The sequence below is a fragment of the Melanotaenia boesemani genome, chromosome 1, assembly GCF_017639745.1.
Source record: "Melanotaenia boesemani isolate fMelBoe1 chromosome 1, fMelBoe1.pri, whole genome shotgun sequence".
Lineage (NCBI taxonomy): Eukaryota > Metazoa > Chordata > Actinopteri > Atheriniformes > Melanotaeniidae > Melanotaenia > Melanotaenia boesemani.
The window spans coordinates 23,858,028-23,976,900 of NC_055682.1; the positions used below are offsets into that span (position 1 = coordinate 23,858,028).

At 38.5% G+C, this 118,873-nt stretch overlaps 2 protein-coding genes across 7 annotated transcripts; both read right to left on the minus strand.

Moving 5' to 3' along the window:
* Window positions 1-56,468: 56,468 nt before the first annotated feature.
* ppfibp2a (PPFIA binding protein 2a) lies at window positions 56,469-75,178 on the minus strand. Of its 6 annotated transcripts, XM_041993588.1 has the most exons (23): window positions 74,656-75,178; window positions 72,886-72,972; window positions 71,845-71,958; window positions 70,119-70,250; window positions 68,173-68,469; window positions 67,776-67,868; window positions 63,967-64,078; window positions 63,749-63,781; window positions 63,155-63,216; window positions 62,402-62,480; window positions 62,132-62,256; window positions 61,915-61,982; window positions 61,773-61,833; window positions 61,443-61,575; window positions 60,466-60,607; window positions 60,043-60,168; window positions 59,720-59,870; window positions 59,525-59,636; window positions 59,189-59,277; window positions 58,943-59,065; window positions 58,507-58,632; window positions 57,286-57,474; window positions 56,469-57,191 (listed from the first exon to the last, which is right to left on the minus strand). In XM_041993588.1, exons 1-23 carry the CDS (start codon window positions 74,701-74,703, stop codon window positions 57,015-57,017), a joined length of 2,679 nt encoding a protein of 892 aa, XP_041849522.1. In that variant the 5' UTR covers window positions 74,704-75,178; the 3' UTR covers window positions 56,469-57,014. The 6 variants fall into 6 exon arrangements, with proteins under 6 accessions (XP_041849522.1, XP_041849525.1, XP_041849532.1 ...); XM_041993591.1 differs by lacking the exon at window positions 63,749-63,781; XM_041993598.1 differs by lacking the exon at window positions 68,173-68,469 and having other exon boundaries at window positions 74,656-75,177.
* An 8,747-nt stretch (window positions 75,179-83,925) lies between these two features.
* On the minus strand, window positions 83,926-106,357 carry syt9a (synaptotagmin IXa). The gene is made up of 7 exons (XM_041994673.1): window positions 105,701-106,357; window positions 95,844-96,339; window positions 94,218-94,773; window positions 88,352-88,472; window positions 88,093-88,264; window positions 87,701-87,830; window positions 83,926-85,565 (listed from the first exon to the last, which is right to left on the minus strand). Exons 1-7 carry the CDS (start codon window positions 105,846-105,848, stop codon window positions 85,497-85,499), a joined length of 1,692 nt encoding a protein of 563 aa, XP_041850607.1. The 5' UTR covers window positions 105,849-106,357; the 3' UTR covers window positions 83,926-85,496.
* Between the last annotated feature and the right edge of the window lie 12,516 nt (window positions 106,358-118,873).

Here is a 118,873-nt window from a genome sequence, read left to right on the forward strand (position 1 = left end):
CATTTACATAATGGATTATATGGGTCACCATAGAGGTGGTCTATTTTTCTTACTCCAGCTCATCTGTGTGCCTTATTCTTTTTATACCGACAAATAATTAGTGTATCTAGATGGTGCAACACATTTGTGCAAGCTGCACTCTTCCCACTAACCTATTTAAAGTCTGAAGTCACCCACAGAAATTGTGGCCAACTCTGCATTTAACAAACAATTCAGATGCACTTCCTTTCCAAAACCATTTTTTCCTTATTTTTGTGCCACGTTGCAGTGAGAATACTGGTTCTAACACATATAGGATGTTTATCTTTCTGGCCAGTGTAAGCATGATTTTCATTCAGCTTGTTGGAGAAAAACCACACTGAACCAGGCCAACAGCAATGTCACTAGGCTGGAAACGAGTAAAAAATTTCATGCAACAGGGCTACAGTGCTAAAAGTAACTGCTCTGTAGGGAACTCTTAAGGGATAAGGCCAGAATCAGCCCTGCAAGTGTCAGGTTGCATGGGCTAGGGTGAGCTGACCGCATGATGAGAGAGCAAAGGGTAATAATATTTCATGTTGCATAAATGACATTTTTGGGAAATGCATTTTGGGGTTTGTTAGAAATGTTCACTGTCACTTTTGAAAAACCAAATTTTCTAACATATTTATTTATTTAGAGTAATCTGTCCCTATCACAGTTTAAGGCTATCATGGGCTTCTTGGTGTAGATTACATAAAAGTGATTAGAAGCTCAAGTTGCCAATGTTTTATGACCCCTGGAGGGCACTTACAACCCTTACATTAGCCCTAGTCTGGTACTGGGAGTCAGTGGCCTGTTTGGACATGAAAAATTAGCCAGGCTCTCAGACACTGGTCATTATGTGGTCATCACTCGGCTTTTCCACCACAGCTGGGCCAAATGGGACGTTCTGCTAGGCCAAAGAGACAACCTCCAAGGCTGGCTATTCATGGTAGAATCTCTCTTAGGAATTGTAATGGCCTTCAAAACCACACAATTAATAGAGGGAAAAAAGAGTAGAGGGAAGTTTACTGAGAAATGGAAGAAAAAATGGAAAAGAGAGGAAAAAAAAGGATAGAAGAGCTAGTGATGCAAACAGTCAGGGAACTGCAGGGAATGTGGAACATCAAGACGAGGGATAGAGCAACTGCTTTCTAAGAGCCAATTCAGTGTCTGGAGTGGAGGCCAAGGTACTATCTCATTCAGGGATTCACTGGCATGAAACAAGAAGATGTGAAAACCAAAATTACCTTTTAGCTGCTGTAATACATTTAATGAATAACTAGAGAATTTAATTACAATACAACTTAATTTGTTCCATCCATAGCCCTTAAAGAATAAGATTTATATTACATGTGTCCTCATTTGAAGTTTGATGAGGAAATCAAATCTTTCATGTAAATTGTGAACTGGCAATGAAATATCTTTCCACTGCAGAAAAACATATGGAAGCTGACTTTTTTTTAAAAAAAGGAAATATCTTATTCCTGTCAGTGACATAGCGCAAAAAAAAAATATTCCCTGTAAAAGCTGTATCAGGGAATATCTTTGAACCTGTCATATGTCCACTGTCATATATGCAAAAACACTGAATCCTTGCATCCTTGTCTGTTCAGTATTTCAGCACATATTGCATAACATGCTGTTCTCTAACAAGGTGATTAATGACTAAAAACCCAAAGGAACCTGTATTTTTCAGTCATCTTCATCATACTGTTCACATTTTAACATCATCAGACCAAGATGACGCCTAATACATGACAAGTTATTAAAATAATTAACATGTTATGTTCTGGTGTATCTACTACTGTTGTTAGCTTTTGTTTCAAAAAACTGTTTGAGGTGAAGGAATTTACCATGACATGATTTTACTTAAATGCCCTATATTCATGGTATGATATCAGCATAGGATCAAGTTTTTACTTTTTTTAAAAATAATTTTCAACCCAAAGTTGATTACCCCTAACTTTTAGTTAGTATTAGTGTATATATTTGTATGGGTCATGGTTGAGCACCTTGCAGGCGGCTTCTGCCATCTGTTATGACCACCTTTTGTCTAGGGGAAAAAGGGTCAATAACAAACCGGACCGGACTGAGTCAAAATGGCATAAATAAAAGGTATTTATTAGAACCATAAAATAAATACAATTTCCTATAAACAAAAATACAAAACCTGGTTCAATAAACAAAGAATAGATTCCTATAAACAAAAATATACCATGTCCGGCTACAAATAACAAAAAGTGTCCTTTTCAGGTTTACTATACAATGAACAAAACGATCGAAAATTACTAAACAAAACCTCCTATTGAGGGTACAAATAACTCTTGCAATGGAAATTAAACACAAAACTTCCTGTAAACCAAAAGTCCGCATACAAGTACCAAACATAAACTGAAACAGAGAGAATCTTTTCTCTAAACCACAGCTTCTGCCAAACCGAAAACTCTTACAATTTTCACGGCCACTACTAAGCCCACACAGGGAAACAACACAAAAGAATCTTATCCCAAAGGCGGCAAACTGTGTGCCCACGGTACACAGCTGCCCTGAATAATGGTGAAGCTGGGCTTTTATGGGAGAGGAGTCCATGAGGCGCCGCCCCTTCAGGAAGTCCCGGCACCACAGGCGACCAATCCTGGTGGAGGAGAGTGGAGAAGAGAAGTGGCTCCTGATGGCAGTCTTTGGCCGCAACAAGATTCAGCTGATTCCAATACCGGCACCAGGCTGACAGGCCAAGGACCGTAACACCCCCTCCCTTAAAGGTCCCATATTATGCAAAATTCACTTTTTAATGGTTTTGGAACAGTCATACTGGTCCCCCCGCATGTGTAGGAGACCCGTAAGTGTGAAACTCTTTCAGGCGCTCTCTCTCCCCCCTGCTCCACCTCTAGGGAAGTAAGCGCTGAAATGAGCTTGTTTGAAAGCGTGTACGTTATGACGTCATAAGGGACAATAACCACTCCCCACAGAGCGATGGACCCGTCTACCGGCTCTCAAAGCCCGCCCTCTAAAAATCACCTGGCGCCCAGTGTGTTTCCCTCTTCGGCAACCCTCGTTAGCGGACATGGCTAAGCGACAGAAGCACTGTTCTGTTTGTGGCTGCATAAATGAACACGAAAACGTTTTTTTTACTTCCATCCACTGAACCCACGAGGACTGAGTGGATTAATTTTATTTTTGGAGGAAATGTACCCGGAAAACTTCCAAAGGTTTTGCATGTCTGTGGCCAGCATTTCAAAGAGGACTGTTTCCACAACATGGGGGCATGGAAAGCAGGCTTCGCCAACCGTTTGAAGCTGAAGCCAGGTTCAATACCAACTGTCCGTGACACAGCTGGAGAGGTAAGAGCTGGCAGTTATTTTATCGTTTCGGCCTTATTAGTCTGATAGCTTGAAAATATATTAACCTGTCAATCACCTCATGACGGGCGATGTGATGGGCGGAGCCAACAGCTGAGCTGCTCCACCAGGGTTCCGCCCACCATAAACGGCACATTTCTGAAGCTGCTAAAAAGAGGGAGGTGAAGAGAAGCCGCTGCACTCAAACTGAGGGTCGATTTGTCCATACCATGGCGGAAATATTTCATTTAGATATTAATGAATGGTCTCAGATTGGGAATAAAGTGTATAATATGGGACCTTTAAGACTTGGACTCCATCGTCCATGTCAGAATCCTTCTTTCCGAAAGCAAACAACAAAAGTACATTACACCATCATTTAATTGCATTTTCCTTTCACACAAAGTTTGCCAAATTCTCTTTTCCCCTTTTCTTCCTCTTAAACACAGGACAAGGTATCCGCAATCAGGTTGTCCACCCCCTTCTTGTGTTGTATTTTTAGGTTGTATTCCTGGACTATGAGTGCCAACCGCATCAGTCTCTGGTTGCTATTGTACATTCTGGCTAAGAATGTCAAAGGATTGTGGTCCGTGTAGACTAAGATGGGTACAGGTGAGGATCCCACGTACACGTCAAAGTGCTGAAGTGCCAACAGAAGCGACAGAGTTTCCTTTTCAATGGTGAAGTAGTGCATTTGGTGCCGGCTGAACTTCATAGAGAACAGATGGGGTGATCAGTTCCATCCGTGCCGGTATGAAGAAGCATGGCTCTGGCCCCGACAGCGCTGGCATCGATCTCCAGCTGGAAGGATTTTGTGATTTCAGGAGCAGCTAACACGGGCGCATGCCTGAGAAGGGCTTTCACACTGTCAAAAGCGTGCTGGCAGTCTTGGGTCCACTGGAAGGCCTGTTTAGGACTCATTAGCGCGGTTATAGGGTAACTACGGTGGCAAAGTTTCTGCAGAAGTTTCTGTAGTATCCGGCCATGCCTTTTGGTTCTCGGGGACTGGGAACTGAGTGATGGCTTCCACTTTAGCCTCTAAAAGACACACTTCCGCTTTTCCCACCTGTCGGCCTAAATATGTGACAGTCGCCCGGCCAAACTCACATTTGGCTAGACTCAGCATCAATGACGTGCCAGCCAAACGTGAAAACACGGCGTCCAGAGCAGTCATGGGTTCCTCTTAAGTTTCGGTATACACAACCACGTCGTCCAGATATGCCGTGCAGTTCGGTATGTCTGAGAACAGGGTGTTTACTAAACGTTGGAAAGTTGCCAGGGCGTTACACAGTCCGAACGGCATGACTGTATAATCCAAGAACCTATCAGGGGGAACAAATGCAGATATCACAGAGGCACGTTCTGTGAGCGGAACTTGCCAGTAGCCTTTTAGCAAATTTAATTTTGTGACAAACCGGGCGGCACCTATGGTGTCCACACAATCTTCCACCCGGGGTATTGGATAAGCATCATTAACAGTAACTGAATTGACTTTCCTATAGTCCGTAATAAAATGGAGACCCATCTGGCTTAGCCTCCACCAAGCAAGGAGAGCTCCACGGACTGTTGCTGAGCCTTGCACAGCCATTTTCTAACAGATAATCAGTTTCTAATCTCATCAGTTTGCATTTTACAGGGTTACAATGATATGGGCGCTGCCTAATGGGACGATTATTTGTGACTTCAATATCGTGGCTGATAACGTTAGTGCGAGTCGGGATATCCTTAAACAAAACACGGTACTTCTCGATGAGTGTGAGAAGGTCTAACTTCTGCTTATTGGAAAGATACTGTAATGTATCCGGGAGCGAAGTCAGCATTTCCTTGTTCGACAACCGGGACGCTATCCTAGTCTCGACAGTGCTCTGTAGGGTTGTGAGGTTGCGCAATAGCCGCACCGCATGGTACTAAACGTAACTCTGGGTGTACGGGTAGCGCAGGAGGTGAGGCTTCTTTCGATGCCCCCGAATCGGGTGACACACAAGCCTTGAGGAGGTTTATATGGCACAAACGCGTTTTATGACAGCGATCAGGGGTGGCAATGAAATAATTAGTCTCGTTCAAGCGCTGCTTAACTAAGTAGGGTCCCGAAAACTTTGCCTCTAATGTTGTTCCTGTCACTGGGAGCAAAACCACCACTTGATCTCCCTCCTGGTACTGACGAGGTGTGGCTTTTCTGTCATGACGTCTTTTCATTTTACACTGTGCTGTTTTCAATGATGTGGTAGCGAATTCACGTGAGTGTTTTAAATGCTCCCTAAATTGAGTCACGTATTCGGAGACATTTTCTTTTGAAGACACCGAGTAATTTTTCCTTCAATATTTTTAAAGGTCCTCGCAGCTCATACCTGAAAATGAGTTCTGCAGGGCTAAAGTCTAACGACTCCTGATGAGCTTCTCGGGAAGCAGGAGAAACAGAATCCCCTCATCCCAGTTCTTTCCCTCCGTCTGACAATACTTCCGTAGCATGGACTTTACTGTCTGATGCCACCTCTCAAGTGCTCCCTGACTCTCTGGGTGGTATGCAGTAGATGTCACATGCCGAATGTTTAGATCCGCTAAAACCTGCTTAAACATGCGTGACATAAAGTTACTTCCCTGGTCTGCCTGGATGATGTGCAGTAGTCCAAATACAGAGAAGAATTTTAGTAAAGCTGCTGTTACCGATCGGGACATTATCCGGCGCAACAGGATGGCTTCCGGGTAACGTGTAGCGGAGCACATTAATGTCAGGAGGAACATATTCCCTGATCTGGTTTGGGGTAATGGACCTACACAGTCCATTATCAAATGTTCAAACGGGTCGGATACAGCGGGAATTGGATGCAGAGGAGCACGGGGAATCTTCTGGTTCGGTTTACCAACTATTTGGCAGATATGACAACAGAGGACATGTTTAACCACGTCTGCCTTCAATCCGGGCCAGTAGAAGTGCTTTAATATTCTTCTATAGGTTTTGTTTACTCCTAAATGACCTGACTAATGGTCATCGTGAGCCAATTGCATAACCTGCGGACGAAAGGGAGCCAGTATCACTACTTGTTTCTCAACATTCCAATCTATCTCTGGAATTACACCCTGACACCACTGTCGCATCAACACCCCATCTTGTACATAAAATGCTCGGTCACTGGTCGATAGTTTGTCGGCACTCACCACCTCCTTAAAGCACCGGCGTAGCATAGGATCCTCTGCCTGCGCTGCACACTGTCGCTCATGGCTGATCGACAGACGGGGAGCAGCCGGGCACGGCGGAACAGCCTGAGCTTTTATGTCAGACGCCTCCGCCATCCCAGCCGCTTTCCCGGGTAGTGACTCGCTCTTCCCGTCTGAAAAGGGAGAGAACAGAATACTGTCAGACAACTCAACTTCATCATCCTCTAATTGTTTTTTGTGGGCCTGAGCACCGGTTACCACACATTGACGTTATCCTTCACCGGATGATCTAGTACCTCTAAGGCTGGGACAACTCTGCCTCCAGCGATGTCATTTCCTAAAAGGACAGAGACATAATCAATGGGCAGCTCAGAGCAAACAGCCATAGGGAATACCCCCGTCACTAAATCTGTTTTTAAATGTACTAGGTGTACAGGTCAAGGTGTGTGTCCCATTTCCACACCTCGCAGGATTATGCTATACCTGCATGTGTCTCCTGCGAGAAGGGAAGCATGCCTGCCAAAATAAGAAATTGGGAAGCCCCTGTGTCTTGCAGTACCTGTTCTGGTTGTCCTTCATGCAAGTAGCCAGGAACCGACACTGTTCCTGTCATCACAAATGGCTGAAAACATGGATCGAGGGTGTGACTAACCTGTTTTGAGTTACCTATTCCGTGAATAAATCCCATTTCCTTTTGGTTGGGAGAAGAGGGAGGGCTTTTCATTTTGAGCCTCTGACATTGTGCGATTAAATGTCCCAGCCCATGGCAATAAAAGCACACCCTGCCTTCTCCTGTCCGGATCTGTATACATTTCTGTACCTCTGTCTTTGTAGTTTTCACAGTGGGCTGATATACTGTTTTGTGCGTTAAGACATATCCGTCAGCTATCACAGCAGCAGACGCCAAAACAGTTACACGCTGTTCATTTAAATGAACCACGAGGCGTTCGGGTAGTTGCTTCTTAAATTCTTCCACTAATATCAACTCCCGTAGTGCCTCAAAAGTAGTAACACCACACGAGGAACACCAGCAATCGAATAAATTTCTTTTCTCACTGGCGAACTCTACATAGGTTTGGGAAGACTCTTTCTTGTGCATACGAAACTTTTGCCTATAAGCTTCAGGCACAAGCTCATAAGCTTTCAGCACAGTAGCTTTCACAGTTTCATACCTTTGACTGTCCAACAGAGGGAGTGTTGCCACCACCTCTTGAGCTTTCCCAGACAGTCTGCATTGTATGAGCAGGGACCAACAGTCCCATGGCCACTGTAACGCCAAGGCGATACGCTCAAAGGCTGGAAAGAAACTGTCCACCTCTGACTCCCGAAATGCCGGCACAGTATATACTTGGATATGTCAAATGGGAGGGAAGATGTGGCAGAGCTCTGGGATCCAACCAGATTCCCAGGACTCTGCTTGGTGGCAGATGCGGCCTGAGCTTCCAGCTCCAGGCGACGCATACGGACGGCTTTGTCAGCTTCGATTTCCATCCTGCGGATGTCAAGCTGCATTTGCCATTGTTGGGCTTTCTCTTGGGCTTCTAGTTGTAACCTGGCCAATCGTACCCTCACTCGGACGTCAGGAGGCACTTGAGCCACTTCCAGAGAGGTGTGGATCAAACTGGGGCAAAGTCACGGGAGTCACGGGCCTGTCTTCTCCCCCAGCGTCCTCCTCCTCAGGAGTATCAGAGCCACTCTGATCCCCACTCTCAGGTTTGCAAGGCCCCGCATCACCAGATGGACCAGCCAGCACAGGCACCACCAGATCACCCACAGCGCCAACCTCTGCCATTGGCAGAATGCTTCTCTCCACCAGACCAGCCACCGCCAAAGCCCCCAATTCCCTTTTAATTATCTGTTTCGGCCTTGGGATGTCATAGTGATCAGCGATCACAGCCAGTTCGTCTTTGCGACATAATTCTATCTGGTCCAAAGTTGGGTTCTCACAGAACCTCTCAAAATCAAACTTTGCCATTTTTCTACTTACCACAATCCTCTCACAATGCAGAATAGTAAAGAGAAAAGATGCACTCGCTTCACAAGCTTACAACGCTCAACGCTAGTTGTAGAACAAACACGGCTGCTACCGATTACACAAATGGGACCTAATAAGACAATTGTTTTCACAATAACCTGATTAATCTCCCGGACGAGCTCACCAAAGCCAGGCACCAAGCACCAAGATGCCTCCTGCCAATAGGAGTTGTCAAGCACTGCCCCGAGCACTGTCGAAAGTGGGGGGAATGGTGTCTGAACCCAGCTTGTCAACGGAGTCAACACAAAGTAGTGCGAAACGGGGGGGGGATTTACAGGCACTCTTCCTGCGTCTCACTCCCGACAAACAGAAGGTTTCCTTCCACACAATGGGTCACCCCTAGGCCAGAGCGCCCTTACAAAAGCTGAAAAGCGGAAGGTTCTGCTAACACCATAAATCTTTCCCCACATGCCTCCAACACAACCATCTCGGCTTTCAGGTGCCAGCTTCAGAAACACAGAGTGTGAAGTTCGAATTCAGCACAACAGGAAAAAGCCCACAGGATGTACCCTCAAAATAACAGACAAATTATATCACATCCACATACGTGACTATAACAACTGTCGGCGTAGTCCCAGTGTAACGACAACTCAGAAGACTATCAGACGATATTAAAAGGGGAGTCTACCCCCACCGGAAAAGTCTCTCAGACGAGCCCCCATTATGTTATGTTATGTTAGTGTGTGAATGGGTGAATGTGATGTACATATAAAGCGCTTTGGATAAAAGCGCTATATAAGTACAGACCCTTTAATTCTGTCATTCTCTCCTTGGTTTTAGGAACATTTATGAATGGATACTTGCTGCAGAATCACTCCATAAAATTGTCCACCAGAATATTTTAAACAAAGAATTAATGATTTATAATTCAAGGAAAAAAACTATTACAATATCAGAATATTCATTTGAGGATTAATAAAGTTTTTTTCAATTTCATTTTGTTTAATTTATTTCAATTCTCTGTCCTCTGTCTCCTGCCCTTATATGATACACCCCCAATATCACCATCAGCATCATCAACGAACCTTTGCTAAGATTTGTGCAGAAAATATGAGGTTTAGAGAGTGAACATGGATTGAGACAGGACATTATTTCTGTGGTCCTCCCATCCAGACAGAAAACTCCAAAGACTAAAACCTACCTGATAGGTAGTCAGTAACCATGTCTTGACACTCAGCTTCTTACTCAGAAAAAAAAATAAATAAATACAGGATCATAATAAAGGAACTGCAAACATCAAAGGATGTGACTTTTGGTGCATTGTTGATGAGGGTCCTTGAAACTTAGTTACACCACAAGTTCTATAGTAAACTATTGCAGCAGAGGTAGTTAATCTTGCTCAGAGGATTCTTGAGGTAAAGCAACTTGAATACCACTGATGGTGTAGTGTTATCAAAAGCATGATATGGATGTATGTGTGTAAAATGTGGGTATGTTTGTGGGCACAAACAAGTTTAGCCCCAAGATGCACAGTCGCATGCACATATGGACACAGAAACACATAAAACAAACCTTTTTTAACCTACTTTAGGATATTTTTTGTACACTGATAGAATCAGTTCTTCCACTGAGATTATCTAGGGGGAGCTGACCTGCTTTTCAAAAAAGAAATAAAGAAACAGTTTCCTCTACAGGTGTTGGAGATTTAATGCCAATGTAACCATAGAGGTATATACAGCCATTGTCTCCAAGCTGCAATTACAGACATCTTTTTTGTTGTAGCTCATCCTTCACCTCAACCTTTTATGGTCTTCGATGATAATGTTCAGACTATCCAGAGCCTTGAGGGCTCAAGTGGATGTTTTAGAGAATGGTGAGACCAAAAGAAAAATACGGGGGTGGTTGGAAGGAAAGGCTATTAGTGAGTAAGAGAACATATAATGAGGAAAACAATAAGGAGAGTTAGATGGGGGTTGGGGGAGGGGGGGACTGCATCCCATGCATGGTGCATGGGGTGCAAGCTTTAACCCCGTGCATCATGAGGGATTAAATCACATATTAATCAACGTGAACATAACAGGAATGAAATTCAACCACAATTGTCCAGAATATTGATGATCAGTGGGAAAATCTTTTAACATTGTTGAAAAATCTATTGCCCTTGCCAAAATTTTATCATACAGTTATTATGTAAACCTTGTTTTCTTTTTATTACTAGTGAGGGAAAATCATTTTAGGAAAGCATATATATATATATATATATATATATATATATATATAAACTCTGTTGGTTACATCCATACCATAGTTAACAATATTAGCCCTCTGATATTTAAAAATCATGAAAATATGATAAGCTGATGTTAAAGTTCTCTAGACTGCGGTGGTGCACAGATTTTGCTCTGATATTGTTGTTTCCTAAAGCCACAGGAACTGGCAGGAGACCACAGCACAGCCGACCCCACAGCTTCATGCAACAGGATGAATTTTATACGAATAAATAAAAGGTTTTAAAGCCACCTTTTACTACCTCACGTGACCTCACTCCATGAAGGATCTCCTTTGTTTCTTTGTCTAATCGCTGCCCCTTTAAAGTTTTAATGGCCGCCTGTAAAATATCGATAACTAATAACAGCTGGGGGCTGAGCTGCTGTTTAGTCAGGTCGTAGTAGGCCCCATTTTTGGCTGTGCGCAACCAAACTGGCATGTGTCCAGAAGCTTGAGGTTGTACAGGAGCCTAATAATCTTCCTCATGGGAAAAAAAAGTGATGGGATTGTGTTTAGTATATAAAAAAAACAAACAAAAAAAAAAAACACCCCATTATGTTTCTTTTTGTTTGTGACTTTGTAAAGTTACAGGTATTTGACTGACTGGTGAGATAAACAGAAGTCCACAGATCAGCAATCTGCAACTTTCCCTGCAGATTCATTTACCTGACAACGACATCATGCTGAGTCTGACAGCCCTGAGGCTCTGTCTACCTCTATACGGTGTACACTACACTGCTGTGGCAAGCAAGCAAAGCATATTCTGGCTTTTAGCCTAAAGGCACATAAACACAGGTCACCCCTCAGTTAGAATTACCCTGATTAAGTGTCAAAACTGCTAAGAGCTGCAGAATAAGGCCATGAAGGGAACTGAGGCACTGAGTTAAGAAATACATTAGTGTGACTGCAAATAAACATCAACCTGACTGAGAATATGTTAAATCTGTCTGGTCAATATTACTTTGTCCATTTCTGTGAAAACAAAGGTAACACACAAGCAGTTCAATAACTTCAGAGGATGGGAACGAGGGTAGTTGTGACATCAAAATGTGTTACACCATTTCAAAATGAAGGGACCTTGTATCATGAAAAGATAAAACGACTATGTTTACTCTCCTTGTAGATTCCAGGGAGATCTCTCATTTATCTCTCTCCTTAAACACAGTGGTTCACCCTGCTGCTAAAAGCCCACCTCAGCAGTTTTGCTCCCTCTCCTTACCCTTTAATATTGATGATTCTCACAGGATAAAATAAGTTAAGTGGAGATATGGTAATCCCTCCTCTGCTTGCTGAACTCGTTTGTTTACTCTGGGGTGACTCCAGCGATGTAGCCATGCCTTTCTAGTCGCATATAATTTCACGTTTAGCAAAAGCTCCACTCTTTAATGTGCCCACTATCAAGGTCATGAATAGCTAAATTTTTGAGCCTCTGGAATTAATTATTCACAGATAAAAAGCAACGGAGGGTTCTCTCTGTAACATATTGGCGGTATTTACCTCTGCCACATAAATTAAGTTTGCTATTTGGGATTCTGTTTTCATTTATTTTCTTCCTTTCATGATAGTGAATAAAAGTTAAACACTCATCCAGTATATACATATATATATGTGGGTGTGTGTGTTCACATTGCTACTCAGACTATTTAAAAATGCATCACTACTTAAAGAAATATTGGTTTATTTTCTTTAACAACAATGTTTTTACTCGGTCACTAAGAACCCAAGAAATCAAATTAATTGCTATCCCACTCTTCTCCTATGCAACAGTCATCTTACAACAGAAGACAATTAGGATTTAACACCAAACACTAAAATGAACACTGAGATGATCATACTGACCATCCACTGGTGCTACACTCACAGCTCATCACGACAGAGACTTCAATACTGCAATATCCAGAGAAGTTATATATTTTAGGAGCAAGTGATTATCACAGCAGTTCAGACATGTAGTTGAGTTGAGACAGAAAAAAACGTTTCAGGATAAATGGTCGTAACTACTACAACACAGGACGGGCTTTTGCTGGTTTCTGTGTTCAGCAGTTGTGTACATGAGGAGGTTTGGTGCTTTGATGTGGGCTAGTTTTACTTTTCCTCTGCCCTATGACTTTCAACTCATTGAAGAAAATCATGGCCAGACATAAAGTAATGTAATATCCGTTGTACAGCATATTGTAAAAGGTTCTGTGTTCCAAACAACCAGAAATATTTTTCAATGAAGTTTAAAAATTTCCAGACCTACACGCTATTCATCATCAGTCCTCGAGGGCCACTGTCCTACAGGTTTTAATGTTTCCCTACTCCAAAACACCTGATTCAAATTAAATGGATCCAACAGCTTGTCAAGTTCTGCACAAGGACTCGTTATTTTGAGTCAAGTGTGTTGAAGCATCTCTTTCAAGCAATCAACTTATCCAAACTGCAAAGCTACTACTGTAAAAAAGCTTTCTGTGGAGAAGCCTCATTTATGCCTACTTTGTGTAGCATGAAGTAATATAGTTTTCATCTTAAATATAAAATAAGTTTGGGCCAGATAAATGTCAAGGTTACTTTATTCTAATTATTGCAAAATTTTCTTATTGTATCAAACTACATATCAAACATTGTTCCCAAGAAATTAGTTAATTATATCAATATTTGAAAGACTAATTATAAACAAGTAAGCACTTACCTGAGGTTAGCTGCAAGCAATAATATCAGGTAATTACATTCAACAAACACTGTATAATAAAAATGTTGCATTAAATAAACAAGAACAAACTAATTGAACATATCTATGCAACATAAACCTCCAAATCAAATCAAATAAATTTTTCTTTATAAAGCAGTTTTTATAGGGCCACCCAGATATGAGGGATCCTCATGGCAATGATCCTGCAGAGCGAGCAGACATAGCTCCACTGTATTCCTCATGGAAAATCCCCATGAGGAACACATGAGGAGTTTAAAAAAGAAAAAAAAAAAGTTGTGAAGTACAAACAAATATCCAATTAACTTAAAAACATTTAGAACAAATAAAAGTGGCAAGTATGAAAGCATACAGTTCATAGATGAACTTTAGTAAAATAAAATGATAAAAACTGAATAGACCTTTACCTAAGCATGAAATAAGAACAGACCAGATTAATTTCTTTGTAATGACAGCAGTTACTGTGGAAAGAATGGTTGGATTCCTACTCAAGGTTATATGAGTGATAGGCCAGGACATCCTTGTGGATCCACCCTGCCCAAACATTGGAAATGGACTGTGAATTCCAACAGATTAGGGTCCAGCTTCCCTGTATAATCTGTTTGATAAAGGATTAATCTCAGTAAATCCATCACTTCATATGGGGCTCTGTGTTTGAATTATTATCTGCATTTTAGAGCAGTTATTCTCCTTCTCCGCTCTACGTCTGTTTTGCTATGTTTGGTGGCAGAGAATGGGTAAAAATATGCTTTTCTAAACTGCTACATGCTGATTTTCTCAGTGCAAACATAAGATGAAATGATCATGAAATACATACACTCACAATAAGAGTAGTCCACTTGTAGAAATATTTAGTTATAACTTATCAACATCAAAAGGAATAACAGAGAACTGCTTGTATTATTTCATGTTAACAGTTCTAAAATTGTTGGGCCAAAAGTTATTTCTAATGCATCATGAAAAGTAAACACTGGTACCAAGATGATGGATGTCCGGTTATAATAGGTGTCAAGTTATTGACATGTAGCCATTTATGATTTGGGTTTAGCATGTCTCAAATTGCACACTTTCAAGATTAGTTTCTACTACAAAAAACAGCAACTATGTCAGGCAAAAACATTATTGATATTAATAATAATTATTCTTTTCTTTTGCTCCATAGGCTCTAAAATTTCAAGTCAGCAATCTTAAGGACCATTGCAGTTTAACAATATTACTTTTAAATAAGAAAAATTGTTTGACATATCTTGTATTTACACATGCAAACACAAATAAAGTAAAGGCGGCAAAAGCTCTCATGGATAAATTCATCCTTGCAGCACGATTTCTACTAAGACAGACAATGTTGTAAGAATAATCAATTTCAGCTACTGCCAACATTTGCAATTAAGCTTTATCTTTACTGCTATGTTGTCACATTCTTATGCTCTGCCTTCTCTTTGAATGAATCACCTGTACACTTTAATTACTGAGTCTCTTTGCCCAAGCCCACCCACTGCCATGAGCCTACCTCTTGCAGGCCTCATTATCAAACCAGCACACCCCCCCCCCAGCAACCCCATTTCTAACGCGTGGATGCTTTAAGGAAGACTGATGATGGTCAATAAAAGTGTTAGAGAGAAGCTGTATAAATGATCTGGGATAAATAGATGTTTTGAAATTCAAACATGGGGCAAGGATGAGGCTTCAACCCAGTGACATGTTTTACATGTATATTAGGAAAAGCTTTTTAGCCACTGAATCAACCCAGATAGAGAGGAGATAACCAATATTTATTGTATCTAAGTTATTGATTCTCAGGCTTAGTTCAGCTCTAGATAGGACAGAGATTATGCCATTACCTGAGCTTAAGTAAAAGTATGCTGTGTTTTGCAATAATCTTTGCACTGTTGACAAATCACCTGTCCATTTTTATGTACCTTTGGTTCTGTTATGACTGAACAAAATTATTAGACACAACCTGAAGAATACTTCTCTAAACAGCCAAAAGTAAATATGAAAATAATCTTGCAAATGTCTCACATAGTCTCACTGACAAAGTTTATATATATATATATATATATATATATATATATCACTCAAAGGAACTTGCTGCTTATGAATGATGAGAGATACACATTGCTATGTCCAAAGGAGAATTTCATCAGTGATCATTCAGTCAATCAAAGTTTCTTTCTATAGCACCTTACAACACTCAAGCTGACCAAGATGCATCATTAAAACAAATAAATACAAATACACATTAAAATAAAGGAAGTATAACAGAAAATGGTAAAACCTCGAAACCAATTAGAACTAATAGGTAACAAGGAAAAGTACAAAACATAATAAAACAAAATACTACAAGCCAAAGGCCTTTTTAAAATTAATATGTCTTAAGTTTAGCCTTGAACAGAGGTAGATCAGTTTGGCTGTGTAGATTTTGGGGATGAGTATTCCAAAATGTTGAGCCTGCCACTGGAAAGGATCAATCACCCCCATTGTCCGGTTTAATTTTTAGTAGTAGACAACCGTTTTAGAGGTGCAATGGAATCCAAGATTTCAGTGCAGGTGTAATGGAAATAAGTAATAAATTCCTCAGGACAATGAAGAAAGACCAGTTCTTCACTTAGATATAATTCAGTACAAATAAGCAGCAAACGGCACTGCTGTGGAGAGGGTGATGGAGCGGTGAAGACATGTCGGAAGCATAGGTTTGACCACAAGGGGAGGCACAGTAAAGTTTAATATGATAGGGTGATGATCTGAAATACATGTGTCCCAAATCTCTGTAATAGATACAGGAAGTCCACAAGAAATAAAGTCCAGTGTATAACCATGTCTGTGTGTGGGCCCAATCACTGATTGAGTCAGGCTAAGGGAGTTCTAAAGGCTTTGAAACCCATTTGCCAGTTAGCTGGAAGGACAGCAAACAGGAACATTAAAGTCTCCACATCAGCGCAGACTGTCATATTTTGGCAGCAGTTCAACTAGAAACTGTAAACTCGTCAAAAACGTTATTATTATATTTTGGTGGACGATACAGAACAGCACACAACAAAGGACATGCAAAACTCCACCACAAGCAGTTGAAGCTTAAAGCTTCTGTAGTTATTAGGATGCAGAGAACGGCAGCTGAAGTTGTCACTGAAAACCACAGCCAGACCACCTCCACGACCTGATGGGTGTACTTAGGTAAGTGTAGCCAGGTGGGAGGAGCTCAGAGAAAGTGCTGTTTTACCTGGTTTCTGCCAAATCTCAATCAACAGGAGAAAATCCAGGTGATGAGTAGAAACCAGACTGGTAAACATAAAGGTCTTATTTGTGAGTGATCGGGCGTTAAACAGCGCTGTACACACTGACTCACAGCTCACTGGCTGCTCTGCGGGAATAGCAAATGGGCAGAGATTCTGTCACAAGCAAACCCGACTCTGGCTCCTCATGGGTCGGTGAGGCAGAAGCAAAGAGCCGGCACCAGGGCTCACTGGTAGTCTGATAGAGACGACCCAGGGACCGATGGAGATCAAATGTGCCAAATTGCAGAGGTAATCCATGTGAGCTTTGAGTTTGACAAGGACTCCTCTTTTTCCACATCTTCTCAGACGGTTGTTGCACTGCAACGCCCAGACAGGATGCCATAGATAGGCTGGGTGGTGGCATCTTAAAATGTCCACTGTTAACATAATTTGGTACGTTGTTCAGCAAATCTCGGATTCTTAATAATGTCAAACAATAGTACACCAGTAATGAAGACATGTCATGAATGGCAAAGGAAAAAAACACAAATACCATTAAAAAATTCAGGAGACAAACACTACGTGTCACCCACAACGGTGTCACCTTGGTGCATCGTTGTGGATGATATGATGGGGAATAATTCTTATGTCAAGCATGTGGCATGGCAAATGTGATTCTGTTCCCTCCAAAATGGAAAACCCATCTTTGTTAAACAGTCTGACTAATATGATTGTGTTAATGTCACTAAAATAAAGAGGTCAAGCCTATATGATTTTTTTTTTTTTCAGATAAAGAAATGAGTAGAAACTTCATGTCAACAGACAAACTCTAGTATTAATATCAGAGCATGGCGTCTAATAGGTGAAGCATGAAAAACAGATTCTATGACAAGCTGGAAATCATGATGCTTAAACAGACTCTGATTAACCAAGCGTAACCCCCTGTGTTATGAAACACACACACACACACACAAGCAAAGACTCCTGTGTCAAAGGGCATAACAGGTTATTTAGATTTAAAGTTGCATAATAACTATCAAAGCAGGTTTTAACAGGAGAGAACATCAAAGTCTGGAAAGCACAGAGTACTGGTTGCTGAGGACAGCATATACGTTGCGGTTTTCACTCGTGTAATGACTTAATTATGACTGGGGAATAGAAAACTTTTTCATTTCCATAATACTTTTAAATACAAACTAAAGAATGATTGGTGTTGGCATGTTAACACGAAATGACCTTGGTGCAATTCACTTTTCACTCCTCTAGACATACACATTATTTCCCTTTCATGGTCTTGGGGGTGGAATCACAGACATTATATTAAAAGAAAATCATGTTTTCAAACCAGTTTCAACCAGTGGTACTCATAGCTGTCCTACTTGGGAGTATCCCTTAGAGCTGTGGTCACGAGGTCTTAGTAGAACATCTCTGTCCTGTGGCTTTGTACTGACCATCAGACTAAGAATGTAAAACCAGCCTGGCAGCGACTAGTAAGAATCAATCCTTTTGGCAAGTCTCGAGAAAACAAAAGATAAAAATATTAATAAGCTCACTGTAGTAGTACAGACGGTATATCACAATTTGGTTTACTTTCTTTTCATCGTGCTTGTGATGAGACTCCTTTGCCTTTCTGCTCTGTGGTATAAGTCATAGGTCTAGAAGCCAAATCTTTAGTGGGTAGCCGTAAGTCACGTCTGGGTTTAGCACATTGCTGAGGCTGGCTGAGGTTTGCTGTGGAACCACAGCCTAATTCACCCAGCACTGTGAGGAGACGGTCCGTCTACGGCCTAGAGCCATGACCAACCAGTGGCTTTACTCTAAGGCTGTACGCCAGCGATATTATCCTATTTTCTTCATTGTTGTATTACTCCCACCCCCTCTTTGCTTTGGCTCCCTTTCATTTTTTTTTTTTTTTTTTTTTTTTTTTTTTTTTCAGGTTAATGCATTGTTTAATGTTCTATTTTAAAATGAACTCTTACATCACTTATTTGCCTCAAGATCTCTTGTTATCCATGCAGACTTGTTAAGCTAAGCTTTATCTACAACTTTAATAAACACATCTGGTAGAGTTTCACTGCCAAATGGCAACTCAGATAAACACGTGTATGAACATTTCACTTACGAGCTGTACAATACTTGAAAAGATAATCCATTTATAAGGGGAGAAGAGTAGGTGTGAGTTTTGGGTTTGAACAGCATAATAATCTTCTTACATCTCTTCCTTTACACAACACATTTTCTCCTTGCCATTTACTGGAGATGTGTGGATGTGATAACAGAGTAAACATACACAAGCTGAATGTTCCAGCTCACACAGATGTACACACACAAACACGCACACACTCCTTTCGAATCATTCCCTGGTGCCACCGCAGCTACTTTACAAATAATGGCCCCCATGTGTGCTCAGAGCTCAGAGGCTGTGTGAGGTAGGGGGACTGGGCTCAGTGCCCAGTCTGAAACCCTGTCAAGCTCACTGTAAATTTCTCCTTATTTTCAGCAGTTGTAATTTAAGGGCCAGATGTGCAGGGGACTGAGAAGAGACCCAGATAAACAGCTTGTTATGTATTTTTTTTCTTTTTATCACGTATATTACTTTACATGTATATATTTTACCACAGTAAACTTGTTTTGGCCAAAGCAAATCCTTCTATGTTTAAAGTTACGTTGATATAAATTTTTGATTTGACATCCTGCTATATAAAGTATTTCTCATTTGCAATTTAATTTATCACTTTAAGACAATGTCACTTTATGAGTTATATTCTTATATTTACATGTTTACATATGTTTAGTTAAGTCCAAATGAAAGTGTCTAGGATTAAATTATATTAAAGTGTGCCCTCCTTATTTCAACAGCTACACTATTAAACCGTCTTGTGTTATAAATATAAGTGCAAATGGTTTTTTTCTGTTTATGTGATAGTTTATTTTCCTTCAGCAAATGGTCTAAGTTTCCTATAGGCTTGAAAAATTCACAGTGACACCCATAAAGACACTGCCAGTGTAAACAGTGGGTTGTACCAGGGAAAATGATGTTAAACCCTGCAAATCCACTCTAATTTGAAATATAATGGAGGATGAAGGGACACTGCTGGACTAAGTGGGTAGCCTGATGAATGTGTGTCGACTGGGTATTGGAGGAATCTCTCATGTGTTTTGGCAAGGGGGGACAGCACACTGTTCAGGCCTTGTGTGAAAAGTCACACATTTTAAGTTGGACTGAAGGGGTCAGGGCACAATGCTGCAGGCCACAGCTGACAATGAACCCGAGCAAGTAAACATAAGGGAGAATATATTTATTGCATGCAACTGACAGGTGCGCTCCCATGGAAACCTAATCATACATAAAATTTATGCTGGCAACAGAAATAATACATGCTCACTCAAACAGCGTCCCCCATTAATTTTTAATTTAAATCTGATCTATTATCATCCATATCCAATAGCGATTATCATGCATGTCTGTATGCTGTAGTTTATTCCTAATCACATCTTTGTCTGTGTGTTTTGAGGCATGACCTACAGCATACATCCCACCCAGTCTTTTCATTTCATTCCATCCTGTGGTGCTGCCAGGTTAAGCTCACATCTTCCATACAAGATTAATATTGCTTAATTAAAAGCACAAAGTGAGTAATAGAGGGCACATGTCAGAGATATATGTGTAATTTTCACATCAATAATGATAGGCTTGGGAGATCCCTTGTGTCAAAGCACATTTAATTGCAGCAGGGACTTATAACATTTGTAGTTAATGCTACAGAGGTGTATAGACATAAAGTCATGCAATAAACACACATACAGTGATCTCCAACATTATTCATACATGGTCCATGACCATGCTGTTGACTTGGGGCATGAGCCTGGCAGAGCTGGGAGCACTTATACCCCCTGATGGTCCACTGGCACCTCTCCTCTAAGAGGGAGGCACCGCCTGCACATTTTGGCTCCCAGCCAATGAAGCTGCAAACATCCAGCCAGGCTCCTTCCCAGGCAACTTGGAGCACGGAGCTGCCTCCAGAGAGAGAGAGTACACCCATTTAAACAAGCTTATTAAAGCCTTTCGCATAGATGGTGGTAGTGTGTTTATCATCAGTGCCCTAAAGGCTACAACTTACCAATCCAGTACACATCTACCTCCCAGAAGAGTAGTGTGTCACTACGATAACATGAAGAGATGGGATTACATTGTATCCTGCAGGCTGTGTTGCATCACAGTTTCTGATAATCACTGATTTCTGAAATAATCAGGATTGTTTTACTACTTTTGGCTGGACTGTGGACATCAGTCCCACGCAGCGGGATAGAAAACAAAACTTCTAGTTCTCTTGATTCCAGGTTATTGCTTTCATAGCCTCTTTTTGAGATATTAAGAAAGTTAGATGTTTATTTATTTAAAGAAAATGTGAAGTGTGCCTGTTTATTGTTTATCCTGCTGCAGTATCCTCAGCGACATAACCTGGGTGTTATGTTTCCATTGAAGAGTCCAGGAGGAGCCTATTAAAATCGACATATCCTGCAGAGTCATTTGATGTGGGTTTTATGCCTATTAAACACTTTTACTCAAGACTCGAGAACCAGATGTTAACAGGTGTTAGTAGGTTGTTTTTGACAAAAGTTAATAAAGCATTAGACTCACAAGGTCATTGTGTCATCCCAATACAAAACATGTGTCATCTCTGTTTGTTGTCGACGACATCTATGCGGACTAATACAAAGACATAAATAAATTGCACCGTTAAGTTTGGATGTTAAGTTTACTCTATAAAAAGAATAGACTAAGTAATAAATAAGTGATATAAGCATACAATTTAACATTTGTTTAGTCAAATCTATATAAAAAATTGATGTATACAGTTCAATAATGTCAGCTGAGTTTATAAATATTGCTCGGGAAGAAAAACAAAAAGAGAATTTGGCAATCTATTAAATCCTCAATCTAACATCTTCTGAGTTCTGAGGAGTAAGCAAATCCTACCAGTCAGGCATTTGGTGCAAAGATCCCCAATTTAAATATGAAAGCACAAAACCGGTCTCATAACCAGCTGTTTGTTTGCAACAGGCCAGCACTCTTCCAAGTTTGACTGTGACAAAATATTTGTGTAAAGGAAGCATAATAATACTGTCAGCAGCAATCAACTTTTGGCTAAAACAGAGAAGCATCATGCAGGATACAGATACATTTTACACACAAGAGCATGTTAGAGGAGTATCATTCTGTCCAGTGTGCCATGCAGGATTGTGTACTAATAATTGTATGCACACCCTGTAAAACTGCTTGGTACATTGGCCATGGCCAGACAGTCTGTGACCACACAGAGAGAAGCAGCAGGAGGTCGACACCTCCCTGGTTTACAGCTTTCTGAGGAGCAGCTTCATTTTCTCTTGCTGCTGGCTTCACTCTCTATTTTTGTGCTTATAGTGTGAGCACTAATATTAGATTGGTGAGGACTGCTGCTCGATAGAAAACACTTTATGCTTGTTAAAATAATTGCTCTGAGTTTTCCAACTCATAAAATTGCCTTTGTAATTCGGTGGGGAATGTATCTTCTGAGACAATCCCTCATGCCAGAACGATGGCAACAGTTTTAATTAGTAGCATCGGATTTCCACAGAAACGAATCCTAGGTGCGGCACAGAGTGGTAATTGTTGAGGTAATAGTCTTATTAATTCTGCTACACTTATGGTGGCAAACAACAGCTACCTCTCCCATCACAAATTTTAACTTAGTGTTTTAACTTCATGGAATTCAAATTCACAGAATACGTGGATAATTATTTTTTGCTCTCTTGCTGTATTCTCTCTGTTGGGACGGTATAGAAACTATTGGATGCCGGCAGAGACCTGCTGTGCTGCTTAAAAAGGCCATGCCTCTGTTAGTCCGCCTAAAGAATTCCACCTAGAATTCCTTTGTGCCACGGGGATCCAAGCTGTACACTGGTTGCTACAAAGGGCTTTCACAGGCATGGACCCTACTGGTGTAATCCCATAATCCTGCTGCACAGGGGTTTCAGAACTGCAGTGGAAAGTGGGGAGGGGTGGTGCACTTTAATTAAAATTTGAAAAGGCTGAAATAATGTTGATGAACAGAAGAAAGACATTTAAGTAGTGGTGAAAACATGTGAGAAAGGGTATTTCTAAAAGAAAAAAAAAAACACCCAAGTTTATTTTTATACCACATCTCAATACAGTATATAAATTTAACTGGATGTAAAACAAACAGGTAAATTCTTAATGACTTGCTCATTTTGTTGAGGGCAGATGCAATCATGAAACAGTGCTGAGACAGAATATTTGATTTATCATTGGGGATTTCAAATAATACTTGTTCCAAAATTAAATGTTGCAGGTCAACCATCAGAAAGTATATGTTTAATGAAAAGCCTGCTCTTCAATACAAATCTCCTTATTTACTTCTTCTGTCTTCTCCTGTTGTTTCTGATTTCATTTCCTTCAGTTAGCCTGCATTATTGCCACTTCTCCTGAGCTATTGATTTAGAGAAATATTGTTATTGCAACATGAAAATCTTTGAATCTCTATCCACTGTAGTACAGACTGAGGAGTGAAAAGAAGAAGTAGTAACCATTCTCATCTCCAATTTACATTTACTTAGATGGAAAACATTAATATCTGTGCAGACAATCAATATTACTTACAGGGTAATTGGAATGTTATTAATCTAGCAATATTCTTGTGTGGAATTCTGTGTTTATTAAGCAACAGTGAATTTGTTGTGCTCAAAAAGTGAATTCTGATTATTAAGTGCCCTTGTTTTAGAACACACACACACACACACAAATATATATATATATATATATATATATATATATATATATATATATATATATATATATATAGCTCCAAAGCTGCAAGTGGCTCTCTTTCAATACATGGCTGAAAATATTAAATATGCTAAAAAATGTTAAAAAACTAATCTTTTTAGATATACATATGATAACAGATGGAGGTTTTTAGCATCTTTTCATTTTTTTCATGGAATAAGTGCCTTGAATTTCCACAATATGATGACAATAAAAGTACCAGTATTTTTTTTTCTTTATTGATTTATTAATTTATCTTTTTTGTCATCTGGTTGAAAATATGGGCTTTTTTTGTTTGTTTTTTTTTATCACTTTCCACAAATATCTACATCCCATAAAAGTAAGTCTGTCTATTCTCTTTTCCCTTTTTTTAAAACCTAAAAAATAGAATTAAAACTGTGGTTCTTCCAAAATGACAACAAATTTCCTATAGTAGATATTTATCAAAAATTATGTAACATTTGCAGCTCTAAATGAGTTTTATTTAGCTGGGCTGAGGAGAAAATGGCCCTTTGGATTGTAAAGGTTGCAGACTGCTGCCCCAGAATATGTCCAAGTACCCCAAGGAGTAAGTGTTGAGAAACATTAATGTTAGCTAGCTTGAAAAGTTTATAGCTTCAGGTTAGCCTAGCATGAAGCTAACTAACACTGCTATTTGCAATATGCGGACTGGATAATTCAAAGTGTGCCAAAACTTATGAACACCTGTTCTCTTAATGTTCTCTGAATAGTGCACATTTTACTAATTTTTACAGTTGTTGCAGACATTGTTTACTTCTTTTTCTGTGAGGTTCCATTTACTGCTCTGCCTCTATTCCTCCCGACTGGTAATATGTTAAGCACTGTTGCCAACTCCTCCAAAGAAAGTAGCTGTTGGTTGTCCCAAAAGTCACTAGAGTTGCTAAATTGCATCATACTGTTACGGACACTGTAGCAGAGAGGAAAAATGTATATATATATATATATATATATATATATATATGTATATATTCATATATACCTGGAGGTGGGGCACAGAGGCGAGCGCTTGGTAGCCGGGCCTTTGCCCATGGGGCAGTGTGAGCTGGGCGGCTGCCAGAGGCGGGGACCCTGGCGGTCTGACCCTCGGCTGCAAAAGCTAGCTCTAGAGACGTGGATTGTCACCTCTCTGACGGGGAAGGAGCCTGAGGTGGTGCGCGAGGTTGGACGGTTCTGGCTAGATATAGTTGGACTCACCTAGATGCACCTAGATGCACGGCTTGGACTCTGGAGCCACAGTCCTTGAGAGGGGCTGGACCCTCTTCCATTCTGGAGTTGCTCCTGGTGAGAGGTGCCGAGCAGGTGTGGGCATGCAATGAGCATGCAGATGTGGGCATGCTCATTGCCCCCCGACTATGTATATATAAATATAGTATATAAATGATTGCAAAAATTTTGTTTCATTGTGCAGAGAGGTGCTGTGTGGCCCTTTTAAGGTTGACCCGGAGAGGGATTTACTGCTTTTTGAAGGGAGCTTGATCTTGAGGAACCATTCCTTTCAAAGAGCCACTTTAAAGACTGGGTCATTATTGGTTTTTTTGTTCGTTTGTTTTTTTTGTTTTGTTTTTTTGTTTTTCATTTTGTTTTTTACTAGGTTTACTCAAGAAAATAATTATCATAGGGTAACATTTGGAAAATAATTCAAATTTTCACACCCTACCATGATATACTCTGTTGGGGTGAATTATTCTCAAATACTGGTCATAATTTCATTTGACTGGTGCTTCCATTGTAATCATTCCATAAGGTAGCTCTACATCCTTACGCTTTGACAGTGAGATCACTATTTTGGATTTACCCTCACCAAAAAAACTTTGTGAGATAACGGAAACTAAGCAGGCTGCAATTAATTTCCATGTAAAATGACTTTATTCCGAAATTTTTCATCTTTAGTAAAGAAAAAGAAACGTACACTATACGAGAATAACAAAATATATAAGATTAATATTATATATATATATATATATATCTATATATATATATATATATATATATATATGTGCTAATTTTAATAAACGTTTTGGATAGAACCTAGAACAAGTTTTTTTTTTCTAAATCCTGCTGAGACATCAGTCCTTTAATCCTTGATATGTTCTTTAAGTGATAAAAGGCTGACTTCACAACTGTCTAAATAAACACCACACAGCCTTTCTAGTTAGTCCCATGTCTTTACCACTGCTGGGAAAGTAAAGGAAGCTAACCCTGAAGCTGCAGCATTAGGAGTAATCACCGTTTCTGCTTTCCGAGCTTGGTTTGGAGGTGAGAGCAGGAAAGTTTTAACAGCCGACTGACCAGAGACAGTGACCCTTTTTGTGGCAGCATCTTTCAGCTCAGTGAATCGTCTCCTCAGCTTAGGTCACACATTATAAGTTTCTTAATGCAATAACTGTTTTAAAATATTTTTTGTATAATTTTGGGGCATAAATGTTTACTGAGCCATTTTTATGTTTCTGTATTTATTTATTTATTTTCTCAGCTTTCAGAAAGTTTAGAAAAGAGGAGAAAGAAAATAGATTCCAGTGTAAAGGTAAAATGTTGTTTAACTTTTCATCTGTACCAGCTAGAGGCTAGTTAATATAAATAAATAAAATAAAGCAGTTTCCTCTAAATGCTGTAGATCCTGTAAAACTCTGGAACTACAGAGTAGCCTCGTATTTCAGTGATAATAATCACAGCTGGATGGTAACACGTTTTCAGTGTTGTGCATGAATGCGTTCGTTAAATGTGTTAATTTTTCTGTAAATGATGAACTGAACACAACTGGACGTGAAGTCCTGTAACAGTCACTGCCTACATTTTCACCGGTGCTACACCAACTTCACACTACCATAACTACCATGCATTGCCCACTTTAGCATAACAATAGGACAAGGCAAAGTTGATGCCGTCGCGCTCTGAATGGCAAATGGAGGTGACCTGCAGGTGCAGAGTGGCAAGTACTTGCTTCATGTACTACGTACTTTCTGCATAAGATTTGGAAAGCAAAAACCAAACATTTCTATGTAAGTTATATCTGCGTGCACTTAAAAAGCAAGTTAGAACATCACCTTCATTGACTTCTAATTTGAGACATGTGAAATAAAAGCAGCCCCAAACAACCCTGTCTGCAGCCCTCAACTACGACTTTCCAGCAACAGGTTAACTCACATGGCTGCTCTGTCATGCTGGAAACATACAGCCAGAATATTCAAGTGACTGCAAAACTGTACTGTTTAATGAGATATTGATCAGATAATCACGAGCTGGGGGAAGACTCACCTCACTTTCTGGAATGGAAAACCCCAACTTGGAGTTAACATACTCAGTTTCAACATAACCTGCTTTGTGGAACAGGCCCCATAATATTTCATCATACCCTGAAATGTAAAACTTTAAAACTGATTGAGACTGTACTTTCTTCTTCATGTAACTGTACAACTGCCCTTAAAGATATTTTTATTTTTAAGACCTCTATAAATCAGGACAATTAAAAACTTGGGTAATCTGCCAAATGCCTCCAACACCAGGCAACAGGAAGCACCTAGGGTTTTCTGAAGCTGGTAGACATATTAGACCAACTCTAATCCAATCCCTCTAATGAACCCATGTTCATTTTTTAATATGAATATTGAAATTATTTTTGTTGTTGTTTCCTGGTGGTGGTGTTTTTTGTTTGTGTTTTTGTATCAGAACATGTATGAAAGCTAAAAAAAAAAAAAAAATCTATATATATATATATATATATATATATATATTAAACCACCCCTTTTTAACAACTCAACAGAATAAAAAATGTTGGAAAATCCCAGTTGGGTCACCATTTAATCAACCTGTTTACTCCTGCCATGTTTACTTTTTGCCAGACTTCCAGACTTCCACCATAACAACATTCATACATTCATGCTTTACTAGTATTCAAGGATTCTTGATGAACTGGGGGTGGGGGGGGTTAGCAGTCTAAGCAAGTGTTGATTGTTGATTAAGGGAAAGCAATTGGCCTAGGAAGACCACTGGCCAACAGCGGTGGGAAGTAACGAAGTAAAGTACTTTTTCACTGTACCTAATAGGAATATTTATGACTGATGGCAGACTGGCCATCTATGTGTTCTGGAGAATCGAAGAACTGCCGGTTCTCCAGTACGGTCAGCGGCTGCCTGCCAGATGAGGATTTAATGGCTGTGGGCCACAGTTCTTGTGCCACACTCGTCACCTGTTTTTTCCCCTGCTAACCTACTGTTTTATACGACATATTACTTTGGTCAGAGCAGTCTCAGTGCTGTGGTTTTGTCTATAATTTGACTGGAAGAAATCATGTAGCTGTTTTTGTTAATCAGTAATTTAGCTGATGTGAAACGGCTTTTTCAATGATACTTAAAAACGGAAGACTTAAGAATGGCCTGTAGTTGTTCATTAGTGTCTTGTCTAGATTGTCCCTTTTTAGCAAAGGTTTGATTACAGCTGTTTTCACTGGCTCTGGGAAGACGCCCGGAATTCAAGTTCAAGACAAGTTCACAATCTGTAACAGATCTGGATCCATAGTCTTCAAGACCTCTTTGGACAGGATGTCCAAGCAAGAGAAGTTCAGCTAACGTAAGAGGTCCACCAGATCATTTGTTAATGGGATAAAATTTAAACTCGTTTTCAATGGACACAGTATATTTCCTGAACCTGCTGTTCATGAACTTCTGTCTGATATTCTGGATTTTTTCAGTGAAAAATTTGATTTGACAAACTCATTGCAGGCCTTGGCTGAATAAAGTTCAGGTACTACTGACACAGAGGGGTTGGGAGCCTATTCATTGTAGCGAATAAGGCTCGAGCATTATGACAGTTTTCGCTAATATTGTCAGAGATATAGAACCTTCTTGCATTCCTCAGTTGTAAATTATAAGAGTGAAGTTTCTCGTTATATGTCATGATGAACCTGTAGGTTTGTTTTTGTTCATCTGCACTCGGCTTTCTGACATCACACAAGGCCAAAGATCACATGTTCATTCATACTGAGATGGCTCTTATCAGAATACAGAGTGGTAATCACATGATACACATAGTTGACCTGGACAAGAGGGTTTGTTTTATTGACTGATAAAGTCTGATTACATTTCAAAGGTTCCTAAAACAGAGCCAGCAGGAGGAAACACCCGTGTTACAGTTTGTCTTCCTACAGATTGTATAGAGATATTTAAGTTGTGCTGTGTAAAATGGGAAACAACGTATGTCATGCACTTATCTAATATTAATAAGGACCATCAATGTGTATAGAAAAAATATCACAGTCTTATGTTTTATAGTAGAAAACAGGGCCTGCATTTAGGATCACATGTTAGTTAAAGGGCTTTCTGTAGATGGAGGACCAAACATTTGAATAAAAACTATTATTGGCAGAAAGCGTTTACAATATGAAATATTAAGATAGAACAAAAGTCTCACTAAAAGCTGTGGCTCGCGTTTTTGCATTAACATTGCCTGGTGAGTATATGGGATAAAAAAGAAAATCTTTTGCTTAGCCAGGACCCCTTGTAATTAGGTGTACTGCTCGAAAGGCCTATTGTAGTACAAAACTACATGACTACTTATTCTAAAGTCTAGCAAACCTACAGCTAAACGGATAATAGCTCGGCCTTAGAATGAAACACTGAATAAAAGATATTAAGTCTGTTTGCTCTGCTGAATACAGAAACTAAAATCAAAAAGGTTTAAATAAAGAGATTGCTTAATTACACCAACTGTGAGTGTGAACCACTTAATAAGAGCAAGTTGAAGACTAGATGATTCCCTGGTGAGCATGCAGGATTACTTCTGTAATCTCTTCTGTCACATATAGCGAAGCCCCAAATCTCCCCTTACTCTGAAGAGCATTCAACCCGTCAGTTGAAATGAAAGCGGCCTTAACGAACACCTCTCCCACTCATGGAGCACTCACATCTGCCCACTGTTTAACATGGGCTGTGTAGCTCCCACTGATGGCGTGTTTTGAGCTAAAACCAGAAGATCAGTGTGCACTGATGTGCAGGGTAATTCTTATATTCCTTTAAAGAAAAGCAAAACTTTAATTCTTTTGGTTGCATGTGTGTGTGGATGTGTGTGTGTTTATATGTATCTCTTTGTGAGTGTCAGAGATAGCCAGTTCACAGAGCACATTGAATTAGTTGTTCCACAGTCTCAAATGGTTGCATTAACCACTACATTCCATGTGCAATGATAATTTCAGGCAACGAATTAACTTACATGAGATATTAAATGAAAGTGTTTACTGGAAACTGAAGAAATGTAGTAGCACTGGCACTATACTAATTTTACAATCCCCTGTTGAAGTGAAGGGACTGAGGGTAGAAGCCCTGTTTTTCTTATGCATTATCATAAATCATAGTAGGCCTATTTAGTCATTCAATACCACAATGTCCCCTAGGACCGTAATCTGTTTACAGGAGCACTGCAGCTTTGCATAGTACTTTCAAATCCATACCAAATGCATTTTTAATTGGTAAATAAATGCAAAATGCATGCTAACAGGCTATTGTAGCAGAGCTCCTGAATGCTTAAATATGGTTCTAAGCATGATGTTCACATTATGGATTTTGCATCACCGTGTGTTTCCAAGGTGATTTATAATCAGCTAAGCCTCTAGTCTGTTGTAGCATAATGGAAGGTCTTGAACCAAGATATGACTTCATCACATTTCAACATGAATATTTAAGATTTCAGAGAATGTTCAAAGGAGATACCTTATAAATTGTGTATGAGGTTGCTTGAGAAGGTATAGAGATTCCAAGTATACAGAAGTCACCACCTTAATACTGCAGGTGGCACCTAAAAAATAATAATAAAAAAAAAAAAAAATAAATAAATAATTATATATATATATATATATATATATATATATATATATATATATATATATATATATATATATATATATATGATTACATGGAGTTTGTATGTTCACTCCATGTAAGAGTGGGTTCTCTCAGGGTACTCGCTTCCTCCTACCGTCCAAAGACATGCGTGCTAGGTTAACAGGTCACTCTAAATTCTCCCTAGGTGTGAGTATATATGGTTGTCTGTCTCAGCGTGTTGGCCCTGCGATGGACTGGCGACCTGTCCAGGTGTTCCCTGCCTCTCGTCTGCTAATTGCTGGGATAGGCTCCAGCTTCTCCATGACTCTGAATGGAATAAGGGTTATAGAAAATGAATGAATGAATAATAATAATAAACTGTAATAAAAAATACAATAAATAGCTGAGTAATTCAAAGCAATTAGAAGAGCCACATCACTGAGTAAAACTGGATTGCCTGCTAAAGAGAATTCCTAACTAGGTGAAATTACCTTGAAATATCTTACTAGTCATGATAAGGACTGGTTGGATTCTTTATATTACTATGGGAAAGTGCTTCAGTTATTTGTTTATAATTCCTTTGGCATGGTAAGCACTGGATGATAGGCAGAAGGGGTGAGCAGCCTGTGAAACACTATCTGTCATTTATGTTTCTTTTTCTTTCCTTTTGAAATTGCGAATCTTGGTAAATGGTTTGCACTTATATAGCTCTTTGCTGTACCTGGAGCACTTTACATTGTATATCACGCTCACCCATTCACACACTGATGGCAGAAGCTGCCATGCAACGCACTAGCCACGACCCATCAGGAGCAATTTGGGTTTCGATGTCTTGTTCAGGAACACCTCGACATGAGCTCGACAGGCCAGGATCAAACCGGCAACCCTAAGGCTATAGGACGACCACTCTACTCACTGAGGCATGCCACCCCAAATCTTGATAATGAATTAAAATTTACATGAAAATGTAATATTCTTTTCTAATGTCATACTATTTAAAGTAATAGTTTTAGTCATTCATATCAATAATATATATAGTCCAGCCCTTTCTAGCCATTGGTAGGATTTCTCGATATCAGCCACTTCAGTTATCTGTCGGTGGTACATCCCATGGAGGAGCTTTTCCTCCCAAGATGGTTCCTCCATCACCACATGATCGAGCTAAGATCCTGTGGGACTTCCAGATCCAGACCGACAAAATGGTAATGGCAAACCAGCCGGACATTGTGGTGATGGACAAACAGCAGAGGAAAGCCGTTGTGGTTGACATCGCAATACCAAGCGATTGCAACATCAGGAAAAAGGAACATGAGAAACTGGAGAAATACCAAGGCCTGAAAGAAGAACTTCAGAAGGCCTGGAAAGTGAAGGCAACAGTGGTGCCTGTGGTCATCGGAGCACTCAGGGTAGTAACCCCCAAACTGGAAGAGTGGCTACAGCAGATCCTAGGACAAACCTTAGACATCTCAGTCCAGAAGAGTGCAGTCCTAGGAACAGCAAAGATACTACGCAGAACCCTCAAGCTCCCAGGTCTGTGGTAGAGGACCCTAGCTTGGATGGATGAGACCGCCCACGAAGGGCGAGGGGACCTTTTTGTTTTTTTTTCTAACTAAAGAAGTTGGAAATGGTGCTAAAGCACTACAGGCAATTTACTCCTCTTAATATGTTAGATTCTAAAATAAGTTAAGGCTATCACAAGTGGTATGAGAGAATATTTCTGGGTGTGCGTGTCTGTGTATGTACAGTATATACAGTCATTTAACCTCAGGTTATGTATTAAGTAACCAAAGTTCCTTATTCTATATCTGCAAAACTGCTCACAAGAATATTAAAAACATGATAAATATCCTGTGATTGTACATTTAGAAACAGATAAAAAATAAATAAATAAATAAAATCTGGAAAGCAGATGTCCTAATCCTTTGGCCTAAGCACAAGGGTTATCAGTGGAAATCAGAATGTCTTTAACAGTCCCGTCCACGTGAAGGATACTGTATTTCATCAACCTCTTCAACAACCAAGAAGAAACCTCTTGTTGTCAGCAAATACTCTGAACTTAAACTTTGCTAAAAACCATTAAAATACATTAAATAATTATTAATTTATTATAGCTGCTTTGAGTTGGTTCAGTCAACTCTGTGTGTCTTTACCCAGAATTAGGGGCCACAATAAAAACCCTTTATCAATGGGGCACTGATACCTGGATTCACCATTGCTGCTGATGAAAAAACCATGCCAGTAATTTCATCCCATTAGAGCAGCAGGTCCTCATGCCAGTGTATGTGGAATACAAAGAGGTATTCTGAAAGAAAAAAAGGAACACTGCTGGTGCTAAGAAGAGAGAAACAGCATGGGAGAAAATTGATACAAACGTCAGTAGCTGAGTTTAAATGGACAAATAGTATCCAACTGAAATCAATCTGATTGATAATTTCAAATCACCCCTATGATGATAAGAAAACAGGGACCAAGGTTTCCCTTGCCCAGACGTGGGTCACCGGGCCCCCCCTCTGGAGCCAGGCCTGGAGGTGGGGTATGGAGGCGAACGCCTGGTGGCTGGGCCTTTGCCCATGGGGCCCGGTCGGGCTCAGCCCGAAAGGGTGACATAGGCCTCTCCTCCCGTGGGCTCACCACCTGCAGGAGGGGCAATAGGGGTTGGGTGCATTGTGAGCTGGGGGGCTGCCAGAGGCGGAGACCCTGGCGGTCTGATCCTCAGCTGCAAAAGCTAGCTCTAGGGACGTGGAATGTTACCTATATGGCGGGGAATTACCCTGAGCTGGTGTGCAAGGTTGAGCGGTTCCGGCTAGTTATAGTTGTACTCTCCTCGACGCACGACTAGTGCTCTGGAACCACTGTCCTTGAGAGGGGCTGGACCCTCTTCCATTCTGGAGTTGCTCCCGGTGAGAGGCACCGAGCAGGTGTAGGCATGCTCATTGTCCCCCAACTTGGCGCCTATACGTTGGGGTTTATCCCAGTGGACGAAAGGGTAGCCTCCCTCTGCCTTTGGGTGGGGGGACGGGTCCTGACTTTTGTTTGTGCTTATGCACTAAATAGCAGTTCAGAGTACCCACCCTTTTTGGAGTCCTTGGGGGGGTGTTGGAAAGCACTCCTTCCGGGGACTCCCTCGTTCTGCTGGGGGACTTCAATGCTCACGTGGGCATTGACAGCAAGATCTGGAGGGGCGTGATTGGGAGGAACGGCCCCCTTAATATAAATCCAAGTGGTGCTTTGTTGTTGGACTTCGGTGCTCGCTTTGGACTGTCCATAACGAACACCTTGTTCAGACATAAGAGTGTCCACATGTGCACTTGGCACCAGGACACTCTAGGCCGCAGTTTGATGATCGACTTTGTAGTCGTGTCGTCAGACTTGCGGCCGCATGTCCTGGACACTTGGGTGAAGAGAGGGGCGGAGCTGTCAGCTGATCACCACCTGGTGGTGAGTTGGCTCAGATGGTGGGGGAGGATGCGTCTGGCAGAGTCCCCTGTCAGAAAGAGTTTCAGCTCCCATCTCCAGCAGAGCTTCAACCATGTCCCGGGTAAGGTGAGGGAGATTGAGTCCGAATGGGCTGTGTTCCGTGCCTCTATTGTCGAGGCGGCCAGCCGCAGCTGTGGCCATAAGGTCGTCGTGGCGGTAACCCCCGAACTCGTTGGTGGACACCAGCAGTAAGGGATGCCATCAAGCTAAAGAAGGAGTCCCATCGGGCGTTTTTGGCCTGTGGGACTTCAGAGGCAGCTGATGGGTTTCGGCGGGCTAAGCGGAGCGCAGCTTCGGCGGTCGCTAAGACAAAAACTTGGGCATGGGAGGAGTTTGGAGAGGCTATCGAGAATAACTTCCAGACGGCTTCGAGGAGATTCTGGTCCACCATCCGGCGGCTCAGGAGGGGAAAGCGGTGCTCCGTCAACACTGTGTACAGTGGGGATGGGGGGCTGCTGACCTCGACTCTGGAGGTGGCGGTGGAGGGAATACTTCGAAGACCTTCTCAATCCCACCAACACGTCTTCTGATGAGGAAGCAGAGTCTGGGGTAGCTGGTGCTGGCTCTCCTATCTCTGGGGCCGTGTTCCCCGGGACTCTTGTGGGGGTACTCCGGGAGTATGGAGTGCCGGACTCGCTTGTACGAGCTGTCCGGTCCCTGTACGACCGGTGTCAGAGCTTGGTCCGCATTGCCGGCAGTAAATCAGAATCGTTTCCAGTGCGGGTTGGACTCCGCCAAGGCGTTGGACTCCGCCAAGGCTTCCCTCTGTCACTAATTCTGTTCATAACCTTTATGGACAGAATTTCTAGGCGCAGCCGAGGTGTTGAGGGGATCCGGTTCGGTGGCTTCAGGATTGGGTCTTTGCTTTTTGCAGATGATGTGGTTCTGTTGGCTTCATTGGGCCATGATCTTCAGCTCTCACTGGAGCGATTCGCAGCCGAGTGTGAAGCGGCTGGGATGAGAATCAGCACCTCTGAGTCCGAGACCATGGTCCTCAGCCGGAAAAGGGTGGAGTGCTCTCTCCGGATCTGCAATAGGGTCCTGTCCCAAGTGGAGTAGTTCACGTATCTCGGGGTCTTGTTCACAAGTGAGGGAAGGATGGAGCGTGAGGTGATCCGGGAGGGGCTCAGAGTAGAGCTGCTGCTCCTCCACATCGAAAGGAGCCAGATGAGGTGGCTCAGGCGTCTGGTTAGGATGCCTCCTGGACGCCTCCCTGGTGAGGTGTTCCGGGCACGTTCCACTGGAAAGAGGCCCCGGGGAAGACCTAGGACACGCTGGATGGACTACATCTCTCAGGTGGCCTGGGAACGCCTCGGGATCCCTCCGGATGAGCTGGTGAATGTGGCCAGGGAGAGGGAAGTCTGGGTTTCCCCGCTTAGGCTTTAGGGTAAACCACCCCTCTCGATTGGATTGAAAATTCTTTTCAAACAAAGCCAATCAGATAAAATGAGGTGTTTGCATGACACATTTTTATTCGGATTGGACTTTTGATTTAAAGTTCTCCGTGTAAACACAGCTTCTGTGGAAGTTGGACTACACTTGTCTACTGACTTGATATGTAACCTGATTAAAACATTGTTGGATACATTGAATCTTGAGCTCTATTTAGGCACAATCCCACTGGAGAAAAGCACACACGGGGGCATCTGAATATAAAGTATAAAAACATCCTTTAAGACTGCACTAGTCAAAGTCTGACTTTGTTTCATTCCAATCTCAGATTGGCTAATATGCAAAGTACTTGTGTTCAGTGAATATTTGTGCACCCTGTCACTTCACTATGCTGGGATAGGCTTTGGAGTTTCCTTAACTCGGGGTTAACGGGTTAACATACTCAGTTTCAACGTAACCTGTTTCTGGAACAGGCCCTACCACTTGCAGCATATTTAAAAGAAGAAACAATTTTTTATTTTTTATTAGAAATAATTATATACACACACACACACACACACACATATATATATATGTGTATATATATATATATATATATATATATATATATATATATATATATACACATTTTTTTTTTTTTTTTTTTTTTTTTTTTTGTAGCTCGGTTAATTATTTTAAGAAGCTCTGAAGCATGCTCTAAAATGTGACTCCTGTTCCAGATCCTCCCAGAGATTAAAGGTCAAGGCACAGCAGCATGTGCTGGAGCACATGATTCTTCCACAGGTGAGGGAGTACTGATCAGTCTGAAAACTCTTCAGAGAATACTGTTTTCATTAACTGTGTTTCAGATGCAGATTTCTTAGATTTAAACCAGTGTGTTAACTGAATTACATTTTTTTTCTTTATTTATTAAAGTTTTTTTTGTTTGTCTGTTTGTTTTATTTTTTCACAGCACCATCACAGTAGTATTTAAATGGACGTTTTTGAGCGTTAGTTTAAATTACAAAACATTGTTGCAGCAATAAATTTCTATTACGGCACCATAATGTAATCCTGTCAATAATTCTGGCAGAACTCCAAGAGGATGCAGTTACTATGAATTAGGTCCAAAGGTGAGACATCAGTTTTTATTGCTCTTATTGCAGGAATGAAAATCATCTTTTATAGCAGTGCAGCAGTGGGCAGTGTTCTGTAAAAGTACATTTACACAAAACTTTGCAGAATATTTTGTGTAAAGCTTATTATCCGGTAATAAAACTATTAAGGGAAAAGCAATGTAGATTCTTTTATTCTTCCGCACAAGGTTTTCAACTTCTCAGAGTAATAAACTTAAATGTTTGTTATTTTTCTTTTCTTTTTTTTTTAGTTATTTTTTTTTTTTTATTACTATTAAAAAACCGAATCATGTCAGGACATGTATTTAAATTACGACTGGTACAGATAAGATAATGGTATAAAATGTAATTCACAACTGATTTTTACAAAAATATTAAAATTATTGTGATTTTATACACTGAATGCACACACCAGAAATGTGCATCCCAATATGCGTATTTATAATATGCTACTTTATAATATTGTCTATCTAAGTAGTTGTTGAGGAAAGAAGGAGATGGCAGTATGCCATTTGTAGAAACACCAGCAGTAAATCAATTGAACCAAAGATTTAAGATACTGTCCTTATCATACGTTTATCACTTCCTTATCAAAATATGAGCTCCTAGCCTCGTGGGTGACCAATGAACATTCCCACTGCTACTGAAACAAATACAAGGGCATCCTGTGCTCTGTCCGCTGTTATCTTAACAAGTTATCACACAGTCATCAACCATTACTTCATGAGTGATCTAAATTAAATGCTTTCTTCGATTTTGTCTCTCCTCACCCACTCAAATAAAGTGTTTCCAATATGATAATAACAACTCGCAAGTATTAATGTGATTTAAATCCACACTTTCATACTGATAAAATATTCAGGACCGCCGTAAAACTTGTCATGACTGTTCTCTGTGAGACTGTTCCATGAAGACACTATTGTTTCTTATCTGTATTTGTATAAAGCTGGTGTCAAACATGAGATACTAGTGAATGATTAACTAAAGAGATTATGTCTAAGCAGGCAAAGACCCCGGCAGGAAAAAACCAACATGTACCTAATGATATTTTCGTAGAGTGAGTACACATACATAAACGTGTATTTTACATTCACATAATTACCATAACAACAGTTTATTAATTGATTCACCCAGAAAAGGGACAAAATGGATGCAAAAAAAATAAATAAATAATCATTTTATTACATGACAGAACCTGCACTAGTGTAATTAATTCAGTGAGTGAGTGATTGTGCATGGTTGAAAAAACATTTTTTTGTACTTATTTAGACAGAAGTATAGCAGAGACGGGGTAAAAAAGAAAAAGGGGGGGGGGGGGGGGGGCAGCCTATTTATTTATTTTTATTCTTGAATATGATACATGTTAGTACTAATATGACAGCATGAGCTCGAAATTCATGCCTGTTGGCAAAGAGCTAGTGTGTGCAGCATAAAGGGTGGTAGACACTTCACACAGACCCAACAGCATATCACCTCATCTGTCAATCAAGCCACAGGGGAGGTGAAGGGTAAGGAGGAGACAGGCACGCTGGCTAATCATTTTGTAATCAGGCGTCAAAACAAAACAAAAAAATGTTTATCTGAACAGTGCAGGCGGCTGCCAGAGTTGACATGAATGTTTTTTCTTCCTGTGTCATTATGTCAGGGCTAATGGACAGTGGTAAGGAAGGGAGTTAATTACTTTTGACGATGCTCCCTGCTAATTTCCCTTTCATATGAAGTCCCTTTTCTCCTCTGCCATCGGTCAAGCAGTCAAACTGTTTGGCTGCTGTTTACATCAGAGCACTCCAAGTATCTACACTATCTCTTTGCATATCAAAAGATTGTGGGCACTGTTCTTTCCTTTTTTTTCTTTTTTGATCAAAGCTCTCACATTAAGGCAGAGGAGGTTAGCCTTGGTCTACTAAAGTACAGAATTTGAACTTTCTCTATAAATGTGTTTTCAAGTTCTCACACTATGTATCTTGTTCTTTTATATACTGGTACAGCCCTTTTAGAATGGAAAGAATTGTGATTTGTATGTGTCACAGTTCATTGTCTATTTTGCTACCGAATTTTTTTAGGCTTATTTATTCTCTGTGTATTGGCCCTGAAAATCTAGCTTTATCTCTAAACAGTTACAACTACATCCAATGAATGCTGCAAAGTGAGAAGCTTCAGAATCAGAATCAGAATCAGAATCAGAAAGGTTTTTTATTGCCATATGAGTGAACAGGTTCACATCATTAGGAAAATGCTGCGGTACTTGGTGCAGACATAAAAACAATATAAGTTATAAGTTTAAGCATGCAATAAATATAAAATAAAAATTTTAAAACAAAATAAAGTCTCTACACTTTAACACAAAATTACAAAATATACAGGATGGGTATGGAATTAGAGCATAATCCAGAAAGTATGCTAAAGTGACAGTAAAGTAGCTTTGGTATGTTTGTCTCTTTTTGCATGAAGCACAGGTCCTGTGACTGAGACAGAGCGTTTATGGCCTAGAGTTCTCGTTCATGAGTCCAACAGCAGAGGGGTAGAAACTCTTCTTGTGGCGAGAGGTTCTGGTCCGGATGGACCGTAGCCTTCTGCCTGAGGGGAGTGGCTCAAAAAGTCCATGACCAGGATGAGAAGGGCTTGGTTGGACTTAAAACAAGGTTCCAGTTTAAGTCCTAACCCGAACTACAAACTAGAGTATGTTTTAATTGTTTGTCCTCTAATGTCAATAAGGCATTTTGACCCAGACTACTGCCACTTACTGGATATTTTCTCTTTTTCAGAACACCACACTCTTAACCCTAAACATGTTTGCCAGTAGATTAGCTGTTACTGAAATACTCACAACAGCCTGTCTGGCACAAACATCATATTACATTCAAAGTCACTTAAATTCTTTTTTTCCCCCCTTCTGATGCTCGGTTTGTATTTTAGTAAATTGTCTTGACTATGTCTACATCACTAAATGCATTTAGTTGTTCACTGGTGATTGTTTGATTAGCCATTTGGATGTATCTAATAAAGTAGCTAAAGTATGTTAAAGTATGGATCCCCCTAGGGGATACAGTTTTTGATTTGTTTTTTTTAATTCCTCTCAATACTTTTGCGTTCCCTCGCAAAAAAAGGGATGATCTGACAGACACTGATTACACGGTTACAATAGTGAGCACAACTTGTTAATATGTGGTGTCAATAAATGATGTGTCTTTCCAGTTGAATGACAATTGAAAACCATTACAGTAATACTCAGAGTATTTCCTTTGGATTTTTTTTTTTACTCTTTCTCCAGACACTTTAGAGAAATATGCAGGGTTACAAAGTCTTAAACATCATTTCTCAGAAAGCAAAAGTTGATAGTTAAAGAAATACTTTTGGTAATTGATTTTCTCCAAATCAATTACAAAGCGTGACCGACAGACTTTTTGCATTCTTAAGTTGTGACATTATCAGTGTCATGCCTAAGAAAAGACTGCTGATTGGCAGACAGGCACGGGAGATGTTGCTGCTGAGGAGAGACATGCATTTTGTTTTACTATGTTTGAGTGGCACTTTGTCATCTAGGAACCAGCCACCACCCCTGTCACCTTTCTTTACTTCGGCTGTACTCAGATTGATGCCACATTTTAAAAAGGCCTAATTTCAATTTTATGGACATTTTTCCTCCACAACTATTTACTTTACTAGAAATCGTAAACTTTCAAACTCTTGATAGCTCATGTTGTCCTCATTTTGACCTTTGTTACCAGTCATGACACTGTGGCTTGTATTGTCTTCACTATGTGAGTCTGTGTACTTGTGTGTGTCACCATGGAAAAATGTTATCCTGGTGACATGTACTAGAGCTGGAACTACTACAAAGGTGGTTTTGAGTAGTTTGGCAGGTGTTTATGTGTCTGAGGACAAATTACGTTAACCTGTTTGTGTCACAACACTACGGTCACGAAAATCCCCCAGTTGGGATCAAAATAAATGGAGAAACATGTTCGAAGACAGGTATAATGTGATTCATAAGTATTCAGGAAAGGGAGGTAGAAGAGGTACTGATTTCCCCATCCAAACTTCATGTTGCATACTCTGTATTTTGTTTGTAATATAAATGAAATTTCCCTCCTTAGTTTACTTTGGTGAGTTTTAAACATAATATTTTGGAAGATGGATGTAAAGTGTCTTCTGTTAGCCCATTGCAAGAGCGTCTACAGTAAAACTTTTCATTCTGATCTCCAGTTGTCGAGCTAGATTAGGCTAAATAATTTATACAAATGAAAGAGAGATACTATGGCATTAAAAATACTATTTTTTTATTTCTTTTGTTTTCTCTGTAGCTGGACATTGAACTCCAAATAGCTCTGAACAGCCTAGAGTTTTTGTAATCAGTGGGTAAATGAATGAATGAGGAAAAAATTGAAAAGCTTTTTGGGTAAACGTTCTAAATACACAGGGTGCATCCTATATGTTGTAATAGTTTCCAATGTATATTGTAATAAAATCCAATTCAGGGTCATGGGAGGACTGTAGCCTAACCCAGCTGCTATAAAAATGTGAGGCAGGGTACACTCTGGACAGGTTATTGGAAGAATTTGGTCAAGAATGAATGAATGAATGAATAAATCAGAGTTTGCTGCCATCAAAAGACATATTTTACATTTTACTCACGTTATTGTTGACAGTTTCCCTCAACTACTATACATCTCAATTAAGGCCTCTTTTAGTTTGCTTTGGGCTCCCTAGAACCCCCTCCCAAACCCTTTTACATTATATGTTGTCACTACAGTAGTAGCTTGCATAGTTAATACTACTATTGGGCCTGATAAATGACAGTCTTCCTGCCTGATATATGTGGAAGGGCCAAAGTAAAGAGGGCCATTTAACTATTGGTCATCAATCTGACTAGGAACTGTGAGCACTAGTGAAGATCGTGGTAATTCATTTTAAAAGGGTCTCGATAGGCTGCAAGGGACCCAAAGGGTTGTAGATGGGTCATTTGTGTATAACTGGGATCCTAAAAATGGAACTTTTTTATGGAATTACTAATTAAGTGAAGTAATCACTGCTACAAATGTCTTGCATATGAAAGAAAGGGACAAAACCTGCAATTAGGGATATTAATTGAATGCAAACTGAACAGTCTTTTCTGAACAGATATGTGCACACATTTTCAGCAAAATGAAGTGTGAAAATACATCTATAGTATTTTAGGACTTGTCAGACAAAAATAAACTTTTACAGGTTGACTGAGATTGTGCTGTGTAAGTGTGTTAAAAATATTAATTTATATTAGACATCAGTTTTTGATTGAAAGGGAGGTAGTGACATCCATATAACTTTTAGGTCATATAGATAAATGATAATACACAGACAAGCATGTCCCCGGTGTCTCCACACAGTCCACGTGAGGAATGATAATCAATCTTTCTGTCAGAAACTCACTAGGAAAGTAACAACACCACCTTGTTGCTCCAAACAGTCAGTCTATGAAGGTTTGATTCTTTTAGCAACAGCTCTTAGAAATCAAGAGATTGATGAGCATTTATGCATGACACCAATCAATCAGGAAGACAAATCCTCTGTGTCACTCTGAGCCATGTGCTGTTCTATGAGAGACAGGCAATCTCCCTGCATGCAAACAATGTCCCCAATTTGTCAGGGACACAAAAGCAGCTCTGGCAGACCCCATTTGCATCACTGTGTGAACAACAAATGTAATTGATCACAATATTGATTATTTTATTTTTGAGAAAAGAGATGTCCCTAGAGAGCATTTTAGGCAGTTGAATAATCGAACCCTGCAATTTAACTTCTTTGACCTTTCTGAAAATATCTAAAAAAAAAATTAAGTTAGAATGAGTGAGGTTGTGATGTAACATGGTCCAATCTCATAAGAGGATGTGTGATAGGTGCATTTCTTTACATATCAAAGGTAATAATGCTGCAGTTCAGGGTTTAAAGTTATGAGGTGGAAATATACAGAGATTCAATATGAATTAAAATGTACAGCCTTTCTCAGTGTTAAACTTTACATATCAGGATGCCATACAAAAAAGTAATGTGGTCCTTACCAGTTTTCAAAATTAGGCAAACAAAACCTTAGATGAACAAAAACATGACATGCTGCAGTCTCATTTTCTTTTTAATGAAGAATTAGCTAAAATTCAGAGGTAATGGTTAAATAGTTTCACGCACTCATGTGATTCAAGAGCCAGCTTTAACAACAACGTGTCTTTGCGATGCTGTTTCAGTTCATTAAAGTTTAACAAGTTTAACAAAAGAGGGTTGGTTATTATATAATGAAAGTAACTGTATCATAATATTGTGCAAGGTGGATTTACATTGAGTAGGCTTTCGCTTCTTCTCTTAGTAACACAGATTCGGAGACATTGCATCTCTAAAAGCAACTGAAGGCTTCTTAAGGTCAGTAACCAGTCGGCAGACAAATGTTGGAGTTGCACAACTTGTTTGAGTCAGCCGGTGCTTAGGTTTGCTCTCTAATTGAAGATGTACATCACACTGCAACAGTTGCATATTATTAACACACAGAACAAGGGCCAATTGATCATTAGTGCATCAATATGTAGTTTGCATAAAATTATTTCCTTTAAATAGTCTGTGTTTGAGGTGATGCAGGGTTAGCTCATCAATAATGTAAATGAGCCATTAGGGCATTAAGAGGCTGTCTGCGGGAATGACAGACCACCAGGCGTCAGTGAGTTAATATCCAATACAGCATTCCCTGCCACACAAGCCAATGGCTAGACTGATTATACACACAAATTACACTTACCTACAGCCTGTTTATTTTAGTTAAAAACACTTATTTCAGCCATTGCAGTTTATTTATAGCTTCATTGATTTACAAAGACAGAATATCGTACATGTGACTTTGATTCAAGCTTACTAGATATTTTATATCATTTCACCAAATCTGTTTACTGTAAGAGTTAAAAAAAAAAACTAGAGAAGATTAGAAATTAATATAATACACTTGTGAGATATAATTCTTAATGACTCTAGCAGTCCATGTTTCAGACTGTGCCCTTTGTTTCAATTTCAATCCATAAGTGTCCCTGACTGCGACCTGCAACCTTGAGACTGACCCTTCTCCTCATCTCTCTTCAAACTTGTCTTATCTGCCAATAATAAGAACCTGGATGAAATGACAGTGCAAGAAAACATTTACTATTAAATTGGTTGTGTCATCTTTAGAATGTGTGATGCAAAACACTGAGGGGGTTGTCAGTGCGATTTACCATGCCATTGATTGTAAGATAAACAATTTAAATAATAATAATAATGTTTCTGTCCTGTATGGCATTGTTAATATAATCAGCTGATACATCAGATTTCCCTAAACGGTGGGATAACAAGCCAACAATAAAAGGCAGTTTGCAGCAATGTCCGGTTTTCCAAATGTAATCAGCACAGTAGACTGAACTCATATTGCCATAAAGGCCCCATATGACAATAAATTTGTGTATGTAAATAGAAAGCATGTGCATTCTATTAATGTGCAAGTCATATGTGACTCCAACATGTGACTCCACAAATTCAGTGGCATGATGGTCATGACTCCTTAATCCTGGCGCAAAGCAGTGTGGGGAATAGACTGCAGGCAGGCGCTATACGTGATGGCTAGCTTCTTGTAAAGTCAATAAACAACTCTTTTTTTTTTTAAATTCTAACTATTCGGGCCTGATGTACTGGTGCACTCTCCCACTCTAACCCCAGAGGACAGTGGCTACCCCTCAGGCGCTGGCTCCTAACCCCCTTTCCAAACCCCAGAGCACAGGGGAGGTGTGCCTTGAAACACAATACTCACACTTGTCCGATTGGCCTCCTGAAATGCCGGTGGCTGTGTTTGGATGCGTCGGAGGAAGACTCTTATATTATCCAAGGACGGTGTGCAAGATTGTTAAGGCATGTGGCACTGAGGCATGGCATCCATCTTTCTCCTGGTCTCCCTCATCCTCAGAATGATGACCCTGACCCACACCCCCCTCCCCCAACAAGAGAAAATTCAACATGGAGCACAGTGGTCAGTGTCTCCCTCCTTTACTGACACAATGCCACTCAAACTTGTCTCTCCTACTATGGAGGCCAACCTTCTCTCAAAAGGTGTCAGTGCAGTACACCCTGTCGTTCCCTTTTTCTCCTCTACCTTAAAATCTGACCACTTCTTCTTCACCTCAGCCATGTATCTCTCTGTCTTACTCACTGATGGGTTGCCATTCACAACACTTTCTTTTTTCTGTCACGCCGCTACTGAGGCTATGAAACATAATATTTTTTCAACTCTCCACCTCACTAACCAACACATCGATTTCTGCCTCAGTGAAAGTGTGTTTCTTTGCTCTTTTCTCTGTGTTTGCCATAACCATGAAATAACATTGATCAGCTGGCACATTAAAATACACATTGACATTCAGAGGTGCTTTGCATTGATCATTTATGGTTTAATGTGGGCATATACTGGGCAGAACATGAGGTGGAACCTTGTACGCAAATGTTGAGGTACAGCTATAATTTATAAAGGGGAAAGTGCTTGCAAGTGTGCATGCACATGTTTTCAGTCAGGATTTTTTTTTTTTTTTTTTTTTTTTGCTTTTGGGTGTTTGTACACTTTTAGTATAGATCCTATGCAATGTTTTATGAATGAGACCTCAGGTTAGTGATTATGTTCAAACACTGATGATTTAGTATAAAAATCAATACACAAGGGCCAAGTTTCCCTCGTCCAGACTAGGGTCACTGGGGCTTCCCTCTGGAGCCAGGCCTGTGGATGTGGCATGGAGGTGAACATCTGGTGGCAAGGCCTTTGCCCATGGGGCCTGGTCAGGCTTATCCCAAAAGGGTGACATGGGTCCATACTCCTTTGGACTCATGACCTGCCAGAGGGACCGGGGTCGGGTGTAATATGAGCTGAGCGACCGCCAGAGGTGGAAACCCTGGGGGTCTGATCCTCCTGCAGAAGCTAGCTCTAGAGATGTGGAATGTTACCTCTCTGGTGGGTAAGGGAGTCCTTGGACAGTGCTTGAGAGCACTCCCACTGGGCTCCCCTATGTTCTGTGCGGTGACTTCAGTGCTCGTGTAAGCAATGACAGTGAGATGAGGAGGCAGATGTTGAGGTTTTGTTGGCTCCATTGGGCTGTGATCCCCACCGTTGCTGGAGCAAATCGGATGTAGTGCAAGATCGATGGGAGCATAGGCGGGACAGTGCAGTGTCTGCAGACTCTACATCAGTCTGGGGGATGCCTTGGGATCCCCCAGATGAGCTGTCGAATGTGGCTGGGGCTTGGTATAGACAATGAAATTCCAAATTTTTATATGCATCCATACATCCATTTATCAGTCTGTCAGGAATAGCATTAAATCTAATGTAATATACTGTGACAGTGATATACTGTGAATATTCTCAACAATTTGGCTGTTTGGAGGATGATAGCTAAAACAATCTGATCATATGTCTCAGTATGACTGGGCCATATCTTTACCTGCCACTCAGTGCCCCTGCTCTGCCATCATCAAGGAATGCAAGCACACAAGGGGGCTCATTAGCCCACTATTACAGATGTGACAAGCACGCCATAATAGCCCAATTATCCCAAAATGCCAAATTTCACTCCAAAGGAAAAGGAGTGTGTAGTGATTAATGGTGAACACTTAAGGGGAAGAGTTAGACAACGCTGTTGGATAGGAGAAAATATGTATCAGGCTGCCACCACTACAGATGCTTCCTCCCTACTGACAACTGCAATTCATTTGAGATGCTATTAACATGCATAATTATGCTAATCAAGTGGTAATTAAGTGCCAATTCATCAGAGACCTTTTTTTTGTCTGTAATTTTATCAAGCATGGCTATTAGGGTTTGCTTCTTTTTGCATATTTCTTTATACAATATTGCCCAAACGAGGTTCTCTCATTTAATCTAACAGGCTCTTCCGTCTGTTTTTGAGGTTTATAAACAGATTGTGACACAGATAGGTTTTAAGGCATCCCATCTCTAGTTCATTTTTGCATGTATACAAGACTCTCATAAATCCACAGTACATGGTAAATATGTTGATAAATTAATTTAATTTACAGACACCACTCTAATCTGGTGATAAATTTGGATGGCAAAATATATTTTTGTTGCCACTCTCGAAAAGCAGCCAAATGATCATTTAAGAAACATTTCTTATGTATGATAAGACCTGATCTGCTGTCAATATGGTAGGGGTTTTACATGTTGTGAGATAAGTTTGTTTACTTTCATTTTTTCTGAGATTTTTAAGAGTATTGTTACAGTCATGTCTGTGCAATATGTATGATGATAGATACATTAGATGCATCAGTTGACACCCTAAATATAATTTATTACAAACAACAAAATTTAAGTTTCTTTTTTTAAAGTGAATCTCATTCCTGATACTCAAGCTTACACAAATATTTGTCCTAAAAGTGAAACTCCCATTTTCAAGCAGTTACAGCTGCTAGACAGGTGGGTTATGTCAGCTTTATAACTTATAAGTCAAAACTGCACCAGGTTTTGAGAACCAAATGCTTTTCACTTGTGTACAGTTAAGTTTAAATCATATCACATCATTAACGGAATTTCAATGTAGTCTTTGACTAGGACATTCCAAACAATGGACCGTTGTTATGGGTAGGGGTGAGAGCTGTGCAACACATCACAGTGTCATCAGCGTATAAATGACATTTTGCTTTGAACACATTTTGGTGAATGTCATCTATTACAAAAGTCCCCAAACCTGGTCCTCAAGGACCACTATCCTGCAGGTCTTAGATGTCTCCCTGCTGCAACACACTTGATTCAAATTAAATGGCTCTCTGACAATCTCTGCACAAGCCAGCTAGTGAGCCGTTAATTTGAATCAGATGTGTTGCAGCAGGGAGACATCTAAGACCTAAAGGATAGTGGGCCTTGAAGACCAGATTTAGACCTGTTATACAAGATATAAAGGAGTGGCACTAATAATGACCCCTTAGGCCCTCATTTTGTTACTTGGCGATGCTCAGAGGTAAAACATTCTGCTTGTACACACTGTGTTCTGTCTGTGAGATAGCTTTTAATCCAGCAGAAAATTTCAGGAGACAGACTGACTCTAGCTAGGCAACACCTTGGCAGTGACTGATCCACTAAATCAAAGGCCTTAGAGAGGTCGATGAAAGGGCAGCACAGTGTTCATAATGAATAGAATGAATAAAATCATTAAATTAAGAGGGAAAAGACATAGGCATACTTCCATACAAAAGGGATGGCATTTGTGTCCAAGTAAAGATTACAAATATGTGTTAGTGGCTGAACAATAAAATCAGCAGCAAGTTTTAAGAAATAAAGCTCTAAATGATCTGGGTAGGCAGCTTTTGTAAAACTTGTCAGTGTAATACCTCAGATATTAAAATAGGGTTAAAAATTAAAAGTGGCCTCGACAAATCCTGGCAAGCTAACCCAGCTGAGTAGACACTGTGGCTATTAGGATAAAAGGACTCAAATAAAGAGCCAGAAGCTATAAAATGCTTGTTAAAGCAATCAAGCATTTCTAGCTTATCTGTGACTTTTTGGGAGCCATTTACTACACAAGGAGGAAGCTCCAAGTTTTCATTTTTAATCAGACAAGGAGTTGACTGTTTTCCAGAATTGTGTGGGATTACACACACACACGCTCACACAGACACACACACACACACACACACATACATATATATATATATATATACATTGATGACAAAATCCCCACAGCATGACACTGTCCTTTTGTGTCATAGTGTGGCAGATGTGTGGACCTAGTTGCAGGACAAGATAGGAGGAAGACAGTGTGTACAAAGTTTTAACAACAAGAACAGACCTTACTTAAGACAAACACTGGGGAAACACGACAGGTGATCTGACAAGAAGAAACTGAAAACCAGGAGTACAAATAAACTGAGGACAAAAAGAAACAAGTGCAGGGAGTTAGCCGTTATCCAGGTGAGTTGATGAGCAGGAAGCAAAATATGGAACACACAAGGGCATGAATTTCCCTGCAAAGGGATTAATAAAGTATTTTTCATTCATTTCATTCATTCATACTATCAAATAAAACAAGACAGAACTCAAATAGATCCGACTGACAAAAACCCCAAAACCCAAACCCACAGGCCATGACACTGTGGTAATGACGTTCTCTCAGGGTGATGAGAAGTTTGGGGTTATTAGAGCTCACAAAATTGTTCTTTATACCCAGACAGTTCAGTTATAGACCCTTTTTAATAAAAACTTCTTCTTTTACATCTTTAGGCAGTTTTCTAGATGGCTTTGATAAACTCAGTTGGCCTAATGGTGTTTCTGACTCTGTTGCCTTTCAAAACAGGTGTGTATTCTTACATCACCAAACACTTAGACTTTACACAGGTGGACATAGTGAAACTATGTGGCCTCTGAAGGTAAATGACAGGGTGATTATGCTGTATTTGCATCACCTTCATTCCAGTTAGTTTTTTTTATGTAGGTTAATTACATTAATTAAAAAAAAGACATTTCAATAAAAAAAAAAAAAAAAAAAGAAATTGAAATTAATTTTAATTCAGCAAAATTAGAGAACTCCAAGTTTGAATACTGATCTATATTTTTCTTTTTTTTCTCTTTCTTTTTTTTTCTGGATGCCATGGTTAAGTTTGTTTTCTTACTGAGGTACTTCATTATTGCTTGAAGAACATCCTGGTCATGTGGTTCTCCCTGATTGTGCTTCAGACTTATCCTCCAGTCCTGTACAGTTTTACCTGTTGTACCAGTTTTACATGACAGTTATAAAAAGGAATTATATATTGCACAATGTTTTGTAAAGGTCTGTGTTCATGTGATGTGATGGCTCGTCCCTACTAGGCATTTGACATTTCTATCCTTACTGATGTATCTTTAATGATCAAAATCTTTAGTGGATACAAAGTTTAGATTTTATCTTTAAAAAGTAAAAAAAAAAAAGAATATATATATATATATATATATATATATATATATATATATATATATATATATATATATATATATATATATATGGAGAGAGACTGTATTTTATAAGCAGATGATGTTTATTTATTTATTTATTTATTTTTATTTGGAAGCAAAGCTGGACATATGCTGCAATTTCTACACAGTGTGACTCCTGTCCATTTTCATTCAGGAGCTTGTTTTGGACAAACTGGCGTTTCCCTTTAAACATGGATGAGCAATAATCTCCAATGATTGACTTACTCTTTGTATTTCTGTCTCAAAGTAACCCACAGTTAAAACTGTGCTGTAAACTATCTTAAATAGCACATTTAAAACAAATAATTCAACACTATTATCCCAAGTGACACATCACATTTTCTCTGTATCAGTTTCCTTTGGGAGAAGTTTTAAGCAGTATCCATAAAAGTCTTTCACACACATTCTGTACAAAGAAAAGGGAAAACATCTGAATTAAAGTGTAATGACATAAATGAAAAATTGCAGTGCAATCAGATTTTTTGATAACTCATTATAGTCAATGAGGTTTTTAATTCTCATTAGCTATTTATTTATTTCATTCTCTAAAGATTCTCTGGTGCACTGTAACACCGATTCATCTGAAGTAGTGCAGCACATATGAAATGTTATTTGCAATGGCACTCCTCTGTCCAGTTTCATTCTGAGAGTCAGACAGGTGTTCTCATCAGACATGAAAGCCTCTGGTGATGCATGTCAGTCTTGATTATCAGTGATGATGGCCTGAGGTGAGGAAACCGCTTCTGTTTATCTGACATGGGAACACTTTTGACTTTCAGCACTTTTATGATAGTTTTGGCAGCCAAAACAGCCACCCCAGGAGAGTGTGGAGGATGCCTACTTCCTTTTTATAATATATTTAATCTTTTTCTTTGATTATAATTTAAGTTGTCATGTTGCCCCCTGTGTCTCTGTGTGTGTGTCCCAGACCACTTGGAAAAGGTCCCCTCCTATGTCACGGCACTCAGCAGTATCACTTGACCCTAAAGGTTGGTCTTTGCATGAGTCATATCATCGTCTGAGTGGTTCCAATGTTCCTGGAGACCTATTTGTCCCAGAGTACTATGTTTATTGTGTGAATAAAACTGGCATATCCACAAAAACGTTTGAGAGTGCAATACTCCTTCAAACGATTGTGACATGAGTTTAAATTATTTTAATCCCTCAATTTCAGCAGTATACAATAGAAATAAGCACACCACTGGCAAATATTAAATATCAACGGATACTAAATTATACCACTTTGTAGTTATTGTATTATTTTAAATTTGGCTCTTTTAAATATTTTAACGTTTTAACTTGGGAAAAGAAAGTAATGGAAAATGAGTTGTTACAATATTTTATTTTCTTAGAGCAATAGAAATAAGAATCAACTATTTTTCTTTTAATTCTCAAATAATGCTATAAAGTCACAGAAAAATGAAAATTTCCTGTGACAATGAACAGAATATTGAGAAATTAGCAGTTATAGAAAAAATCTTCAGAAAGACAATGTGAAGAAAAAACGGTAGGCTATTGCAAGTCAGTCTCAAATTATGTTTGCATTCATGTGAGCTTGAACAGTCCACCAAGTCAGGCAAACCACTAAAGTCCTGTTAAAGCCACAGTTTCCCATAACATGTCATATCGCCAAAGCAGTTCATATCAGTGTGCCAAGTACACAGCAGCTGAGTAAATCATAGCAGCTGATCTCCTTTCTACATGTATAAACTTATTGAGCTTTCAGTGTTACACTAATGAGGGTTTAATTGCATTGTAGTTATTGCAGTGTAGTTATCACCACAAGAAAAATGTAATCTTTTACCACAATTTCCTCGGTCCTCGTGTCATAAGAATGAATTTCAAACTAACTAGAATATGGCATTATGCCACCAAACAGGGCTGGATGGGAGTGGTTGAAAATACTAATTTTAAGTCAGCCAGAGAGTAGAAGCTCCAGCTGTAGCTAAAACAGTTTCAAACAGTTTTTTCTTTCTTTTTCACGCTTGTGGCTTAGAAAATAGGATAAATAGATCAGTACTGTAGATAACTGTCATTGGTAAAACCATGGAGAAGTAAAGTTTGGGCAGTGCTGATATTTATTTGTTTGATAATGTGATTCCTCTAACAACTTAACAGCAGTTAAGTTAATCCCACTGCATCTGTGCATGTCTGTCTGTTTTTCTGTGACTTCTGAAGTTCACATTTGTGTCGTGTATGTGTGTATGTTATGGAAAGCAAAATAGTGCTCATTTAGACATGACACCCATGTATTTTCTTTCTTTGTCACCTGAGTAGTGAAAAGTAGTTAATGTCTAAAAAGTGTATTTAAAACAATGAATGAATAAATAAAAAAAAGATCAGATCGTGAGACTTTAAAAAGAGAGATAACAACCAGCTAAAAACATCAGTTGCATCAGGAGGTATATGAGGAACCGCAGCATCAGTAATGACGCCATGTTGGCTGTCCTTTATAAATGATACGTATACGATGCACTAACTGGCACATACTAGTGGTTAAAAGCAGCAGCAGTGACAGAGAGGGAGTTTCCTTTTGGCTGCCAATGAAAAAGCCTCTTAGTGTCAAGAGAGGTGGTCATAATCAAGTTCTACCTCTTCAACTCGCACATCATATCTTATTATGCTTGTTTTGGGCTGACACTGTCACAGTTTATTTGTGATAAGTTCAGCTTTGCAATACATTAAAAAGATTTATCACCACTGAATTTTGTAAATAAATATAAAAAAAAAACTAATCTAAGCCACATAGATTCAGTCAGCATGAGGAGCTAACAGAGAGAACCAGCCTGGTTGATGCCGGCTGGCTGTACAGGATGAGATGGGTTCTGAGGTTTGACGGGGCAGAAGAAGGCTCACGCAGACGGCTGGCTGCTCCTTTTGACGGCGTGTCAGGGTTGGCTCGCAAGCCGCTCTGCCGCATCTGGTTGATGCAGTCATCATTGTGGCAGGCCTGTCAGAACAAACTGGTGTGCTGGAGACAGATACAGCTTTCGCGGCTGAATGGAGAGTATGCAACACATGCACCACCCTAACACTGAATATGTTCCCCAAACTGGCAAGCTGGTGGCACACAGATGACAGGAACAACCAGTGACATCACATAAAGACATGATTGTGCTTCACTTAAGACATCTAAGGGTGTTCATAGATCAAACAGACAGGGTGACAAATTAAACCACTAATATACTGCTTATGAATATAACTCCCAACAGGAGCCTTGGAAATGGAATTAATGTTTTCTTCTACGTTGTCAATTGGAAGTTTAAAAAAAAAAAGGTGCACCATCTCTCTCTCTCTCTCTTTCTTTCCCTCTCTTTCTTTCTCTTTTACACACACACACACAGAAAAGAGCTGAAAGTACAGTGAGTTTACACATTGCCAAGAGGGGCTTTACGTTGCATCACCAGTGCAGTGTTTTTATTTGTGATGAATTGAAATGAATTGACAGTCACAGTGGGAGAATACTGTGTAATCGTTAGCACGGGATTTGCTAATTATTTATGTAATATAAACTATAATCATCTCCGTTCCCCTTTTTCCTCATGGTGTTATTAACAAATAACGTGGAAGCAAATAAACGTCTCATACACTTTAACTTAATTAAAACAATAGGTATCATTTTGCAAGGTAAGATGTCAGTCAAAGCACATTTCCCTGCACATTGCAATTTACTGCTAAGGCATTACGAGAGAGAGAGTGACACAAATAATAGCTATTAAACTGTCAGATAGTGCAGGCTGGATCACATTATTGAAATTAGCAGAAGATGTCCTATTATAAACAGTACCCTCCTCTGTTCACACACGTGGTTATATTTTCTGATAAACTCATGCATACATGCACAAGAATCAATAGAGAAAGCAGTAAAAGACGCACACACTTCTTCTAATTTGCTGTCTTTTTTTAGGTGAAAGAACTCCAGGTTGTCTTGTTTCTAAGTATTTGAAAGTCTGAAAGTGCAAGTAAAACAGCTTTCACAATGACATCCACATAACACCGAGTCTTGTATTTGATGGCTTAAAGAGCAAAAATGGAATCAAACAAGCATGCAAAAAGAATGAAAAACAACCTTTTTCTTCTCTGACTCCTTATTTGTGCACCTCACCGAATCCAGCACTGAAACATCAGCTCTGGGACTGTTTGAGGAACACGCCACATGCAGAGACAACACTGACACCTGCTGGTCTAAAATAAGCATTTTAAACGAAACTCTTGCCTGAATATTTTCTGGGCATACTGCTTTTAATCATGGTAATAAAAACTTTTTATATATATATATATATATATACCACAACTTCTTTTGTTTTGAAGAAATTTATACATATGCATAACCCACAATCCCAAACCTCTAATTTCCTTCACAAGTGGATCAATTGAGTAGGGTTACACCCTCGTCAGCAGGACTAATTTATTTATGAACCTGTCATTTGTAATCATTGATCAGAATGTTCTCTGTTAGAAAACTAATGATATGCAGAGGTTTAGAAGATTCCCTAATTATTGTATTTCATCTAATTGAGGGTGTTTGCTTCTAAAAGAAGGTTAAGAGGAGAACTAACTGTTGCCCTGTCGCCCACTGTGTCAATTACTCCATCAGAAACCTAGTAGATTTAGTCAAAATGCAAACTAATGACTTCATAACCACACTTTTATTTATTGAGACTAAATTAAATTCTCAATAAATGACGGTTTGGAACTTGATCTAAGCATTACACTTAGATTAACACAACAGTCATACAGCAGGCCAAACTAAAGGTACAGCCAATCTAACTTGATGATGTATAGCAAATAATTTAGAACAATAGTTATGAGTCCAGTAGTAGTTTCAGCTCTATGTTGTAGCCACTGTGCATGAGGATACACCAGCCACTGCTGGTAGTGGTAAAAGACAAACAGCTTCTTTTCAACAGTATACTTTTTTAAACAGGCCTTTTAAACAGTTGTAAAGTTTTGTTGGGAATTTCAGTTGGACCTTTTGTTCACTATATAGTGCACCACAAGCTCATGAACTATTGTTTAAGTTTGTAGCACTGCTACATTAGCTAAGTTGCTAGCATGATTTATATTGGCATAAGCTATGTAATGAAGAACTTCTTAAACTAACTTGAATACCTCTAGGCATATCAAGTCAAGAGTATGGCACAATAGTTACTCTATGGTCTAAATTTAAATGGAAAATTTAACTTTTAAAACTTTTAAATGGCTAATTCTGGCACTGCTTTGACGTTTCTTGTTTGTTAGCCATCTCCCCTTATGTGCAGTGACTCATAGGATATATTTGTTGTTTGACCATCAGTTGTGCACTGCTTTTCACAGTGGAGTGTGGCATACTTTAAAATAAACTAATGGGTATATGAAATCTCTTTATATGTTTGTACAGCACTACAAAGTGTACTAAGTGATTTTGGAAAAAGCCTAATTTTAGTCTGTAATAGCTACTACTTAGTTAGAAATAGAGCATGGTGCCCTGGAACCAGTAGCTGACAGGTTATGCTAATTCAGTGGTTCCCAGCCTATCTTCCTTGGTGACCCCATTCAAACAAATACTAAAAAGCCATGTACCCACCTGCCCCATCCTGTGTTGAAACTATGCTTGGTTTAATGCTTTCAAAAGTGAGATTCTCACCATAAATAATGTGTTCTGGCTGAGTCCTGTCCTTCTATAAAGCCAAAGTTAAATTAACAACATATAACCTTACTTTAGATTTCCTACAATAGGGACAATGTATGGACATTAATCACAATAGCTCTAAATGTTCAAAGCCTCAGGGAGCCCTGTACTCTTTGGGGGACCCCTTGGGGGGTCCTGGACTCCAGGTTTGGAATGGCTGGCAAGCAAAAAATTTACTCCTCACATGTCTCTGCTATAAAGTGGATTGTTTATTTTTGTTTTACATAAGCTGTACAACACAAGAAACCATTAGTAGGTTATTCTATGTACAAGAACTATCTGACACAATTTTGTTAGGGGTAACGTTTGCTCTTTAAATATTAGCATGCAGGTTACAACAATGTGGACACCATAGCTCAACAAACAGTGGTTTACAGACACATTATGTTATGACACATTCAATTGCTTTTTATGGATGATATTAACTCGTTTGAATCCTCTATATTATGAAGATGATATAGTGAGCAAGTGAGAAGTGAGTGAGTGAGTGAACAGGGGGAAAGTTTTGACTTTAAAACAGCAGTTTAAAAACCATTAAACAATAGCTGTCATCCATGAATTTGCATACTGTATATAGGCCAGTTGTGAATGGCTGAATGATTGGCTATAATTAATCAGGTACAATGATCATTTTTTAATTGTAAAGTTGATGTTTTGGTCTCTTATGCTCCTGCTTCACATTTTTAAGTGCCTTTAGCAAAATACTGAGCCCAACACAGCTTTCCAATCTGTACCTCACTTGTAATTTATTTTCAAATAAAAACACATGTTAAAATAACTTAATTTTACTTATGGACCATCTGGATCATACAATGAAGTAACAGATCTTTCTGGGTTACTTCCATTAAAAGATGTCGGTGTGTCAGCATTTCAGTATGAAAAAACATTTTGACTCCATAAACAATACTTTATGTAGTAGATCAGTCATTGAGGGTTTGATGTATTTGGTTTAATTCACTATTTAAGCAAATCAGAGCAATTTTAATTTTTAGATTTGTCAGCTCCATTACCACAAGATGTTTAGGCTTTTTTTTAACTCATTAAGACCGGCGGTATTTAAATGCAACACAGCACATGTGCAACATGTAGGCATATCTCAATGGTAAAAGAAACTAAAGGGGACTAGACAAAACCTTCTGTGTGATTATATGGTGTTAAAAAAAAAAAATAAATAAAAATCTGTATTTTGAGTTTTGACCTGTAGAGGGCAGTCTTGAACCAGCTGTTGATTTAAAATCATAATAACCATTTTAAGGGATAATTTCATTCTGTAACAGTGGAAGCCTTTTCACCATCCGCTACTGTGCAAACAATTGATAATCTTAAACTTGAATCTTTCAACTATACTGACAAAAACACAGTGTGTTTCATTAAGATGAAATCTAAATGTAACAAATTAAATAATATATAAAACTGTTTATTTTTACTGAAACTATGAGATGTTTTGTCCTTATAAAAAAATCAAAATGGCTTAAGTTTTGTCCCAGTGCACAATCATCTTATCAAACAATGCAACTCTTAGTTGAGGTGATACCATTTATGTACAAGCTTTATTTAAAGGTGCAGGATACTAAGTGTTCTTTAAAGAATTGATATACAGAGAAAAAACATACATTTGTAAGATAACTAATGTTCATGATGATGCTACACAGACAATCCAAATATACAAGAAAAATCTACAGATATGTAGGTACAAAATGGTCAGTAAAATGCCGTGTATCAAAGCAAAAGTGTATCAGCTTTGGAATCCAACTGTATAAGGAATGCAGAGAGCAGTCTCCATGAAACAATACACACAATGTTGCCAATAATCCTCGTTTTAAAATGAACATTGCTTGAGCAACACAATTAAAAATGCATCAATAACAATTAAAATGAGCTGGTTCATGTAAATGAAGCATTTTTGCAGACCATTCAGCAAATCACCGTGGAAGCACCTTGACTGGATATCAGCATTACATTTTCTACTGACTTTTTAAGTCACTCACTGAGCTGGTACAGAGGTTTCTATGTCTTCTTTCGATTATTGTTTGGGGCTATCCGTTTGAGCTTTTACCCTGACATGTTCCTACTTCTCAGCCTGTCTGTCCAAAGTGGGGCTGAGACCTCTATGTGCTGCAGGGGGAAAGCGAGAAACTCCATTTGCTGTTAGCACTCCGCTATCTGTTGGGCAGATATAGTCTGTGGATTCGTCAGGTTTCCTTTTTCTGAGGTGACTGAACTGGGTGAAGCCCAGTTTCTTTGGCTGAAAGCACATTAATCAATCATTTTGATGTTATGCTGCTGCAAAAGTGGGAAAACACTTAGGCTACAGTGACTGATTCAAACCGTGCTCTTACTTTTACTTTAGCAGTCGTAGTGAGAGGCACGTGGCCTGTGGCGTTTCCATACTCTCGTTTCTCCTGTGTGGCTTGAGGACCAACCAGGGTGGAGAAGGCAGTGGCGAGGTGACGGCGGAGCAAAGTCTTCTGTGGAGGAATATTTAAGAGCAGGGCCAAAGTCTCAGAGCTGAAGCGAGGTTCCAGGATCTGTGGAAGACGATATTGACACAGTAGATTTGGGCAGCTGAATAACTGAGTTTATTTACTCAGCAAAACAAGGTGCAAACTGCGACCACACAAACTAAAAATGGCTTGAATAAAACTGAATTCCATATCTAGAGCCTTCATTTGTTTTTGTTTCTGTCAGAGTACTTTTACGTGGTGCTGCAAAATGCAGGGTGTTGAGAGCAAATGGTGTTTTTTGTATAGATTGTTCATTTTAATATACATAAAACACAACAACTACAAGACAAAAAACGCATGTCTGTGGATATTACCTAATAAATATTATACATTGAAACTAAAATTATAAATTGATTTTAATTTAAATAATATTTTATCAGTCTCAAAAGGAAAATGGATTGCTGCAGTTTTAACCCCAAAAATACATTAATAATCTAATAAGAAGACAAATAAATTGATTAATAAACATACAAATGTACATTTAAAATATTCATTATAAAGACTTATACAAGACTATAGTAGTGTGGAGGAGTCAAAACTTTTTTTTTCTACTTCCACGGGGATTTTGAGGAGAAATATTATACTTTGTTCTCCATGCCATTTATTTGTCAGCTTTCTTTCATTTAGTTGAGAACATAAGCTTTTAAGACATATACATTCTTGAATATTAACTCATTAGTTTTTAAACTGTTTAGCTTCATACATCTTACAAGAGACAGTCTCTTGGCAGGATAACATTTTAGATGTTTTAATAAATTATCAGCTCCACTAAAAATGAATTTGTCTTAAACATCTACTGTGGGTTCATTATAGTATATTTTTGTTTAATTCAAATGTCATTTCATTTATTTCAAATATACTCTAATGAAGTATGCTTACAAATAACTAAGTTAATACTCAAGAAAAACAAAACTTCTTCCACCACTGCAAATGGTTCCCAATGTAAGCGAATAGGCATTCATCCGTTTATAGTCAGTGCTTCACTACACATAGATGTAGTAAAGGTTTCTCCATCGGTTTGTTCTGAAAACAGTGGCTCAGTTAAACAGCACTTACAATCAGGCCACCATGAACCCCGCTGCCCCGTAGATTTGGAGCATATTCAGCAAGATCCACTGCTCTAAGCCACTCCATCACGCGGTGGTTAGACCACTGCACCACTTCTGAGGGAGAGGGTTGTTTCTGGAGATGTAAACAGAAATACTAGAGTTATGCCCTCTGTTTTTAAAAATCACATTTGTACCTGGCTGATCTCCCTCTGTCTACATCAGAAAGATAAAATGAAATATTCTTGAAGAATCATGGCAGCAACTGTGTGTGAAAATAATTTAACATTTCTCTGCTGCCATCTTGTGGAGAAATCAAGTTATGACACATACTTAGCAGTTTGTCAATGAAATATTTGAGTTTCTTTAAAATTCTATGACATGTTAGATTTTCTGAGTCTCCACACAAGTTATTTTTTGAACCGCTCATCTCCATGTTTACTTACCTCCTCTCCTGGTCTACGTCGAAGACAGTTTGGGTTGAACTTGTTAGCATGAAGGACATGAATAGCACATTTAATACTAAGATGATGAAGCTGGCTGGTGACCTTCAGGGTCAAGAGATCATTCTAAGTGGACAAAAAAGAAACAACAGTGATTATTGTTATAATTATACAATGGTACAAAAATGACTGACTTCATGGGTGTAAATGTGTTTCTTAAACTTGTGCTTGTGTGGGATTAAGCCTTACCACTGTGAGATATTGTATCATTCGACCGTCTACTCGAGCTTCATGGAACTGGTCTTTATACTGAGGTAAACCAATATCATCCAACCAGCCTGCACAGCAGATATTCAGAGAATGATCCAGCTACACTCTACAGCATATGTTGTGTCAACATGTTGAGCCTAGATGTTTTGAACAATGGTTATATTTGCATAAGATTGGTATTTGAGTTTTTTTTTTTTTTTTTTTTTTTTTTTTTTTAAACACATCCTGTGTTTCTTTGCTTTTTGGCAGCTCTTTTGAAATCAGCTTAAACAACGACAAAAGTTTTAGAAATATTCAACGTAGATAGAGTCTTACGGGTGACCCAGATGTGGTCCAGCTCTGAGGACTTCTCTATGACTTTAGTGATGAACGCCCTCTGAGCGAGCTGCAGTTTCTTTCTGTGCAGTGGGTGCTTCATGCCCATCTCCTGTGGTCAGAGAGAAAGTTCAGATCAGGGTAGAATTGCTGTTTTACTTTCCTTAAAGGTGACCTAATGTTTTATTCTCTAACCTTCTCAAAATCCTGAGGCGTGGCAGACAGAAGTGTTTGCCCGTTTTCAACCCACTGTCTAGTGAGACTGACATATTGGCCCAGTCCATAGTCCTCCAGCCAGCCACACACCTGTTCCTTGGTCCACTGGCTGAATGGAATATTCATATCACTGACAAACACAAAGGCAAAGACAAATAATAACAAAATAATTAATTGTGAGAATTCAAGTAAATGCATTAAACGATGCCAAACTGTTTTAAAGCAGTGAATTATAGCATGAAAAAAATAGGATAGGAAAGCTGAGGGCAACTCGTAGTACATAATAGCACCAGAAGGTTTACCATGCCGAATTAGATTCAGGAGTTCGGGTGAGTCTCGGTCCTGCTGTTGCACGCAGACCCCCTCTCCTAAACTGGCTGGTATCTGGATCCGCGGCCTGAAAGCCTCCAGATTGGGTTCTTCGAAGTCTGTATGGGTAAAAGTGAACTCTGGATAAAAATGCTAGAAACCACCTTCAGTCACAGAGTAAAAAAATTAGTAAACAAACATTGAATTTCTCAATTTTCATTACTTTTTAATGAACCCAATCTTTGAAAAATATACTAAGGATATAAACAGGTCAATCAAAAGTTAGACTTTTTTTATTTTGTGACTAAGTTAAGTTTTGGTCTTTTTTTTGGGGGGGGGGGGGGGGGGGGGGGGGGGGGGGAGTTGCTGATGTGTTTATTTAACACATTATGTATTTTGTATTTCTATGTACTCACTTTCCCCAGAGTCTCTTGAAGCTCCTATTATTCTTGACATACTCTGGAGAACCTACTACTCGCTGGCCAGCCTGTGTTTGCACCCCACAATGAACAGGGGAATTATCACTGGATGTGTTGTCATCAACTCGCTCCAACTTTCCTTCAAGAGATTGAAAAAACCACAGTTAATTACAGGGGACAAATACAATTCAAATTGTTTCATTGTACTCTAGAGGGCCAGTTAGATAATGCTGTATTTCATAACTGTGTTTGTGTAGATGAAAATAGAAATCCACTCAATAATGGGAGCAGACAAAATTCCACTGTAACCCTGCAAAATAACACATTTTTGATTGATGACATCTATGAAAAGATTAGGCTGTTTCCTGAGGTTGAGGCAATGAGAATGAGTAGGGAGCCATTTTTAATCTAATTCTTATTATTTCACATAACAAACAGCAAAATATTAAGTGCAGCATATTTGGGGTAGTCTGGCTTTTCATCGTGCTCCATTCACTGAAGGGATGCAGGTTACAGATCATTAAGCTCAGAAAACAATTCATAAGTTAATTTTCCATGAAGAAGGAAGCTAAGCTACATTTTACAGGGTGAGATCGTGGTGATAAAGTCTGCAGTCAGAGCAGCTGCAGCAAGGAGAAATCAGGGTGGGGCTCGAGCTAAATTTGGTCAGCCACCCTGAGGAAGGGTGGAGCTGAGACGACTTTGGTCAATCAGGGCAAGAAAGAGGGTGTGTTAGGTAGGAAAGCCTATCCCATGAGCCATCTGTTCTGTCAGGGACCTCTGCAATTAGCTGTGATCAAACATGCCGTGGTCATCTGCTTAAAGGAAAGTGGTTACAACTCCAAATATGTATCCTACCACCACTCATGGGAATTACCAGGCAAATGACTGATCTTATAGTAATGCAAAATTTATCATGACACACCATCCATCATATCATAAATAACACCGTAAAGCTTTAAGTGTAGATTTACTTTGGTTACAGTCGCCATCTTCACTCCCATCTGGAGACCTTTGACTCTGGATTTCAGTGCTGCTGTCGCCATTTTGTTCCAGCAGAGATGAATTTGCAGGCAGAGTCTGACTTCTGCAGTCACCCAAACCACTCTGAAGAAACCACATACAAGCAGAAAAAGACATTTGATAATTATCAAACAGCTTAAATGAATGATTTATGAATCTCTTACACATTTATCATTTCAAAGATAATACAGTGACATTCACAAAGGTAAAAATTTAAGGATGGAAACTTTGTGATTCTATTCATCAAAGACACACCCTTTGTTGGAAATGTATGAAAATACCTTAGGTAAATGTCCATTTGTTATGTTATTCATGCTACTTGATAATGTCTGTGGCTCTGTTCTGTAAAGAAAAAGGCACAATGCATTTAAGAAATCCAGCTAAGAGATCTTAGATTCCACTAACAAAAAGCTGCTTCACTACCTGGAATCATCCTCTTTCTGGACTGATAGCAGAGACGCTTGCTGGGAGGAAGAACTGTTTGTGGACACCTTTGATGGGTTAAAAACAATGAAAAAAAAAATATTTATATATTTATATATATATATATCAATATGATCTTCTAAAGGCACTGAAATGTTTTACAATAACTTACAACCACTGACAAAACTAAGGTTAGCTAAACTTATTTTATACCCACTTCAGACTTTGCATCATCAGATTTTGCACTGGCAGAATCAGCATTCTTCATCAGTCCTTGCTCTCCTTCCTCGCTACTGCTTGATGGAGTCCGACCATTTGACAATAATCGAACAGCAGGTGGAGCTGCAGGAACAAAAAGAACATTTCCTCTTTTTTTTCCTTTTTTAATGGTTGTCTTGCAGAAGGCCATGACGAGTTGCATTATGCTTACTGCTAGGATAATCATAATTCTGTTAGGTAACGATAAAGGAGTGAAAGAGATTATTACCTTGCCTGGAGACATGGGTGACCTCTCTGAACTGTCTGCACTGATTCAGAAGCAGGGTAAGCTCCTCAATACGTCGGTCCTGCAAAAATAAGGGCAGAGGGGTTTAAGGTCAACAAAATCCCATTTAGATATTTATCGAAGGTTAAAGAGCACCCATAATGGCTTTACTCTGTTCCTGGAGATATTTCCCTTGAACCATATGGTCTTTACATCAAAGTATTGGACAGGGAGGAGATTGACATAGGCCTAGCTGGAAATCTTAGTTGTGGTAACCAGCTGCTTGAAGTGTGTGTTTTTTGAAGTGGTGTCCACGCCTGGTTTTGCCATGGCTGTCTTAATACAGCTCACTCCAAAATTAGGCTTGGCAGAGTGAGGCCTGCTAAAGTGTGGCTTTGCCTGAAATGGTTTGCCTTGGGGTGTGTGTACGTGTGTGTTCTCACTAGTGTGCCACATGTAGGCCTGCGTCTGTAAGTCCTTAAAGTCCAAGATATGGGGGGGGGGGGGGGGGGGGGGGTGAATACAAAAGACCCTCTGTGCTATAAATGGTTGAAGGGCGGCACCTCAGAGAAATAACAGCATTTAAAAATGGCTACTTGCTAATCTTATTAACATTAATGATGGCAGTTTATTCATAAACAAGGCAGTTGAGAACATTATATCATAGAAAAACAGTAACAGCAAATGTTTTGATCTGTACTGCCTTTCACTGCACAAAGCGGAAAATTATATGTTTTCACATGACTGGAAACTCACCTTCTCATCATTGGCAGCCACCAGTGATTTCATTCCACTCCTTAGTTTCTGCAGTTCCTGATCTATGAGGAGAAAACCACATGGATTATGAATCTGTATAGGCCACTGCTCATGTTACACACTTTTGTATTTTGAGCAGATTTGCCTTGATAATTATGGATTTTTTTAAAAAATAAAAAGGCAAAAAGTCTAAACTTTTTTTAACCACTATTGAAAGTATTATTTCATGCCAGCTTTTGCATATTCAGACTCAAAAGCAAAGACACTTTTTATTGTGACATATGCAGGAACACAGGCAACAATTCTGATAAATGACCATAATCATACTGAGCAAACAACCCTAAGACGTGTTTGTGACACACTGGTAAACAAACAGGTATTTTTTTTTTCAGGAATCCATAAGAAAACACAAAGAAGGCAAAAGAAAGAGAGCGAGTTCATTAAGTAAATCAGCTGATGATTGTCAAAGCTGCCCCCACAGAGCACAAGGAAAAAAGGAAATTAAAGGGAAGAGACATGTCTGAGGAAAGGAAATAGAAGTAGACATAGCCCATGGGTTTTAAATGATTTTCATTCATTTCTGCAAGGGCTTACATTTGGTGTTTAGCCTCTTCCTGTACGTCTCCTCTGAGAGAGACAGAAACAGAAACTCTCGATAAGACTGCGTTTTTATTTAGGGCCAAAGCCAACGTTTGTCATAAGTGTAACTAAATGCAAAAAATAAGTAGTTAACTTTTTTCTGAGGGTGGATAACTACCTGAGACGCTGTTGTTGGCTGGTTAGAGCTTGAAGATGCATGCTGTTTTGCTTACCTCTTTCTGAGCTCTCTGTGGTTAGAGCAGGTCTGGCCAGCAGCTGTGTGTGCAAGCGTTCAATCTCTGCGTTCTTACTGAGCAGAAGTTGCTGAAGGCTGCTGATCTCTGCCTGTGGATTATATACAATGAGGAATCTTAGCAGCAAGGACACACAGTTCTATTCACTAATATTGCCGATAGGTTAATTTTCTTGCACTTACTGAAAAAAGACATAGGATGTACGTACATATTAAAGAAGTTCCAGCTTATGTCCTTACTTGGAAACTAGATTTCATACTAATAAAATTTTCCACTATTTGCTGTATATGAAACACCCACAATAAAGCGCTGAGATGTTTTTCGCTGAACTTTAGAGTGTCAAATGCTAGGCAACTGCTGTCTGGAGTTAATACTCTGTTTTGAGGCAAGTTACAAAGGGAAACACAGATGGCAGTTAAGTTAAGTTCAGCCTGATCTATTTGCCAGCTTGTTGTGTCTTTGTGTTAAGTAGTGTTAAAGGTGAAAATGTAGTAGTAGTGTTAGAGCTCAAGTTAAAGGTTAAAAGAATACAACCTATGCCTGATACAGAGGGTCAAAGTATAGCTTATCTGCTATATTAGCATCTGTAGCTTTTTGTTTCAGTTTATTCTGAGCTTAACAGTTCAACTGAACAACAAAACGGAATGCTATGAGTGTGCTCTAGTGAGTAAAACACGACTGTTTTTACAAAATGCTGTATATGTTCATTTTTCAACTCAGCATGGCACTGCTCCCAGTCATGCTGTGATGGATTATAACTTGGTTTCCAAAAGAGGGAGAGCTGTGTGGTGAAAACAGAATGCAGTAATTTGCAAATCATTCAAACCCTGTAACATACTTAAGAAAGTATAAAGATAGATTTACTCTTTAAATTTCATGTCAGTAACAAGTTTCTTAAAAGCTTTACACTTGGGCATGTTTTGTTGTATCATTGATCCATCACTTCCTCTTTGAAAACTATCTCTAAGGATGTGAGAACCGGCGAGATAGACTTGAAGGTGAAAGCAAAATGGTTTTTATAGTTTTACCTGATTGGTTTTTAGTTGGTTAATAGTTGTGAGTCTCTGTTTTGTTGCATCACATATTTCCTTGCTAAAATAAGCAGTGTAATCAATGGCAGCATACATTACTCCAGCATTAGTGGAAACTTTCCAGATCTGCATGGTATGCCACAGGCGCTAACGTGTGCTAAAAGCAATGCAGATGGTTCCTCTTATTATTAACTTGAAAGATGTAGTGTACGTGGTTTCTAGAAATAATTTCAAATCTTTTCTCGTCAGACGATAGTATAGTTTTCTACTTCCCACTTGAATCCTCAGAACTAAAATTAGCTCAAGTCTATAGAAGACTGTGGTATTTCTGAATTTGTACGTGCAGAGCTGGGTCTGTATCATGTTTTCAGAAGAATTCCTGAGCTCATACAATGATTTGAAATAGAGACTCCAGCATTTATGTGTTCATTTAACTCTTATCACTTGCAAAAGAAATATATTTTGTTGCAGATAAGGACATTTGAACAAAAATTTATGTTAATTTATCTTAAAAAAACGTATGTGCAGTTAAGAAGTGAGCTATTTCCCGTATCCAGCTCTGAAACACTCTGCAATGTTGTTTTTTACCCAAACATCCAATAATGCTACTGATGTGTTCTCATAGTATTTATTTTATTTTATTTTATTTATTTATTCATTTATTTGTTTGTTTATTTATTTATTTTTGCACAATTTTTGTTTTCATTGTTGACAGTAGGCTAGCATGCGCTTTTCTTTCAAAGCTAAATTATTTGTTGTGCTCAGTCATGATTCATCCAAGTGATGAATGTAGCTGTATGTCGTGGTCTGTAGGTTCTGAAATTTACGAGTTAAGATCTCTTGGTTTTGTCAGGTTAGTCTTGGCTCCTTTGTGCTTCTTTTGTGAAGTTCCTGCTCTGTGCATAGCTGGTATTTGCCTTTTGTTCCATGTTTTGCATTCCAATAAACTTTTTATTTTAAAAGCTGTTTTAATTTATACACTCCAGCTTTCCTTTTCTGATGTTGTATTGATTGTTTCTCTTATTAAGTTTTATTTCCTGTCCTTGTTTTACATGGAGGTTCAGTTTCTAATTGCTACGCACCTGAATTCTTTTCCGACACTATTTTCCTATGAACTTCGACTGCCTCTCGTTGGTTCTTGTCAGAACGTTGTCTTACCATTTGCTGAGTTCCAGACCTGCTTCCTCAGTCTCATATCTTATTAACTTTTTCATTTTTTCATGTATCATCCTGCCCTGCAGTATCTTATCATAAGATACTGCAGGGCAAGACGATATGTAAGATTCCTATTCTTTGTCTTATCAGTAAGTTTATTAGACTTCACCTTTTATTCTTTATCAGACTACCTGCTTGAGTCCAGAGTCCTGTGTTTAGATTGTCTCCTTCATGCACTGCACCCACTGTAACAGAATGAGGACAATATATTCTTCTCCATGTCAGGAGACAACAGATTATAATACCACATTTGAAAGACTTATTGTAGCACATTTACTCCTTTTTCTGTAAGTGACTGTTTAGCCCGCCACAGCCTGCTGCTGGAGCCAGCCTCGTAGCTGCCCTGGAAAGAAATCCTTCAGGAGGAAGCATGGCTTGAAGTGATGAACTCTGGCTTCCACTATGCCCAGTGCCCCACATCAATCATCTGTACCAGTAGATTTGCATGTATAAAACTTGTCACTGGAGTGTGTAATTGTTACCAGCCACCCAGTTGCCAGCCTGACTCAAGTTTGGTGTCATTTGCTAGAGAATATGACAACTGATACTTACATTCACCTTTGCTCTCTGCACCACAGCCTTAATAACCATCCTTTCCAGCCATTTAAACAATTTCTAAAGAGATCCAGGATGTACCTCAACCACTCTTTAAGGAGGCCAGGTGAGACTTTCTGTCTGCTGAGAACCCTTGACTGACAGTCAAAAACAGGCCAGAAGGTCTATGGTCTTGCTAATTCTTCAGACAAGCCTCACCTGCACAGGTGTTCATATGGTCATCCTATGAGAACTTTCAACAGCATGACTGGTCTTTAGGTTGGCCTCTAAAGAAACATTGCCAGTCTGCCCAGCTTTCAGTTTTAATTACACATTTTTCTTTAAAGGCATGAACATTTTGAATGTTTTTTTTTTCTCATTTTATTTGTTATTTTATTTTATCTTTACACTTTATTATTTATTTATTTATTTATTTATTACAGCATTTTTTTTAACCAGATTATGATAGAAACGGGGGGGGGGGGGGGGGGGGGGTTGTCCTGTGACAGAATCGCATAGTGGGATATTTTTATACTGTTTTGGAAATAAAACTTAATTTGGAAAAGATTAATTTAAAGCAACACTTCTGTCTGATAAACCTCTGTATTACAAGCATGCATACAGTACTTGTACCATAAAGGACAAGTTTAGAGAGATGATGAAATAATGAGAAATATGATAAATTTATCATTATAGAGAATAAAGGTTGAGAGAAGGTAAAACAGAAGAAAGTCTAAGAATAAAATATGCTGGGATGATTTCAAAAGTTTTTCATTAGAAGCAATAAGGTATCATTATATCTATTTCTATCATTCTTTAAATAGACGGTAAGCTCAAAATTCCCAAGAAAACATAGGTGTCTGAAAAGAGAACATGTGCAAAAGAGAATGACTAACTAAACTGGCTGGACCATCAAGTTGGAAACCATTTAGGAAAATTGAGTGGACAGTTAGCAGTGGAATTCAGGCACTGGTGGTGTATTGTAAAATCTACATTCAACACTTTTACCTTTGTTGTCTTGAGCTTCTTTTCATATTGTAACTTCTGATCCTCCAGGTGCTCAACTTTGTCTTTGAGAATCCGGAGTTCCTTAAGTAAGACCTAAAACAAAAGGCGTATAAAAGATGTAACTAGTTTGACACTCACCTCCTTTGACTAAATATGCATATTGTTCTCTCACACAACACACTACAACTATTCTTTATGAAATGAAATGCACTTTGTGCATCACAAATTGATCCATTAAATATGAAAAACTTAACTGTGTTTGGACAGTGATGTTGAACACTGCTTAAGACATTTAGGTGAGTGTTTTAAATTCATATGAAGCTAAGTATTACCCACTTAAATGAGACATCCCATGCTGTAAACAACAAAACAAACCATGCAGCCAGACTATGCCTACACTTTCTTCTCCGCAGTGGCACCGCTGCTCTGCATCTGAGCTACCCTCTCTCAGGCTGTGTGTGTTCCCATCAGGCCCGTCTGAAGCCTCCTCTAGCTTGTTCATCCCCCCTGAGGTTCTGTCACAGGACACCCCATGGTTTGAGCCCTGGCCCTCAGTGGACTCAGTTGGGCACACCACTGGAAACCTGCTGTCAGCTGGGTTCTCCAAGGCCTTTTTCTCCTGGATCTTGCTATTTATCTCCTTCTGAAACTGACACATCTGCTCCTGCAGCTCACTAATAAAATTCACTACAGTCTGGCAGACATAGTGGGGGAGAAAGAAATTGAGAAAATGTTTAGAAAGAGAAGATATCTGTACAAAAGTTGTGCACATCTCTGCCCAACATTATAAAGGGAATTTCCAAAAACAACTCATCCTTTCACTTAACACTGAATTTCAATTTTAAGATCTCAAATCTGAATATCTTAAAAACACAGATTATTGACTGATCCTGACTCTTTGATGCAGATTTATTTCATTTAAACAAATTCACTTTGTTTTGTACAACACACACTGTTCAAGATTGAATTAGCATGAAGCTGTGCTGTATATATATATATATATATATATAGCTTTCAGTTAGAATTTGTATTGTTGTCAATGAATTGGCCTCTAAGTTTGCGTTTTTAGTGATGATCCCTGCCCATGTTTCCTCAGAGAGTGTATAAACAGCAGCCGAGTTATGCTCGGACCGTGGACGGAGGAAGTCTCACTTGGGGTCCAGTACAGCGGATATGACAGATGATATAGAGCCCCTCCATGGCTAAATTTAAACATGAGCTTACTGGCTCCACAGCCAGAAGCCTTCCACATGTTGTGTCTGTGTGTGTGCATGCAAACACCCTGTGGACATGTTTGTGTAGTAGAAGCAGCACGTGGGGAGAGCAGTAAAGTGATAAAAGCAGGATGTTTTTCCATGGTCTCTTTAAGTCATACCAGCTGTTGTAGGAAAGTTTGTAAAAGCAGAATTGAGCATTTGTGAGAAACACACCAATCATATGGCTTTAGGCTCTGCAAAGAGACACACTAAATTCAAACACATTCAAACGAGTCACTCCAAAATTTCTGGACATATTACTTTAGAAAGAGAAGGGTCCTACTCAACATTTACACAATATCAAAAGCAAAAGTATCTGTTCTGAGGCTTACACTCTCATATTTGTCCCGCCAGCCATCATACCAGCTCTACTAAGTCTAAACGTTTTTACCTGAAGACACAAAGAGTCTTTGACCAGCAGTGTTTTGACAGTAACTACATACCTTACAGTATCCTGTCTGGTAAAAGTTCTGCCTTCCCTTTCTAGAATTTATACACTCCCTAAATATCCAGGAAGTCTGTTGGTAATCCAACACATCAATCTTAAGCAAATACATGATCCATTTTGGAATGACATAAAAAGTTAAAACCCTTGCATATGTTTTTTTTTTTTTTTTTTTTTTCCTGTGGACTGCCCAGGAACAACAAAGTCAGAGTTTGGGTAAATGTTCCCCTCCATTCGTCCAGAAAGTGTTTATGGCTTCACATAAAATCAGCAGCTGACTGCAGGGTTGATCCTATAGAACACAAAGTGGATTTTTGTGTGTACCCTCATCATTCCTGGCAGAGTTATGTTGAAATTTCCAGGGAATGGGGTGAAAGAGAAGTTCCTGAGGATTTAAACTCATTTAATTCATCCTTGAAAACTGTCCTCGGTGACGCAAACTGTGAGGAAATTTGGATACAAGGCTTGCATGCTAACATGCTAATAATAAAAGACATTCTCAAAGTGAAAAGACTGATAGTTCTAATATTGAAAACTGTGCTGGCAAATAGAGAAAGCAAGTTATTCAAGTTATACTAAAAGGCAGTATTTTTCAATGATACATGAATAGGTTGTCATATGAGTCATTTTAAGAACTCCTACCTCTGCTTTGTGCTGCCTCTCAGACCCGTGACCCTGCTTTCCCTCCATGTCTGCCAGCTTCACTTTCAGGTAGGACACCTCCCCCATAAGATTCAGCTTCTGGTTCTCCAGTGACGTTCTGTGCTGGAGCTCCTGTCGTCAACAACACAGAACGAGAGCATGAAGCAACACAAACAGATACACAAATACATCATCTCTTCAATTATACTCTAGGCTCTATACTCACTCTACAAAGGCAGCTTTAAGTGTGAGGCACAGCAAGCTACCAGGTCTGTAATGACAATCCCCCTCGCACAAACCCCACTGGTTTCAAAAGCTGTTTGGGTGGCTAAATATACACAACCCATGACCACTATTTATAATGTCTATTTCACAGCTCTCTTAAAGTACATAGCTGAGGACAGGGAGGGGGTGAGACAGAGAAAAAAAAAAAAAAACATGCAAAACATTTATCAACAGAACATCAAAGTAACTTTGACAGGTGCATTTTGTTGTCCTGTGCTAATCGAACAGTACTGAGGGAGATTACAGCTAAATGGCCCTGTGATGTCTATCCTGAAAGCTGTCTGCCTTCAGAGTTCATCCAGACCATGCAAACAGATGTATTACTGACATGGTTCATGTCAAGCAGGTGTTAAATCATTTAACGTCTAGAAATGAGCATCAAACTGTACGTATGAATAAACCTCTGGCTTTGGAAAGTATCTGGGTTTCTTCTAAAGAGCACATGGAAAATATTAGAGGTTTGTCACCAGGAAGAGATTTACAGCTCAGGACCAAAGCCTCATAATGACCATGTCTCCAAGAAACCAGTCCTGGCTATCCTTTAATAAAATGCATGCATACAGAAGTAGACAAAACAAATCAAGTTCACAGCTCATCAGAATTTTGTCAAAGCAGTCTGAAACAGTCAAATGGAGCTTTTAAAAAAGTTGCAGTGTAGGCATAAGCATGAATACCTGGTTAATCTTTCTGTTTCTCCCTGCAGCAAACCACGTATTTCCCTCATGGATACAGAGGTTTCAAATGTGTCGTAGTTTCAGGAGATCATGGTTTCATGTACCATTTCCACTCAGTGTCCTTTAAGAAAGTTCCTGAAGTTGATGTGAAGTCTCAAGCAAACAACTGAAAGCAGACATGAATGTCTAACTCTTACAGGAGCACCACCCCGCTCCTTAACCCTCCCATCTCCACCTTTTACAGCTGTTCCTCCCCTCCTTGTTTGCCCTCCCTCTGTCCTCTTCTATCTTTTTTCTCTTTCTCTCTAGATTCCTGCATGTGAGTAGTTGTTGTGGTTACAGGTTGCGGGGGTGTGGCTAATTGTGCAGTAATCACCTGCCCAGACAGAAAACTCTGGGTCTGCATAAACCAGACAACCACTCTGCATAAGAAACTCTCCTGGAATGGGTCTGAGCATCTTAAATATTTTTGTTGTCAGTGTAATCTACAGCCAGATTTGCTGGAAACTTAGCAAGGAATTTTCAAGAAGCACAACTCATTCACATTCTGAAGCTTATTAGAAAAATGTGGCCTTAAGTCATGCAATAGACAGTCAATCTGGGGCCCTGTTATATTTTTTCAGATGGAACAAAAATGTTGATATAGCAGTCCTGCGTGCCTGCTGGAGAAAGTCATTTTTTCCAGTAATACAAGAGGCATTTGGTGCTGAGAAAATTCAGTGTTTTAAATATTTCTCCATGATTTGATTTAGGTAAATCAGGCGTACCTGCTGTAGCATTTTCTCTGTACAGTCCAGTTTGTGCTGATGCTCCTCCAAAGAGCTTCTTAGATCGTTGATTTTTACCCCCTGAGCCTTCACTTGGTCTGTCAGCACACTCACCTGTGTGTTTTTGAACAGGAAGATTAGAGATGAGAATATTTTTTTTCAAAACATGAATTGGAAATTGTTAAATCATCCTTTATTCTTAAACTTTGCCTAATAATTGCAGCCTTCTCTGAGTAGTCCTCTCTGGGTACAGAGTTGCTCTGTATAGTTACTCACAATACCTTATTCATTAATATCAACTATTTTCATTAACGCTGGTGCTCATTTTTGTTGAAATTACTACATTTCTGCCAGGTCAAACAGCACACACATCTTTATTTCACAACTAATGAATGAACCTTTGTGTCTTGGTAGGCACTTTCAACACTTCAGTAGCTCCAGCAATGTCAGGACAGTTAAATGTAAATCTGCACAAAGAGCCATAAAACAGTGAAGCACATGCTGTTCTGTAGATTCAACAGGCCAACTGGTACAAATTTTCCAGAGTAATGCTATCTGTGAAACCTGAAGAAACAAACTGGGCACCTGCTCTTTCTAACACACACCCATACAAACACACCTACATGCTACAGCAAATAACGATGCTCGCCTCAACCTGTCTGCAAAGCACTTGTTCAGCAGCCCTGAGCACAACACACCTACATTTATGACACACAGACAAACACAACAGTTAAAACAAGACATTCTGGTGTTGTAACAGCACCAAACATACATTATAACCATTGCTTCACTGAGGCAGTAGAATAGAAGCATTACGCAACACTGACAACAGCACATAGAAATACACATTTGTCCTTTCTCCATGTCCCTCTTCTCTGATACTCTGTGGAGACTGTTCAGAATCAGCCCCCACAGTCTTCTGCATTCACAGCATTCACTTTGCTTGCAGACATCCAGGCAAACAAATATATTGCACATTCAGCAACCTCTTTAAATGCTATTAAAAGAAATCACATTGATATTCTATGCAACAAGTCCCACCTGAAGAATTAGTGATTCTTTGTCTCCCTCCAGACGTAATAACCGTTCCTGGTAGGACTCACTGTTAGCACTGGAACGGAAATTTTCCTGCAGGAAAGAGTTTAGCTATTAAGTTCAATACAGACAGTGCTGACACAAAACTGTTTCCCAAATGGATACAATTTGGGTTGCAGACCAAACCCCATTCACACAGATGGATGTGAACGCATGTGCACGCACAATGGTTTTTACTTCTTATTGTGTCAGAGCTGTGTGAGGTCTGTAAGAGGTTTAAAGGTCCTAATCCAGCATTAAAAGTTGTGTACAGGAATTTAAACCAGCTGATTAGTGGAGAAAAAAACGTCTGGTTTCAGAGCTGGTTTTATAGTCAGTAACAGCACCATTAATGTGCAAGGTAAGCAAAGTGCAACCAAATAAGCTCTCATTTCTCTGAGGTCCAGTGTTTAATGGTCAGTGAAACATTATGTAGTCCAGCCTCCATCATTGTGAACCAGCCTGCTCACATACGTTCATTATGAAAATTATCCAAAATGATCATTCTACTGTACAACTCTGGACCCGGTAAGAATATCAGCTGCAATTTGCTACAACTAATAGGATTACAAATAAATAAATAAACAAAATAAAAAGATAAATTCTGACAAATTCTTGGACAAACAAGTCTGACTGAATATGTTTAGTTTTAAAAGTGTGTTCTCTTCACCCATTACCTTACTGTAGGATTTCTTAGTCTCAGAAATTAGCTGCTGTCTATTTATCTGAAAACAAACCAGCTAAATACATTTTAAAAAAATACATAAAAAGATCATTTTAGATAACGTGAGCAGGATTTACTCTGAACTGTCCTTTAAGGTATATGAACCTCAAGTTATTTTAATACACAATAATGCATATAATTAATGCCATGACTGTGAAGTGTATTATATGATATGAGGCATAAACTGCATGACACAACACTAGCCGAAGGGCCCAACAAGACCAAGGTGTTATGTAGTAAAATCAAACCAGCATTTTAGTTAACAGGAAACAACTTTTAAAGCAGTATTTTCCAGCATATTATGCATTATTTTTTAAATATTTTGTATATAAATATTAACTTCATAAATATTTTCTTTGTATTTATAGTATAGAGCAACTATTTCTGAAAATTGATATAACTAGTACAAAAATGCAAATTATTGACTGGTGTTTAACTCTGTTGACTTATCTGTTTGAACAGCCCAGTTTTTTTTTTATATTTAACTGTCACTTAAAACCCATTGGAGACCTTGATAAGTGATGACTTTTTAATGGTAACAAGATGGTCAGAGCTGACTAGATGGGTTCCATAAATTAAAGTAGCAGGAAATGATCTCAACCTTCATATTTGTCCTTCCATTACTTTCTTCAAACAGTTTGAACTTTTGACCAGTCTGCTGGATATGCATTACCTTGCTGCAAAAAAAAGAGACTTTCTTCTTCTTCTTTTTTTTTCAGTGAAACCAATAAAAAGAAATCTATGACAGATTGTGTATCTATACTTAAACAAAATGGACAGCATATGTGTAACCGTTTATATTCTCTAAGGAGCATGTGTATAGGAGAAAGCATGTGTTGCATGCTTTGCAGCAACTCTCATCAAGTCAAAAACAAACCATGTCTTCTCCCCAAATTACTCACTGTGGCAGCTGTAATTATACTAGAACGGCAACAATATGAAGAAAATTGCCATGCAGCTCTGATGCAGTGTGAAGGTATGGAGAGAAGGCATGCAAGTGGGGAATGTCTTACCTTTCTGAGCCAGGCAAAATGTTTGTAGAAATCAATATGATACTCCATTCTGCTGGCCCATTTTAATCTAGGTATGGCTTTTTTTAAATAAAACAAGAAAACAAAAACAATCTAGACTTAGCTAAAGCTCAAAGAAGGATGAATTCACAAAATACTCAGCACAACAAAACAATGGCTCTTAGCATTACTGCATGATATATCCCGTCCTTTTACAGGCGCTTCATATTGCAGCTGTGCGCAGAAAGGATCTAGGTCCATGTGGTTTGGAGTCTGGGCTGCCCGAGACTTTTAGAGTTGAGCTGAATAAGTCAAACTATGCCAGTTGGCTGCACCCCCTTTCTTTCTTTTCTCTCCTTTCACTTCTTTCTACCTCTTCTCAGCTGCCCCCCTCCTCCTCTTTTTTCTCTCCTGTCTCTTTCATACATACTCAAGCTGCATTGCTGTTTTGCACATCTCTGCCTTTTTGCTGCCTCTCAAGCAAGATATTTTTGTGTCCTAAAGCTTCCTTTCTCCTCTCCTTCCTCTGTCTGTGTGTATCTCAAGCCCATTCTTGCAGTATCTCAGTCAAACTAATTTTTGCGGGGCTTCATAAGGGGGAAAAGGGAGAGGAAACTTGCAGCACATGCTTGTCAGATGTGGTGCAGGGCAAGAAGTCAGTAGGCAACACAAAAGGGGAGGAGGAGGAGGTGTAGAAGGAGAGCGCAGAAAAAATGTGAGTGTGCAGTTGATGAAATCAAAAACGCCGTAAAACAGCGGAGGGTAAACATAAGAGATAGCTTACCTGCAGTACTCACAAAAACAACTGTTTTTGACAAGGAGATGACAGAAAGAAGGGAGATATAATAGCTAAAGGGTGCGCAAATGCTTCTGCTTTAAGCTCTGGAGCTCTGGATCTCATTAGTGGTACCGTTTGCAATAGATCCCACTTCCATCTCACTTCTTAGCAGACAGGAAAACAGCCCTCCAGATGTGGATGACCAGGACCAAAGACCACCAAATCATACCACTTATACAACCCATGGACCCTGTAGTTTTAGTTTGTGGCACACTAATAGCATGTACATGAGCTCAATTCTTTAACAGAACCATTTATCATATCTTAGCTTGTACACAATTTAAGCTTTGAGTATAAAATTGAATTATTTTGCGTTATATAACACTGCTAGAGTCATCCATCCATGTATTACTGTAGAAGAAACGGTGCTCACTTCATCTCTTTTCAGCCATTTTAGTAATGCATTTGCTGTTTCAGTAGACACTTGTTTTCTCAGAGTGTCCCGTTTGGCCTCACTTCCTTGGTCCTCCAACACTGCCCTGAGGGCCTCAGTCAGCCGAATAGCCTCGAGAGTCGGGTCAACAGGTGGGGCAAGGGACGGCTCTTGAGTTTGCTCAGATGATTGGTGACTTTGACCACTTAACATAAAATCACTGAACAGATCTTCATCCAGTTTGCCTGCAAAAAATAAAACATAAAATTCTTGATAGAGAGTAAGTCACATAGCACAAATTATTTCTGTATTTTATTAAATAATTTTTACTTTTTCTGTACCTACTCTGTGTAAGCAAGTGAGTAGGTTGTGACTGTAGCAGCACCTACATATATGCCCTCTTGGGGGCAGTGTAATGCTCCAGTATAGCATGCTAGATGTAAAAAATCGGCCTTTTCTGTGGCCTCTGGAATCCAGAAATTAGAGGTTCAGCTTGTAGACGTAGTTACTGTAATCACTATGTATAAACTGCAGGAAGTACTTCTCATACATACTATTTGAAGTTAAATCAAAAGTTACAGTCACTGTAATGTCTACAAATGGACAGATAATGGTCATTTTAACATTGCATGACCATTATTTGCATTATTGCTGACTGCTTGTGATAATAAGTTGTTCTCTGTGGTATATTTTCCCTTAGAAAGATGGTTATGACCTGGGTGTCATCTCTATTAATAGATCTTTGTCTTCTGACCCTGTGCTACAGCAACTCTGTGGTTGTGAGAGAGAGCAGCAACTGAAATGTGTCACCTCTCCTAGAAAATATAGCAGAGAAGGCGCCAGAAAGTAAGTAAAGATTTATGCTGTTATGAGTTAAAAGCCAAGGGGAAGTAATAAAAGTAATATTTTAAGGAAAAAAATCAAAGAGGTTCAAAGCAGCAATTTAATCCAAATTGAGTTTATGTTTTGGAAAGGTGCCTCTCATTAAATACTTGTACAACATATGCCACAATTTAAACAGCCCTTAGCTTTACTATACCACATAAGCATATATTTAAATGCCCAGCTGTGAAATCATTTGACAGGTGCTGGTCAAGGGGAAAGTCTGCAATTACAAACTGGGCAGTCTTATGAGACTTTGATAATGAAACAGAAACTCTTACCAGCTATAATATCGTCCATTTGCCCCAAAGCAGCCTCCAACATGTAGCTGGCATGTGACGCCATTGGAAACATGCTGCTCCTGTAAATCAGTGCAAGCAGGTCCTCATTCACTGGTGTGCAGCAGAGTGTTAGCCGTTGGAATGGCAGAGTGTGAAAGATGTTCAGCAGAAAGACAGGACTACTCCCAGAGCTTGTCACACTTGGATCCTTTCACAGCAATGCTATAACAGCTATCGTAACATCTGAGCTACTCCCAAGTAAATAATCTCCTGAGTGTGGCTTTTGGGTTTAAACTCTCCTCTCATTTAGTGACCAGAGGGTTTCCCATTGTCAGCTCTGTTATGCACATAAAACCAAAGCTTGCATTTAGAATAGTTTGCTTTTTTCTGCTACCATTGTTTCTGTATATTTTTGCCTTCAAAAGGCACCATTGTGAATGATTTTTTTTTTTTTGTCAGACTGATTAAAATATAATGGAAGACAACTGTTTTTGTTAAGATAAATAGTTTTGGGGAAGTTAAAAAAAAAAAGTTAAATCTGCACATTGGCAAGCTTTTTAAAGCTATTCATAACAATAACAAAAGTCATTAAAACTGTAAAACAACATGAATAGTTGCACATAACTATTAAGAATCAATGTTTGGTAGTGTTTTGTTTCTTTTATTACATTATGCAATATACAAAAGAATGATATATGACAGTTAAATAGCTTTAAAAATGTTAATAAGGCCATCAGATGCTGATCATGGTTGGTCTCCATGAAAGCAGACGAGAGGACTCAAATAAGCAAAGCAGGGACAGAAAACATCTTGCAATATCAGAAAAAAGCGTTCCTCACTAAGAGAAAAGCTTTGGTTATTTATAGTTCGATTAGATGAAAATTAAATTGTTTAAGCACAATATGATTTGCTAAAAAAAAGAGATGTCTAACCCTGAGAAAACCATTACAGCTATCACAAATTTAGAAAAGAATCTGATACTTTGGGGATGATGCCAATGAAACGGTCAACTTTATGAAAAATAAAGTAATCATAAAAAAAGTAATATACTGTATTTAGATTTTGGACTAAAGCTTTTGAAGCTTTGCTTTATTCTGTTTTGACATAATAAAAGTCCTGATTTCATTTCAGAAGAAGAGTGGTCCAGAAACCTGCAGTGAAGTCATGCAGAAAACTTGTCTGCAACTCTAACAACTTTCTGACAGCTTTGATGGCAAATAACAGCTGATTACTGAGGAAAGTTACTCATTCTGGACATTTTATTTATTTATTTATTTATTTATTTATTTTTTGGTGATACTCTGAATGAATAGTTTAAAACTTTCAACAGCATCTCCATCTTATTTGTCGAATTTCTTAAATCTAAATGAGCTCACTACTGGAAGAAACTAAATGTTTCATTCAGAAGAAATCTTAAGCGGCTGGATAACTCAGTTGGCTATTAACACCTTCCAGATGGGTCCTTAGACAAAACCCTAAATGCTACTGCCTTCAGATGTAAGTCGCTTTGGAGAAAAGTGTTTGCTAAATGACTGTAGAATAGAATAGAATTAAAGTCAGGCAAAGATCAAAAGCTGTGTTAATACTACTTTCAAAATTAGTTTCAATAATTTATTTGATTTATATAACTTGGTATGCTGCTTAATCACCTTCATTACTGACATGTCTTTTATAGTTTTTTTTTTTTTTTTTTTTTTTGTAGTTCAGTAACTGGTGTGTTTTATAAAGACTCGCCAACAGGGTGCATCACTAGCCAAGGAATAGTATTTATCTTCGTTTAGAGATATCAGTCAGTTATCCCTCGTAACAAATGCTGCTGAAATGATGAGCAATAATTTGAATTAATTTATAGCAATGCCAGAGCAATGCTAATAACGTGTGTGTGTGTGTATTTCAATATTGAACATGATGTAAATTAAACACTTTCAAACAATACAAAAGTCCGAATCCTCTCCATATGACACAGAAAAGTAGCACTAGATTCTTAAGAGAGATGTTCCACCATCTGGTCACAGAAGGATTCATACCGATGTAGGACAATGACTTGAACACACCTCAAAGCTTTCCACTACTTGATAGAGTTCTGACTCTTATGAGCTTTCCTTCACAGCCATATGACCCGAACCCTTCTGAGCATTTATGGGGTCACTCAAGACTAAAATGAGCATTCCTAACATCCCCAGAGGAGCTTTGACCCTTTGACATATCAAAGGGGTTGCATACAAAATACAGCATTTTCATATTCATGAACATTTTTCAGAGACCCAAGTGCCACATCTAATCTTTTTTTTTCTTCATTTAAAGTTGAATACACTATGGTCAAAAGTAAATACAGTTAAGAATGAAAATTAAGTATTAAAACAAAAACAAAGCAGAAAGTATGAATAACCGCAAAGGTATAATAGGAAAAATGTTTACTCTCTCATCAGGATTATACAATTAATTTTTGTTAATTTAAGTAGGTTAAATGTTTTTCTTAAATAATGCTAACATATACAACAAAAATAACCTCAGAGCAAGGAGAGTAAATTAAAAAAAACCTTAGTTTCACAGTTAAGATAGGGCTTCAATACCTTCCAGAAATATTAAAAATTAAAGGTAAATAAATGACTTACTTTCTGTGTTATTTGGCAGCTCAGTTGCCTGACATGTTCATGTGTGTTAATTGAAGCTTTTGGAAGTGTGAACATAAACGAACTGAAACTTGAGTTGAGTTATTCTGAGGCTGTCACTAAGAGAACAGCTGCAGTGTAAATGCAGTAGTTCTCAGTGTCGTGACACCAGTGGCAATTTTATGAAATTTGGATTCTTGTAAAGTAAGACTGTACACTCAGTCACACCAGTACTTGATTTTAGTTTCCACACTGGGCCAGCAGAGGTCGCTCTAAGCATTAAGCATTAAAAGCTGAAGTCCTTTGCATAGGAAGTTACCATGGTGTAATACTCGGTTACATTCTGAACTGTAGACATAGAGATGGGTTCCAAGAGCAAGTTTGCTAATTATTGGTATGCTAGTTTGAACTTGTAGCCTACATTTCCAAGGCTTGGAATAAATTCATAAATTCACTTTGAGTAGTTGGTTTTATTGACTATGAACATCATTTGTAGAAGTTGATAGAGTGGAGCTCTGCTGACATCTTAATCCTTTTAAGTCTTGATTAGGACTTTTTTTCCAGTATTACCCACATTTCCTTTTATTTTCAATACTCTCATAAATAATCTTATCCCATGCCATTCCTTTACTGTTGCATATCTGCTCACGTTTTGCATTTTATGTGGGATTCAAAAGATGGAATACAAAGGAAAGAATACCAAATCACATCAATACACAAAATCAACTACCGTCCAATTAAAATTCTTCACCCAGCACTAACACTGAATCATCAGCAAAGAGTGGGATAGATGTCCAATTTTACACACACTCTAGCTTAAGGTGCCAGTCTTAAACAGAAGTATACAGATTCCAGTCCAGCTTCAGAATCTCACCATATTTCTCTTTCTCTTTTCATGTAACCACTTTTTCCATGAATCCCTCTTTTCAGTAACCTCCCAGTTTCCCTGTTGGTTACCTAGCAACCGTCCTGTCACAGCTAAGCAAGTGAACCCAAGTGTAGACACACCAGCAGGTGGAAAAAAAAGGGGAAAAAAAAGGAACAGGCAGTTTTATTTACCAGAAGCCACAAAAAAGAGAGAGAGAGAGAGAGAGAGAGAGAGAGAGAGAGAGAGAGAGAGAGAGAAAACACACTAGAATGAGCTGACCTGATGAAAAGGACAGGAAATTTGCTGGGGTGGCTGCAGGAAAACACACGCTTGGGTTTAGGTGGGTTGGGGCTGAGATCTGGGCTGATAATTTGGAAGCTGAGCAAGAGACTGGGGCTGAGGACAGAGGGAAAATCACAGAAGGTCCTGATGAAAAGGAATCCTAAGGAGTTTAAGCTCCTTAGTATATTTAAGACAATATAAGACAGGAGAACAGGGACACCTATGGCAAACCCAAACACAAAAGTATATGAGTTCAGAGGAAATAGAGCACTAAATAAATTTACCTTGACGGTCTGCTTGAGCACGAGGTAATAGAAGCGGAATGATATACTTGAAGGTGACTTGTTTAGATGTAGTTTCAGCTGCTGAGGCTTCGCAGATGCTGCTGTCACCACTCCTGCAATCAAGTACACACCACAACACAAAAGGCAAATGACAGAGAGGCTGCAGGAGAGTTCAGAATATAAAGGCGCCTACGTGGATTTTATAATGCAATATAGTTTCAAAACAGTAAGCAGCATTAAAAAATGGTGCATAATTGCCAGTAGCAGAACTAAAGAAGCTGTGATTGTCCATTCACTAAGAAAGACCATTCAAACCTGTTGTTCAGTTACCTTATATGCTTCATCACAAAACTAGAAGACACATTGGCAGTAAATACAGGTAATTTGACTAACCAGACCTTTCATTCCTTTACAAAAAACAACAAAAAAAAAAGTCTACATGGCACCATGCTTACAGAAATGCTAAAGACAACCAGGTCCCACAGTGTTAGCTAACAGTACACAGGGAGCTAGCCTCATTACTTTATAAAACCACTTTTCTTGACAGTTCAAAAGATGTGCTGTCTCACATGACCTCTCCTTCCCTTGCTGAATGTTTGTAGTGACTACAGATGTCTTCCTTTCAATGTGCAGACAAAACAACTCACTCGAGGACAAGAGAGAAAAGTCTTTATTCTGCAGGCTAGTGTTCTGCTCAGGCTTTTATCCAAACCAGTGATGTTGGTGGCAGATTGTGTCTTGGACCATGCAGAACTCCATAGCGCAGTCCGATGCTGCCATTCGTCAGTATAGTTGGAGTGTTAATTTACATATTGTTTTGCAAACATATGAAAAATCTTGTTGACAAGTTTATGCTTGTATTCAGTGCTGGTCTTTCCTATAGATGACGTAGGCAGTCGCTTAGGCCACCGTCTGATGGGGGCGGGGGGGACGGACACTACTGTTGCCAGTCAAATCTACCAGCAGGCTGCATTCACACTTCAGGTTACGTTCATGCTTTGCTCAATTGATGTAGTTAATAGATATCAAAAGGAAGAGGTATAAACTGTCTGTAGTTATCTTTAGTAACCGTCATATTTATTTATTTTTTCTTCTTTTGTAGGAGCCTGATTTTCTTCAGTGAATTATAAAGGGTGTGTTGTTGTATGTGTAGTTTCAGGTACAGGTGATATATGATGATGATCTTATTGTATCATGTCTTCATTTTTTCAACCTTTTTTATGTAATATTTAATAAGGTGGATGTGATTTAGTTATTGAATACAAATTAAACCAAGAAGGAAATAAATGAAACCAAAACAGTGTTCTGAATGGGCCCTGGACCACTTTGTACTGGAAAAGTTAGGCCCAGTGTAAAAATGGTTAAGAACCCATGGCCTAGACAAGGTGATTAGTCCTACAAAGGAACTGAATGTGGACCATAGTAAATAAATGATAAAGCAATATAATTCATTATTAAGATTTTAAGTAATTATCAAAGTACATAGCTTTAATTATTTTGTGTGTGATGATGTCAGTAGCATTATTCAGCAAAATATCATCATTGTGCTTTACTTTAAATAATTTATAGCACCACAGCTGAGCTGAGCCTAGGGCTCTAGATTACCTTTGACCAGCACTGCTTGTATTGATTATCTTCAGACTTCTAATCCAGAGATTTCTGCTCTTATAATTGTCATTAAAGTCTTGTGTTACCAAAGGAGTTTTGATTTGCCTTTACTAAAAGCCCACCTGCTTTGTGGGTATTAGTTAAAATTTCAGTTGCTCAGAGCCCCTTTCATTTTCCATTTCCCACAGTAAAATTGTAAAGAACAAAAGCACAAAAAAGGAAAAGTCATACCGTGTTAACAGCGTTTCTTCTTTAGCTTTACACCTTTTAAAGATCATTGAATTTTCTAATCACACTGCTACTCACAGCTAAGACTCGGTGAGGCTTTTAAGTACCAGGACCTTATGTCTATTCAAACCAAAAGGCCGATTAGATAATTATTTCACCAGGTGAGATATTTAGTTAAAGAACATTCTCTTTTCTTTGCTACCATCAGTCCTGCTGAATCACAGCAGCAGCACTGCACACCAGAAATGTGTCAAACACAGTGCCCACTAACAAGACCTTAACAAGCCACCCACTTGCCTCGGTCTCTGCAATGACAACCCTGCACCTTTTTTCCCTCTCTTTTAAATAGCACTCTATCATGATACACTCACAGTGTGAGTTATAATCAGGGACAGTTTAAGTACACAGGATCACAGTTAGTAACCAGATGGGAGCAGATGAAGGATATCTGTCATGGAGGCAAAAAGAGACTCTTGACCCTCAAATTGAAAACTGCATTATTCATATAAAACCCCACAGCATCAGTCCAACATCGATAACAACATTCAAAGGAATGTGGCTGAGATAATTCATCTATGATGACAGAAAGGATAGTTCAGTGGTTCATTTGGATTCCTTATGTAGGTTCTGAATGGAGAGAGACAGACAGATGATGATAATGACAGATATTCTCTTAATCTTAAACCATACTTTCAATTTTGCTGCCACGTTTTATAAATAATTTGCAAAAATATTGTAAATGTTTTATCAATGCTTTCTCTTACTATTTTTAGATTTTAGTCATAAGTTTATACTGGATGAGACACACTTGCAAATCTGTCAGCAGTTCACTTTTTTCACTTTACAAAGTCTCCCTCAGTATTCCACATCTATTGAAGTGGCCATACAGTTTCCATCTTTTAGAAACATAACCACAGCTCTCAGTGAGCTTTTATAGCACGAACATTCTTTACATTTTTTGTGCTGTGTTTGGTTATTTTTCAAACATTTTATTAATATCTTACAGGTCTTGAGTTGTTGAACTACTCCAAATGCAATTGTGCGAAAGCTTTTCTACACTGCTTTCAAACTGACAGCTAAATGACTACCGCAAGTTGATTACAAAAACCTTGTTTGTTTACAGTATATGGCTGCAATATTTTGATTCAGTGGCTCACAGTATTTTTAATCTCTGCCTTTTGGCTGTAATGAAATTGCTTGAACATCTTCACTAAAACTGCATTCCTTGTATTTTATGTAGCATGAATGACACGGTCTTTGAATGTAATGACAGATGAAAGGCTTTTTTCCAGTTGGAAAAATTTTATAGCATTTTCCACTCATTTTTCATGGCCTGCTCCTCGCAACACATAAAATAAGGAAAATGTTACAGTATTATAAGCACAGCAAAGAGGAGCATTGGCTATAAGCTATTTAAATTAAGTGAGAAAGAAAGAAGATAGGAAACTGGTTTGTTCCAGGTGAGTTCCAACGTCCTTTTTACTCTGTGAGTCTGTTGACTTTCTGGATGCAGTTTCCTTCTTGCCAGCAAGTTACCAAAGTAGAAGCAACACATTTAAGGTGCTCTAAACTGGTCCTAAATGAAATCAGCTGCGCTAGGAAAGATAGCTAATACCTTACATGATCATTTACTCTCTGGTTGTTGTTTAATTGATTTACAGTAGGTACAAGTACTTATTATCTTTCACAAATTGTCAAAATCTTGATATCTGAAACAAATTAAGAGCCTGGCTTTTAATTAACTATACTAACAACCATATAGTATATATGTATAGCATGAGGTAGTGCTGTCACTTTTGAAACTGATTGGGTGATTGATAATTTGCCAAATTTTGATGGTCTTGTTTTTTTTTAGGGTGTCCTATTCTGTCTTGTAGGGTTAAGGTAATATCTTAGCAAATGTATGATATCATCGACTAATAGCTGTTCAATGTTTGAGTGCCATGTAACAAATCATAGGTTTCTAAAGATATAATTGCTCTGATATGAATTTACATATTTCAGCTTTTCGGATTAAAATTTGGAAAACTGAACTGGATTAACAACAGTTGTGTTTTTTTATGGTTTATTTCTAACATTTAACATTTTTTTACTTACAGATATTTTATCTAAAAATCAACTGCCACTGTACATCAACTGACAGAACAACACACCATATTGCAAAAATAGAAACAGAAACACACAAGATATCCCACCAAACCTCATGCACCAATTCACCATCAAATCTAAAAAAGTATGGCAGCTCAACTGGTTTTAAGTACATTGTGAAAATACAGACTAAATTAAAATAATTTAAAAAAAAAAAAAAAAAAAAAAAAGACAATAATGACTTTACAAACTTAGCAATGACACAGACTGAAAATGCCTGCATACTCCAGGTGTTTTTCTAATAAAACATAAAAAGAAAACATCCATTTTTGCAATCATTCAACATGCAACTGATCCATTCTGGATTATCTGTGTTTCTTTTCCATAAGTGTTCATGGATGTCTGCATTTCTCTGTTGGGACTGTGTATTAGGAAAACTGAGCAGAGCTCAGCAAAGGCTCTGAGTTGATCATTGCTCTCTTGTGAAATGCTGCTCAAGGCTACGGAGAAGGAGGCGTCTTCAGGGAATTACATGATCCTCCCTGGCTACTACCTGTGGTCCCCTGGTACTGTAGAGAAAAAAAGAGTAAAGGAGTACAATAGTTAACTTTGTACCATAAATGGTAAAAATGCAAGAAAAAGATCAAGTATGGCAACAAATCTATAACACGTTTAAAGAAACATGTACATCCATAACAAAATGGAGAAAACCCATTAGTTTTATTGCATTTTCATCTTGGACCCTTCACATATTAAAACCTACAAAGTTTTGAAGCTGGCAGTCAAACAGTAAATTTTTGCCACTACATTTTTTTCATTTTTACTTTTTTTAAACTTATTTTTATTTATTTCATCAGCTGTTCTGTGACTATTTGCTAACCATCTAAAATAAAAAAAGAAAAAAATAAGGGTTTTCTGGATGAAGACTTTGCATTGAAATGTTTTCAGTTGTGAACACAGAAAAACCGTTGATTTAAATAACTTGGGAGGAGAAATAATAGTTTCTTGGAAGAAAGATTTCAAAGCTTGTAGTTTAGAAAGAGATTCTTTTCATTTAGTTTTTGCTATGTGTATTTTTGCATTTTGCAGTTGCAGCCCTTTGTTGTACACATAAATACGAAAAATAAACCCAACTTTTCGGCAATTTGCACAGGTTTGAGATCCAGTATCACTCTTTATCTTTTGTTACAACTTCCTCTTCTGCTGCAGATTTTTAGAAGCTACTAAAAGTTGTCTGATTGCCAACCTGCAGGCTTTCTACCTTTTTATTGTTATTTAGTTCTTTAGATTCCTAGAATTTTTCTTTTTATTTGGGTAATTATAACTTGTCATGTATTTAATAGGTGGCCTCTTAAACCAGACATACCACAATGTGTTCAATCATGCCAATGATTAGTCTGATTTATCACAATGAGTAGTTTCTGAGAGCACCACATAAAAAAATGGTGTTAAGGATGAGTGGACTGATACACTCTCTGACAAGGAGTCTTTCCTGTCTGGATACCTGTCAATTACTGGGAGTCAGAAGCACAGAACTGCATTGTGTCTTAAAAAACATGGTTTTACAATGGGTAGTGTTCATTGCCATGGTAACTGGGGGGAAAGATTTGTTCTAGTCCATAATTGGTTGCAACTCAGCCATCAAACCTGACTTTAAGACAAAAGAGTATTAACCTCACTGGATATTTTGGAGAGAACCATTTCCTTTTCTTTGACGGTTGTTAATATAGTGATATAAGATATACGTGAGGCTATCGAGCTTTCTTTGTATCACAATGCAGTCTTACATGAATAGCCATAATATTAAAACCACTTATATGAGTTACATTTCCCACCCACTCAGTTTTTTTTTTTTTTTATTATTATTTTTTTCCTCATTTTCAATTTTTGCCCTCAAAGTAATTTCTTTAAATATTGCAGTATACATCTGCATGGTATTAGTAATTATAATGTTGTAGTTTATTTGATCCGGGAGGGGCTCAGAGTAAAACCGCTGCTCCTCCACATCGAGAGGAGCCAGATGAGGTGGCTCGGGCATCTGGTTAGGATGCCTCCTGGACGCCTCCCTGGTGAGGTGTTCCGGGCACGTCCCACCGGAAAGATGCCCAGAGGAAGACCTAGGACACGCTGGACGGACTACATCTCTCGGCTGGCCTGGGAACGACTCGGGATCCCTCCGGATGAGCTGGTGAATGTGGCCGGGGTGAGGGAAGTCTGGGTTTCCCTGCTTAGGCAGCTGCCCCCACGACCCGACTCCGGATAAGCAGCAGAAAATGGATGGATGGATGGTTTATGTATAAATTGTATCTTAATTCCTTTAATCACAGATCTTTATTGTACAACTGCGACATGATCGATCCTTCACAAAGCAAAATAAAACAGAATTTTATATTATTTTACATGAATTAGCTGTTGCTAACGAATCACCTACACAGGCTAAACTTAAAAGTTTTATCAACTTCATTGCATTTATTATTGGGGGAGTAAAAGAAGTAAGATGAGATCATATACCAGATTTTCTACCTTTATTTATATTTGAAATATCTGAAACATCAAATGTTAGGTTTTGTAACCTTTTGTTCTGACATGGTTCGTGGCAAACAACCACAGTTTGCACAAACAAAAAAATAGTTATGTTCAAAGCCTGGTCAGTCGTCCATGCAAGGAAACACAAGCCACATCCATTACAGAGAAATCAACTCACCTCGACAAGAGGATGCCAGTGGGCAACAGGTTTTCGGGGGTATGTGAGCATTTCACTCCAATGTTCTCGACCGAGACTGTCTGCATCATTGCCAACTCGACACACACCGATGACCTCATTATGGCCTACGCTATAGGTCCAGGAGGGAAAAGGAGAGAATGTGATCACGGCCTGCCCTGCGTTTCAAAAATCATACACAACTAAAACTGTTACTCTGCCTTATAGAAATGAAGAGTTTAAGAAACAGTTTACAAAATTTCATAAAGGATTTTTTTTTTCTTTTTTTTCCTGCAGCAAGTATGAATAATAATAATAATAAAAACAAAATAAAAAGAAAATGACTGATGCAAAAACCCATGCAAATTCTACTGAACTTATATAAAGTTTCTAACCGATCATAGTCCATCACAGCTATCAAAAGGCTGATCTGCTCTATGTTTTCTGGTGGGACATCAAAGACAATAGCCTCATTATAAACTGGATTCAAAGTGTTTCTCTTTGTTGATGTCTTCCTCTTTTTCAATCTACGACCATCGCACATCAGCGAAACCTTCACATATGGATCTGTAAGAGTGAAACAAAGTAAGACTTCATTTACATTCAGGACATCAGTGGTACTTGTACTTATAGACAGTGTCAGACTTCAGTTACCTGATGCACCAGTGATATCCATGGCCTTGAGATTGCGGGCCTTTATCATAGTAATGGTCAGTCTACCCGCAGTAGGCAAGTAACAGAGTGAGAACATGAGATCACCAAGATCCACGTTATCCTAAAAGATACCACAAACACATGTACTCTCACTGTCTGATATTTTTGCACACCAGTCAAACATGAAGAAAAACAGCATAAATATCTAACATTTTTTTCTGAGATTATATAATGATTTTTTTTTTATTTTTACTGAGGTACCCTTTCTTCTGTCACATTGCTCTAAGAAAAGCCTTGATATTTCATCCAATATGGAGACGTCTAATCAGCTGCGGCTAACTTAGCAGCTGTGCTTAAAATATCTCCACCAAAGAAGTGAGAACCAGTAAAGCACACAAATGTGTGACAACTCCCACAGTACAAGATCTTGCTCATCTTCTGATGTAGCCGGGAGATTGTTTTTCAAAACAGGGGTGATAGATAAAAAAAAAAAAAAAAAAAAAAAAAATCAAAACAGGGGTGATTTGCCATTAAATTTGGGTGTGTTCATGTGAGAGAGAAAGCTTTGTGCAAAAACACATATTAACAAAACCTGAGAATTACACAGATCTGTCTGAAGTTCTCTAATTTCTAAACTTTATGGTCTTACAGGTTGAATCAAACCTAAACTTCCATATGATTTTATGTTAAAGAAACCTGTGTACATCAAATAGTGCAGGAAACATTTGGAAAAGTTATTACTGTCACCTCACAGCAAGAATAATCCTGGTTTAAACATTTTGCCATGAATGCTGAAGTATTTTAAAATGACTCCATTTTCAATAACAGTAATATTTTGATATATTAGTTGCTTTTTTCAGGTTTTTTTGGACATTGTCCCCTCCAACAGTTCAGAAACACAGATTTTCAGTTAACTGGAAAATAATATTACCGGATTAGATTTAGCTTTTCAAGGCACACAAAGCACCTTATAGTGAATCCATTATTCATTCACGCCACAGTCACACGGTGATGGTAAGCTACATGTGCAACCACATTCATACACCAGCAATGGCAACACTGAAGGCAAGGATGGGTGAACTTTCATGCCACATGCAAGTGCATAATTTAATGTGTTAGACTTTTAATGAACTGGGGCCCTGCCTCTAAACCACTAACAACTGACACTTTCTGAATGTAATGTCAATTAACGGGGAAAAAATACTTTATATGTTACTTCTGTTAGAAGATATATTTAAAGCTAGTGTAAACTTATGTCTGAGTCCTGATAGTGATAAGTAAAAATAAAATAATCATTTTTTACAGACCTGTGAGTAAGGAACGATAGAGTTAGCCAAATTCCTTCAAACCTATTTAAATAAACAGCATCAAAGTTCTGATTTTATATACAGTAAATCACAGTAAAGGCATATTATTTAGTTTACTTCTCCAAAACATATTTAATCATACAGCATCTCTTTAAATACAGCCTTTGAAAACCCTGCATGTTCTTGAAAAATTATTACAGTGTGATTAGGTGGGAGTGACACCAGGCTCTTTTGGCTGAAAATGGTTGTGACTAAAAATATTCTAGCTGAGAAATATTGAAATCACACTTACATGCAACCTCTAAGAATGTAAAGGTGGCTTTTTTTTCCTTTGATTACTTAGCTGAAGTATAAAAAAAAGAAAAGGAAGAGAAAAAGTACAAAGAAAAAACTTAAGATTTTCCTCCTTAGGTCTAAAAAGTTGTGTGTCTTCTAAAGTCTTTTGCTACAATCATGATCAAGTACTTAACTAGGCCTTTTTTTTTATAATTTACTGGGACCAAGTGACAAGCCCTTAAGAAAATATGGTCCAAATCCTAAAGAAACCCTGTGGGCTTTACAGGCTTCATGGTCCACAGTGTTTAGGCAAAATATAAATACACAACTGAGGAGAGATGTTTGGCCTCATACTCCAGCTAATAAGTAACAAGCAAATGATAACTGTAGGTTAATCCATTTGGTTTTTACAACATAAAAACCATACTGTATCTTTTGTTTAAAATCTGAGTCACCTTGTGCTTAAAGTCCAAAAACAAAAATCAACTTGCTAAAATGAAAATAAAATTAAATTAAAAAAATATATTTTCAACTGTGAAACCAAAAACAACCCCCTCTAGGCAGTATTACATTATATTAATTTTATTTGTATTGCTGATGCCATTCTCAGAATCAGAAATAAACATGTTCTTCCATGAATATACAATCTGCTTTGACTAAAGAGCTAAACAAGCCAAATCTGGCAATGAAACCAGCAATCTGGTTGGTCCCTCTGGCAATCAAGGCTTAATGGAAATTCTATCATTTCTGCAAAATGGGCTTTGCAGCAGTGCTTACAAAATGTCCTGCCTCTGTGCTGCTGTCCAAAGATAATTAGCTCATTTATGAAGGGCATCTGTGCAAATGTCTGAGAAAAAGCATTTGTGCAAGACTTACAGTCTTGTGTGTATTGTTGTGTGTTTGTGTGGTTGATCTGAGGAGTGTGAAAAAATGTGTGAGAATGGAGCAACCCAGATTATGTGAATCACTGGTTCCCATCAACCACCTGTCTCATATCCGTCTGCTCTAAATGGGCAACATTGATTAACAATTAATCAAGACTATAAGTGTCAGCACTGGCCCACAAAACAGCCGTAAGTTGAGAGTTTACACAAAAATATCAATACTTTTGTCAATATTCCCCTGAAGTCTCTATCTGGCATGCTGACTGAATGAATATCTTTATGCTTTTTTTTCACAGCAGCTCCTGCTTTCTTTCTTCTTTTTCTTTGTCTTTTTCATTGTAATAACATGCAATATTTGTAGTTCTGAATAAATTTTTATCATGGTGATCTTTAGAACTCAGGTTGGTTTTAACCTGAGTCCTGTGCCTAATTTTCAGGCCTCAGCTAAAAAGTTGCACACCCATAATGAAATGAGTATATCTCTGCAACCACAAGGTCTATTTAAATTCTTTTAGAGCCATAGTAAAGGGAACACTTAATAAGATGTGTAAACATCAGTATGTGTGTTACCAGTGAAGAATAAATGAAGATGGCACACAGCACAATGTTTTCAGGATGAGAATGAATATCTCTTTGAAATGCTGCAGCTGTAGCTCTAAACCCCTGTCAGACCATATGTCAACATTATCTCTGCAAAGCCCAACTCTGGTAAAGTGAAGAAAAGCCAAATTAGAGAGGCTTTAGTACAGAAAGGTCAGGAGAAGTCTCCAAAATGTCCATTTATCCCTCAGTTGGTTGATAAAAGGTTAACAGTTATTTGTATTTTATATATATATTTTATAGGTGTACACTTTCAAGTCTTACACTTTGTTTAATCATTCATGTTTGGCTGGACAGACTTGAGATTTTGCTGCTGATAACTGTGACTTATTAATCCTTATTATTTAATTTAAAGCACACTTGAAATTTCTATTTTCGTCAAAAGTAGGACATGACTTTTTACTATACAGATGCCAAAAACTCAAAGATGGCTGTATACAGTAAAATAAATAAATACATAAATAAATAAATAAAAACAGCCCATCACACTCACAAAAGCACACCTAGTTATTTAGGCAAGCTATTAATCAGCAGGAGTGCAGCAGTGGACGCCAGTTTCGCCATTTGTGAAAACAATCATCACAATTCTGAAGAAACTCAGGCTGACAAACAGCCTGCTGCAGCAGAAGAGCTCACATCTGGAGGATCAAGAAACAGGTCAAGAGAAGATAAATTGTCTAATATCCTTTCTGTCAGAGTGACACAGAAAGCCCCTCTAAGCAAATGCCTAGGGGATCTCAGAAGAAGATGAAGGTGATGGTGACCCGATCTGGTGTCTGATAACACCAGCAGAAGTAGCATTGCCAGTGACACTGAAGAAAAACCAGCACTAACAAATTCCTCTACATTAATATTCCAGGAAGAAAGGAAGTGAGAAGGAACATGTGGAAAGAAAGAATCAGTTCAGACACATTAAGACATCCACCAGCAGAATATTACAAAAACTCTCCACTTCCAGATGGTGTAACTAAAGAAACTTTGGGACTATACTATATACATTTTCTTATTTTCTCTACTACCACTTTATTGTTTGTACTTCACCTATCAGACCATCATACAGTCAGTTCTATATGCAGAAAAATTATTATCATTAGCACCATTTCACAACATTTTTTCACCCATTTGGCCCTTTTGGACCAAAAACGTCTATAATAATTGTAGGCAAAACAAGAATATCTGACCCACATTCTCCAAAACAAGCTCCCATCTAATAATTAATCCCCCACCCTCAATCTTCTCCCCAATGAATAAAGAAATAATGCTGTAACATACACAGTCATTTAGTGACATGGTATGGAGCCTTTAATCCTCTTGACCTTTAAGAAGTCTCACAGCATTTAATTTACTTATGGGTGGAGGGTGGTTCCTGCAGAGTTCACAGAATTTTGAGTAGCAGAGGCAGATGCAATTAACCTCATCATCATGAGTGCCACCTGTACAGGGAGCAGCATGAGACATGTGCAGTACAGAAGATCTTTGCACATACTAGAAAGCACCAATTCTAACATATAGCATACCAAAACCATGGGTAGGAAATGGGCTCTGCCGAGCATTGATATCCAAACAAAACACACTTAAAACCCTAAGCAATTATATGGCCATGTAACAAAAACATGGCAACAGCACTGTCCACTTTAGAGTGTATGCTAATTTCATCACCTCAAGCTAACCACCTAAACAAGGTGTCATTTTAGATCAGAGTCTCTGCTGATTACAAAGATTCATCAGTTTCATTTCTGCATGACAAATACTCTGCAAACTAGCAGCCAAAGACTAGCACACAAAAGAAAATTAAATCACAAAATAATAAGACATGTCTTACATGATCTGTGTGGTGAAAAGTTGTGCTCCTCCTCCTCAAAAAAAAAACAAAAAACTGATGCGTTGCTCTATATCTGCCTTTGTTTGAAAATATATATGAAGGTCTTATGAAGACTATTCAGCCAAGAGGCCGAGAAAATATAACTTCTGATGAACAGATTGATCTGATAAAAAAAAAAAATATCTGTCCTTCATCTGTTTGCATGACCACACGTATCATTACAACAGTATACAGTTGCACTCACCATTTAAATGTTCACTTAAGGTACTTACTATTAGGTACTAAGTAGACTGGTAAAGCCAAAATAATGTAACTAAATGGATGTGTAGATCCATAAAACAAAGAAGAAAGAGAAGAAGAAAAAAAGAAAAAGACTATGGACAAAACAACTGTAAAAACTACTTATATGTCCAGGTTACCAGAACTTTAAGTAGAAGACTTTTCCTTCTGAACTATTGAACTATCACATGACAGCAGGCAAGCCCTCATTCTGCTTATATTCATGGCTGTTACAAGGTGTGAGTTTACAGGCCTTCAGTTGAAAAAGCTTCAAACTAACAACCATTTTTACTTTGACTCTTTAATGGTAGTTAAAGTACCCCACAAGCACAACTGTTGCTGATTTGTCACATCTTCGCAATAATGTGCCTGTATTAAAATTAAGATTAAATTTAATTAGCGTGCCTATCGATCATCATCAGTGATTTAACAAAGGATACTTGACTTTCATCCCACAATAGTAAACTTTAAAAAGTAATAAGTCATGCAGCTTCTCCTGTTTCCACATTGTTTCATAACCACAAAGCTCACTTCATAAAAAAGTAAACTGTTCTAAGAAAGGAAAGCCAATGAACCAACTAAATACTAGTTTATATATGAGTACAGACGTGAGACACGCTAGCTGTTTTGTCAGTAAAATAAAGCAAAGGTTATTAAAATAAATAAATAAATAAATGTCAACTGAAGTGCTGACTCACCGAGGAAACATATTGGATATCCCGGCACAGTTTTGTCTCCCTGGGGAAGTCTGCTAGATCCAAGAAGTTGTCCACCACCACTTGACCAATGATGTCATGGCGTGAAAAGCGGTCGAAGTCATAGACACTGAAGTGCAGCTTACGCGTGGGAAGCTCAGAGTATGCCACAGGAAACAGGAAGACCTCGTCAAACACAGGGTTGAGCGTTTTACGGTGGACCTTGGTTTGGTGCTTGGTCTTACGATCAGGCAGCAGGTAGATTTTCACATAAGGGTCGGAGGGACCAGAGAAATCCTTGGCTGGTAGGTTCTCTGCTTTATGGATTTTAACTATCAACTGTTCTAAGTCACAGTCAAATTTGAGGATGAAGTGGAGGCACCCACAGCCTCCACCTCTGCGATTGCCTTCATCCCCCTCAAGTGAGCGCTGCTTGTAGAGCTCAGGTTTGAGGCGGCCGAGGCCCAGGCCCATTCCAGTGAGGGAGTCCTGCCTTTGGAACTGTGCCACATTGAAGTCTGGATTAGAGAGGTTCATGTGTCTCCGAATGGACCCTTGACTGTGGACATAGGACATTGTCAACAAACATAGCAACTTTAACACAATAAAGAAAAAGACAGGTAGGAGCATCAGTTGTATTTTAAGGTGTTCAATTGATAATGGAAAATAAATAAATAAAAAATTATATATATATATATATATATATATATATATATATATATATATATATATATATATATATATATATATATATATTAGGGCTGTCAAATGATTAAAAAATGTAATCAGCTTACAAATTAATTAATCATGATTAATCATCATTCGTGACTATACCTGAAATATGCTTGTTTTTATTGTATTGTATCAACAGAAAGAGCACGCTAATGCTTACTTGGGTTGTTCTTCACTTTTTTTACATGATCACTTTAGTTGTAATAATCAGGTCAATATTACATAAAATCAAGACCTTAAAAAATATATCTCATTTATGTCAACCTGACCATCCTGATCAGCTGATCACTGACAGCTGTCATGATTCACAACAAGAGAGGGAGGGACAATGAGGAGGCTGCTGCGATCCACTGTACAGCTACAGAGACCACCGGAACAGTAATGCTTGTGCATACTAAGTCATGATTTTTTTTTTTTTTTTTTTTTTTTTAATTCAGGAAAAGTTTGGATGCTAAACCCTCACACCAGTAAAGTGTGGGTGTTAAATCATCCTCATCTCCCACCATTGTGATGCCCTCAAATCCATGCATAGAGCCAGCCGACTCATCTTTGTCCGTATCACCTCTGGACACCTCCATGTCTCACCGTTATTAAAGACGAATGCTGCACATGCGTTAAATGCGTCACATTTTTTTCCGCAATTAATTACATAAATTAGTTACTGCTGTTAATGCATTATTTTTGACAGTCCTAATATATATATATATGTATATAGTATACATTTATATAAAATGCCGTGGTCATGTATAGAAACAGAAAACAATAACCAGCAGTCAACATAAATGACACTGATGTGAGTATTTGAGAGAGAAGATGTGACTTTTTTTTTATTTTTTTTTTTTTTTTTAAAGAAAAGATCTTCAGATTTTGATGGAGAAAAACAGAGCTTATACATACCCCATTTCAGATATTGAGCCACCACCTGGTGCAGGCTCCGTGGTCTGTCTCTGCATACGAGGGTTAGTATGAACCCCATTTTCTCGGGTTTTACTCTGAGCATCCAGTGGTATGTCTGGGGATGTGTGGCTTATCTTCATAGCTGCCTCTGGTGTGGCCATGACCACAGGTGGGGGTGACACAGGAGTCACAGGAGCCTCCACTGACACAACAGATGCCACCGGAGTTGGCTCCTTGGCAATGGAACAGTGTGATGACTTACGGCGGTTGTGCATTGGGGGATCCACAGCTGTGTAAACCGGCTGTCTGGGAGCCAGCTGTGGAGGCGGAGGGCTCATAGTAGGGTTGATGTGCCCATGGGCTTCTTTGGTGGTGGGGGAGACACCACGTTCCCTCCATGGTATCCAACAGAGCTTCCAAGAAACAAAGAGGGAGACCCCAAAGAGAGCCAAGCCACACGCAGTTACTACCAGTGACAGCAGGCTAACCGATATATCTGTGAGGACAATAAGCAAAAGAAAATCAGGATCAGACAGTGAGTTCAGTTTTGCTTTGTTGTTAAGCTATACCATCGCTATCATTAGTAAAATGTTGGGTTTTTTCAGGCCCTAAAAAGTCCCTAATAAGAAAAGATTTTTTTTTATTTTTTTATTCTTAATATCAACACCAACCACGGGTGTTAATACAACACTAACAAGAGAGATTATTCAGTTGTCTAATATGTGCTAAAGAAAGATAAATAAATAGTTAAGGCCTCAGGCCATGGCATCTGTGTATATATTTAGAATTTTGTGTTTGGTTGCAACCAGGTGATTAGCTGGCTGTCCGGATCCTCTCTACAAGTAACTGGCTGTGCCATCACCCGTCTGCGATTGGCTGGCTCTGCCATCACTCATCTGCGATTGGCTGGCCGTGCCATCTCCCGTCTGTGATTGGCCCGATCAGCTGCTGTCCACCTGGGGCTTCACTATGTAAGCATGTGTCAGACAATGATACAGGGCAGCTGTTTGAGATTTAGGTTTACTGCCTGTGTGGTCTTGGGTTTTTAACATATGCTGAGGTTTTCTTGAACAGTGCTAGTTGAACTGTGCCTAATGTAGATGTTGTTGCCTGTGCAAAGCCTTAGGGGCACTGTTTGAACTTTAAAATTTGTTATAATCTTGTGAATGGCCTTGAGTCTGAAGTTTGTAAACATTAGCACAAAATAATGCATTAGTATAAGGTTTCTGTGTGTGTGTGTGTGTGTGTTGTAATATAAATAAATGTGCTGAACATGCTGGCTTTTAAGGCAAATGCAGATTTACAGACAGATATTTAGATATCCACTAGAGGTTGTTGTACAAAAAATCCTATGTAAACCATCATTAATATCCTCCTGCGACCCGACAATTCATTTTTGTCCTCTGTGAAGGACATGAGTCTCAGACCTCTAAGTCAAGCATTGTTTATAGTATGTATGTGATTAATACTTTTCCTTTAAGAAAACATCTTGAACTCGCTTCTGATGCCCCTGTTGTGGGGGTGTGGCCAACACAGCACATGCAGTGTCTTTTCAAAATGGAGGGAATTTCAATTTTCATGTTTTTCATGTTTCTTCGTTTACTGTCTTAATCTTGTTAAGTAGTCATTAAATGAAAGGATGTTTTTAAAAATCCATACAAATAATAATACACTATTATAACTGCACCATAACAATGTGTATTAAGCAAGACATAATAAACATTGTTTTTGAAAAAGAAATGTTGCAACATGTTTCTTGTGACCACAATACTTGAATTGTCATAAAAAGGTTAAAAAAGAAAAACTTTTTTTCTCCCGGGTCTTAGGAGGATATAGAAAGAAAATAACGTTCTATTTTGCTTAAGAGAAGTGGTCATCGACACCACGATGAGCATTGCAGGCTCCATCCTGCAGTTAGTCTGAGTACACGTATCCACCATGGTGCTTTGTTGTATATCATCCTTTCTGTCCCTGCAAACTTTCCTGTCTTGTGACTTTTAAATTAAGTCCACTAGTGTTGATACAATTGCATCATTAGTAAGTCACGTATAGCACATTGCTTTTCCATCCAAATGGAAGTTATTTACCATTTATGTTTTTTTTTCCTGTATATTCATGTGTCCTCAAAGAATACTTAAAAAGATTAAATTTGATAAATAATATTTATTAAAATCTTCATCGTAGCATTAAATCTGCCCCACAAGTGGAAAGTGTTCCAAACTGTAATTTTTATTCTTGTGCTGATAATAGAGGAGTGGTGTGTCGAAACAGCAGCAGTGCATTTTTGCTCGTAATAAACACTCGCACACAAAAACCATGTTGTATTTTCAAGACACAAAGATCTTAGTTCACATGCAAGTAATTTTATCTTAAAGTACTCTAATGACAGGGGTTACATCTTCTTCATGAGTCTGTGGTTAGAACTACATGCTATTGTGCAAATGGTTGAGAGTAGAATGGAACAAGCAGCTTGCAGTAGCAACAGTGAAACAGAATGAACCAACTTATTCTCTTTGGCAAGATAAGAAAGTCTATAAAGCCATCCACGTTTAATTTACATAGGATAGGCGATGAAAGACTTCTCCTTCAAGCTGATAACATTTCAAGAGATTTATAGACTTGATCTATGTCCTCCTGCCTGCTTATATAATCAGACTAGACCCAACATGTCTGCTGTAATAGTTGTCTAACCTGATATACACCTCACAAATTCCTGTTAATGTACTTGTGAGCAGCAGTAGATGCAGTGGCTATGGGAGTAAGAAAGGTTTTACAGACCTTAGTCTGGCAAGAAAGAGTTTAGAATTTGACAATGAATATTATTGCAGTGTGTTTGTTTACACTACCAGAGGGTGTGCAAATCACCATGGAGATGGAAATAAGGTGTGACCAACAGAGCCATCAACCGCTTTGTGTATCGTCTCTGCTCCCAGGAAGACACTTTGTTAAAAGCATTCATTCTTTGAAAAAGGAGCAACTTCTGCATCACGCCAGTGCTGCTGTCCAGCCAAATGCCACTTGTAATGATGTTTTTTTTTTTTTTTTTTTCTTTACGGACTGAAATAAAGAGAATCCTTTTTATCATTACAAACAGAGTTACATTAACATCCCCACACCCATTACTCTTTATCTTCTCGCCTGGCTTTACAAAAACTCAGCCTGGACAAATGCACTGAAGTAATAGCCATTACTTTGACTCTAACTGAGCCTGTATATTTGATAAAGATAATGTGTTTGAAGTTAATTAGACCCCAGAGAGGTACAAGTCTTTATCACTGCTTCCATGAACAAGCAGACACAAAACTAGATAAATCAACATCAAGCTAAATTTATACAATCACAGACATACATACAGAACAGAAATATACCAGAAATATACCATTCTCTGATGTGAATTGGTGAAAGTTCAAAATCTTTAATATATATATATATATATATATATATATATATATATGGACAGACAGACAGACAGACAGACAGACAGACAGATAGATAGATAAATAGATAGATAGATAGATAGATAGATAGATAGATAGATAGATAGATAGATAGATAGATAGATAGATAGATAGATAGATAGATAGATAGATAGATAGATAGATGATCAATTCTCAATAAATTGAAGTTCAATTACAACATTGAGCTGGAAAAATTGTTGGCAGTTACCACAATTTAAATCAAGATATCAGTTGAGATGCAATTTACCATTTTATGTAAGAGAGTCTATGAAAGATTAAAATAATTACATAAATAATTCATTAAGAGCTTTATTTTTAGCCAGGGTTATATCATAAACTAAAGTGATTTCAACCTTTAAAGGCACATGTCTTCTTTTTTCACACAGATCTGGTGTCTGGTAATCCTGATGATATGAAGAGTGAAAGCTGTATGAAGATATTGTTGAATATCTTTTGTTGTGTACCTCTGTTATTTAGAAGCAAAGGTACAGAGCCACTAAATAGTCCAATCACAAACAATTTACATTAACTACTGTGATAAACATGATTGGTATATTAGTGCAGGTCACATTATGAAAAGGATAGAAAAGATCTCAAAGAATAGTTTAAAGGACTATGAACACATTATTAATCATATGATTTATCTCTTAATCCCATCTGCATTTGTGCTTGCTTAAGCTAAAAGAAAAAGACCCAGCAACAAAACACAGCAGTTGTCAAAGCAAGCCTCATGTAATAAAAATAGTGATTTATCACCGCATTTTAATAAAAACTAATTTGAAGAGGGACCTTATACATGCAGCACTGGCTTGTGGTATTTCAACATTATTTATTTTTTTTTTTTTTTATGTTTGTGATACTTATCATTGGCCAGCTCCATCTGACAGGCATCTGATCTGACCCAAATTCATTCTGCAACATGACAACAAGTCCAAACAGACAGCTCAGAGATCCATCTTCGGTTCACCAGTATGCTTAATAAAAATAGAATTTCAGATTAATTCTACTACTTTATTTATTAATGAAAAAACAGCTATGTGTGGTTATATAATTTGATGATGCAATACACTGAGTGCATTAAATTGTGAACAGATGAATCTTAATTCCATGAAACAATGAAGCCAGTACAGACACATCTCAGTTTCTCTTGAAGTTTCCTGCTTCTCCCTCTGTTCAGCCTCAGGTTGTACACCTGAGCCTTACCTCACTGCCACAGTGGCATCCCCAGTGTCAGCCTGATTTGCCCTGATCCACCACTGCCAGGTGTCTGGGTCACCAACCTTCCCCCTGAGTTTTTAACTCTGTCACCTGGTTGTTAAATACACCTGCTAACCTGTTCTCTTCTGACTTTTTTGTGTACTTTAGTCTCGGATAGACTTTCATCATCTAACGTTTATTTCCATTTAATGTATCTAAAGAGCTTCAGTCTCTTCAGTTTTTCTGTTTTCAAAAAGCCTGGTCTCTTGCTTTGCTTATTTCCATTTCTTTATAAAATCATTATATCAGTCTGATGGATCCACCTGACCACCACATCTATTTTTGGTTTTGCAGTAGCAGTGATACAGACTGATTTCATTTTCATCTGCTGAATATGCAACAGGCTTTTAGTTTTCAGTAGAATGATTTGATTCTTTCTGTGTACACGTGTGGAAAATATGCAGATAAGGATCTGTATGGAGACACCACGGACATAGTGCAACAGGGAAGTAACTTAGTGTGCCTTAACTTAATCTGTATAACAACTTTTTTCTCAGTGTGAAATTATCTACTTTGTGGATCATATATGTCTTTAAATTCCATTAAAAGATTTCAGAAATCAAATTAGACGCATGATGATAATGTTTAAAAAAAAATAAAAAGGTAATGAGTATTTCTTGATGAGCTTGCCATTATTTTCATTACATTTCACTGGCAGAATAATATAAGAGCTTTGCTGCATGCAGTGTAATGAAATGTGTTACCTGAAAACAGCTAGATGGTTAGGTTTCACATTAGAAATAGAACTAAATTAATCATTTCTATTCAGCAGGATTGCTCTTTGGAATTTTTTGGAATGCTATAGCTGGAAATTATATTATTTTCTAACATGAAAGCAATATTGAGTTACTATAATGAGTTAGGGTGTTGTTTTATCCTCTATTGTTCATTAAAAGTGAACTCTTCCAAAAAATTTTTAAACTAAATCCACTCACTAGTTTCCTTTGGAGTTGTAGAAAAGTCTGTGAGGATAGTCCATGTTTTTTTTCTTTAATGAAGCTGTTTTATTGTTTATAGTAATGCTTATTTGTGTATGCAGATGCCTCAGCTTTGAGAGTTGGATGTGATTTCGGTGCTGTTTCTGTTTTAGATTTTTCATCTAATTGATATGACAAATTTCTCACTCAGAGAAAAACATGTTTTTAACAAATTACAAAAACACTAGACACAATTTTCTGCCAGGAATTAATTTTAGCTGAATCGTGCCTTGTAAGTTCACCAATGCAAGGCTAGTACTCTACAAAACTTTGTTAGTTTTTTTTTTTACATTTTGTTGGACCATTAGTGTGAATATTAATTAAAGTAATTGGGAAAAGTAAGTCACCAATATATGAAAAAAAATACTTATTTGGTAAAATATTTTTCTACTTGTCATACTATACTGTAGCTGGTAACCCTGCCTTCAAATCTGGCAGGTCTGCCTTGTGCAGGACTGGCTCTATGTGTGGGTGGCACTGTCACAAGAGTTAGAACAGGAACTCAGACCAACTGTCCTTTCTGTGCTGTGAGACTCAGTGAATACTGGGATATGTGTGATTTGGGAGAATAATGTGGAAAAAACTAAGGATTTGCCATCTGAGGACATTGAGTCCACAGTTATCTTGGCAGGCTGCCCCAGCACTGCCTGCTGGAAAAGAATCTATAGACATCTGAGGGGATTTAGAGACTGCATCACAATGAGCGCGGATCAAATTTAGAGCGCAGGACCTTCAAAGGTGTAATAGTGTAGGAGGTGAGCCAGTGCTGAAAAAGCAATGTGAAACTTCTTCCTCTGAGATTTCATTATCTCTAAACATAACTCTTCACGAATAATAAACTGTGTAGTTTAATTTTTAAGTTCTTGGTTAAAATTTAATATAAAAATTTCAATTTCCAGATAAACATTCAACGTGTTAGTATCCTCATGGGAGCTTAGTCGCATAGACCTGATGGCCCATGGCTGATTAAAAATATATCTGGAATTCACAACAGTGATAGCTAAAGTACTGCCTGCAAAGCTTTTTAAATGCTGTGCACATGTAACACCTCATAGGGGACCTATTAATCTCATTTGCACCAACAAATTTTTATTCTGTGATGTCACTAGATTAGCCTCACAGAAAACATGGCTGGGTCTGGAAAAAGTGGAGGCTCTGAAGGACAACTCTAATCTTATAGTGACACAACATCTCATTATTGATTTGAAATGACAGCTATTAAAATGCATCTACATTTGAGCCTGATCTGATTCAGATGGTAACATGAGGATGGAGATGACTTTACTGTGTACGTTTAAACTGAAGATGTTGTAATGAGCTGATCCCAGACTGGAACAAAGGTGAAGAATGACCTTTGTATATTTATATACATCACAAAATGATGTGATGTATATATTTGTTCACATTAGTAGCCTCTCACACTAGGTCCTGCAGGTCCTGATTCCAATTGCAATACGGCCCTCTAGTGAATCATCTAGCACAGAAACTGCTGGTCAAAGCAACAAAATGCTACATCAGTGAAGAAAGAGGCCCCACATATTGGCATTTACATAATTAAGTCTCCTGAAATCCTTGCATAGTACTACCCTGAGGCCAAAATTGGGAGCTTTATACATTTTGGTAGCTTATTTAATCACATGCTAGCAACAGCAATCAATAAATGATGGGTACATGTAAGTACAACGTAAACTGATGTGCATAAACCTGTTAGTACACATCAACATGATAAAAACAGCAGAAAACGCTCATAATGTGGAAGACAACTTTGTTCCACCATCAGTTTTTTCTGACAGACTCACTGAGCTTCACATTTGTACAGTAAATTCCTGCTTTGATCATTGCCTCAGCTGTGATTAAAGCTAACTAAACTGAAGTTGTTGTCACTTGAGGACAACAATTTGTTTTCTGAGCACACACGGTAATGTAAGAAGTTCCTGCTTCCAACAAATTTGTGTCAGGATAGGAGAGACCGCAATTCAAATTCAACTTTGTAGCTCACATCTTCAAACAAGCCTCATATAAATTGTACGACAACACATTCCATAACTAAAACGTTGTGCAGGATTGACCTCAATCTCATGCTGTGTTTCATGGCTGTCCAAGGTTTAGCACGCTCCACCATCCCCTCCTCTCTGCTAGTAAGCACTTGTAGGCAAATCGGCCATCAAGAGTGTAGCAAGATGTTAACAGTGTGTCTGATGATGCACACAGCAAGACGTGCCGTAGGTTGTCTCAGTCAGAAAGCAAACTAAGAAAAATGTAGTAAATGTAAAAATTTAAAGGCTTTATAGGCAGTGTCTCAAACTCTGGTCCTTAAGGGTCTCTGCCCTGCAAGTTTTAGATGCTTCCCTCCTTCAACACACTTGACTCAAATTAATGGCTAATTGTGCTAGACAACTAGACAACAAGCTGTTGAATAATTAAGTTGTCTTGGGGCAAGGAAGCACCTAAAACCAGGACAGCGGCCTTTGACAACTGTAGTTTGAGATTGTAGATTTAAAATCATACTGTGATGTTTTATCCTGTGAAGCAAAGTCGCTAATATATGTTCTGCTGTGAAATGAGCTGGAAGAAGCTGAAAGAAACCAGTCTGACACCTAAGCTTATGACTCATCCTAATTCGTTTTACCGCTTAAATTGTTATTTGAAACTTTTCCATATTTCCCAAAAATATCCAATATTGTGACAATATGAATAGGCTTTAAAAAAAGTCTTCTTCAGGAAGGTTTTCTAGGTATGGTTTTATGATGTTGCATTTCATGTTGTTATAGTGAGTATGTCAAGCTGCTCCAGAAAGTCTTATGAAGAAAAGATCCAGTACTAACTAAGCTCAGCTTCAGGATGGAACACTTAAAGTGAAAATATCCAAAAAATTTCTAACAAAAGATCATCAATGAGATAAATAAACAATCACTTATTCGTTGATCTCATTGATTATGTTTTAATGACTGATAAGTCATGAATGCATTATAATGGCGTAAGTCGACATTTTGTTAAAATCCAGTCTGTTTATGGAAAATGCATAATTGTTCAGAAGCAATACCCTTAAGAAAATTTATTGAATCTAAGCCAGTTTAGCTTGAACTCCAGGTTGGTGGGTGACCTGCTGTCACACTCCTCTCTGCTTTCTTTGTCATTCTATTATTGGTGCTGTCAACATGCTGGATGATACCTGCCGGCTACAGTATAACTGATATTAAATACCGTCTTCATGCCATTGTGATGGCCCCACTGCTTACCCTCACAACTCCACTTTTGAAGCTGTCAGTACAATGGAAAAGACACGACAGGATCGGCCTACATTAGGGAGGGAGGAGAGAGCTGGGGGTATTTGGGAATATGGGGAAATAAGGGAACGTAAGGAGGAAAAGGATACAAAGTGACAGCAAGAGGGGGGAGTGTGAGAAACCACAAAGAGTTGTCAAGTGGTGAGTAATTATTAATCATAATGCAAACTAACAAAGGCAGAATAAATGGAGAGGCATGTGGAGAACTGCAGGAATTGCGCTTTTTTTGCTCCCTTAAATAGCCTACCTGAGGAGTGGGATTTTAAGTGTTGATAAACATGAGATGTGAACCTGTGGTCGTTATTTATTCACAATTGAGTTCATGTCTGCTTTAATTTGCAGAAAAGCACAATCTTCATTGCCACGAGTTTTAGGTCAGAAGAAGAGGGACTGAATCTGATGTAAACTTTTATTGAAGTAAGAAACATCACTATATTGCATGTGTGGCGGCAGTTGCTTAAGTGACCAAATATCCTATGTATACATCTCATCCTTGGACAAAAAAAGCATAGATCCAATTCATCTTACGAGCGTCACCTCATAATTACTTACCACAACGGGAATTACTATTAGAATTACTTACAAAATTGCCTATTTCCCTAACGTCAATGAAGGCTAATTTGTAAATAAGAAAAATTAGACCTACCTTAAAGGATAAAAAGCGCCAGTTAATGGATGACGGATGAGCTCATTAGTGCGAGTAAAAATTTATGTAGAAAGAATTTCCAGCCTATATTGGCGGTGCAAACACTTTAACAAAGCTTGGACAACCTAGTCAATTTTAGGCGCTTCATTGGGGGGAAAAAAAGTCACATGCGCGTGCACTCCAGTTCCGCTCTATGTAACAGCTGGATCAAGCCATAAAAATGATGTCTCACCTGAATCCGAATAGCGTGGCCTGGCGAGGTCTCGGAAATAGTAGATAAAATCCAGACAGTTTTCGTTCTGCACTTCCCCCTTCGAGCAAAGATCAGACAGGAGTTCAAGTGCCTTTTGACAAATCTCGTCATCTCTGTCTCCAGGCATTTCCCACCAGCATCCTTATAAATGGAGGGTCTCGTCGGCACCTATTCCACGCTGGTCAGCACGGCTTCTGGAGTCAACCACTCATCCAGCGGCACACCTTCCCACTAGACAGAATCAGTGCTGTCTTTTGTGTTTTTATTAAAAATACATAAATAAATAATATTTTTTAAAAAAGGTGACAAACAAGGGTCCTAGTGATCCAGAAAGGTAGCAACCAATCCCACATGTGGAGCAAGCCCGGGGAGTTATTATGTAACGCTGATGGAAACAGTCCTCTCACTCCTGCTGCTCTGCTCCAAGCCACCGGTTGAATCCACGCACCGCCTCTGCGGCGCCGCGCGCTGTCCAACGTGCTGAAATGTGTGCACGGAGTCTCGCTGCTATAAATCTTCGCATCAGGCAATCGTCGCTGACGGCGACTCGTTATCTTTGCGCCTTGAAACAATGCAGATTTCTGGAAAAGTTCAACAACACTTTACTATAAGAAGTAAACGAGTGAAACAGCTGCAGTTGCGAGCACTATTACTCGGTCTCAGGCGAGCCTGGTGTGGTTTTACGTTTGTACACGTGGCCAATCAGAGGATGGCATGTTTTTTTTTTTTTTTTTTGCTTTGGTAAATCACTTCTCCCAGAGATAGAAGAAGAGTATTTATCCTTCAGAAGGCACATAATGTTTCATGTTAATGTTGGTGTAAATCAGATGGAGCTGCACCATGAAAGTGGTGTTCTCGTCACTGCTGACAGAAGTTATGTTTTCAGTGCTGTCTTCACGCTCGCAGTCCTGCCACACAACTGCAGCAATGTCATATATGATTTGTTTTTCCATAGGCTGGACTAATTGGAATGCACACAGAGGAGGGAACCTATTTATTTTCCTGTCTTAATTTCTTTTTATTTCCAATCGTTTCTGGGGGTCTTGGAGTATAATTATAATCAACAGGCGGCTGCCCCCTATATTTCTCAAGGGACAATCATTGTCAATACCTGTGCTTCTGTATTGTTCTGCTGTCACTCCTGGTGTGCATTTACTCAAATGACCAGTCCCCCAGAGAACACCTGGTCAATTTCACATTCACTGAATCATTTCAGCGACTTACAAGCCCACTAATTACAGCATGTAGGTTCATGCATACCATTACTCTTAAGAAAGAAAAGGTAATAGCCTGTGTCTGGGAGTGTGTTCAAAGGCAATTTACAAAGTGTAGGCTCTCATTGAAAAACAATCTCTTGTATCATATGATATGATCCTTTGATGTAAGGTTTAGAAATCAATAACAAGGACAGATAAAAAAAAGGACACAATTTAAGGGAATTTCTTTCAGTTCTAATCTTTTTAAAGCACTTTGTCAAATCTTCCTCATGTTGGTACTTGTGATTTCAAAATGAACAAGCACACAGGGATATTTTAAGAGAATTCAGTCTAAGGGATGTAAAGAGACAGATAAATGGCCTGGCAGAGGACAAAGGACCCAGCAGTCCTCTCCCATCAAATATAAACAGTCTCTAATGAGCATGTGCATTAACCTCTTCCCATTACTACTTTATAAATGTGCTACTTTTCTTTACTTTTTTGTGTTGAGAGTTTTTTTCCCATTTGAATGTGAGTTCTGAGGATAGGCTGCATGTGTAATGTCTTAAATCCCCTTCAGACAAAGCTATCATTTGTGATATTGGCTAAACTCTATTAGCACAATTATTGGGAAAGTCAACAGTTTGACCTTTTCATAATTTCTTCTTCTGTTTTTACTATTATTATTTTGTTTGCTTGTTTGTTTCAACTCCAAGACATACCAATGTGAATTTATTCTAAAAACCCTTTAAGGTGATATGAGGAAGATGGGACCTTAGGTATTCAACACTGCCTGAACACACACACACATACACTATTTGTATATATATATATATCTATATCTATATCTATCTCTCTCTCTCTCTCTCTCTCTCTCTCTCTCTCTATATATATATATATATATATATATATATATATATATATATATATATTCTTTACGTTTTCAATTACCTTATAAAATAGTAAATCAGTTTTTCTTATCAAACACTGAGGTGTGATGTTCATAAATATTTCCAGTTAGTTGAGAGAGTAGGAAATAATGCAGTAAAATAAGCGACTCAATGATTGGACACAGACTTGATGTTTAGACATCGCCCTTCAACCTTCTGATAATGTGAGTCTAGCAGATGTCTTAAAGACTATAAGTTGGTCTTTAATTTGACTCTTCTCTTCCTTTAGCTGCTAAGGAGGTGGGAGCTTTGGGAGTGGTTATAATTGCTTAAATGAGTGCCTATTGTTCCATTCAGAAAATAAATAAATAAATAAAATAAATGCTCACACTGCACTAAATCAGCTTCCTTGGTTTCCATGGCAACTGTAAAATACAGATGGTACTCATCATCCATTTTCTTCTCTTCAAGTTTTTCCACTGGCTTCCCTCCTCCACACCACCATTATTGGTCTGTTTTCCTCTCCTCCTCCCCATTATCATTTTCCACTTGACTCTTGCTCTCTTGCTGTCTTTTATCATCATCAGCTATTTTTGATTTCTTTAATATCTCCTTGTTTCCCCCTCTTTTTTAGCCAAACTCCTATTTTTTTTACACATTTGCCAATCGTTATGGGTTTAGAAATGCCTGTGTAGAGCTTACAGAGGAATAATAGCCCAATAAGTGAAGTAGGGACATTTTTGACTCTTGGCTGTGGACAGATTCAATTAAAAACATGTGAAAGATAGAGACAGCGCTTGAGAGATCATGTGGAATGTATATAAATAATATCATTAAGTAGGGTGCAAGTGTAAGATAGGAGGAAAAGAAAAGCTGTAAGTAAGACAAAAAAATACATTTAGACTTTTCACAGAAAAAAATTTGACAAAATTTTACCATAACACACTTTCTTCTGTAAACCAACATATACTTAACAGGTCTACAATTTTGTATGAAACCTCTGAGAAAAAGCGGACACAGTGAAACAGCTGCATGTTCATAGTTGTGGGTAATATCAGACAAATACAGGTCAGATGTCTCCAAAAAAATGAAACATATACAAGATGCTGTCACACTAGCAGATAATGTGCAATTAGGAGGATGTAAGCACAAAGACAGCTCAGATGAGGTGATGAGTCCCTCCGGAAAGAGATGAAAGTGGTAAAGGTAACATAATGAGTCAGTGAGGGACAGTGGTGCAGGCAGGTAAATCTGGTCTCAGGGGTAATCAGCTGACAAAAAGCAGGTGTACATTAGGAGGAAGAACTTGTTTGCGAGATCTGTTGTATAGATCAAGTTAAACAAGAGTCTGTGTTGTATTCATTTTTACACTACCAGTTAAAATTTTGGAAACATTTGTCCATTATAATTTAATCAGTAGGGCTGTCCAATGTTTCACTGGTGCTGTATATCAGTATCACTTCAAGAACAAAAACACAAAGCAACAGAGTCCTATTAAAAAGTCATACCACACGCTTAGGCTGTTATTGCTGTTTAATGTGGCTGTCCTGAGGGAAAATAGACCAAAAAGCAATTCAAATGTGATGGGAAGAGAGACAGAATTTAGAGTGTTACAGTGAATTAAGCATAATGTTGAATTTCACCTAATTTAATTAGTCGATTAAGATTTTAATTATATTCACTGTTTTTATTTCCAGTTAGGTTCGGTAACAATCCCTTTTAATAATAATAATAATAACAATAATACCTTTTATATAAAGCACCTTTCAGGAAAACCAAGGAGTTTAGTGGTAAAATAATAACTGAAATTAGGGCTGCGTGACTGGTGACCCCACAAAAAATACAATATAATGTTTTAAATATTGTCCAAACTGAGATGAATATATACTTTCTGCACCCAAAAATATAGCTGCTACAAAATATCTTTAATGTGCATACAGGGTCTTGAAGACAATTATTGGGCATCTTTGTTAAATTTTAGATTTTATTACATGTAAAGATGTAACTCTGACATCTTTACAAAACATGATGTCATAAAGTTACATGCTTCCAGCTGCTATCAGATTTACACCCATTTTACTTTTGAAGTTTTACTTTATTGTCATTTATTGTATTTGTCTGATGGAGTGAACGACACATGGCTGTGTGGGGCGCACACCACCTCATGCATGATCGCAACTGGGGTAGGATGCATATATTATCTTCTTGTAAAGGATGAGACATGTAAGAAAATAGAGGGATGTTTATTTATTTATTTGTTTGTTTGTTTGTTTGTTAATATAAGTGGCATGGTTTTTATCATGTATTGTACAAAGTACATTTTAACAGAATATTTTTGACACTAAGAAGTGCAGAATTATTCTTTAAAAGCCACAATTGAAGCAAGAAATGACAAAAATGTGCCAATTTTCAACCAAACTATACCCAACAAAGGTACAGCAGAATTTTTTTTTTTTTTATTTTCTTCCTTCACTTGTTTTCTTATTGTGTAGCCTTAACAAAGGAAGCATCTACTGTCCTCTACTGTCTGCTACTATCACCTCTGCACTTAGCTCCAGGGATCAGTTTACTATGGGCTAAGAGAAAAACTTTCACTTTCTCACTTGGTATATGGTTTGCTCTCGTGCAGGGACTGCAAAGACAAAGCATAAAGCTTAGCTCAGGTTCTTCCGGTAATTAACTAGGAATTTTCTAACTCACTTGTACATTCAAAGATAGTTCTCTCTGAGAATTAGGGCCTGCCTAAGGAATAGCACAATGTACTACCCCTAAATTAGGACAGTGGGAACATTCAAAGTACTGTATGTGACTACAATTGAGCACAGAGCTTCCCTCAGCTTTGACATATACCCTGACACTACTGTGCTACTAGGTATATTTATTTAACCTTACTGGTTTCAGAGAATAGATTTCAGACAGAACCACAGAATGTGTCCTTATCTGAAGCATATATTAAAGCAAAGCTTTCACTCATGTGCGGCAGTGAATGATGAACTGATTACAGAGGGAAAAGGAAGAATTGTCAAGGAGCAGCCTACAACTAAATTACTTTGCATCTACAGCTCTGTGCCATTAGGTGGCCAACTATCAGACCTGTGTATTCCCAAATCGCTCATTATTTGTCTATCTAAATCTAATCATCTGATCTTAGGACATACAGCAGTGAAGGTTAAAAGAGAAATTTTCAAAACATACTAATTATATACTAATCAGGCAATTAATTCAGCCATGAAAGCTTCAACGTCAAAAAAGTTTGCTCTTGACTAAATGTAAGTCTTGCCATGGACCTTTTTGCATGCCTGAATGGAAAATGATGAGTAAATTATGCTAAAAATAGCCACAAAAGCACAGACTGTTCTCTGTGAACAGACAGAAATGGACTACAGAAATGTATTACTTTTCCCTTCCTGATTTTCAGTTCCAAATAACCAGAAGTGATATAATCTGAGCAGGCCTGTGGATGTTCAACTTGAACCTTTGGGTCAGCAGTGATGGCTCCCATCAATGAAGGTTTATGCTATGTAATTTTAATGGTGCTTTCATAAATTTTGGGAATGATCCAAACTAAAATTTCACGCGTGAAACATTTGCCAGACCATAGCTTAGACAAAACTGGTCAAATTTGAGCTGACAAAAAGAGCTAATCAAACTGACAGTCTGTGTGATTTGTTTGTTTTTTTTGGGTTTTTTTTTTGTCATAATTATATTCTAAGAATTGTTCATACTTTTGGATCTATCACAGGAAATTATGAAAAGTTTTGTGATCACTACAAAAGGGACAAATGAACATTTGGGAAAAGAAAAGGTAGGACTTCCGTTCACCTCTACACTGTCTCACAAAAGAGTTTTGAAGGCCTTCAGGATGACTCAGAGTATGCTTCTTTGCTAGTCAGTGACAGCTTCATATCATGAGGATGTTTCTTTTGGCAAACTTAAACTAGCCTTGAGTATTACACTGTCATTCATTTCTCTTCATTCAGACAGTAACAGCACACGGACAGACATACGCCAGTTTCTTAAAAATCAATGTCAAGTCAAAATAACAGAGACCATGTAAGTGATGCTGAGAAGATGCAAAGTTATTAGATGTGTTTATTATTTTAAGTACATTGTCAATGTAATGATCGTTTCAGGAAGACCAGGAAATTCAGCCCACACGGTGATGAGTTTAACAGTTTATTAGATGCAGAAAAGGAGCTTGCGGACGGCAGGTGTAGCAACCGGGTCTAGGAAGAGGGGCTAGGCAGATAGCGGAGGTCGGTCCAGAAAAAGGTCTAATCCAGGTAGGCAGAGTTCAGGATAGTCCGGCAGGGAGCAGGCAATCAGCGAGTCTGTGAGTGGCAGCGACATCAGCAACAGGGATCTAGAACAAGACAAGATTTACTACAGAATAACAGGGAAGGCAAATGACCATCTGGCAGAAGAGGAGGGATTATATAGGGTGATGAACAGGTGAAGAGAGTGAGTGCTGATGAGACCCAGGTGGAGAATATGAGCCTGATTGCGTGAGCTGTAGGCGATGCAGGCCAGCCCTCATGACAGTAAAAGCAAACCAAAACTAATCAAATGTAAACTGTGTAAGAAACACGTGTACTTTGGTTGAGAACATGGAATAAACTATCATGTGCATGCATATACAGTATGTTGGGACACTGTAGAGCCAAAGCATTGTGGATTGAAAACTGACCCTTTACTGTAAAAGGGAACTTCCTTTAGGACTGACCTTGTTCATTCTTTGGTATGCCATTTTTATTGACATAAAACAGCAATGACATGAGACATGGGTTCAAAATGAAGCATGCTTTGGGGCTCCATCTCTCCTGCCCCCATAGCAAATATCCCAATAATGTCTATGCCAACTGGATTGCAGAACTAATGACAATATTCTTCTCTGTATTAAGTTTATAACCCATAAGAAAGATTGTTATTTTCTCTCCCAGGTGGTTATTTATTTAACTGCCTGAAAAATGGAAAAATACTATCTAAGAGTACAAAGGGACTGCATGGTGGTGTGGTGGTCAGCACTTTTGGTTCACAGCAAGAAGGTTGAAACCAAGCTGCTTTGTGGGGACTTTAAATATTCCCTCCAGATACTCTAGCTTCCTGCCACAGACCAAAGACATGATTGTTAGGTTTACTGGTCACTCTAAAGCATGAGTGGTTGTTTGTCTCGATGTTCTGGCCTTGCGATGGACTGGCGATATGTCCGGAGTGTACCCTGTCTCGCTCTTAGTAATTGGTGGGATAGGCTCCAAAGACCTGTATTGGAATAAGTGGGTGTAGCAAATGGATGAATGAACTTTCCAATAATCTTAAAACAGTGGATGCATGTGAGAATCTCTTCCCACTATTTTTAAAGCCGAGTCACCCTGGTTTTATAGAAATAAATTAAATTAGAATGACTGCATTATGCAAGCTTTCTAGTCTGGCATTGCACCTGTCCCATATTATCTTTTTTTCATGCTGGCATTAAAATCAAAATAACAAGAATAAAAAAAATCTGAAACTTAATTTTCTTTTCTCAGTTTCAATATCTGATAACTTTTCTGTACTTTTCATTTTAGATAAAAAGTTATTCTGTTTTATTTGGTGTCACACAGCATATGAGCAAAGCTGTACGTATGCTGTACTGACCTGTATTGTCAAATAAGAGGAATTCTTTTGATTGTTCATGCATTTAGTCTTACAAACTCCTGGAATGAAATGGCATTTCCCTGAAATAATTACTGTGTGCTATTCATTAAAACAAAATGTAAAAACCATGGAGGTTACAGTAAAAATGTTTAGAGCACTGTAAAAGAACAGTGGAATTTATTGTGTCAGAAATTCACATCAGACTGAGCTTACAGGAAAGCTGATATGCTACTTCCTGAGCAGAAGAAGGAGTGATATTACTCTGGGACTGAGGGAGACTCATATGGCTGTCTATCATCACCAGCTGCATGATTGGCAGACTGAAAACTGCAGAGGGAATGAGAGGTGTTGCTCAGCTAGATTGTGTGTTCCCACAGATGGGAGCCTCCCAGAGAGAGGTTAACACCTGCTAAACTTGCTGAAACTCATGGGATGATGTTCCCAAAGAATGGCTTTAGCTGGAAGAGAGAAGGATATATGAAGCAACACATGCAAGCACACACAAAGTTTCCTGTTTCAGCTGACATTTGCACAAGCCAATACACCACTGGAATAAAATCAGAGCAAGTATACAGTAGCTTAAAGTGGCTCTATTATGCTAATTTCAGGCTAATTTATTTTAAAATGAGAGTCCACAAGGGTAATCAAGCATTTTTCACAAACACCTTTATTTATTTTATAGCTATCCTCTCCTTATGTCCTCAGATCAGCCTCTGCCACAAACAAGTAGGTTTATGAGTGAAGCCCTGAGACTTCATTTGCTTGGGTCCAGCAATTATTGCCATCTGCAACTGTAGATCATCTTCAATGAACCAAAATGAATAAACCTAGGAAGAGCAAAACTGAAACCAAGAAGTCCCTAGTTAATTTTGGCTCCGCTAGCAAACTCGCTAATGATAGCCAACCCACAAAGCCAACTTTCACTCATGATAAGCCTGCTGATGCTAAAAATACTCTTATTGACTCCATGTATGATTATTTGGAGGCATTTTTTGAACTATCACAGTACGCCCTGATGGAAGACGATTTTATTCCACTTCCCTTTACACCATTTGCCTCTACTGCCGGTAAGCTGAGAAAAGTTCAGGAAACGGAGACATCTACTGTTCTCTCTCAGCACTCGTCACTTACCAATCTGATAATTCAAGCTCAGATACTCTTAAAGAAATGGTCAGTGGCAATTCCATAGTGATCTCCGAGATGAAAAAGGAGCGAGAACACTAAACATATCATAGCTGTAAAAAAGTTCTTTGATGCCGTCTGTGCCCAGATAAATGATACGAAGGACAGAGTTGTCAATGTTGAAACTCAGCTTGAAAAATATAAGACGGATGCTGAAACACAGGAAACACAGGAAAAGCGGATCTCTCATCTGGAGAACTACTTGCGCCGCTGGAATCTGAAACTTTACGGCTTGGCTGAGAAGGAGAAGCAAGATGTGCCGCCAAAGGTTATCCAGATCTGCCAGTCTGTTCTAACAGAGGCAAAGGATAAACTTCCAAATGTCATGGATACGATACACCCCCTCGGTCCGAAGAAACCCAACAACAACAACCAACCCAGAGGAATCATCATGCAGTTTACATCCAGGATCTACCGTGATGCTGTTTGGTGATCCACCAAGATGTCAGCCTTCAACTTAAAGCTGGCAGAGGACCTGTCAGCTGACCTGTCAGAAACCAACTCTGGTCAGCCATGGAGAAGGCATGCAAGGAGAACAAGCTGGTGTTCTTCGTTGGAAGACGTGCATTCATGAATGGGAATTAAATTTTCCACCTCAGTGACTTGTTCTAAGGTTGCACAAGGTACAGTCTGAAGTAATACAAGGTTCAACTGTCTTCACTCATCTCACATTGACTGTTTTTCTTCTACATTGTTGCTAGATTTTATGTTTTAATTATAGTCAAAGCTGATCACAATTAAGCTGCTGTTTTTCTGTTATTGCCAATACAAATGTGCACTTTAAGAACTCATCCCATACATTGAATATTGTTCCTGAATGAGCTGGACAACAGCTTTTTTTTTTTCTTTTTTTGTTGAACTTGTTTAGAAAAGTGAGAGGTTTAATTTTTTTCTCTTTTTAAAAACCTATACACATGTGAGGTGGGTTATATGCCAGATTGGCTTTATTTTCTTCCTAAACATTTCTTGTTATGTTTGAGTTCACAGTTCCAACCTCTGAGGTTTGCAGTTCTCATTTTCAACGATACTCTCTGAAGTGACCACAGGCTTTCAACTTTACTCTTTCACTAATTTGGTCTAAGCTTTCATTTATTTGGCTTTTTTTTCTTTTTTTTATCCTTATGTCTTTGTCTATTATCTATTTAAATGCAAGAGGTTTAAGATACAATGTTAAACATAAAGCCATATTTTTGTTTCGCAAACAGTTTTATGCAGATTTTTACAGGAATCCCACTCGATTGAACAAGGTTATTTCTTTGAACAAAGTCACAGATGCTATAAAGCATCTAAAAGTTAACAAGTCTCGTGGGACAAACGGCCTTACTGCCGAGCTGTATTAACAATTCTCTGACAGTTTAGCCCTGTTTCTTTTAGAAGTCTTTAGGGAAAGCAGGAAAGGGGAGCTCTCCCTCTTACTTTATGTCAGGGACTGATCCTGAAACCAAGAAAAGACCCTTTGCTCTCAGAGAATTGGCGACCAATTTCTTTATTGCATAATGATTATAAAATATTAGCCCTGATTCTTGCAAACAGAGGAAAACCTATTTTAGATACAGTTATTGATGAGAGTCAGTCTGGATTTATGGAGAATCGCCATATTTCAAATAACATAAGGTTCATTTTAGACATAACAGATTTCTCAGAATTTGTGCGACAAGGGTGTGACTCAACAATTAGACAAAAAAAAAAAAAAAAAAAACACAGAAGGACAAAAGAAACCAAGGAACAGAAATACCACAGAGACAAATTCCATAAACTATGACATAATCTTTGTCTCCTTCGGAAATTTGAACAATTGTAGCTTTTCCTCACAGCTGAAGCATTTCTTGTGTGACATGTTGACACTGTAAACGTCGCTGTGTCCACCACGGTGTCTTTCACCTTACATGAGTCATCCCACCTCCTCACCCCACCCCTCCTCCCCTGGGACATCACTAAAATATCAAACTTAGAGACACAATAGAAAACTCAAATATTTATTGAAAAGAAACGGCACTGGTCACTTGTCTGATGAGTATTCAACACTATAACACTGTGGAAAGCTCAGGAAAGTCTAAATAACATAATAGGGCCCCTTTAAACATTTGTTCACCGTGATGAGCTTTCCTTGAAAGTACAATTGATGCTGATACTGGACAACATGCCATTTGTATTATTCACACAGCTTGTTGGTGTAGACACAATGGAGGTAAAAAAAAATGTGGAAGCTTTTCTATTACTGTTCAGAGACACAATGTGAGTCTCATAATAATCAATACACCTGCAAACAATGCCAAGAAACTTGTTAATTTCACATATCCTGATTTCAAATATCTCCACCAACACTGTCTGCTGCACACAAAGACAGTGCAACAAGTTCAACACACTGTTTGTGACTCATGGTTTAAGAAATTATTTAGTGCATATTGATGCTTTTTCTCAGCCCTAGAGCTGTGAAATGGAATTCCTTTATTTGGATACAATACATTGATTTTTACATTTTTCATCCCTCTCTGTTTCATTTAGCCTCAAGGCACTGGGGAACATTTCAGCTCTGATAATCATTACTGCAATTTGAATCACTCAGGATCACAATAAAGCTGGCAGTTGCAGTCTGCGGTTGACTCCCAGATGTCCCATATTAGATTATAATAGGGCTTAGAAAGGAAGTACTTTTCATAAACACAATGTTGAGTTGAATTTTTGTCACAATCTGTTAAAAAAATAGGAATCATTAAAAGATTTATCTGAGTTATTACTGTATAAAATCAAATGTTTATATATATACAATAAAATAAATACAATAAATTTATTAAATTGCTTTTTTCACATGTATGAGTGTCAAAGTAGCAAACTTTAGCAAGCAGATGTGGGTGTTACTTCCAGAAGGAGGATGCCAGGATCTTGTCATTAGTGAGTGATGAAGCACACTTGTTAAATACGCTGAATACTGTTGATAAAGCTTGTTGTGTGTTGCTTCGATTGATTATGTTTGAGTGAGACTCTTATCCTGAGGGCAGTGTGAACGATGTATCCTCTCAGTTAGTCTGACACATCTCCCGAGCATCAGCAGCATCAATGCATCTTTGAGAGAGAGCTCTGTAAGTAGACTCCGGGGAGCAGGGTGGAGCTAAGATTCTCAGTGTTGTGAATGTTTGTGTGGAGCCCTTTTGCGTGCTTGTGTTAATGTGTCCACTTACATATACTGTATAATGCATGTTTTCTGGACTCAGTCTTGAGCATACAGTAGGCACTTGGGGACAATAAGCCAACTTTTGATTGCAATAGTAATAATTTATTAGACAGTCTGTGAGGCTGTGTGTGTTTGTTGCACATTCAGCATGCCCTCAAAGGTCAGTGCATTGAAGAAAACTACAAGGTTTGCTGACTGATTGTCTGCTCAACATATGACAGCCGTGAAATTGTAAGGCATATAACAATAAGTATCAGATTTTTAATGATTTAGAAGCAGTAAAATGACAAAAAGACGCTGGAAGACAGGTATTTCTGATTCAAAAGATGAGCAAGATGTTTCCTTCATTGTAAATTCTGATTGGTTATCATCTAACTGAATGATAAATGTTTTTTTTTCAGGCTTTGTGTGATGATTCCAGGAATCCATAAATCACATCTATATTTATTTCCTATTTTTGCATCATAAACCAGCTAAATCTCCACTGGACCAAGGTAGACTGACAACCAGGCACTTCAGCCAACTAAGCTGAACCATTGCACTAAACCACCTAGAGCTAATCTCCGACAACCATGCCCCCACCCCCCCAACATCACTACCCCCTACCCACATGACCTGTTGCTATGGTAACTGTGCAGCAAGTACCACTACAGCTCTTATATTTCTGGTTATGGCTGTCCATTTCCATTCTCAGGTGAAGGGATTGATGGCTATTCTGCTCACCGGGAATCGAATCAGGGCGGCACTCGTGCAGAACAGAACTGAGACTGACTACCTGCTTCTTATTCTACAAACCACATGTGAGGGGAGATCTGATGGAGCCACTGATTTTCTCGAGGTGGAAATCTGTTCTTTCCATCAGTGAAGGATGCCATAAATATATAGCTATATATATTTTATTATGAATTCTTATTTAGTTTTTTTATTTAAATACATTTTTTTTCATATATATGTACAAGCAGAGTTTATGTGCTTTCTAAGATAACCTATTTTACTTTGACTTTATTTGTTGATATCAGCTCTAACTAAACAGCATAAGGTTGTTTGCAATGAGAATTTTTTTTTTTTTTTTTTTTTT

Excerpts from the sequence above, each read along its gene's own strand:
- ppfibp2a (XM_041993588.1), bottom strand. The coding sequence starts at position 74,703 with ATGGAGTATCATATTGATTTCTACAAACATTTTGCCTGGCTCAGAAAG. Across the intron at positions 62,257-62,401 it reads CACCCATGTCTCCAGGCAAG|CTCCACCTGCTGTTCGATTA; the intron begins GTAATAATCTCT and ends TTGTTCCTGCAG. Across the intron at positions 59,637-59,719 it reads CGCCTCAGGATTTTGAGAAG|GAGATGGGCATGAAGCACCC; the intron begins GTTAGAGAATAA and ends CTCTGACCACAG.
- syt9a (XM_041994673.1), bottom strand. The coding sequence starts at position 105,848 with ATGCCTGGAGACAGAGATGACGAGATTTGTCAAAAGGCACTTGAACTC. Across the intron at positions 87,831-88,092 it reads GCTGTGATGGACTATGATCG|CGTAGGCCATAATGAGGTCA; the intron begins GTTAGAAACTTT and ends CTGGACCTATAG. Across the intron at positions 85,566-87,700 it reads ACTGGCATCCTCTTGTCGAG|TACCAGGGGACCACAGGTAG; the intron begins GTGAGTTGATTT and ends TTTTCTCTACAG.